The following is a 132,252-nucleotide window of genomic DNA, read 5'->3' as shown; positions in this document are numbered from 1 at the left end:
TTATAACCCAAAAAATAAAGGAGCAAAAAGGAAAAAGAATCTTTGTGTTTTATATATCGAGATTACGATGGGTCTTGGTCATCCATGCATGACAAATATGATATTCTACAGAATTGAGAAAACGAGTGATGTCAGCGGTCCATGTGCCCAATCTCTTTCGAAATTGCTAACAATTCAAAAGTCGAACATTCTTGGCCATGATGGGAATATGGGAATGATTTTGGATATTCTTTACAAAAATTAATGAAAAATGCTTGAAAATTTTGAGTTTTAACGATAATAACAAAATAAATGGTAAAGTGAATAGTACCAGTATTGATTTTTTAGTGTAAAAATATGATTTTTTGTTAAAGTAAACAGTACCAGGAGTTTTTCGTTAAAGTTCCCCTCTTCTTTTTTTTATGCAAATTAAAGATACGAGAAAATTTTATTAAAACAAATGAGAAAGAGTTTGTTCATGACATTATTTAATTAAGTCGGATATATCACCGTATCTTTGAGAAAATAAGTTTAAACATCTTAAACTTCACTTCAACTAATATCGAAGCATTTTGTGATAAACCTCACACCTGACGGATTGTGTAGGTGGTAACTACCAAATTGGGGAGAATATCGGTGTTGTTGAAAGTGGGCGTCGGCCCCTCTCTATGATAATTTTACATGGTATCAAAGTCAGAGAGTGGGCTTGTACTGTACTGCCATGTGATGGGTGAATTCCCTTAGCCCCACACGATAATGGTGGGTCTTGTGGTCTCGCATGTAGGGTGAATCTCGTTGGCTCTATATGGTAGTTGATATATGGATCTCTCACGTGTGACCCACTAATTAGGTCCCACGTAAGTGGGTGTGTTGAAATATCACACATTGACTGTGTCTTTTGAGAAAAGAAGTTTAAATGTCCTAACCTCACTCCAACTAATACCAAGCCTTTTATGATAAAATCTCATACCTGACAGATGTACAAGTGGTAATTACCAAGTTGGGAACAATGACCTATCTCTATGATGATTTTACAGATTCGTATTTAAGAAAGTTGATGAGTTATAAATGCATGCTGACCAGGTGTTTACGTCTAAAATTATGTGGTTATGACAAACTTTAAATTTTTGTGTTTTTCAATATAGTTCATAGAAAAAAAAAAAAAGGAAAAAAAAGTTAAGAATTTGTTCCCCGTGAAATAAATAGTTTGCATGTGCAAAATGTTTGTTAGAGCATTTGATCAGGACATTGTGATCATCGCTTTGTACATGAATTTGAATCTTTTTCCATAAATTAAAGTAGATTAATTTGTAAACTAAATAATGTGTCACTAATAGAAATGAGCATGTTTATTAAAACTTAAGTAATAATTCAATCATTAACTTCTATGTTATTTAGTTTTCAAAATTTTATTTACAAATTTAATCTTCGTAGCATTCTCTAACTATAACGTCCTATTGTAAAAAGAAATAAATTCACACTTAGTTCACACTAGATAGTCGCATATACATGACTTTGCAAAAGCCCTAAATCAAGTACAAGTTAAATGGAGATCGAAATGTAGATAGTATAGTCAACCCTTGGAGTTGTTCACCCTTTCTTGGCATTATTCATCTAGGACAACAATTGACTTCAGACCTTTAGAACAAGGGCCCATGACCATGAGCCCTAACCATGTCACTTTAAAACGTCTCATTTTCATATAATATAATAGTGGAGTTGGATTAACTTCACACAACTTTAATATCGAATTTGACATTTATGAAAGTTAAGTTTAAGATCTCATACACTTACTAGCAAGTTGAAAATTATATAACTATACCTAGGGACCATATCGAGACATTAAACAATAATTAAATTGTATTAGATTGTTCATCAACTCTAATCTGAAAAATTAATGCATGAAGGAAAATTGATAAAACTCCACCATGTTCTTGATGCAATTCATTTTTTTTCCCACTTGATGCATGCTTCTTAAACTAAGAGCCATCCCTGACAACAATTTTTAAACATTCATAAAACATAATACGTGTGAATTGAATCGATTGATCAAGATAGCATGTTCATCTTCTTGTACTCGACATCAAAATACATTAGAAAAGTTACCATGTGTTGTAAATTAAATTAAAATTGTCCCTTTTAATCTCATCTACAACTTTCGGACCCCACTTATAAAGTTGTAAAATCAAATGTTTTATTCATGAATTTTATATTTTAGTGGTAGAGGATGTGTGAGGTGAGTGTTCTATTTTATGAATATGAATTTGACTACTATACTTACATTGTTAGACGAGCTGTATAACTTAAGGGTTTTCATTAGGAAAATTAATAAAAATAACTTGATATTTTTGAGTTTTAACGATAAGGACAAAATAAAGGGTAGAGTGAATAATACCAGGATTGACTTTTTAACGTAAAAAATATGATTTTTCGTTAAAGTAAATAATACCAGAAGCTTGTCGTTAAAATTCTCCTTTTCATTATCCTCGATTATTTATTGGGGCTTTTAGATCTAGGTCCAAAAACATAGATGGTTTTTAGGAGTGAATCCAATTATCTAATTACATGTTTTTATTTCTTTTATACTCATTTCATTTTTTTTAAATATTAAAAATCAATTAAAATCTTCTAATATTATGCATTTTTCAACTCCAAAAAAATCTAATTAATATCTTACAACAAAAACAAACTAATATACTAACATAAATTATCTACAAAACATTGTACCTTAACTCAAGTAACAAATATATGAATATATATTATACCTATAACCAAGATATGAAACCTAACTAAAAGGTAGGAAAAAACATAATATACATATAAGCAAGACACATGAATTTGTGGCACGTTGATTATAAAAAAGAATCTGTCATATAAATACATAAAAATAAATTAACCTGTGATATAGGTTGATTATAAAAATTAAAAATAAAATCTATAAATGGGGTTTAAAGCAAGAGGAAGAACAAAACATAACAAAAAATAAAAATAAAAAGAAATAATCAAAGAGATAATTAGGAAGAAATTTGATTTTTATAATAAATCTTATCATTGAATAGATAATTATTGATAATAAAATAATTAAATTTAAGGAATTGGACTTATTTTAATAAATTGGACTATTCCTACTATTGGCTAAAAAAATTGGACTTATTGTGACATCCCACATCGTTCAGGGGAGTGATCCTTAAATGTATATTCTCATCCCTACCTAGCACGAGACCTTTTGGGAGCTCACTGGCTTTGGGTGCCATGGGAACTCCGAAGTTAAGCGAGTAGCGTGCGAGAGCACTCTCAGGATGGGTGACCCATTGGGAAGTTCTCGTCTGAGTTCCCAGAAACAAAACCGTGAGGGCGTGGTCCGGGCCCAAAGCGGACAATATCGTGCTACGGTGGTGGAGCGAGCCCGGGAAGTGGTCCACCCCGGGCCGGGATGTGACAATTTGGTATCAAAGCCTAACCCTGGTCGCGTATGTGCCGACGAGGACGTCGGGCCCCTAAGGGGGGTTAGATTGTGACATCCCACATCGTCCAGGGGAGTGATCCTTAAATGTATATTCTCATCCCTACCTAGCACGAGACCTTTTGGGAGCTCACTGTCTTCGGGTTCCATGGAAACTCCGAAGTTAAGCGAGTAGCGTGCGAGAGCACTCCCAGGATGGGTGACCCATTGGGAAGTTCTCGTGTGAGTTCTCAGAAACAAAACCGTGAGGGCGTGGTCGGGGCCCAAAGCGGACCATATCGTGCTACGGTGGTGGAGCAAGCCCGGAAAGTGGTCCCCCCGGACCGAGATGTGACACTTATATCAAGTTTTCCCTTATTTATTTCTCGTCATACCATTATTGGACTAGTTGACCATATGCCAGACCTAGGACCATTTATTTCCTCTCTTTTTTTTTTTTTTCAATCCAAATGTGCAACTGTTACTTAGCAGTCAATAAAAGGCTACATTAAGATTACAATGCTTCCCGCTTTGCTAAGATTGAAAAGAAGAACATTTATTGTACACAAATTTACTCTTATTTTATAAAAAAATTGTTCCACAACTCGAACTCGTAACCTTTCAATCACAAAGAAGTAACGTTTCTATTACGCCAAATTTCACCCTCACCAAATAGTCAGTACTAATAATAATAATAATAATAAGTTATTGAATATTAACAACATTTATTTGATACGAGTATATTGTCATTGAATGCATTGTGGCTGAACAATAAGTTACATATATTTTTGTATCATTGATATTAGACATGAGGATAATGATGTACTTGTGCTATGGAAGTCCTGTCAAATTTAAATGAGCGGATATCCGCAGTTACTCATAACCAATGGGTATTTGCCCATCCCTATTTAAATCCGAGTTTTTTTAGCACATGGACTATCTTCCGAATACCTTATGACCACATGGATCATTTATCCGATTTGGCCAAAATTAATATAAGATATTGACGTGACTTATTCGTGACCGTTCAATTAGGAGGGGAGGGAAAAGGGGGAAAAGAGGAGAGAGAATCCTAGTCTAGGGAAAAAAATGAGTGAAACGACATGTGGCCGGACTATACTCGCAACTTCCCTTAGGAGGTAGATTGTCTGCCCTCCTGTTTGGGTGCCCTTCCCATCTCTTCTATTTGTGCGGTCATGGTTAAACCACGTCACCATTTTATATTCCTATTGCTTTTTGTCTTATTACCTCTATAAAAAAATCAATAAAAAATTTTTGATATGATTTAATCGTGATCACACAAAATAAGAAGATATTGAAAGGGCACCCAAACAGGAGGATAAACAATTTGCCTCCCTTCCCTTAATCGATAAACCATTGAATATGCTCTAATAAGAGACAAAAATGTCAACTCCATCCCTCACTGTCTAGACTAATCTTCACGATAGGAAAATAAATAACTAAAAGGGATTTGAAAATAAACGTTTTCAACCCTTTAAAAACCTTTATATTATATTCACGTCACAATTGAAGAAAAGAGAGGAGGAAATTTGATAACGGAAAGGTATTTGAAAATAATCGTTTTCGAATGAGGATTTTCTCTGGATCCTCTTTGTGAGGATTTCAGAGATCCTCTTGTGAAGATTTCGAGGATTCTCAAATTGTGTTTATTCATCGTACATCGTGCGGTTAATTTTCGTCAAATATTGTTCATGTTTAATTTTAAATAAAAGTATTTAAAATAATTTCTAACTGCATAATTGTATGATGAACAAACACAATTTGAGAATCTCTAGAATCTTCACAAAAAGAATAGGATCCTCATTCATCGTTTTCAACCCTTTGAAAACATAATAGGGGCATTTTGATATAGATGCCTCAAATTTGAATTTTTTTAATCAAACATCTATAACTTTTAAACTTTTGATCAAACATTCTTCTACTAATTTTTAATTAAAAATTATGATTTTTATTGTATTTAATTAACCAACTAGTTCAGAAAATAATATCACAAATATTCTAAAATCACCACAAACATCCTATCTTATCTTATCATAATTCGTTCAAAATGAATTTTTCTTATTCAAATAATTTGTTGTTTTAAATTCTAAAAACACATAAACATCCTATTAACATACAATTATGAAATATAACATGCACATATATTAAATATAACGTACCAATCATTTGGTACGTTATTGATACGTTATATAAATTTAATCTGGGTACGTATTAGTATTTTGGTACGTTATAAAATATTGCTTTTGGTACGTTATGCAATTCTTTATTTAGTACGTACCAAGTTATTAGTATGTTGTATTATCCTTATTTTGGTACGTACAAAACTTATGGTACGTTATGTGTAAGTTGTGTAACCCAAAAAAAAGATAACTTTTCACATTAAAACATTGCACTAAAAAATATTTTGTCAACCCTTAATAATTAATTTATGGAATAAGGACTCATTTTAAATAAAAATGTGAAATCTCTTAGTTCACGTTTCTACTATAAGTAGTTGTTAAACAATTCAAATTTATTTTCAGTTGCATGAAATTAGACAGTCTAGCCTACATCTCAATTTTAATTATAAACGAACTCTTGTTTTTTTATAATCTCTGTAAAATGTTGAGTTGGAAATTGGAAAAACTATATTTCATCCAATTAATCTTGAACCCCAGTAGATATAATTGAATCCTTAAATTGAGGACTGGATGAGATTCCATAAAAATAGCAATAAATTAATGAATATTATTGAGTGCATTTTTTTTTACATAGAAATGGATTTAAAAGAATTTATAAAATACTTAAATTAAGAATATACCTGGAATATACAGTTTAATTAAAAATAAAAGCACTTTAATCAAAAGTTGAAAAGTAATAGATGTTTAATTTAGAAAAATCTAAAATGAGGCATCTAATTCTAATTTATCCTACTTTTTATTCTCAGATCCTAAAGAACAAGATTAAACTTGGGGATTTGAGCCCTACAGAAGAGGGTTGGTATTTTATAACGTATAAACCAAAAAGTCAAAAGTATCATGTGGATCAACAATGAGGGTGGCCTAGTAATTGAGAACGAATTTTAATTTTGTACTTTACACAATATGCTTTGGGTTCGATTTATGACATTAGTGAATCATATGATGACAGTTAGAAGAATGTTGAAATGCCTATGAATTTTCCTAACTCTTAAAAAGATGGTTCTGGTCCCTTTTGAATACTTTTTTAAAGAAAAAATTGTGAATCAAAGAAAAAAAAAACAAAGCATCCAAGTTATTTAATATTTATTATAACCCAAAAAATAAAGGAGTAAAAAGGAATAAGAATCTTTGTGTTTTATATATCGAGATTACGATGGGTCTTGGTCACCCATACATGACAAATATAATATTCTATAGAAGTGAGAAAACGAGTGACGTCTGCGGTCCATGTGCCCAATCTCTTTCGAAATTGCTAGCAGTTCAAAAGTTGAAGATTCTTGCCCATTATGGGAATATGGGAATGATTTTGGATATTCTTTTCTTGATGCAACTCGAAGATACGAGAAAATTTTATTAAAACAAATGAGAAAGAGTTAGTTCATGACATTATTTAATTAAGTTGGATGTATGACCGTATCTTTGCGAAAATAAGTTTAAATATTTTGTGATAAACCTCACATCTGATGGATTGTATAGGTGGAAACTACCAAATTTGGGACAATATTAGTGTTATTGAAAGTGGGCATCGGCCCTTCTCTATGATAATTTTACATGGCATCAGAGTTAGTGAATAGGCCCGTACTGTACTGCCACATGATGGGTGGATCCTTTTGGCCCTGCGCGATAATGGTGGGTCTTGTGGTCTCGCATGTAGGGTGAGTCCCGTTGGCTCCATATGGTAGTTGATGTACGGATCTCTCACGTGTGATCCACTAATTAGGTCCTACGTAATTGGGTGTGTTGAAATATCACACATTGATTGTATTTTTGAGAAAAGAAGTTTAAATGTCCTAACCTTACTCCAACTAATACCAAGCCTTTTGTGATAAAATCTCATATATGACGGATGTATAAGTGATAATTATCAAGTTAAGAACAATATCGGTAATGTTAAAAGTAAGCCTTCCACGTATTTCTATAATGATTTTATAGATTCGTATTTAAGAGACTTGATGAGTTATAAATTCATGCTGACCAGGTGTTTACGCCTAAAATTATGTGGTTATGGCAAACTTCAAATTTTTGTGTTTTTCAATACAGTTCATAGAAAAAATTAAAAAAAAAAGTTAAGAATTTGTTCCCAGTGAAATAAATAGTTTGCACGTGCAAAATGTTTGTTAGAGCATTTGATCAGAACATTGTGACCATCGCTTTGTACACAAATTTGAATTTTTTTCTCTACAAATTAAAGTAGACTAATTTATAAATTAAATAATATATCACTAATATAAATGATCACGTTTATCAAAATTTAAGTAATAATTCAATCATCAATTTCTATGTCATTTAGTTTTCAAATTTCTATTTACAAATTTAATCTTTATAGCATTTTCTAACTATAATGCATTGTAAAAAGAAATAAATTCACACCTGTTCACACTAGATAGTCGCATATACATGACTTTGCAAAAGCCCTAAATCAAGTACAAGTTAAATTGAGATCGAAATGTAGATAGTTTGGTCAACCCTTGGAGTTGTTCACCCTTTCTTGGCATTATTCATCTAGGACAACAATTGATTTCAGACCTTTAGAACAAGGGCCCATGGCCATGAGCCCTAGCCGTGTCACTTTAAAACGTCTCATTTTCATATAATATAAGAGTGGAGTTGGACTAACTCCACACAACTTTAATATCGAATTCGACATTCATAAAAGTTAAGCTTAAGACCTCATGCACTTACTAGCAAGTTGAAAATTATATAACTATACCTAGGGACCATATCGAGACATTAAACAATAATTAAATTGTATTAGATTGTTCATCAACTCTAATCTGAAAAATTAATGCATAAAGGAAAATTGATAAAACTCCACCATGTTCTTGATGCAATTCATTTTTTTCCCACTTGATGCATGCTTCTTAAACTAAGAGCCATCCCTGACAACAATTTTTAAACATTCATAAAACATAATACGTGTGAATTGAATCGATTGATCAAGATAGCATTTTCATCTTCTTGCACTCGACATCAAAATACATTACCAAAGTTACCTATAAATTAAATTAAAATTGTCCCTTTTAATCTCATCTACAACTTTCGGGCCCCACTTATAAAGTTGTAATAATCAAATGTTTTATTCATGAATTTTATATTTTTAGTGGTAGAGGATATTTGAGGTGAGTGTTCTATTTTATGAATATGAATTTGACTACTATACTTACATTGTTAGACGAGTTGTACAACTTAAGGGTTTTCATTAGGAAAATTAATGAAAATGATTTGAAAATTTTAAATTTTAACGATAAGGACAAAATAAAGGGTAAAATGAATAGTACCAAGATTAACTTTTTAACGTAAAAAATATGATTTTTCGTTAAAATGAATAATATCGAAAGTTTTTCGTTAAAATTATCTTTTTCATTATCTTCGATTATTTATTTCTCGTCATACCATTATTGGACTAGTGGACCATATGCCAGATTCCACTACCAAAAATCTCTCCCCACCCGCCCACCTAGGACCATTTATTTCCTCTCGTCTTTTATTGGACTAGTTGGACCATTTATTGGACTAGTTGATCTAATGTCCCATGCCAGCTTTGATCACGCCTATCTCCAAGTGGGAGCTCTGTCGAGCGGGGGCCCCGGCCTACCCTTAGTACAAATTCACGTCGACCTAGTTGATTCATGTATTTTAGAAATTTGAAAGTGTGAATGTGTTCACGCACGACTGATCTTTGTATTTTTTTTATTTTTTATGAAAACTCGGAATCATGTTGGTGTGTGCGCTCTTTCTGATTATAAATGTATGCAAATCATAATTTCAGAAGCACGAGAAATAAGATTCAGAATGCTCAAAGGTGCTCATACGCAACCAACCTAGATACCCTTATTTAGTGAAAATTGTGTGTCATGTCGGTGCGTACGTTCTTCCTGACTACAAATAAAACTAGAATACGCCCACATACAACTAACCTTCGTAATCATGTGCGCCCTTTCGTCTTGCAAATGAATGCGTGCCCTAATTATCGTAAGCAAAGGCAATACGAGCCAGAAAGTTTGACACGACTGATCTTAAACCTATTCTTTCATGGTTATTGTCAGCCATATTTGCATGTGTGTTCTTCTTGACTACAAATGCTAAAAAACCCTAATTATAAAAGTACGAAAAGTAAAAGTTGAAAAATGTGTGCTATCCACACATCTCATTTTACTTTTTACACACTATTTCATAATTTTTGTCCGTTGAGATATGTGAATATTACATCCCTAATTGAAAAACTTCAAACGCCTTCACGAATTACTGATCTTAGCATTGACAAATTTTTTTATCTGACAAATTTTTTATCTTAGCATTGCTGGTTGTTTGCTACTGGTGAGCACTGTGAGCACTGACAGCGTTATCTGTCAAACGGTTATCCTTTGTGGCAAAAGACAAAGTTGTTGAAGGGATTGAGAAGATATGATGATGCTTTAAATTTTCACCCAATGGAAGCCAGTGATCTTGCATAAGTGTTGGTGAATAAATTACTGGTTTTAGAAACGATGTCAATGATAACAATGATTGTCCTTACTTATTGATGATATCCTGTTTTTATGAGCCGTCTGATCTGTCCCTTTGAAAGCTGGAAAGGTTATCTTTTAATTCTTATTTACCTCTCTGCTTCCACCAAGTGGGTGAGCTCGTTTGGGGACTCTCAAAATTTAAGATAGTTCACCATTTCTTTGGATTTTAGCAAAGAGAAACATCATATGTATGGAGATGTGATGCAACCATGACGGTGAGTTTAGAAAGAACAATGCTTAGGTGCACGTTCAATGTCTCATTGTCTATGCAATTGTGATTTTTAGTGTACACATGTTATAATACGAATTGTTCATTTATGTGATCATCATTTAAAGCTCACCACTTTATTAAAAATCAAACGAACTTAATGTTCGTTTAACATGAACGTTTGGTTCTTTAAATGGGCGTTTTGATATAGGTTCTTCGTTTTTTTAATTTTTTAGATTAAACATACACTCATTTTGAAAATTTGATCAAACATTTTCCTAAAATTTTGGTTATTAATTTCTGTTTTTCACATAAGTTCAATTTTGTTTAGAATTTTAGTTTTTCACGACTTCTCTTGGACATTTCGTTTTCTTTTTTTTTTCTTTTCCTATTATCCCTATATTTATGCATTTATTATCCATCTCTATGCATTTTTTTATTGTTTGTTATCATTTTTACTTTTTTTTTTGTGAATATAGTAGAATATTTATAAAAAAAAAATCGTCAGATTTTATTATTTAGAAAACCCAACACATAATAAAGATTTGTTTGATTATATAGTTACGTCTAGTTACCTATAATATGGACACATTTAGTTTTATAGTGGATTTGATTTTTTGTATTTCTCGGTACATTTGGAATGTAAATGTACCAAAAAGGGTTAGCTAATAGAGACATTTGGTTTTGTGGTACATTTGAGATTTTTTGTTCATTTGGTCTTTTGGTACATTTGGAATCTAAACGTACCAAAAGGGTTACCTGACAATGGGCACATTTGAAATTTTGGTACATTTGGTTTCTTTGTACATTTGAAATCTAAACGTACCAAAAGGGTTACATAACAATAGGTACATTTGGTTTTATGGTACATTTGAATTTTTGGTACATTTGATTTCTCAGTACATTTGAAATCTAAACGTACCAAAAGTCGATACTTTTGTTCTCAAATGTACCATAAGTTTTAAGTATATTTTTTTATATATCTATAATTGAAAAAAAAAATATGTATTGAAGACTTTTTATTGAGACATTTTTAATAGAAGGAGATTTTTTTTTTTAAATATTGATAATAAGGAAATGTGGAATTAGCTAATTAATTTTTTATTTTATTTTATTAAAAAATATCATTTAACGCGTAGAAGGGGATTGACGAAATTAAATTCCTATATTATAGGCAATTAGTTGCTAAGCTACCTTATGTCTCTATATAAATGCATTTAAATTAATGACATGAAAATTAAATAAATAGAAAATTATCGAGGTGACAATTGATCAAAACATCTTAATCAAATCTTTAAAAGGGATGATTGTTTAATCTAACAACTATAGAAAAGATGTAGGACATTCTAATTTTTCCTTCTTTTCTTTAAAATGGTAAAATGATTTTGAAGTTTAATGATTTTTTTGTTGTTGTTGGGATGATTCTTAGATGGGGATCTAAAAACTAGACAATGGATTTCAATGACCTTTTGCAAGACAGATTATTTGATGAAGATCTAAAGAGTAGTCAGTTTAGATAATTGAACCTCACTGCGGAATGCCCCGAAGCATTGAATATTTTAAACTATTCGTTGTGGGTGATGCATCACATACACATTGTGACCAATAACATTTTCTCTGTTTTGGGCTTCATGTTCAACTCAAAAACCATTTCTCATGCTAGGTCTAAGATGAAAAGACATAACTAATTAGAGAAATTAGATTGAGTGCGGTCTTCTTACAATTTTAGAGTGAGCGAAAAGAGAAACGGGAGTGCAAACAACACGTCGCTTGTTACTGGAGGTAGGTCTAATTGAAGAACGTATACTCGGAAATGTAGCCATCGTCATTTATAAAGACCATATTTCAATATAAAAGCATGCTCAATTGAATTAACTAGCTCCAAATGATAGAAAAATGAAAAGAATTATTTATCAACAGAACGATTAAAATCTTAAAACTGTAATTAAAGTAGTTTAATAACAAATCACACTGTACGTAATGAAACATGACATTCACAAATGCAGGATCTGGAGTTCGGAATAGAAACTGGGATGTGACATTCACAATGAAATAAGAACACAAATGCAGGAGTCCTCGAAAGCATATCTCATTGGACTGGGCAGCCTTTGGCAGCTACCCCGGGAGCCGTCGGACACTGGGCCAACGGGCAGTGGTCACTGCCTTCCAGACCCCACCATTGAGGCCCGTTGATCCCCTTGGATTGGAGGGAGAAATACATGAGAACTCCCATGAAGGCAAGGCCAGCATCCAAAGCAGCAGAGAGGATATAGTTATGCCTAGCCCACCAGCCCTTGTGCCTTTTGTACACATAAAAGCTGAAGAAAATACCAACCGTAAACCATGTTATGAAGTGCACTGCTTTAGCCGGCGGCATGTTGCCCGTTGCTCCGAGGATTATGGGCATGTTGATAAGCCTGATCCACTTTTGGTTGGGGAATTTCTTGGAGAGGAACCAAACCGGAACAGGTGCAAGGAGGCCGATGAGGAAGAACCAGTTCATCTCCTTGTAGACTCCGTAACTGGTGAACATTCGGAGGGGGCCTATGACCCCCCATATGATCGAAGCATTGTAGAACACATCGTCTCCCGGGCATGTCCACGGACTTCCCTCTGGCAAATTTGATGTATCGCATATGTGCTCAATGGATTCGAGAAGCCACCATGCTGTGCCAAAATATACACCTGAAGCCACTACTGTTCCAACTAGCTGAAGATGCACAAAACGGAAATGATCCAAATCACATTAAGTGTGACTGTATCATAATTATGAACGATTAAAGAATGAATATTTAAATCGGAAGTAAAATTGGGAGGGATTAAGCAGACAATAAGTTGTGTGTAAACTAGGGTTTAGTGCGCTTTTATTGTACAAGGGAAGACTTTCATCAAATGATTGTAATTAACTAAGAATTCTCTATGCAAAATGTCCGTCCTTAGTTAAAGGATGGATTTCGTATCATCGATCCTTTAATAAAGTATGAAGAACTGTAAGTGTAATTATATCACAAATATGAAAATTAAAACAACTGCTGCTATATCGATAAATTTCGGTTACCTGTGCAATAAACATTGACTTAGGAGGGATCTTCATGTAGTGACCTAATTTGAAGTCACCAAGAAAAGTGAGTGCTTGTGCCATGCTGATGTATCCATAGGTTTTAAAGGCCACATTAGCAAGGGGCTTCCCTGGGTAAATATACCCAATAACTAGCTCCGTGATCACATTAAGCCCAGGTTGCTGCACAACAAATACAATTAGATGACAAATTGAAACTTATATGAGTCTCTTCGGACGAAATTTGCAACATGTTGATCATACCTGGTTTGTTGTGGCTTGAATAATGCCGATGGGCAAGGTGAAAAATAGGGCAATGCCACAAGCCATTAAAACTCCCCACCATGGAAGTTGGAGCTGTTTTCCAAAACCTTCACAAGCAAAGATGGAAAGGCCAACCATTAAAACAAGGATGAGTTGAAACCACCATTGAGGGACAGAATCATAGTTCTTTTTCATCAGACGGGTATGGATGTCGCCGACTTGATCTTTCACGACACTAGCTGTCTTCTTCCACATGTGCCAAATTGACCTGTTCATGTATGAACAAGTTATTAGCTTTGAACAAGAGTAATAATCGAGTGTATTGATTTTCACGCTCCTGTTTTCTCCTTCTGCACTCCTCTCATTGTTTTTGTCCCTTGATAAGTCTCCTTCAATTTATTCAATCAAATGGCTCACAAAAAGGAGTGCACAGGAAGAAACAAGAGTTCAAAAATCACTTCTCGAAGTTGAAAGTGATGCTGAAAAGAAAAAAGAACGTACTTTCCATGGAAGAGGCCAACATGTGAAATAGTAGCTGTAAGAGTGGCAAAGCTCAAACCATAAGTAAAGGCAAAGAAGGTACTGAGATAGAGTTTACTGTAATTGTTATACGCTTCGAGGTCAATGTCGAAAGTTGTTTCGTTCAGAACCCGTGAAATATTAAAGGTCTTGCCCGTGGAGTCGAAAGTGTGAGAGGTGAAGATTGGAAACTTCTTAGCATCATACGCATTGGACCAATAAGAAATGGGGGTAAGAACGTAGAGGATCAAGATGAAACCAACTAACATATTGATGATGGCAAATCCAGGTGTGGCTAAAGGGCTGCCCAAGAAGCCGGCAATTGTGGACCAATCGAAGCCGAAAGAGCCAATGCCAAGGCCACCCATGCCGGAACCGATCTGTTGGGCGGTGATGGAGCTCTTCCATATCAAGCAAACAATGGAGAAAGCAGAGATGGAGGGGAAAAGAAATCCGGGAATAATGTAGTAAGCAAAGCTGCATGCGAAAACAGTAAGGAAGAACTGCAGCCTAGTCAGGCCTCCCCTTGGTCTCTTTTCCTTCTCATGCAATGCCCTGCCAATCAAGTTATAATTTTTTTCGATAACGATAGAAAATCAAAGAAATGCCATGCGATTGTAAGTGACAATTTTTTTTTCAATCCTATCACACTAATATGGGCCGTAACTTAACCACATGACAGTGCATAATTGACATGGAATACCAAATAGTTTTCTCAATAAAGATGATTTGGTAAGAAAGTACCTGAAGAGAGAAACTTGAACTAGATTTGAGGGCCACCACATGTAAGGGGAGTCAACAAGGTATTTTCTGAATAAGCCAGCCCATCCATACCCAAGCATCTGAAAGTTTTCAAATTTCACAACAAAACAATTACTTGCCGAGCAAGAAATCAAACACACAAAAGAAAACCTAGTCATAAATCAATCAGTGGTGCCAAAACTTGCCTGAGTGGTTTGTGCTAACAGGAAGGCTGCTGCAGGATTCTGCGGTCTGTGGTAGAAGGCCTTGACAATCGTGATGATGTGAACTGCATAAACGCCTCCTGCTCCCGAGTTAGCAAATATGGTGATCAACACATGTTCTTTCAGATTGAACGGCCCCGGATTCATTGTAAACGACCATTTTGTGAAGGGAACTCGGAATTTTCTGGTTGGAAGGGTCGCAGCCATCAACTTTCCTAGAGGAAGGACAACAATCTGCGCCGAGACTGAAGAAACAGAGAGCTGATTTGTTCGGAACCCAAAGAATTTGTTGACGAAAGCAAGAATTGCACACGATAAAATCCCCAGAACCCATGTCCGAAACGTCAAGGTCGGCTGTGAAGGGTCATCGGTGATTGGAACAGTTAGCCGAACTTCCTCGATGGGGCAGTCATTCACTTCATCATCACCTACGTCGGCAAATACAAAAAAAGTTCAGATTATAATTCCAGAATTATTTGGCCCGTCATCATCTGCGATGTTAGTCATGAATTTTCAGGACAACTGCACATACATCTCTACATTATATTAAAATAAAAATTTAGTAAAATAAACACAAACAAAATTGGTTACAAACTTTTTACAAAAAATAAAACTAGAGAGAGACGAAAGGACAATATGCCATCCATTTATTGCCATTTTATTAGTGTCCGTTGAGATCCTTTTTTAATAAAAGTTTGTAGCCATTTCACTTTATGTATATTCCCAGAAAATTTAAGATTTTTCTGGATAAAAATGTTGACAAAACAAAATAATGTAAAGGGATCATAAGGAGTACTACTCGGCTAGGGTTACTAACCAATGACATCAATGTCCGAGTGAAGCTTGCCGGGCAAGTTTGCTTCAGAGACTCCATCGAAGCCGCCCATCATCTTTCTCTCCGGGCTTCCTCTCTGCTCTCTCTTCCACCTTTTTTCGGTCGCAGTGTGCTTCAAAACCCTCAATGGCTACAAAAAAATGGAAATGGCACTCTTTATATACAAATGCTTATTGTTTATTTTGTTGATTTTCACTGGTAAACAAACGTGTTAGGGGATGTTTCTTAAATTAGGAAAGTGATATGTGCATGTTTTAGCCTACTAACCATGTGCTGTAGTGCAGATTAGTCAAATATACAGCCATGCATCTAAATTTGGAAAAATTAAATTTTAACCTAACAAAAAACATGTAGCGTGTTAATTATTCCTAATGTCGCATTAACTCTGCGAGTAATTAGATTCACATTAGGAATCGAATCGGTACGTTATGAATCTTGCAAGAATTCTGAATCATGTTCAATTCGCTCACCAGGAATTTAGGCTAATTAATATTCATTTCCACGTAAAGTGGCAAGAAGATAAACAGAAAAACAGAAAGGAAAAAAACAAACAAAATGAACCTAGACTAGTATTGGGCCTCAAAATAAAACACAATCCGAACTGCTTAACCAAAAAAGGGAAAGAAAAATTGGAAATCGATCCGGGTCTTTTAGGTAAGAAGATATTTGATATTCTTTTTACCAAAAAAAATAAACTTATGCTAATATGGACCTTCTCTGCACACAGAGAGTGGTAGATGAGAAATCCAGTTTGGGGGGGATGACAGCTAAGTCAATTCAAATAAGTTGTGAAAATATGAAATTATGTGATACATTTAAGATTTAACCTGTGAGTGAGGTATATATAAAAATAAATAAAATTTATGAAAATAATTCAAAGAAATTTCATCTTCCATACATTTATAAATCCAAATATATGCTGATATATATACTTAGAAAATTGGATTAAAAGAAATTATACCCAGCCAAGAACATAAACCTTATCAAAATACAAGAAGAAATAATAAAGTGAAAATATAAGAAAATAGGGGAATAAACCTAATCCCTCTTAAGAAAACAAATGAAAATACAAGAAAAGAGGGGGACGTCAAACCTAAACCCCTCTAAAAAAACTAGAAGGTCCAACACAGACATGCGGTGTTTATTCCACTCCAATTATACTGTAAGACTTTTATTTTTCAAGATTATTACAATGATTTAGAGGAATGGGGAATTTTGAACTTGGAGCACATGAGTGAAATTGCAAGAGTTTATATTGTAAGACTATTTTTTTTTTTTTTGAACAAACAATATTATCTACACTAAGGGGTGGGGGAGTAAGTTAAGCCTCACAATGAGCTATTAATAATATAATTCAAGTTCGTCTTTAGTGAGATCAAACCTAAGATCTCTCACTTACAAGTGAAAAGTAATACCACTAGACAGTTTGCAAAATTTTAAAATGATACTTATACATTAATAAGGATAATGTATCACTAGGAATGTATAGCTGATGCAGTCCTGGTACGATTAGAAAACCTAATTCGATATGAATAGTGAATACTAAAGTTTTGATCATAAAGTCATGTTCGAGTAGAATTTCATGATGGGCTACTCAAATTCCACCTCTTTTACTATATGACAAGGGCCTGTGGTTATGCTCTCACATTTTACCTCTTTTACTATGACGTCGTCACAATACAAAGAGAAATGTAGAACTATAGAGATTGTTCGACGGAGGTTCTAATCCACATAAGTGTTTTTTAGTTGATTACGAATTTTAGTCCAACAATTATAACATATATTTGTTTTTTATTAGTGTACTCCATAAATGATATCAATCATATGGTCCACCATTCATAATTTTTTTTTCCCATATTAGACACAATTTTTTTGTTTATTACCATGATATTCTAGTCTAATTTTATTATGACAAGGAAACCTAAATGCAAATAGATCACACACTGCTTTAAATAAATTGATTGCAAACTCGTCATTCTTAAGATATTTTTAAACACAATTCTGACAAAGAGCCAGCTGGGGTGGAAGAGCGCCAATCCTCCTTAGAAAATTGCTGATAATTAAGACACTGACCCAACGTCTTCAATTAGCTTTCAAAGTCTCTGTCTTTGCCCATTTTGCACTTCTCTTCATTAAAACTTGTCTCAAAGCTTAACGTGTAGCACAAGTTTTGGGACATCTGTGGAAAATTGCTGATAAGACATTGTCGAATATTTAAGCTCTTTGAGTCTAAACGAACAAATGTTTGTGTTAGTAACAGGGGCAAGTGGCAATGGTGCAGCCACATTTGAATTGTCAGCAGGTAGATGGAGATACATGCATGATCATAGATGGAAGTGTTGTATTTTCTTGAGGTAGATCTGTGATTGCTGAAAATTTTCTTGAGGTAGATCTGTGTTGCTGTAAATTTGAGCCTTTGAAAATGTCAAGCACATCATGGTTCTGAAAGCTCGCAATACAACATAAATAGTTAACTCGTAGGCAGTAATTCAAAGTACAAATCAGAATTACAACGAGACACCAAAATATTGGAGATGGTCCATTGCCTAACAGCTTTCTCATCATTCTAAAGTTTACCAGCACTTTTTATACCTGCAAATAACATCAGACATGAATATTTACTCACCACATGAATTATGACAACAAATCCTGGCAAAAGCAACTACTGTGCAATATATACATGAATATTTCCAATGGTTCTCAAGCAACTGCTGTGCAATATATACTTATTTGTATCGTCAGGCATTTGTAACGGACTGGTATGCCTTGCAGATGATACAATCATACAATGTTGCAGCTTTATAATATGGAACCCATCTGTTAGCAAGTCAGTGACCCTTTCCAGGGTTCGGTTTTACCCATGGAACCAACCATAGCTAAGGTTTATTCACTAGCCAAAGGCTCATGGAGCAGTTCTGGTTCCGTTTCCCTTCACAGTGAAATATTTGGAAGAGAAGAAGCAGCTTTTATCAAAGGGGATCTTCATTGGCCTGCAACACAGTAACAAATGAAGATTATTTTACCTGCATTTTCCCCATACTAGTTTTGAAGACTGTCCTTGTTGAATTTTCACAACGTTGATGAATTTTTCTATCCATTTTTTATGAGCTATCTTCTACTCATCAAGCATATGAGGGAGTTCCATCCAAGTGTCAATGGATATTATTTTGTGTAATTTATGCTTCATAAGTGGGATAAGTTTTGTGAAAATTGTGTATTTAAACTAAAATGAAATTCGTAGGTTAGGCTAGATGGCCAGGTTAATGTGCGCTATTGTATCGGGAATTACTTATTGCTACCAAGACTCACTTGAATGCGACTGGGGCGTCCTGAATTAATAGCCGGATGCCATATATTTCTTTTCATTTAGAAAAATTACACAAACCACATCTCAATTAAAGAAAAATTTTGATTCCAGACTGCTAGACAACGTTACCCGTTCAACACACCCTTCAAAAGAATGAAACCCTCTGTATTTAGTCTCACCCAACCCTCACATTTTTTTTTTAAAGGGGGACAACTGGTGGCAAGCCACAGTTACCTAACCCCTCACATTGGTTTCACACGTTTAAATTGTTGCCCTACCTCACATTGGTTTCACACGTTTAAATTATTGCCCTATATAGGGGTGGGCTAACAATAGACTAGCAATAATATGGTTCAAATTCATCTTTGACGAAAATCGAATCTAAGACCTTTCACTTACAAGTGAAAAGAAATACCACTAAACTGTAGTACTAAGTGACTTCAGCGTTGCTGCTTGTTTTAACTCAATAGTACAAGATTAGTTTGAGACACTGTTCTCTAAATCCTCACCGCCTTCTACGGATTGCCATACACAAGAACCCCTCGTCAACGAGGCCTTATTATACATGGCTCAAACACAAGGCCAGCCCATGGTAATTATGAAAGGCCCATTTACATCGTCTCTCTCTGCAAAACCCTGAACCCCAAATTTTCCCTACTGTCACTCTCTCTCACTAAACCCCAAAACCCTAACTGTAAATTCGATCGCTGAGAACGAAGAGAGAGAGAGAGATTGAGGGTGGCCGGTGAAGCAGTGAAGGAAGAAACGATGTCGTCCGATACCGAAGATACGACGTCGGGTTCGGAGTCTGAAGCATCGGACTCTGCGAAGGCCAACTCCACGCTGGAATTCATAGAGAAGCTCTCAGATGTGCCAATGGGGCGGCTGCCCCCGAACATTGAATTCCAGAGGACACGTGTCGAGTGCAAGGCCGATGCTCCCATTCATGTACAGAATTTTTCACCCAATTTTTTTTTCATTTTTCAATTTTTGTTTTATGAAATCTACATTTCCCCATGATTTTGTTTCTGACATTTTTTTCGATTTTGGATTTTTTTTTGTTTCTAGTTTGAGATATTTTGACTGTTTTGAGTAGAAATTTGGGTTCTTTTGGTTTTTGGTTTTTGTTGATGGTCATGTTTGGTTGCTGAGAAAATACGGGAAAGTGAATTTCTTTATAGTTAATGGATTTTTTTTTTTTTTTACCTAATTGGGTTACCTGAACGCATAAGCTCGATCCCCGTTCAAGCATAGAGGTAAATTTTTCAATGAAGAAAATAATTTTTCTTTGGACCAAGATTGTTTCTTTGAAAAGATTATGTGGAAGTGGTGAAACCGAAGTAAGCAATCTGCCAAAGTGGCATAAACCTGCATTCGGCGATATTAGTTAGGATTCGTGTGTTTCATTTCTCCCAATACAGTGAGGAAAGGCATCGAAGAATTTTTCTTGTTTTTCTTATTTCTTACAGTTTTAAATTTTGGTGTTTACAGACTGATACTTTTCAGTATAATGGTGCTTATGCATCAATGGGAGTCGATAATAACTTAGTGGATAGCTTCTGTGACAACTTTAAAGTTGAAGTTATTAATCTTACGGAGGATGAGATGGAGTTTGATATGATCGGCATTGATCCAGCACTTGCCAATGCATTCCGGAGAATCCTTATAGCTGAGGTTTGATTAAATTCACGAGTCCTTGAGTATGCATGATTAAATTATGCTCCGTCAGTGGTTAATATTGTTTTGAGTTCATATACTAGTTCTGTGTTCATTTTCCGTTTTCATGGGCTTATATATCATCTTCTAGCTGTATCACTCTGTGACATAGTGAATCTTGTTTAAGCATCATGCATGGCATATTAAAAAAAAAAAAAAAAAAGAACTTGTATTCGGGTATATAAGTGTTTTAAGTTCAACTTATCATCTTCTAGCTGTATCACTCTGTGACATAGTGAATCTTGTTTAAGCATCATGCATGGCATATTAAAAAAAAAAAAAAGAACTTGTATTCGGGTATGTAAGTGTTTTAAGTTCAACTTGTTACTTCTATACAGCTTGAGTGACTTCATTGTCAGTTTCTCATGTTTACTTAAACCATCTCATATGAGTTTGTGTCTGCTTCTCTTATTTCCTTGAATTAATGCTAGGTGTTTTTTCCATGGAAATTTGGATCTACTTTTTGTAATTGGAATTTGTATGCTATATATTTTTCTCACTGATATGATATACATGGAAGTGTAATGAGAATTGCTATTCAGTTGGCAGTATATGTTACTAACGGCGATCTAAATTTGTTGTATTATACAAGCGCAGGTTCCCACAATGGCTATTGAAAAAGTTCTTATTGCAAACAATACATCAGTAATCCAAGATGAAGTACTTGCTCACAGGTTGGGTCTCATTCCGATCAAGGTTGACCCTAGATTATTTGAATTTACAGGTAATATGGTTTGATATTTCCATTATTTTATATAAAATAAATTTATATTTGTTTATTTCCTCTACTGAGTTCTTTCCTGTCATATTTACTTTGCAGAAAATAATACACCAAATGAAAAGAACACCATCGTTTTTAAGCTCCATGTTCGCTGTGAACGAGGGGGGCAGCGTATTTCAGGTATAGTTCTGTGTTTTGTTTTGTTTTTTAGACTATCAGTAAGTTTTATAGACCTATCTTTCTCCAAGACTATTGGTGGGAATTTTCTTTTTGTGATGACTTTGCAACATTTTATGCAGTAAAGTCAAAAGAATTGATTTGGTTGCCAAATGGGAGTGAGTATCCTTTGGAATCGCAAGATACCAAGTCAGAGTCATCCTCAAAACCAAAAACATATACATCATTTACTTGCAGTCAGGATTCCTTGCCAGAATTTTCCGACAATCCAATTTGCCCCACGAGTGGAGACATTACAATTGCTAGACTAGGCCCTGGTCAGGTAAACATGTTTTTTGTTTTGTATTGTTGTGGTCATTGCTCAGAAATCATAAGTGTTTTTTCTCCTCGCTTGGTTCCTTTACCTGCTCAACCAAGATTTATCTTCCTGTAAGAACAGATGCTAGCACTAATAACAGCTAAGTTGTCCAATCTGCTCATTAAGAGAAATGAATGCAAGTAGATATTTATTTATACGTGTTTGAAATGGCAGTATCCCTTGTGTACACTTCTTGTGTTTGACTCAAGACAACATGCACTCCCTGTCGCATGGGTCATCACACGTAGCTTTGCAAAGCCAGATGTGTCTAAAATTAGTTGAAATTAGTAGATATTTGTGAAAATTTTGGGAATTTGATATACAGCACTTTTCACTCTGGAACTTAAGCACAGGTCTAAAATTTGATATGTGGAGCAATCGACTTCAAATATTGTTTCATTATGCAGCATTCTAGCCAACTACTATCGTATCAATTCAGTATTTATTCTATCTAGTAGTCAGTAATGTTTACTGTTCTTGTAAATTTACTTTTAAGTGATGTTAAATTTACCACTTTTTAGGAAATTGATCTGGAAGCACATGCTGTTAAGGGCATTGGTAAAACACATGCTAAATGGTCTCCAGTTGCCCCTGTTTGGTATAGGATGCTTCCTGAGGTAAGGAGTTGTTTTAGTGATTTTGAAAACACTCTGAAGATTATGTCAAAGTAATCTTAAAGATTTTGATTTCTTATTAGGTTATAATATCGCAAGATATTGAAGATGAGATGGCTGAGAAACTTGTGGCAACATGCCCAGTTAAAGTATTTGATATTGAAGATATTGGCAACGGTTAGTCATTACCCTTTTGTGGCATTTATTCTCACTGTTCTAGATACTAGACCGGTAGCAAAATTTATTCCAAAAATGATATAATTTTGTGGGTTTGTCCTGGTATTTGGATTATAAAAACTCTTGTTATATTTGCATGCTTTGAAATACAATTTGTTTGCCTTGTTTTTGTCATTTTTTGGAGTGGCTTGATTTGATGATTTGACCTCTTAGCAGGTAAAAAAAGGGCTACTGTAGCCAGACCGCGAGCTTGCACACTGTGCAGGGAGTGCATCAGAGAAGGGAAGGGTTGGGAGAATTCTATTGCTCTGCAGCGTAAGAAGGATCATTTCATTTGTAAGTAATTTCTTCTGTGTTCAAAGTTGGAATTATAAATTCATTTTGCTTTCTCGTTGCTCACGATGTCCTAGAATTGCAGCTTTGGTCCTCATGGCACAAATCTATAAGAATTCAGTTTCAGTTCTTTTGTTTGTAATAATAACTTACTCGAGAGCCTTTAGAAGTCAGAACTTTGGATCATTTTCAGATACGAGCTCAGTAGACTACTTTGATATATATGCTTACATCATGTAATATGAGTGAAGTTGGGTTCATATAGGAAAAAGTTTCAATATAGCACAATTTGTTTCCATCAATGATTTTCAGAGTTCTAACTGTCTCACTCGCTCTCGTGCACACAGTCAAAATTGAATCAACCGGTGTATTACCTCCTGAAGTGCTATTTACTGAAGCTGTGAAGATTTTGGAAGACAAGTGCGATCGTGTTATTTCTGATCTTTCGTGATGCTCTGGTATTTGTGTGGAAAGAAAATGAAGCTAGAAGGAACAGTAAAAATATTTGATATCCTGTATGTTTAGATCGCAAATCCACATACCGATATGTGAAGTGAAATTCTTAATTTGCAGTAAGATGATCAGCTGTTTTCTTCTTCTTTTGTAATTTTTGGTTTGCTCGTGCAAAGTATATTCTTATGTAGCTCTGTCCTTCCCCATAGTATTCTATGGCTCAGGAAAATTTTCACACTATTTTTCTACTTATCTGCACTTTCGTTTATTTCTGTCTTTTGATTCTCCTTTGTTTTATTCGGTCAAGAGGCTAGAATTTAATTACATATGGCTGCCCATGACCGTGCGACTTGTTCTTATATTTTTCTCTTTGAGCGGGGTACAAGATTGCGAAAACAATGTTTGGGTTCCTACATGTAAAGTTCTATTCCTCCTTAACTACAAACCATTGTCCGACACAAACAAAAACATCTCGTTACGAAAACTGTTTGCACACAATGTCAGAATTCTGATTTCACGAAGAGGACTTATCTTACATGAGAAGTTTGTGGGAAGGATGATTGTAGCAATTAGTGGACATGTTTGTACTTTGTAGAATTGAGATCCTCTCTGGATCTCCATGTTCGGAGCCTACGGACCCAGAGATCCGGATCATTCCTTTTAAATCATGTGATTCTCATTAGTTCATTCCCCTGGCTCACCTCACACAAACTAAATGTCCGGGTCTCTCTTTCTCTCTCTTGAATGACCGAATCTTCGGATCCTTGGGCTCTAAATACAAAAATCGGAGAGGATCTCTACTCCGCGTTTGTGAAAGAGGTGAAGCATCAAATCTTTATTGGAGACATTAGTTGTTGCCTGTTGGGTATTATGTTTTGTAAGACAATGCCAGACAGTCTTCTGTTGGAGAGCACGAGAAGCCACTCTTTGTTCCATCTTCAAACTGTTGGCATTAATTAGTTGTTTCTTTTGTCTTCACCCATCATCTAGTGCCAATGACCAAATGCCTTTCCAATTATTGTTGTTTCTTTTGTGAGAAGCTCAAACTTCCTGCGCCTCCTCTTCTGACAAAATGATATTCTAAACTATTCCTAGTCACGGAAAATGAGATTCCGTGTACATTGTCCTGGTCAATTGTTCTCAGTCACGATTAATGGGATTCAAAGTACACTATCTTAGTCAACTGGCCTAACCCACACCTTTGCTCCATTCGGAGCATGATCAATGCAAACGGTAGAGTTTGTATGTGCTGAATGTACAATAGTTGGACCGTATATTGATTACGGGATTGTATATGCTCAGAATGTACAATAGTTGGGCCGTATATTGTATAAATGAAGCAATTATCTGTAGATTCATGGTTAATGCTGAGAAATTGTACTTGTATATGATCCAGATTATACATACATTCACTCTAGTTCAGAGAGAATAAAGCGACAAAATTGTTGAGCAAAATGACTAGCATATACTTGGGGGGTTCAAGGCTTCAAGCTAATTCCTTTTACCCCTATGTTTTCTAGGTCCAACTACCTCCCATCCATCTTCTGCTTTGGCCGACGGCTTGGGCTTTGACTCATTGCTGGAGACGTCTACGGGATTTAAGTTCGAATGAGCCTCTGGTATGTCTACCATCATGTTTGAGGAGTCATCATTTCCCATGCTATGATCTCTATTATCATTGTCTTCGTCACTATCCTCGTCATCATCATTTGCAACCTGGCATGAGTGACAAAGAGAATTAAGAGATATTATTAGCGAGGCATACATTTCAACGTATCATCCTCACTCCGCCACTCACGGCTTTAGAGGAAAACTTTCAAGACAACTTCCACAAGTTAGTTTCAACATACAAAAATTCGGAGAAAAGCACTTTGTCACCAGACATAAGAGAAGTTTATTTTGTTAATTAGTAAAAACTTTAAAGGCTGAGAGGTTTAAATGGAGCTTTACCTCTCTAACATGCGGAAGAGCAACTCTTCGTTGATTGGCTTCCCTTAGGCTTTCAATCGACTTGAAATTACAATATAAACACTCTTCAAGCATAATCATTCAGAAGATAAATTGAAGTCGACCTGCAAAAGGCAAAGAAATTATCGACATAACTTTTCACCTACCTGTGGAAAAAAAAACGCAAACATTATAAAGATGGAAATCATTACGAAATGTAAAAGTTGCATCCCCACTTTAGAGAAACAATGATGAACACATGAAATGAAATCATCCATAAATTGTCTGTTGAATGAAACATGAGCAGAATATCTACGATGGTTGGAGATGCAGCTGATTCTTAGCTGCCAACTTTAATGTAGCTGATGCTAAATGGTTTTGAGTTTCTAAAAGTCGAATAGTCAAACAAGTGCTGGTGGTCTGGAACACACACATTACAAATCTTTGTAATGGTGGCCCATTCAAAGTGACGCAGTCTATTGAGTAAACATATTACTTTTGAGTTTCCCGTCAGAAGCATATTAAATCTTCTCCATTTTCATCCATTAAGATACTATTAAGTGTTGTCCGAGGACACGAAGTTGAGGGGCAAACGCATACCTCCTCGATGCTGCCATCCTCTGTCATGGTGTTGAGAGAAAGCATAGCTTCATTCAGCATATCTTCCGAATCATCTATGTAAAGAGGCTCTGCGGAGAATCAACACATGGTTGTCAGAATCCATTCTACTCGGCTAGAATCAACAAAAACTTTCATTCAAGAACCCAAGAAAATAATTAGCAGTTCCATATAAAGTTCGGTATGTAGAAAATTTGCTAATTTGAAAATAATTACCGTTTAGGTTTTACTTAATTACCAATTTCACTTAATGCATTGTATCATATTCCTACCAATAATAGCAAATTATTTATAAAACCAATCAATCCTCACCAAAATTGGATTAAAACACAGAAATTTGTTAAGCAAATAGAAGATTTCGCACAAAATTGAAATTTCTTGTGATAAAGATTCTTACTTTCACATATAAATTCCCAATTGAATCCTAATTCCAATCTCAGAAACACAATGCATCACAAAATATTACAAAAACCCAACAATCATATAATAATTCCATAAAAAAATAAGCAGCAAATCAAAATTCAAGCTCAACTTTTTACACAAAAATGGAAAATTGGATGAGTCGAGCTAGAGGAGCTGAGGGAATCAAGTACCTGTGGAGTGATTGAACCAGGAGAAGATATCGGCGACTAGTTGCTCCGCTTTGCGGCGCGAGTCACGACCGCCCCACTCGTTCTCGACGGCCAATTGGAGCGCTGACCACCGAGACAGAACCAATCCTATACCTTCCTGGAATACAGAGCCAGCCTCCGCCGATAGCTTTCTCTCAGGCTCCATTTTCAGAATCTCCGTCTGGTAAAACCCTAACCCTAAGCCTGAAAAGTGAAAAAGATGAGGTTTATAAGGAAAGGGTCCGTTTGGTTTGCTGGATTGTTATACTCTTGACGGTTTTTGGGGGTTCTAGCTGGAGATAGGAGTGGGAAAGCTTAAAAAACCAAAAAAACTTAGATGTAACTATCGTCTCGTTTGAAAGCTGATGGGTGCATATTTTCATACATTATTATCATATATTTTCTTTGAATTTTGTCTATATGGATAGGTTAAATGCACTAATTTGTATTGTTTTAATTTATAGGCATTTAATACGGGAGTTACGTGAAAAAGAAGTGACAAATGGAGATTTCAGGTGTCTATAGTAATTTCGGTGGAACAAGAGGCTAACTAGCTACGTGAAGGCATGTGCATTACAACAAAAAAATGAAATTGAGCAGTTTTGGAATCAAATAGAGATGGGAATGCTATTCAATGGAATTTAGAAGAGAACTTAATTTCTAGTTTTTATTATTTCCGTTTATTTTTCATTTTCTTTAATAAGGACTTCAAGTCCATCAGTGATAGGATTTTAGTGGGGTTTTAATTGGATTCCAATTAGCCTTTAATACCCTTGCCGTGGGTTTTATATTAAGGAGATCCATTCTCCTTGTGAAAAGTCAGCCACAAAAACAAAACAAAAAAATCATCTATTCTACATAGGGGCTGCGGCAAGGAAGGCCAAGAGGAAGAGCTACTTTGGAGTTTTTCTTTATTAGGGATACGATATAGCTTAATTATGAATACTTAATTGTCTTGTAGCATTGTTGTTATCAAGTTTTTCTTCCTTATTGAGTATCTTTTGCTATTCGTAATGCGCTTGATTTTTATTTAGATGCTTGATCACCATCTAGGTTTAAATTAGGTTGATTTGATGCAAGTTAGAGTAGATGCCATACTTAACTTGGGTTTAGCTTCTTGCAATCGATACCATAACCACCTATTTGTAGATGCCATACAATTAGGGTTTGTATGATTTTCCAACGATTTCCATAGAGCTTAATGGGTTCTTACTTGTTTAAATCCATCTAGATGCCATAGAGGGCTAACATGTAAGGATACTTTTGATGCAACCATATGTCATGGCCGTCGAATAATTTAGGGAAAATCGATCATCAGTATTGGGGAACTACTTGAGCATAACATATTAAGGGAATTAAGTAGAATTGGTTACAGTGAATTCGGATGCCCTATGTTTTATTTTCTTATGTTTTTAATTTAATTATTTCATGCATTTTATTTTCAAGTCATATTTCATTTTTAGTTTAATTCAAATTTTTTCTCTTTTCCATTAAGGCTTCTCAATTACAATTTGTTTCAATGTAGTTAGTAAGATTTTTAGAATCAATTCGATCTCTGTGGGACGATATCCGTTCTTATATGCTATACTGTCAGCTGCTTCGTATACTTACGAGCACAAAAATTCAATATTTAATGAGCCTAATTTCTGTTATCTAATTTTCGCAACATAAGCACTTTTAAAATGATTAAAACCGCTTTTAGAGAAAAACAAATAGGAGTTGTTATTATCACTCAAAACATCTGATTTTACACTCCAAATTTTCCCTAATTACAAAGAAAAATACACTTATGAGGAGTGTATATTAAGTTTTTTTTGAGTGCTAATAACTGTTCCCAAATGATTTAGAGCTTTAAAAAACACTTTGGCTGGATTCACTTATATTTTTAATAAGGATTGGTTCCAAAAATATTTTTATAAAAAATGTTTTCAGCCATTTAAGGAACACTTTCAAACGAGTCTTATAACCTTCTATCGTTTATTTTTTTAATCCATTTTTCAAACCGTTGTCAAACCATATTTATTTTCCAATTTTTGTTTTACACATTTTACACCGTCCCTTCTCTCGCTACAAATGTAAAATCATAATGGCGATCAAACGGGTAAATTGTCCTATTTTTCTTTAAAGTGAGTACCTTTTGTGATAATACAAAATTAATTGTAAAAAAAAAAATACATAACCAAAATCAATTGATCTAACCTAAATATGTTTGTTTTAATAATTTAGAGTCTAAATCTTGACCCTTGTTTCATGATCTAACGACTCTTGTTTATGTGCACAAAGAAGCACTATCCATAAAAAATTGGTCACTTGATGGCCCACCTCTCCAAATTTCCAACATGTCAACAATCAATCCCTAACCATCCAATTGGATCATGATCTCATCAACTAGCACTCTCATGGAGCATTTGCCCCTATCATTAATCAACACCCAAATTTACAAAAAACAACTTACTTAAAGTGGCAGAAAGGAGGGGACATGCCTGGTCAATTTGGTCATTTCCCATATCCTCAAAGCCTTAAATAATTAGGAAAGCTCAAAACTCCCAAAGCATGAGGGACAGGGTGGAGCCTAGGAGAGGCCCATACATTGATTCAGACAATTGTATTTGGGACAAAATACATGGAAATAATTGAACCCTAATAATTAGAAAAATGAAATTCAATACAATAATATATTTATACGCTAAACTCTCTCAAGGTAGGACTGTCGATAAATTTTCTGGCATCTCATATTTTTTACATAATATTTTATAATAATAGCACAAAAATTAACATTAAACTATAATGTATAGAGTCCATGAAGAGTCTCACTCTTGAGAAAATCTTATTAGCATTCCTATTTATACCAAAAAAGATAAATCTAGATTAAACTCGCAGCGTCGTATACGAAAATATAACCTAAAACATTTTATTTAAAAATAAATAAAAAACAGACGAAATGCTAAGAGACAAAAAAAGGATAGTGTTTTCACATATTCATTTTTACTTCGATTAACAGTCTAAAATTGAGAATGTCTACAAAGTGAAAATTGATGTGTAAACAGCACTACTCAACAAAAACTTAATAATTAACAAAAAAAAAACAAACAAAAAGAAAATAAAATAAAAAAGCCCTAACTTTTGCAGTTTGGCTTTGACCCCATTTCTCTCTCTGTCAAAAGACTCAAAGCCTCAATACATGGATGGTTATGGTAGCCCGCAGACCCAACTCTCTCTGAGTCTTTCTAATCTAACTCACAGAAACCTTCTCTCTCTCTCTCTCCCTCTCCCCCACAACAGTTGTGAGTGCTATTTTCCTTGTTCCTTTCCACTCTGCTAAAGCAAAACCAAAGCAAAGAACCCTTTCGAAGTTCTGATTTTTTTGTGGAAGGCTCTCTCTCTCTCCCCTCCCCCCTCTCTCTCAAGCCCAGGTATCTATCTTTTCTGGGTTTCCTTTTCTGTTCACTTTTAACTGGTCCTGTGATTTGTTTGGTGATTTTTGCTTCTTTATTGCACTCTATCTTGTTTTTATAGCATCTGGGTATTTTGGATCCAAAGTGTTGGGTCCCTGTATGAGATCTGTACGTTTGAGATCTGATTTTTGCTTCTTTATTGCACTCTATCTTGTTGGAGATCTGTATGAATCTCTTTACTTTGCTTCTTATCTTTTGCTATAGATTATGGGTTTTGTGTGTATTGATAGATACACAATTACATAAATTCAGTTGAGTTTTTTTCTTTAGCTCCCATGGCTCTTTGATCCATGGCATTTTTTTCTGCAGAAAGTTTTGGGCTTTCATGGGGAAAGGATTGGCATTTTTGAGGTAGAAAGTTTTTTAGATTGTTTTATAGCTTGATGTTTCTGGGTTGCATGCAAGTCTGTGCGTTTATGCCCATTTCTTGATGTTCTCTAGGTGGGTTTTTACAGTTTCTGCTAATTGTTTAAGAAATATTAAATTCTGATCTGCCGGAACGAAAATTTTACTGCTTTGCGTGTTGTTCATTTGGAAATAATTTAAGGTTGATTACAGTTCTGGGTTGTGTAGTTGAATCTGCATCGTGTTGATGGAGTAATGATTTTGATGTGTCTTTATTTTCGGGTTGAAATGTTGTCGCCTGATGTGCATAGTTCTATAGACTGGATTGGATAGTGTTCCCTGTTCTGTATTATATCTATTGTTTCCAAGTGGTGAACTCTTTGTTTGTGTGTAGAAATTGACTTGCAATTGATGGACTTGAAGATGAATTTAATCGAGAGTGTCAATGGAGGGAATCAGTTGGTGAGGTTGGGGAATGAGTAATGGGTTTGTCCAATTCGATCTTTTATATCAAGTGTAATTTATGTCGATGGCCTCTAAATCCGGTGCCAGAAGTTCTTCCCCGGAAACTCAGAGGAAATTAATTGGTAGTCAAACAGCAGAAGGAAATTTTCGCAGACCTTCACCTCTACCAATTACAAAGATGAGCAAATCGGAGCCAGTCACTCCCAAAAAAATTCCTAGGCATGTTCAACAAGATGCACTGAATCAGGTTTCCACAGAAATCACTGAAGAAAAGAACTATAAGATTCCTCATCAGAAGGAGTCTGCCAAAACTTTAGCGGATCAGTTAGGTTCAGCTTTATCACTGGGTAATGCAAAACAGGTTTCACATGATGTGGATCCTGTAGTGGGTGGGTCTAGGAATTTTCCAGAAGCCGGTGATCAAAAAAAGAAAACATCAGAAAATGGAGTTAGCCCAGCTTCAGCGAAAGTAAGTGATGATGGGACCAGCAGTATTGCCAAGACTAGTGGAAGCGCCAAGTTGAGTGGTCGAGCTGATTTTGTTGAGAGTGGGAAGAGCAGTATTTGTAGAGGCAGCACAAGCAGCGACATAAGTGACGAAAGTACTTGTAGCAGCTTTAGTAGCGCTATCAACAAACCTCACAAGGCAAATGACATACATTGGGAAGCCATACAGGCTGTTCGATCGAAGGATGGTGTATTTGGTTTGGGCCATTTCAGACTTCTGAAGAAGTTGGGCTGTGGAGATATTGGAAGTGTCTATCTTTCAGAGTTGAGCGGAACAAAATGTTATTTTGCAATGAAAGTTATGGACAAAGCATCTTTGGCAAACCGTAAAAAACTTCTTCGTGCTCAGACAGAGAGAGAAATACTTCAATGTTTAGACCATCCTTTCCTTCCAACCCTATATACCCATTTCGAGACAGAGAAGTATTCATGTCTGGTGATGGAGTTCTGCCCTGGAGGCGACTTGCACACACTTAGGCAGAGACAACCCGGAAAGCATTTCACTGAGCAAGCAGTGAAGTAAGTATTCTCTCGATACTCGATTATCTTATATAGTTCAAATTTGGACAATGATGTTGTTCTCTATTGTCAGTTTGAGCATGCGTGGTTTATATGGTCATTTATTTTGTTTTGAATTTCTTCTGCCACCCTGCTTCATTGGTTTATTGCTATGTCATTGTTAGGTGCATACCATTAAGATTCATACCGTGGCATAAAAGTTTTTATATCTCTTGTTATTGAATGATCTAAAATTCAATAAAATGCTAAATAAAGCATAGACACACATTAAATCCCTATAACGTAGATTTTAGTTGTTTCTGGGATCTACCTACGCTCAGGCTGATCAAGGGGTGCTTCCTATTGTTGTGCTGCAGACCTTCGGTAACGTAAACCACCAGCTTTTTCTATTAATTGTTGTACAATGAATACAAGCTGCCAAGCATGTTTCTTCTCATTTACAACTTTCAATCCTGTATCATTTCCTAGCAAAGAAATAATCTCACTCTTTCGTGTGTAATTTGACTTTGACGATCATTTGTGTTATATTTGTCCACCAATATGCAGGTTCTATGTAGCTGAGGTTCTCCTTGCGCTTGAATATCTTCACATGCTTGGGATTGTTTATCGTGACCTCAAGCCAGAAAATGTCCTTGTGAGAGATGATGGGCACATAATGCTTTCTGACTTTGACCTTTCCCTGCGCTGCATTGTCAGCCCAACCCTTGTCAAATCTTCAGCCCCTGATTCTGAACCTTTTCGAAGGAACTCAGCGTATTGTGTGCAACCTGCTTGCATCGAGCCCTCTTGTATTCAGCCATCTTGTGTGGTGCCTACAACATGTTTCTCCCCTCGTTTCTTTTCAAGTAAATCCAAGAAAGACCGGAAACCCAAGAATGAAGTAGGAAACCAAGTACGGCCATTGCCAGAACTTATGGCTGAGCCAACCAATGCTCGGTCAATGTCGTTTGTTGGGACTCATGAGTATTTGGCACCAGAGATTATTAAAGGTGAAGGGCATGGCAGTGCTGTTGATTGGTGGACCTTCGGGATCTTTCTGTATGAGCTGCTGTTTGGTAAAACACCTTTCAAGGGATCAGGGAATCGAGCCACCCTGTTCAATGTGGTAGGTCAGCCATTGAGATTCCCGGAAACACCAGTGGTTAGCTTTTCAGCAAGGGATCTGATCAGGGGCCTACTAGTGAAAGAACCACAGCATAGGCTGGCATATAAGCGAGGCGCAACGGAGATTAAACAGCATCCGTTCTTTGAAGGTGTTAATTGGGCTTTGATTCGATGTGCAAGTCCTCCAGATATTCCGAAACCAGTCGAGTTTGAGCGGATTTCAGCCCCCGCAGCGTCAACCGGTGATAAAGCTACTGCTGCTGCTACTCATCCTGATCAAAACAATTATCTGGAATTTGATTTCTTTTAATTATTTTCGGAACTGAAATGCCATTTTCCTTCCTTTTTTTTTTATTGAGAAAGATGTAGACTTTTCTGAAATGTTGATTATTTAAGTGGAATTTAGGGGTTTTTTTTTTTTTTTTTTTCAGTGTTGATAGTGATCATATGCTTGGTGTTGTTATGAAACACAGATTTGTATTCCAGCTCAGCCTCAAATGATGAAATGCTGTTTCCAAATGTGGATCCACTTTCTTTCTTTCTTTGATATGATAAGAATAGTAATGACTTATTTTTAGCTACGTTCCTTGAAACTTGATTTTTTTTTATTTTTTATTTTGTTCTATATAACTTAAAAGTCATCATTTTACTTTTTGAAACTCAAAATTCATTCTACTTTAACTTGTAGACTTTTTTTTCTTGAAATTCAAAAGTCGCTTTCCAGTAACTTATGTGGGACCCACCACACAATAAAATTACATCACATGTGTCAATGAATTTGATTATAAATCTCCACCATATGTTAACATTCAACAATCAGAAAATATTAAGTTTAAAAGAAGAATTAAGGATTGGTACTTTTTCAGGTTGTTGTGCCTGAGTTGCAAATATGACAATAAATAAATTGATTAGTTTGGTGCATCCACATGACACTAAATTAAGACAATGTAGAGCGAATTTTGAGTTTTATTGAGTAAAATGACTTTTGAGTTTGAGGGGACAAAATGATATCAAAATCGATTTTCAAAGGCAAGTGGAGCGAATTTTGAGTTTTTGGAAGTAAAGTTGCAACTTTTGAGTTACAGAAAACAAAATGAAATTAAAATTAAGTTCTAAGAGGCGTAGCTAAAAATAGGGATGTGATATCAACACATCCTTTTTTACTTTTCACACACCCTTTTAATTTTCGGGCGTCAGATCGGATGAAATGAAAAAGATCAACGGACAGAAATTAACAAAGAATGTATGAGAAGTAAAAAAAGATGTGTGGATATCACACCTCCTAAAAATAACCCAAGTAATATTGCAGTTAGAATGTTCTGGATGTTGTTTAGCATTTATTAAAACAAATTAACTACTCTTGTTTGTGATAATCTGCCCGAAGTATAGATTGTAGGCTTATACATACCAAGAGTAATAGAAGGTTGAAAATGTTTTTGCACCCGGGTTCTAGCACCGGCTAAAGTTGCCCACCCTGGTCAATGCAACACTTCTAAGGGACATTCACACCTTGATTCGGGAGATCAAAACCAACCACATGTTAAATTATTCTAATTTACGAAAAGAAGGAATCAAGCTTGGATGCAAAGAGCCGACCACGTTGTTCGGCTAACTGATGTAACCCACGTCTGAGAAAGACCTCCCTCATCCTTTGGTTGTAATGGTTTGGGCTTTCAGGAAGTCTCACTTTCAGTGGTATCAATAAGAAAATTCAAAATTCCTATGTGGCTATAATTTCATGAAGATAATTTTGTAGTACATTCTCTTGCTCAATTATAGCATATACTCATTTAAGAGACGATTGAGGAAGATCAAGTTTTATTTAAAATTCACATTTGTTGGTAAACTAAAAATGCACATATTTGTATAAAGTTGTCGAGTCTGATAGCATGAGGTTATAACTAATCATGACATTAAAATAATTGATTGTATGTAAAGTAAGTTTATTGAACGAGATTCATTATCGCTTGTATTAAGGTCAATTTAAGCGTGTCCTAGGCCCCTTGTGTTAGTAGGGCAAACTACCCTAATAGTTGGTTAGCAAATTACTTGACAAAGAGAAAGTTACATATACATTGATAATGTCACAATTTAGTTCTATATTTGTATTCTTTGGGACGGCAAGCTTAGCGCAACGAAAATGTAATTTCTTTATGATCGAAAGGTTACAAGTTCGAGTCATGGAAACAACGTTCCTTAACCTATACAAAGCAAGGCGTCTTGTAAGCTTGGGTCACTTTTTATTTATATTCTTATTCAAATCAGATAATCACATGAACAAGACTTATAACACATTTATGCATATAATTATTATTATCATCAAATTGCCATAAATTTATAATAAAAAACGGTGATATTTCGAAGTCACGAGACCAATCATGAAAGAGGAAAAAATTAATATAAAATTAAAATTCTTGGGACCCATGAGAATCGTATAAAAATTGGGTGGGGTGACATTGGTACCACATCTCGAACATGCGAAAGCTTCACACAAATAAGAAAAGAAGTTAACACAATAATTCAAAAACCCACTTAGTATTATAGTCTAGTGATATTTCTCTTCGTTTGTAAGTGAGAGGTCTTAGGTTTGATTCTTGCCAAATACAAATTTGAACCACTTTATTGCTAACTCATTGTGAAGTTAAGTCTGCCACATTTTTTCTTAAAGTAGATAATATCGTTTGTTAATTAAAAAAAAAAAAAAAAACACTTAGACACATGGGAGGAACATTCTTGGAGTTGCCATATTGAGGTTTGTTCCCTTAAATAATTTTGGGATAGGCTACAAAACTCAGCATCAATTCCATGTTGAATCATGCCTCACCATGTGTTTCTTGTTTGGTTGAGATTTAACCAACTCTTCTAAAAGGAAAATTTAGTAATACCTAATGTTATAAGTTTTGTATCACTTTGTTATCTGAAATCTCAATTTGATTATGAGCCTTTAGAGTTTTTAATTTGTTGAAATGCCTTTGCTGTTAATTCTATCAACTATTTCATCAAATTGAGAGTTATTTTGTTCGTTTTGTACCCTATAAACCTTTAAATTTGATTCAAGTGTTTGAGAGTATTCAATTAGGATTTTGAGAGATTTTAATTCTTTCTACAAATTTAGGGGTATTTAATAATGATTTTAAGCGATTCTCTGAAAATCTACGTATATTCAATCAGGATTTTAAGAAATTTATAACATTCCGGTGTATTCAATTAAAAATTGATTTTAAAGGAGTTTAAAAAGTTGGTGAATTCAATAGAATTAGAGACATTTAGTAGTGTGCTTTAAACATTCTCAAAATCTCACATCTCCTCGTGAGAATTTGAGAAAATTCACTCAAAAATTTACACAAAATATCTAGAAAGTAATTAAACTCCATCAAAATCCACTAATTTATACACCCATATCAAAATCTCTCAAAATTTCAACTGTAGACATTCGATTCCTCTTAATTTCCAACGTCATATAATTTCAACTTATTTTATTTTTCAGTATCATTTTTTTTCTTTTTAGATACTTTAAATGTGTCATATTGTTAACATATATACACCTGAAAATTTGTCATGTGCATTAACGTAAAAGATTGTGACAACATTGACCATTGGAAAAAAATTGCCTCCAACGTGTTGAATCTTACAAACAAATGGATAATAGAGGTTCTGGTCAAAAATAGCAACCTTGATATATAATATATTTATTTTATTTTATTTTATATTTGCCAACCAACCAAGCGGTCCAAAGGCAGGCTGCTAGGTGGCAGTATCTTACTAGCTCTACATCTGTGCACATGCAGGATTTCAATAATTACAGAAATACCAAAAAATGCAATGACGTGGTAAATTACCAGATGACCCACTACTTTGGATTTTCCTTTCTTAAAGGGGAACGAGGACTAAAGAGTCAACGACTTGTATGCGGTGGGCATAAGCGCGTCTTTGGACTCGTAGATTCAGACGTATTACCTTCTGATAGGGAAAATTAAAATGTCCCACTTCGTTTCAACAATTTTTTTTATTAAACATTTGATTAAGGCTTTGACGGGTGGACATCTAAGTATTTTTAACTTTATTTTAATTAGTTTTTTTCTAAATGAAAAATGTTATATATGTTGATTTCCCACTTAATGATTTTAGTTAATAGAGGTTTTTTGGCATGTCAGAATCCATGCCCCTTTTTAAGAGATGTTGGATTATTAATGGATATTAACTATTAAATCATCAATATTATCTCTTAATTTATGAATTTTTAACATTTATTTTTCTATAATAAAACTTCATTGATCACGGAAAAAACTTACATCAGCAGAAAAAATGGAGATAGCCAATCCAACATGATGAAAACACCATAGACGCTACATTTATCTTGTTGAGTTCTAGTTTGATTGCATGGTTGTGTAGTATGCAACAGAAAACAAGTGATTTTAAAATATTGTAGCACAATATAATTTGCATAAAAGTTGTTGACAAAAGGGATTAGTTGGAATGAGATTAATGTCATTCGGCATGAGATATATAAATGTGAATTTTAGATTGAAACCAAATTTAAATATATTAATTTCTAATTTGAATTGTACTCTTGCCATGTTGAAATGTACTAATATGACTTGAAACGTACCGATGCCAAATTGAAATGTACCAATGTTGATAGGATATGTACCCATGCCAACTTGAAACGTACCAACATATCGTCTAGAAATGTACCCATGCCAAATTGAAACGTACCAATGCTAATATGAAATGTACCCATGCCAACTTAAAATGTACCAACATGTCACCTAGAAACGTACCAATACTAAATGGAAACATACCCCATATCATCTACCACTAGAATCTATTTTCCAAAAGTACCATGGTACAAATACTCAAATCAAGAGGTTTGCTTCAAATGAAAATAGAAAGGGAATGAACATGACTCACAAAGGAGGATGAAAGAGTATCGACTGACAGAAAAGAAATGACATGAAAAAATTGTAGAATGATCGATAAAGAACATAAATATATATCACGTTAGAAGCATAAATAAATCAAATTTGATATGTTTTTAGATTTTTAAAGCATACGTCTACTAGATTCTAGGAGATTTGGATATTAGCTAATTGGTACATTATATATATGGCAAATTATGTAATTTTGCATTAAAAAAATGCTACTTATAATATATTTGGCACCTAAAATGTAGGAAAATGTTTAATAAAAATTCTAAAAGGTATAGATGTTTAATCTAACAAATAAAACAATAAGACATTTAAATCTAAACGCCCCTTTTTGATATAAAATAATTTGGATTTTACTTTTGACTTTCAAAATAGTCCGAGTTGGACCCTAAGGGTGCGTTTGTTGCACCGGACTGTCTCGGACTGAACTAGCTTCACGAACTAAGCTGGACTGGCTTAGAATATACTAAGCTGGACTGATTTAGTGAAGCGTTTGTTGTTACGTCGGACTAAAAAGTAGGACTCATATATTATATTATTAAATTTTATATTTACAATATTTTATCATTAATTTAATCTATATATGTGACATCCCACATCACCCAGGGGAGTGATCCTTAAATGTATATTCACATCCCTACCTAGCACGAGGCCTTTTGGGAGCTCACTGACTTCGGGTTCCATGGGAACTCCGAAGTTAAGCGAGAAGAGGGCTAGAGCAATCCCATGATGGGTGACCTATCGGGAAGTTCTCGGGTGAGTTCCCAAAAACAAAACCATGAAGGAATGGTAAGCCCAAAGCGGACAATATCGTGCTACGGTGGTGGACCGGGCCCGGGAAGTGGTGCCGCCCGGGCCGGGATGTGACAACGAGGCCTTTTGGGAGCTCACTGGCTTCGGGTTCCATGGGAACTCCGAAGTTAAGCGAGAAGAGGGCTAGAGCAATCCCATGATGGGTGACCCATCGGGAAGTTCTCGGGTGAGTTCCCAAAAACAAAACCGTGAGGGAATGGTAAGCCCAAAGCGGACAATATCGTGCTACGGTGGTGGACCGGGCCCGGGAAGTGGTGCCGCCCGGGCCGGGATGTGACAACGAGGCCTTTTGGGAGCTCACTGGCTTCGGGTTCCATGGGAACTCCGAAGTTAAGCGAGAAGAGGGCTAGAGCAATCCCATGATGGGTGACCCATCGGGAAGTTCTCGGGTGAGTTCCCAAAAACAAAACCGTGAGGGAATGGTAAGCCCAAAGCGGACAATATCGTGCTACGGTGGTGGACCGGGCCCGGGAAGTGGTGCCGCCCGGGCCGGGATGTGACAACGAGGCATTTTGGGAGCTCACTGGCTTCGGGTTCCATGGGAACTCCGAAGTTAAGCGAGAAGAGGGCTAGAGCAATCCCATGATGGGTGACCCATCGAGAAGTTCTCGGGTGAGTTCCCAAAAACAAAACCGTGAGGGAATGGTAAGCCCAAAGCGGACAATATCGTGCTACGGTGGTGGACCGGGCTCGGGAAGTGGTGCCGCCTGGGCCGGGATGTGACAACGAGGCCTTTTGGGAGCTCACTGGCTTCGGGTTCCATGGGAACTCCGAAGTTAAGCGAGAAGAGGGCTAGAGCAATCCCATGATGGGTGACCCATCGGGAAGTTCTCGGGTGAGTTCCCAAAAACAAAACCGTGAGGGAATGGTAAGCCCAAAGCGGACAATATCGTGCTACGGTGGTGGACCGGGCCCGGGCGGCACCACTTCCCGGGCCCGGTCCACCACCGTAGCACGATATTGTCCGCTTTGGGCTTACCATTCGCTCACGGTTTTGTTTTTGGGAACTCACGAGCAACTTCCCAGTGGGTCACCCATCTTGGGAATGCTCTCAAGCGCTACTCGCTTAACTTCGGAATTCCCATGGAACCCGAAGCCAGTGAGCTCCCAAAAGGCCTCGTGCTAGGTAGGGATGGGAATATACATTTAAGGATCACTCCCCTGGGTGATGTGGGATGTCACAATCCACCCCCCTTAGGGGCCCGACGTCCTCGTCGGCACACCACGACCAGGGTTAGGCTCTGATACCAAATTGTCACATCCTGGCCCGGGCGGCACCACTTCCCGGGCCCGGTCCACCACCATAGCACGATATTGTCCACTTTGGGCTTACCATTCCCTCACGGTTTTGTTTTTGGGAACTCACCCGAGAACTTCCCGATGGGTCACCCATCCTGGGAATGCTCTCAAGCGCTACTCGCTTAACTTCGGAGTTCCCATGGAACCCGAAGCCAGTGAGCTCCCAAAAGGCCTCGTGCTAGGTAGGGATGGGAATATACATTTAAGGATCACTCCCCTGGGTGATGTGGGATGTCCCAATCCACCCCCCTTAGGGGCCCGACGTCCTCGTCGGCACACCACGACCAGGGTTAGGCTCTGATACCAAATTGTCACATCCCGGCCCGGGCGGCACCACTTCCCGGGCCCGGTCCACCACCATAGCACGATATTGTCCGCTTTGGGCTTACCATTCCTTCACGGTTTTGTTTATGGGAACTCACCCGAGAACTTCCCGATGGGTCACCCATCCTGGGAATGCTCTCAAGCGCTACTCGCTTAACTTCGGAGTTCCCATGGAACCCGAAGCCAGTGAGCTCCCAAAAGGCCTCGTGCTAGGTAGGGATGGGAATATACATTTAAGGATCACTCTCCTGGGTGATGTGGGATGTCACAATCCAACCCCCTTAGGGGCCCGACGTCCTCGTCGGCACACCACGACCAGGGTTAGGCTCTGATACCAAATTGTCACATCCCGGCCCGGGCGGCACCACTTCCTGGGCCCGGTCCACCACCATAGCACGATATTGTCCGCTTTGGGCTTACCATTCCCTCACGGTTTTGTTTTTGGGAACTCACCCGAGAACTTCCCGATGGGTCACCCATCCTGGGAATGCTCTCAAGCGCTACTCGCTTAACTTCGGAGTTCCCATGGAACCCGAAGCCAGTGAGCTCCCAAAAGGCCTCGTGCTAGGTAGGGATGAGAATATACATTTAAGGATCACTCCCCTGGGTGATGTGGGATGTCACAATATATACTAATATTTTATTATTAAATTATCATTTTCCTTTCTAGAACCATTTATTTTTGTCAAGCTTTTAATCATCTTCCTCTCTCATTTTTTTGTCCGCCCACTGCATCCCTCCCCTCTCCCTTTTCCGTCCAAATCCCTTTCTCTCTTCCCTCTGCCTCTTTTCCTGTCCAACTTTCTGGGTGATAATCTGATTTTGGATGGTCTTGGATTCGAAGATTTTGCAAATCTCTCTCTGCCTCTTCTATTCCTCTCACAAAATCCCTTGCAAATCTTAAAATCAAACCAAGGAACAAGAACGAAAATGAAAATTTAGGAGTTGGAGGCGGGATGCATGCATGAGTGGCTCGAAGGTGGGAGATGCTTTCGGTTTCTGAGTTTTCTGGGTCTCTAACTTAGAGATCTTATGGATAGATGAGAGGGAGGTGGGGAGAAAGATAGTGGGAGGGCAAGTTCTTAGGCGTGAGGTGAGGCAAAGTGAGGGGAAGAGGGGAAACGGGACTAGCAATCCCCTCCTTTTCGGGGGCTCTCGCTAAGCCCAGCTGACGAAGGATTTAGTCGGCACGAGTCCGACTTAATCCCGCTAAACTAAATCCCAACTTGCACCAAACACAGAATAATAATCCTACCCAAGTAGTCCAGTCCAGTGAAACTGAAGGAGGTCAAACAAACACCCCCTAATTATGTAAAATCGAGTCCATATTTCTTATGTGCGGGTAACCTGTCCCAGACCGTTTAAGAGTTATCTTAACACTTGTCATTTTATTAGGGGTTCACAATAAAACAAATGATCCATAATTTTATATCTATCTAGCCTAAAAAGTAAAACAACGATAAAACTTCTTCAAGCAAAGAGTCTTAAGACTCCCTTTCTTTCATTCCCGCAGTAAACTAAATGAAAACACATAGAGATTGTCTGATATTTCACATTTTGGCAATTAAACACATATAATAAGGTACTAGACCCCTAATATTGACTATTTAAAAGTTCAAAAACTTATAGGGTGTCATTTGTACACATTTTTTATTTATTTTTGGAGTGTTGTCCCATATTTGGGTACAAAAGTTAGCGATCTTTGTTATTTTGTTATACGATATATGATTGAAAACTGATCCGTCCTAACCCTTAGGAACCAGACCGTATCAAATGGATCGAAATTAGCCGATTCCACTAATACAAATACATAAACCCAAACCAGCATGGACTCGTTTATAAAAAAACCAAGTCGAGTTCGAATCCATTAAAAATGGACCTGGCTTGACCCGCGTCCACCCTGACTAGTACCCATGTATATGTATTTCAAACTATTTATAGTGTGGTATGAAGTTTGATACCTTCATAGATTTCTAAGCATAGATTGTCTTGGTTTTTTTTTTTCAAAACATAAATTATTTTAGTTGTCAAGGTATTCTTTTTCGACTCATTGTGTTTTGAGTTTAAACCATCATCCTAATTTAGAATAAAAATATCGCTTGTAATAGAAAAAAATGATATCAATTAAAGATTCAAATCTCAAGATTCAATGCAAATTGATTTTGTCAAATCTAAGTCTTTATTATGACTTTTCAATTCTTGTATAATTAGATGCCAGATGTAGTATTACGTTTCTGTCGGCCTTCGTCCCAGCCTAGTGGATGAATGCCAAGCACTACTCCTCTCGGCTTCGGGTTCGAAGGTTGGTGTCCCTTCTGATAGTGAACGTGAAAGGATTATTACGTTTCTAGTTTTACCATTCAAGGGTGAAATTTGTCAACACAATAAATATATTTACTACAAACATGCCAAGCTTTAACAATTTGCTAAACGTGCACAAGTTTAATTATAATAATTGCATGTTGTTTCAAAAAGGACAGATGCTTACAAGCCAGTTGAAAAGTACGAGAATAATCAGGCGAACAAGAATCAGATAATTCAGACTATTGAAATTGAATTTGACATTTCTCATTAACTTATTTCGCAGATCCACTTTACACAAACAATGGCTTCAATTTCTCTTTCACAAAAATCAAGATCCTGGATTTTCTGGTCCTTAGGTTCTGAACCTTTCGGACACTAGGTCTAAAGAGGATCTAAATGCAAATAATTTGTGTACATATGTATATATTATGTGGGTGTATATATATCAATTACGTTTAGAAGCATGGCTGTATGAAAGACAAAAGTATTCAAAATAAATCCATTGAGTCAAAATCTTCTCTCGAGTTGCAAGTTTCAATTTGAAGAGTTCACAAGGAAAGTTCTTCCAAGGTGTGAACTTATCAATCTCTAAGATTCAACTTTAATGTCCCGTTTGAAAATTATTTAGATTTTAGTTTTTGTGTTGTGTTAAAGTTAACGGAAATATACGAGATGAAAGAGGGACGGAAAACGGTGGAGGGAGGGAGATGAGAGGAGGAGATGAAAAAAGAAGGGGAATATCTATTAAACAAAAATGTGAAGGAAAATGATTCTCGCGGGATCCTTTTCTTGGGGATCATAGGGATCCCGTAATCATGATCGTTTATTATACATTGTGCGGTCAAAAATCATTTCAAAATTTAAAATTAAATATAAATAATACCTAATGAAAACTGACCGCACGATGTATGATGAACGGTCACGATCACAAAATCCCTAAGATCCTCAAGAAAATGATCCGGCGATGATCCTTTTCCAAACTTGAAAGTGAAACAACTTTATTTTGTTTGCGGTTTTTGGTTTTCAATTTTAAGTCTCTTTCATCATTCTTCATTTTTAGTTTCTCTCATGTTTTTCCCGTTTATCTACGACAAAGACGATGAAAAATAAAACCTAAACAAAATGGTTATAAAACGGGTATCTATTTTCTTTATTTTTAGTTATTTTAAATATTCTAATTTCTGTTTCAAGAATGTATCCAATATAATCATCATTTGACCATCAGATATAATTCATGTGAATATATGTATTTTGTACAATTATCATTTGACCATAGACAGTGATTATATGAAATAGGTGCAAGTATTGTAGCCACATCCGTCGAAAAAGGAAAGATGATCTTGCCAAGATGTAAACTTTGTGCGTACACTTTGCTTTGTTAGGATTGTCAAATAGTTAAGTTGTTAGCATGATGCTCAAAAATACAAAAAGTGATGTCAAAAACCTTTGGCCTATCATACCTACTGCCAGAACCAAGTTGTTGGCACCTTGTTACTCATTTGATTCCTCTAGTAGGTCAAATTTATGACAAAGAGATGAAGTTGTTGGGGTGGCATACAAACCCATTTTTGGTTCAAGCCTATCTTTTCTAATATAACACCACCCATTCTTCCCAAGGCACAGAAATTGGTTACCCTCTCACATTTTTGTTTGTACACAGACAAATTTTTTAAAATTACTTTTATTTAGAGAAATTAAAGTATCGACTTATGGATTTTAGCTCAATTAAATAAAAATTTGCGAGTGTTGGTTCTTAAGTTCGTCATAATGTGGAGCAACGATTGTTATGGATAACACTATGACAAGTTTCATCCAAAGTAAAAAACCTTCAAGGGGCAAATAAGATGAAGTTTTTACAAAGTTATCGAAAAGAACTATTGCTCCACAGTATGATAAATTTAAAAACTAATTCTCATAAATTTATAGGTCAGGGGCGAAATCCCTAGTTGCATCAACATTCATTGACAAATACTCTAATTTCGTCTTTCATTTATGAATCGAATAATCTAGTATTTTTACACTTAAGTTCAAATCTCAATCAACCTAAATTTGAACCATTTGATTAAGGGTAGTGCTATTCACACATATATTTTTACTTCTCACATACTCTTGTTAATTTTTATTCATTGATCTTGTCAATTCATTCAAACCGACGATTAAAAATTAAGAAAATGCAGAACATGTAAAAATAAGTATGTGAACATCACCGTCCTTTAACAAATGAATCTAAAATTAGAACCTTTGGATCAAATGGACAGATTTCATATGGCATCAAAAGAAACAAAAGTCCATAAAAAGCAAATGGGTTGAAAAATGAAGATACCAACAAACCACTCTTGTTGGTTTAAGATGTGGCTTCATTTTATTTATTTCTTTCTATTTTTAACCACTCATTTTAATTTTGACCAAAAAAAAATATTTCAACAAATGCCTTAAAAAAGATCTCAATCATAATTAAGGTGCTCAGAAATGCACCAGATTTGAAAAAAGGACACCCCACCTTTTCTCTCTCTCTCTCTCTCTCCTCTTCCTCTCTCCTCTCTCCTCTCCCCTATCCCTTTCTCCTTTCTCTCAAGGTTCTCTCCACCTTTAAACTTCTCTCTTTCTTTCTCCCTAGATTTTGGTGAATCAGTTTGAGTTTTTTGTAATCTAGAGCACTGCAAAAAGTGAGAGGAAAGAGAGAGAAGAGGAGAGAGAATCGGAGTGAAAGCCAACCCAGTTTTGGTTTTTCACAATCTTGTGCCAATTTGAGGCCTTTTTTGTTTAGATCACTGTAAAGAGAAAAATGGGTATTGCCAATCAAGAGGCGGTAAAGCAGTTTCAGAAGTTAATGGAAGAAGGTGAGCTTTTTAAACCCACTTTAAAATCTGCATAATTTTCTCATTTGATCTAATATTTAGCTAATTTTTAATTATTTTTTTGCTCTGAATTTACAGTTGACGAGCCACTGAAGAATACATTTGAGGTTAGACCATTCCTTTTCTTTTAGTTTTGCTCGATCTGTTCCGTGTTTGGATACTGGGAAAAAAGATTGAACAAGAAAATGACTTTGGAGTTTTGAAATTTTGTTACTTTAATGATTTGCGGCGTTAGAGATCAAAACCCATTACGCAGTTTACCACAATTTAGTCGTTTTAGCTTACTGTTTAGGTCATATGTCAATATTTTGGATGTGATCCGAGTCTCCGATGCCATGCATTTTCGGAGTTTCTGTCTGTTTTTAGGCCGGGTGAATTCATTTGTTAAATCAGATGTTTACCGCGGAAGGTCATCTGCTATGGTGATCCTAATCACTGGTTACTAAGAGAATGCCGGCAGCATATTAATTATTACTTAATCGATCTGATCTTGCTCGTTTTTGGGTGGATGAAACTTCATATTCGCTTATAGTGAGAGGAAAGTATTGAGTTTCTATGGAATCTTCATATTGGGTTTTAATAAAGATGGAGTTTTTGTGCAAATATAGCGTCGGGTTTGTGCTCTGAATTGGTGAACCTATTCTGCGGGTGATGAACAATTTAATTGAACTGAACCTTACTGCATCTAATTGGGCATGATGTACTTGTTGCATTTTTTTGGACAATGCATAATGAAATGAAGCCCTTTGTTATGGAAGTATGGGGGGAGGAGGAAGGAGGGGGAGGGGATTACATTGTTCGAGAGAGAGAGAGGGGCAAAGGATCCTAACCAGAAAAAGAAAAAAAGGATGGAGAAAAAGAAAGCCAAAGGAAAATCAGAGAGATGGCATTGACCAAGCTAAACTTTTGTAAAGTTTTGATAAAATATAGCGTGGTTTTGAGGCTTATTCTTGTTTTGCTTCAAATTCATGAATTGAAGGGGATAATATTGTTCTTTTCTTTTATGATATATGGTTTGCATAAATGATATCTCAAATTCACTTGGCGCCTCTTGATCTACAGAATGTGCACCAGGGGTATCCAAATGAGACATTAATGCGTTTTCTTAAAGCTCGGGACATGAATGTGGGAAAAGCCCATAAAATGGTTAGATTCATTCAGTTTACTAAATAATAGTTATAATGTTTCAGGTTTCAAGATCTCAAGCTGTTCATCTTTTGCTTATAATGCTTTCCTAATAATGCTAAACTGTTCCAGTTGCTCGACTGTTTACAATGGAGGATAGAAAGCGAAATTGACAATATATTGGCGGTGAGTTTTCTCAATGAATAATTAGTAAATAAACATGATGTCTTGTGACCAGTCACTTGTAGTTCTCTTGAGATTCATGCATTTCAGGCTTAGTTATGGTGAGATTTGATACTTTAACCGTGGTGGAAAAGTGAATATACTTAATGTGGTGACAAAGCATTTAATTTGCTATGTACAGAAACCAATCATCCCAAATGATTTGTACAGAGCAGTGCGAGATTCGCAGCTTGTGGGATTGTCAGGTTACTCGAAAAAGGTATCCTGATTTTTTCTTCTTTCGGCTGCAAAACATGATTAGCTTTTGCTCCCTCAGGGTGCATTACTTTTAATTTCAAACTTAATTCTTATATCTCATTGTTGTATTGATTTCTTTTTCCAGGGTCTTCCTGTCATTGCTGTTGGTGTGGGGCAAAGCACATTTGACAAAGCTTCTGTAAGGATGATATAATTTGTCTGTTTAATTTTCTTCAACATAGATAACTTTGTATGTCTGGTTTTGATGTGTAATGATGGAAACCATTATCAAGAAATCATCTAAGTTACGCTGGGGCTTTAAGCTGTTATGTGGGTCGTATCTGTGCTTACACATTAGAATGTATGATGCGTCTGACCTGAGAGAAGGCATTAGAATATATTGGCATAATGTTCTATATTTTGGTGTTACCGAGACTTCCAATGCTAAGAAAATGAGTCATTAAGTATACCATGGAGTTTTGAGATATTGTAGCATTGGTCATGTATTGACATGCAGATACACAAATTTTCTAAAATAATGAGCTTTATGTGCCAATGTACTTTCTGTTAAAACGTAGTTTGGCACATGTTTGTATGCACTTATGTAATATTATTATTCTTGTAGTGATGCTTACTTGTTTGATTCGTTGTCATTGTAGGTAAATTACTATGTTCAGTCTCACATCCAAATGAATGAGTACAGAGATCGTGTTGTATTGGTGAGTACTTGAGAATGTTTAGTTTTATCTTTCTAATGGGGAATTCTTTTAGGAGCCTGATTTTTCCCCCTTTTTGTTGTAGCCTTCCGCAACAAAGAAGTATGGACAGTATATTGGAACGTGTGTGAAGGTTTTGGATATGACTGGTTTAAGGCTCTCAGCACTTAACCAGATAAAGGTATCTCTTGCTATAGCATGAGCCTCTATTCGTTTGCCTTTTGTTTTTCTTTGATTCTTTTTGTATGGACCCGTGAGATTGACACTTTGTATGATCTGTTGATGCAGCTTTTGACTGTTGTCTCTACAATTGATGACTTAAACTATCCAGAGAAGACGGATACATACTATATCGTCAATGTCCCATACATATTTTCTGCCTGTTGGAAGGTTTGTATCATAACAACTCACACTTTGAAATAATACGTCGGAAAAAGGGAAAAGGATTTGGTGGGTGTTACACGAGTCCTAATGTAAAGTCTTGACAGGTGGTAAAGCCTCTTTTACAAGAAAGAACAAGGAGGAAAATCCAGGTTCTTCAAGGTTCTGGGAAAGACGAATTACTGAAAGTAAGCATGTTCTTTGGTTCAACTTTTACCACTGACTTCCTATTCCGTTATTTCTACCTTCTTGCTGGCAACTTAATATCGTGTTATATTCTACCCTGTAAACTTTGCAAAGTGTTAAATATCTTGTTCTTTTCCAGCTGCATTTGTTCATCTATGTTTTGTTTGGTTTCCTTGATGATCACAACCTGACCTGAAAATGTTTATGCAGATCATGGACTACGCATCTCTCCCACATTTTTGTAGAAAAGAGGGATCCGGGTCCTCTCGGCATTCTGACAACGGACACACTAACAATTGTTTCTCCTTTGACCATCCATTCCATCAAGAGCTCTACAATTTCGTCAAGCAACAAGCGAGCTTGAGGGAGTCCATTGCACCACTCAAGCAGGGATCCTTCCATGTTAATTTTCCAGAGACGGACCCAGAACGTGCAGACATTGCAAAGACCATAGAATCCGAGTTCCAAAAGTTCGGAAATCAGAATCAAAACGGGCTCGCCAAGTCACTAAGTGGCTTAAGAGTCAATGGTGCTTCATAATTTTATAGCACTTACTTAGCCAACTAGATCCTACATGACAATGTAGCTAAACACTCTTCCTTTGCCATGAGGCAGGAATGATCCAAATTTAATTTTATGTATCAGTGTAATGCTTGCATCGGCTCGATGCAGATTTTTTAGTACGAACTAATACTAATAGGGTTGTATCGCGGTTTTTGTAGGACTTTGCAAAACCGATTAAAACCCGAGTTATAGTAAGATTTTATGATGGGTTATGTACTAGTGATCTAGTATTCTGTTTTGATTTTTCTCCGGTCCAACTTAAAGAAGCAGGTTTTATGAGGGTGTTTTTTTCGTACTTTTCAAAATCGATTACAAATCGTGAGTGAATATGCAGTAAAGAGTAATATTATAGGCCCCTTGGAACCGGTATATTCATTTTTCTAGGTCATCAATGGTCGAGTTGACCTACTCAAGTTGCACTCCTACGGATGCGTATGAAAATGGGAAAATGAACAAATAATGGTAATAGGGCTCGAGAACATAGCAAAAACAGAGTTTCCTTGGCTTAGAGTTCATTTGGATGTGCTTTTAAAATGACTGAAAGCGCTTTTGGTGAAAATATTTTTGAAAACAATCTTTAATAAAAATGGTAGTAAATCCTGTAAAAGCACTTAAAAGTGCTTTCTGGAATAAGCACATAACTGGTGCTTCTTGTAGAAAGCACTTCAAGTGGTTTTGGAACCCAAAAACAATTTCTCTAAAAGCGTTTTTAGTCATTTTAAATGCACATCCAAACAAGCCCTTAAACATCTCTGAAATATTCCACAAGGAGGTTTATGGTGCGACCAAAATGCACGAAAATAAGTTTCATGACGGTTTTTAATAAATTTGCAAAACAATGAAACACCGTGACTTATTGCTCGCAGTTTTTGTGGAAGATGCAATTCTCGAGTTTCCCCAAAATCTTTTACGTGCGTGGTTAGGGCAATGTTGAACACCTATTTTTTGGATCATTAACATATTTTTTGTTGAATTCTAACCTGGAAATTAGAAAAAATACAGCTTTGCTTCCTTTTGAGATTGATGAGCATCCAAAATACCATAGGGAAGATGTTGTCAATATACGGATTGGGTAACAAATTGTTGACATATATGCACAAATACAAATTTATATCCACAACAAAGATAATTCGAGTATCCCGCCCGCCCGCCAGAGTGTTCTTACACATGCACGAACGTATCCAAATCCTTTCCCCTTCTGTAAGCACAATACAGATCCTTCCGTAGGGGGCCTCACCGTTAGAACTAGAAGCGAAATCTAAAATTTCGAGGGAAAAAGGGGGTTGACAATAACCTGTAACATGATCAAACAATGCAGATTGGATCCACGGTTTCAGCTCAACTGTTTGTAGCACTTGTAAGCAACGCCAACTGACACAGCAGCACAAACAACAGCTACAGCTGCGTATGTATCTTCACGCTCCCAGCTCTGAAACCATGTTGGCATCGCACAAACCTTGCGTGTGGATGCCCCTTTGCCACTATTCATTCGTGAAAGTGGTTTCCTACTGCCTTTTTTCTTTTCGGCTGTTGCCTTCACTGCAATCTCATCATTCAGGTCGGGACTATTTCTGTTTTCCATTAGCGTAGCATTCTGACAGCAAGAGTTTCCGTTTTCCTGGCAACAGCCCCCAATCTCGACTTGCGATCCACAGACACTAGTATTCATCCCCCTTTCCTTTGGTTGTGTCAACTCTGTAGTGGTTTTTCCCACATCTGTCTCACCATTAAGCTGGAGCCTTCGTTCTTGAGATTCCTTCTGCTGTTCTTCTGATAAACCCATCTGACCCCTGAAACCACACCATAGATTCCCGTCAGTAATCACAGTTACGCAACACATGCACACGGTAGGAACAAAAAATCCTCAAACAAGAAGAGTGACCACTTCATAAAATAATCGGCTACTAATTTTGCAAAGGTTGAACCGACTATTTCCTCTATATTTTCAACCTCCTTTCTCTAATCAGAATAAAATTGCATAGGTGCAAAAGAGGCCCTTCCTCTAAGATCCAGTTTCATGGCTAAACATTGTTTCAATAATAGAGCAAGCATCGATATGCGAAAATTGCTTCAAAAGCAAGCCTATGGATTATGACAAAAAAGTTGAAGATTTAAACAGATTACCTCCATAGCCAGTCTACAATTTCTCCTTTCCCGACATGCTGTTCAAGCAATACATTTACATCTTCTGGAGCAACATATCCATACCTATCAGAAATAAAATGATCAGATATTGCTAACAATTAATCAAGCAATAGAATTGGAAAAGAGCGAAAAATATACCTAAGAGCAATGATAACAGAAAAGAGTACTAAAAGTTATATAAATTAACAGAAAAACAATTCCATTTACCAGTGGCCCGAGACTTCTCTGTTGCAATTTGATCCAAATATGATAACATTTCCAGCATATTTATGCCCCCCAATATGCGAACATGGGCTAACAGACACTTTACCCTGAAGACCATGCAATTCTATCTCTTCTCTAAATCTATTGATCAGGGGAGGTCCACAGACTCCACAACGGCGATCCCGGGACCCATGAGAACATACAAAAACATATGAACCCTTCAGAGTTTCAGGAGTTCCAGGCAGCCATTCACCATCCTTCACAAGAACTTCTTCAACAAATGTATCAACATCAAAATGGGTCAATCTCCTGCATTTTATCATTCAGTTTATGTCAGTATCAAATTTTAAGGGGAATCAAAGAATCGAAAGGAAATCCCAATGGAACTTGTAGCTTACCTGTATCGGATCATGTCAGGGAAAATTAATACATCGCCATTTGATGTTTCAGTTCCATCATGTCCTTCACATATTGTTAAGCGGGTCTAGAAGAGGAACGAGATGAAAGAGACAAAAAACAATTGTTAGCCTCAACTAAAAAGTATAACGTTAGAGAAAATAAGAAGTTAAAAAGGAATAAACTGGTAATGACATGGTATTTTAAGCAGCATAGAATATGCAGCTAATAGATCCAACTTCTATGAATGGTCAGTAAACACTGCATCCAAGCAAACAGGGCTCGGGTCCTCTCTGGAACTTTCACAGCGGAGACCAATTTGATCGTGGACGTTAGATGCATATCCTATGGCTAGTAATTAATTTATCTTTTTAATGATTTTCACATCAAAAAGTCTGTCTCTCTCTTTCTTCTCTCTTCTGAGTCTCCTCTCTCAATTTCACTAGATTTCAGTTTTCTTCTCTCTTTTTTCCATCAAAGAGCAGTAGGAACCATTTCAATTTCACATCAAACAGTCCGCCTCTCTCTCTTCTCTTTCAACACTGCACTGGCAAGTCCGCCATCTTCATGGCTTCCCTTTTAGCAGGCTGCTCCTCAAGCCTCCGAGTGCCGATCATCGCGAGACGGCCCAACCAAAGATCCTCAATCTGAACTATTTTTCTCCTCTTTCTCCCTCCCTTGGTTTAATGGGTTTCACGTCAAATACAAAATCTGACAAATTTCTTCTTTCTCCCTGCAATCTATTGCTTGGCTGTTTGGAAATTTTAATTTCTAGGTTGTAAGGGAGTTTGGAAAATACACAAAAAAGAAGAACATATTAAAAATGTTATTCTTGGTGTATGGGTGTTTTTGGTTAGGTGAATAAAAGAAGTCGGGTTTGGGATGGAGGACGGGGGTAAAGATTGCGTTTTGGGTGTTTAATTTGTTGGATTGATTGATTTTCTGCTTGAGACCAACAACAAAGATGGCTTTATTGAAATTCTGAGATGTGGGAGGCCAGGGGAAGGTGAAAGGTGAAATGCTGAGAAGCAAAATGGGACGGGAGAGAGATGTCATGTGAACGACTTCGCTCTACAGGAAATTTTGAACAAAAAATTGAAATTAATTTTTGGGAGAGTGAGAAATGGTGAAGAGAAGGTGAAGATTGAGAAAGAGAGAGAGGGTAAAGAAGAGGGTGAATAAAAGAGAGGGAGGCGTTTCGTAAAGAGAAGAAAAAAGTTTCAAACTAATCCTGGCCGTTTACTTATTGTTGAATGCTCGTGCTTGAAGGATCCCGAGGATCCCCAGGGAAGGGATCCGGAGAGGATCCTACCCAAGCAAACAAATCAATATCACATCATTCATTCATCTGGCCAGGTAATTTATCTGCTGGTGATTTTCATTTCATTCCATTCAGTATGAAACAAACGACGTAAAAAGACCTATAGCATAAACCTTGGTATACACCAGCTTCCTATATTGTGTTGTACGATGCCATGGGATTAATCAGTTCAACTTATTTCAAAATCCATATTTTTCACACTATTCCGCCTTCCCAAACTAAATCCTACACCCGCAAGTAAACACCGAATACCTCATCAATCAACGTCAAGTTTTGCCATATCCCACCTCCTTTAACAGTTCCCATTTTAGAATGATCCAAATTCTACACAACCGGATTCCGAATTACCCAAAAGAACAGCTAAAAGGCTAAAACAGAACCCACTGTACAACACCAAAATATGAAAGGTACCCCCTTCATGTTCAAGCTACACACTAAATCACATGCTTCCAAATCAACCTTAGATTATAAGCAAACCAAACAAGCAGCCAAGATCCATTTCCGCTCGCCACATTCACAAGCAACCGCATTCAACCCGAAAGCGGAAAACTACCAAACCATACAGCCTTAAAACACAAGCAATCCACTCCATTGATCAGAATTCATACCCAACCTACTAAATCACACACCTTGAAATCACTACTTAAACAACAAGCAATCCACAAAGTAACCAAAACCCATATCAACAAAACGAATTCGAATTCGAAAAAAAAACCGAAATAGCACCAAATATCGATCCAATTCATTCCTAAAAAGACTTAGATTTTCACCAAATTAAGCACCAATCACAAAGCAAAAAAAAACAAAAAAGTATACCTCTTTCTTCATATCCGCCCTCCTGGCCATGACGGCGGAGTAGAGCAACCTCGGCAGCCGATCAAACTCGGCAGCCTCGATCCTCGGCGGCCAAACCTGCGGGTTCTTGTAGCACAAAAACACATGCCTTTGGTAAAACTCCACCGTCCCGGCGAGTTGGCTCGTCCGGAACTCGGACCGGGAGAACCCCAACTCGGCGTCGCTGCAACTTCCGCTGGTGTCGGCGAGGAGACCCTCGTTCTGGAAGCTCCCGGAGGCGCTGCCGATGTGGGAATTGGGGTCGGAGAGGAAGCTTTCGAGCGCGTCGGAGATGACGATTGGGGAGGAGGACGTGGATGGGTTGGTGAATGCGAGTGAGTCGTCTCGGTCTCTGGCGCTCCCCATGGGTCTTGGAGTCTGAGTCCGAGTCTGAGTCGAGTCCGAGTCGAAACCGAGTTGAGCCCGAGTTGCCGTTGTTCCAGTGGACGGGAAGTGGAGACTGGGGGAGTGGGAGACTTCGGTCGGGCAATTATGACACGTGCATTAATTGCTTGTAGTGTCCGTCTTCTCTTTGAGGTACGTATATATACAGACTTCTGTGAGTTTAGAAGAGGCCACGCCTACTCAATTTGTACTTTAACAATAAAAACAATAATTTATAAGAAAACCTAAAGATTCAGATTTGAATAAATTTGTCTCATATGTTTACCTTTCCGGAATAAGAAAAATCATGAATGGGATCTCAGTGTTAAAATGTTCACGCTTTTTAGATAGAAATAGCGCGAATCGCAATTCAATTTTTTAACTGATACATTTCGTTGAATATTTAGTGGTCTTGTTGTCGTTAACCGAATCAAGTTGCACACATGTCAAAATATATTGACATATGTCGAAGTAATCTGATGTGTGTTATTGAGAATTTGTCAAGTGTTGTCGAAGCAACCTGGGAGAGACATTTCGTCAAAAAAACACTGGTGGGCACAAAAATGACATGTACCAAACATTCGAAGAATCATCTGAAGACCTTCACATATACATTTCTCAGATTCAGGTAGCCCTGAGACCACCTTGGTCTCAATGTGCATCCGCCACTGATCGCGACAACCATTATCGATAAGTAAAAATGCCAAACTAGAGGTGTAATGTGCGTAATTATATAGTTAACACAATAAATACATAAGAAGTCAAGAATCGAAATAATTTCAGTACTCGTGTGTTAATAAATCATAGTGACTCTAAAAACTGTAAAAGATAAGAGAGCATAACAAGATAGAAGTGCACTGTGTGTGATTATAAAGTGATAATAAATGCGGTTAAAGTTATGAATCGAAAATGCGTTATGTGTTAGTAAACCTTCGAGACGTCAAGAATCAGAATAATTTTAATACTCATTTCAGGTTAGTAAACATGTCCTTAACTATAAGTGTAATTTGTGTAATAGTACAATAAACGCAGGAAAATTTAAGAATCAGCGTGATTGTAGTATTTGCATTAATAAACGGGAAATTTGGAACAGTAATCATATTTTAGATCTTAAATAGAATTATAGCCACCATTTTAATTTTATGATAATTCTAACCAAAACTTGATGAAAAAGTATTAATATACCTTTAATATTAGGGTTTTTCATAACAAGAACAAAACCTCCTTAAACTCTCGCAACCTTTTGGTTTCTCTGCCTTTTCAAATTGTCCAAGAAACAATGGTATAGTTGGTCGATTGTAGCTTCCATTTCCTAAATCAACTTTTTGATATTTCATATCATGGTTTTAGTCAAAACTTTAATGATTTTCATGTTCCAATGCAAGGTGAATATATTATGAATCCTTTGACAAATCAACAACTTTAATGATTCAGTTTCTGATTAATTTTTATGTTTAGTTTACTGGGTTATCTTCAATTTTCACGTTCTCTGATTACATTTGAATATCTATATCTACTCTCTCTCTCTCTCTCTCTCTCTCTATATATATATATATATTGATAAAAAAAATTAAAAATAAATAAAAAATAAAAAAAGTGTAGGAAATGGAGGGGTTCGAGATTAGGGGTACTGGGTAGTATTCAAGAGGCTACCTCTTTTATGCTTCAAGATCTCAACTAATTGTTGTTTTTTCATGGTTAAGAACAATGGGGAATTTTTTGTCATTAAGGCTATATTAGTACTTTTACATTAAGTTTTAGTTAGAAATATCATAAAACTAAAATGATGGCTATACTTCTATATGGGATCTAAAATATGGTTACTTTTTCAAATTTCCCTTAATAAACCCATATGAAATCCATAATACATAATTACTGATTCCATGTAAGTAAACATCTCGTAATTAGAGGTAATGTTTGTTGTGTAGAAGCAATGGTTTTACAATGAACTTGGTATGTAATTTGTGCAACTTGTGAAAGAACCATGCATTGATGCAAGAGTGGATTAGAAGCTGAAACCAACAAGAATCCAATAAGAAAAGCAAAAGGCTAAAATACTAGACACTTCATTTCTACAGAAAATCTTCAACCGATCATCCAACAATTGTCTGTCCCAATATACAAAATCACACGGTACCTGGAGTTGCATCCAAATCTAACTAATCTCACACCCCTGTTTTTTCTATTTCTCCCCGAACTTCTTCACAAAATGCGGACACAACCAAACTTCTTCATAATCTCGACACAGGCGTGGCAAACGCAGACATCAAAGGGGTTTCTCACCAGGGAGATAAGAAGGGGAGCCGCCTTCGACCTGGTTCTTTTTTCTATTAAACATGCCGCTGAGAGTAGGCAAGAGTGTTTTCTTCGAAATTGATGTCTTATCTTTGTCCAACTTCTGGGCAACAACAGTTTTCGTCTCAGGGTTCTGCTTTTGAACCCTGTAATGGTGTGGGGATGATTCCACTGATGTCTCTGTTTCTGCCAATATCCGTGATGCAGCATCAGCGGCTTTCTTCTGCTCCCTTTCTCGCCACCTTCGGAGCTCTCCTTCCACTGCCTTTTTGGCGGCTTCAGCCATTTCTGCCCTCTTTTTGGCCTCCTCAGTTGCAGACTTCATATCCTCGATTTCCTTCTGGGTTGCCTCTATCCTCTTCAAGGCCTCATTTTCACTAGCCTTCACAGCTTCCACCTGAGCCATGGCAGCAGCCACCTTCATTTCTGCCAATGTATCAGACTCCTCAACCTTTCGGCTCAAAGACTCATACTCGTCCTTTGATATAGTGATCTTGGCACCAGACTCGGATGTTGATGCCCTAGCAGCGTTAGTTCTCTCAGATAGGACTCTAATCTGTTCAAGGGCCCTTTCTTCTGCGGCTTTAGCCTCTTCGGCTTCTACCAAAGCAAGTCTCAGCTTCTTTTCTGCTTCCCTTACTGCAATTTTGGTGGTTTCTGCTTCCTTTTTCAACTCCTCTGCTTTTATCTTCATCTCTTCTGCTTCTCGTCTTGCATTTTCTGTTTCCGACGATAGCTGGTTTAGTGTAGCTATCATTTCATTCGAAGCACCTCTTGCTTTAGATTCTTCTGCTAGGCAGGCTTCAAGCTCATACTTAGTTTTCCGCAGTTTAACATGTAAATTCCCAGCAAGCGATTCTGTTTCTGCTTCCTTCTCCTTCAGTTCAGCATGTTCTTTCCTCACATTCTCAAGTTCCACCTTGAGGGCTTCAACTAAGTTTCTGAGGCTGCTTTCTTCTTCGGCTACTTTATTCAGTGATTCCTTAGCATCATCGAGCTCCAAAGTGACAGTTCTGACAGAATCTAAATCCGAAGCCTTTGCATTCTCCATTTGCTTTTGCAATGCTCCAACTTCATTCAACGTTTCAGAAAGCTGTGCTTCAAGATTTCTGGAAAGTTCTGGATCAAATTCTTTTTTCAGAGAGAGCAATTTCTTTGCTGACTCTTCCAATGAAGCTTTATAGGACTGCCTCAAAACATCCTTCTCAGCAAATATATCTGCTTGCTCCTGCTGGGCTTCCATAGAGGCGAGCTTCACTTGCCCAATTGATTCTTGTACTGCTGAAATTTCCTTAGATAGCTCATTTACCTTCTCCGCGTTGGCTTTGGCTGCATCTTCAGCTTCGGCTGCCTGCTTGATGGCAGCAGCTTTCGATTCCAAAGATGCATCACAGTCCTGACGAATTTTCTGTAACTCTTGCTTTGCAGCATTAAGTTCAGTAATCACACTCAAATACTGTGTTCTTGCAGATTCCAAGTCTTCTTTCCAAGCACCATCAGTTCCCCCAAGGTTGCCAGAGTTTGCTTCTTCAAGTTGCTTTGCCTGACTTTTTGCAGCTTCGGTCGCCTTTATTGCAAATTCCTTACTTTCAGTGAGGGATTTCACCTTTTTTGACAAATCCTCGAGAATTGCCTTGGATTTTTCAAGCTCCACAAGTGCTTGGGCTTTAGTAGTTTCAGCATTCTTCAGTTGTTCCTTCAACTTGTTCAGTTCTTTCTGGGCCAGGTGAAGTTGTGTCTCATTGACTAGTATCCTCTGCATTGAAACAACAAAAATTATCGACATCACATCAAAATGCATTTGGATGGTAGAAGAGTATGCGTTAATGAAACATTATAATCTAAAAATGATTAAGAGTTTCAATTAATCTAGAGACTGAATGGAGGAAAAGAAAAAAATGCATGATTTATATACGGGCAACACTAAATCATTCACATCCATAGTTATGAATATACAACTTCCTTCAAAGAGTGGCTTCCAAACTAAATAACTTCTCATGATAGGTGGACATAGTATGAGTTATCGATATTCGGAAGGGTAACTTCCTCCAAGAGTATCCTATGTGAAGCTTTTCAAACAATATACATACAATGTCTATGTGCTTGCTAAACTCAAAGGTAAAGGAATTAGATATACCTCTGATGAATGAGCTTTTGCCTTCTTAATTGCAGGTTTCTCCCCAGAGAATGCACCTTCACCAAACATCGAAACGGCATCTTTAACAGATTGGAAAGGTGCCCTGGTGTCGATCTCTCCCACCTCCACTTTAGGACTAGGAGAACTTGTAGCACTATTTGCAACCATACTGCTCAACTATTTTGTTATACTTCGACTGCTTGCTGAAAATGATAAATATACTTTAAAAAAATTATACTAGAGGAAGGAGAAAGAAGGATAGCAGAAAGCTGACAACCCCACATCTCTCCACAGCTGATCATGAAACTCAACCAAATGCTCATTAGATTTCATACAAACAGTACATGTAAGAAATACAGCCTCATGAAACATAGTAATACAAGAAACGACCAACGACTGGAAACTACATTCACGCTACAAAAGTTCAAAGGAACCTTCAACCTAAGGCAGGATATTGTCAAGGGATGTCAACGTTTGATAGTAAATATACCGTGCAACATTGAAATTTTTAATTTTATCAATTTTGAGGCCCTTTCAAACCTCATGCAGCGAAGTAATGCTTCAGGAGACAACAGGAAAGTTGCAACATATCTGTTTAACACACGGCCTTCATCATGACAACCGTAAGAAATATGAGTCAATCCAACAAAAGCCTCTCCATAGGACATATTCACATGCAAGAAAGGGGAACGAAAGGATGAGAATCTCGTTCTTTCATACCCATTTAAACTGAGATTGCTCTTCTTCAGAATACACCCAGTTCCACCTAAAAGTCCCACCACTTCTCGTCACCTAATAATTAACAAATTCCTACAACATTAATCTCCTAAGGTTTCGAGAGCACATTCCCACCACCTAATGTTCTGTCAGATATAGAGGACTTGCAAAAAGTAAATGATGGCATAGCAAATTTAGCCAACGTTAAAAATCCACCAACGCGAAGTTATAAGATGGTCCACACTATGGCCAAAACACGAATTTAATTTCAGAAAAGGCCACAAATTTCACATGGACACACCAACTTTGTCGTTTCATTAACGGCATTGGATTGACACACGATTACAGGTAACTGAATGGGGCGATTTCAATTCAATTCTCACACCATGAATCAATTTTCATTAACCAGTTCCAATTTGAAATTTTACACCGGAAAGTTCAAGCTCCGTAATACAGTCTAAAAGGCCTCAGCAAAGATGTTTCGCCGCAAGTAGCTCAAAGATTCACAACTAAATTTATAAACATTCACACAATCATGAGACATCATTACATTACTTGAATTCCCCAAGAATATGGGCCCATGTAATCATCAACTCACACTTTTAACAACGAAACAGTCCTTACAAAATTCAAGTCTCGGAAATAAAATAAAAAACAAATTCAAAACAATTAAAAATTCCAACTTTTCTTTACAATTCTTCAGTAAAAGATCAAACCATCATGCCATCAGACAAATTTGGAAAAAAAAGGAACAAAATTTAAGCTCCAAAATATGTGACAGTTACTTACCCAGAAGCCCTAATCAAAGCCCCAAAAATCTACGCAGCACAAAACCTAGAAATCACCAGAGTCTGAAACCATCGCGCTACTGGATCATCCACACACCGGCGAACTCCGACCACCTTCCCCGATCTTCATCTCCTTCCGAAGCCAAAACCCTTTTAAATTCTCGACCCGAGAACCAAAACCCACCAAGAAATCTCAGGCTTGCGCGAGAATTCTCGAGAATATTCAAACTTTCTCGGCAAAGGTGGTGTTTTCCTGGAAAATAAAAACAGAGAAAAAAGGGGAAAAAGAACCAATCTTTGGGTTAGAAATAGAATCGGCTTTTGTTTTCTTGGACGATAAAAGCGGATAGAGAGAGAGTCTATAGTGTTTTAGAGAGAGAAAGTAGAGAGAGAGGTTTGAGAATTCGAAAGCTGGTTGGAGACAAATATTATATCAGCAGGTTAGTCTGCGAAAGAGAGAGAGAGAGAGAGAGAGAGAGAGAGAGAGAAGTATCCCGTGGGATATCTCTTGTCCTTGACTGTCTTTTTAGTTTTTTAATGCAGAAATCAATTGTACTTGTAAGACGGTTTTACCCTTGTGTTTTTGAAAGAAATGGTCAGCTCGTTGAATGTACAATGCTCTGAAGCAACCAGTCAGCAAGTGTAGGGGCAAGTGAGGGTGAAGACGTGGCACCGTCCATAGGAGAAGGAGATGGGTTTGGTTGGATTGAGAATGGAATAGCTTTGCCTTTTAGTTTTTTGTTTGTTTGTTTCTCTCTCTATCTCTAAACTTTATCTGCTAAAATGTCACACCAATGCGTCATATGACAAATGTATTTATAATTTAATGCTCTCTCATGTCATGTTTCTATTTTTTCCATGTGATGATGTGTGTTTGGGGGGTGGGGTGGTGTGTGTTTGGATAATGGTTATGTTTGCTTACCTAAAAATGGACAATCAACATGCAAGTTGATCATCCAAAGTTCAATCATCTAATGAATATTTTCCAAGTATAAATGATTCATCTAAGAAATGATCCATCATAATTTTTGAATTAGAATTCCATCCAAATAGTGACAATGAACTCTGCCTCAAATCACCATCACGAACACGAATCTTAAACATACATTAAGAGGAATCAAATAAAAACAAAAATTAGACATACATTAAGAGGAATCAAATAAAAACAAAAATCCAAAAATTAAGGACTAATCTTACATGATCTCAAATCACCTTTGATTGGTGGTGATTTGGAGCCATATTGTGCCCAGATTCGATTGAAAATTCATGGAAAAAGTTGGAGTAAATTGCGAATAGAGAAATTCGCCATAGACTAATTGAGTCGCGAGAAAGAGAAAAGAAAGAGAATTTGATATTTCAATTTCCTAAAATGTATAATTGCCACGAAAAAGAAATGAGATGTCCCCATTTCCAATAAAGCAGGGACAAAATCATCAAAACATTGTTAGTGAACAGTTTTTTGAGCTGACTTTTAGTATATGTCTAATTTGTTTTCTCTGATTTTCTATTTACTTCTTGGTGGGGAAACACATACATAGATCAAATTATAACTGCGTCAATAAAAAACGTGTAGAGTATAACTTGTAGCTCAAATAATTGACAACATTTATTTTCGCACTTAAAGTTAGTCGTTTCTGTACTCAAGGTTATCCGTTATCCAAACCGATTATGTCCAATGCATTGGAGGTGGCCTATCTAACTCATGGGACATGAACTACGTCAAGCCATCGGCTTAGTCCATGCTCCACATTTAGTTTGGTACTCTTGAAACCCAATTAAAGTGACAATGCAGAACAAGCTTGAAGCTAAGCTCCATGTTATCTCAAATAAAAGGCATGATCTCCTCACCTAGAAGTCTGTCTTTGGCCGACGCCTCCACACTTTTGCATGATCTCCTTACCGGGAAAGTTGAGTCCATTTTCGTGTATGCTAGTATATTATCAACATCTCTTCACAATACCATAAAGTAGGTCTAAGTAAAAGACGAAATGGTAATCTTCATAGTGCAGCCATAAATGTGCACTACAAGATGAAGATTAGAACTTCATTGCATAAGGCAGAGTACACTGCGTTTGTTAAACTAGGAAAATAGAGATTTGAACTTTAGTGTAGATGAATGAACACATTGCGTTAGTTAATTTGGACAAACCGAAAGTCTACAAGAACCCCCAATATTATATTTTTCCCAAAATATCAAAGACAAATATAAGAAAGAAAGCTTCTAGCAAATGCAAAAAGCAAACCCTTCACCCAAAAAAAAACCTCATTCCACCAAATCTCCATTCTCTTTGAAAAACTACTTTTCATCCCCAATTTTATTTTTTTTAATTTTTTATCATCTACTTTTTATCCCTAAATGTTGGATTTGAGAGGGTCTTGAAATAGAGAAATTGGACCTTTCCCTCCTGCTTTTTTGTTGGTGTGAGAAAGAAATTTGGACTCAAAGTGGCAAAGTCCATATCTTCTATCCATGCCCAACTCCAAATTTGGAATTCAACCAAAGTTCAATCACCTAATAAATATTTTCCAAGCATAAATGGTTTGGAATTCATCCATATAGTAACAATTTGTTTTCTCTTTTTTTTTGTTTAATTTTTAATGAGAAAACCAGATATATAGATCAAATTATAATTACGTCAATAGAAAAAAATGTAACTTAAATATTTAAAAGCATTTATTCAGCACTAAAAGTCACTCGTTTCGCACACGAGGATCATTCGCTTCCGCACTCGAGGTCCTCCGACCCATTATGGCCAATACATTGGAGGTGGTCTATCTAACGCATTGGAGAGCTGAGAAATTTAGAGAAGCCCAAGTCCAACTTCTTGCCCAACCCCAACTAGACAGTTCTTTCTCACACAAGATTGACACGTGGCCCAAAACTCATGCTTGTTGACACATCATCACATCCATGCATGGCTCGTGACACTAGGCGACAAAAACTCAGGCCCTTGGCATGTACCAAACTATTATTCCTATCAACCCAAAAGAAAGAAAACCCTAAAATCCTAATACATTTCAAAAAAAGAAACTTTAACAAAAAGCTTCATATACTATTTATTTTAACAAAAAATCACATTTTTACACTAAAAAATCAATCTTGGTATTATTCATTTTACCTTTAATTTTATCTTTATAGTTAAAATTCAAAAATTTTAAACTTTTTTCATTAGTTTTCTTCTCCAAAAAAAAAAAGGGCAACCACCAAAGAAGCAAACCATCCGCAAAACCAAGGCACAGAACGAGCAAAGAAGCCAGAGACAGCAGAAGAGAGTGAGAGAAGGATCAACACAAAGCCTGCAACTGAATATTTACAATCCCACCATGGATATGGTGTTTCATCTGGCCAAAGAGACCATTTAGTCGACTGTAATGCTGATGACGGGTCGTGTGATGTAGCAGATCACACATATCGTGGTATGAAGCAACAAGCAGACCACTTCAGATGTACCGAGTGAACCGAGTGAGGGAGAAAGAGGAACGATGTTTGGACCGCCACAGACATCATAATTTGATACGTATGTTTGAAGAGAACGTGGGTGTATGTATGTCTTTCCCCAACTATGGAGGATAGAAACAGTTTGGGTTTGTTATTGCTTTATTATGTTCTTATGGTTGAGCAAGTAAAATACATACATTCTTGTTCATCAATTACTTTTATATAAACTTGAAATAAGTAACACGAACACAACTCGATTAACATTCAAATTTAAACAACAAACAATAATTAAAATTTGAAATTTAGTTATAAAATTATGTGAGTATAACATATTTATCTGTGATATAAATTTATAAGGACATAATATTAGTGCACTATAACTTCATATTCAGAAAAGGAAAGAAGTTATAAGGCAAAATGGATTCCACTTTCAACTCCTCACCCAGTCATAGGTCAGGTTTGCACACGCTAGTTTTTAGCTAGGGTTAGGGTGGTTCCTACTATCAATAGATATGGAGAAAATCTTCCATTCCGGATGGGGTTTGTGCGTCACGGGTGTGGTCTCAACGTCAGAGGGATGGAGTATGTGGTGGTGGTGAGTTAGAGGGATGGAGTATGTGGGTTTTATTGTGTTTGCATACGGCCGCACGGGCACGTGGTCCGAATGACGGACACCAGAATTTCTCATAGATATGGGAATGCATAGAACAAAAAGTCGTCTGCTCGAGTTTCCAAAGTTGGTTCGATCCCTAACTCGACTAGCGTGTCTTCATTAGTTTTTAATATATGAAGTTGATGCCGTGTATACAAACAGAAAGCTGTGCGCCATAACTTTTAAGATTGGTGTACGTGGTCCTTGATTCCACACTATCACTATGCACGTAGTGCGATTTCGCATAAAAGCGATGACTTCTATGTTGTTTCTTGTGACCTTTTCGGCCTTTGTAATTGTAGGATGTGACTTATTAAGTTCACAGACAATGGGGCTCGACTTAATTAGATTTAATTGGTTCTGTCCATACTTGAATCATTTGTGGCCAAGAGTGTAATTTACATTGACGGTTTATTTATTATTTCATGATTTATAATCAGAATCCAAATGAGGAGTTAGATCGATTTCTTGTATTGATGAATGATAGAGGAATCAAAATAAAGGTGGAATGAACCTACACCAAATAAGAATTCAAACTCCTCATGAGGAATTAGAGTCTATGGGAAACAGTGATGATGGTGAGTGGAGGTGGTGGCATCACCACTCAGATGTTACAGCGACAGTAATGATGGTGATGATGATAAGTGGTGTAGTAGTGGTGGTGATGATGGTGGGTGGCAGTGACGGACGATGCTGATAGTAGGTAGAAACAATGATGAGACGATGAGTAATTTCAAAAAGAACGATCCTTAATTACTAACTCATTGAACCTCGTTTTATTGCTATCGAGTACCTTACTCTTGTAGCATTTCAAATATCCAACAAAAGCCAAAGACAATATTTGAGAATTTTCAGTTACTAACTACTGAACCATTACACAGTTTTAAAGTTGTTGCTACTGTATATTAGACTCATGGTGGAATTAATAGTTATTTCTTATCAGAGAAACAAGTCTTTTTATATTGCACAGTTAGAAGAGTGTCCTCCACAAATTGGGGCAAAAACCACGAGCTAGTGATCCGGTGGTAAATGACAGATTGCGAGACTTCCTTCAAACTAAAAACTGGAGGTCTTGGGTTCGAAATCCGCTGCTGGTGTGGAAGCCATACTTGTGGCCGGAGGAAAGCTGAAATGCCTCTGTGAGTCTTCCCAGCCCCGAGAAGGGGTGGATATATAATCGTGACTTGCCACCAGTTGTCTTTCTTTAAAAAAAAAAAACAAATTGGGGCAAAAATACACCAATCTTTTTTAATACAACAATAGTGACATTGAGATTAGACTTTTTCTTGAAAAAAAAAACAAACAAAAGATGGACCAGCTGGTGATTTTGCAATGACAATCCACACTAAGATTAGACTAAACCACCATTTTTATCGAATTTATTATGTATAATGATCGAACTTAAAATTTTTCACTCATAAAGAAAAATATTTATATTCAATCAAGTATTTTGCACCCCGAAACTAAAAGTCCTACTCTACCCCTTCTCGCACCATTAGACAATCTCCCTACAAATAGAGGTAGGGGTGGGTTATGTACAATTACTGTGCCAAAACCCCCGTACCAATTGCCTTACCAAATTTTTAGTTTGGTAAAATTACCACCATGCCAAACTTTCGATATATAAAGTTTCGATATGCCAAACAGTTTGGTAGGGATGATAATGGTAATTGTCACTTTGTTTTGGGCAACTTTTTTGGGCCAAAATATGATTTTTTTTCTTTCACCAACCCAATTCAAGGGCAAGACCTTTTTTGTACCTTTACCTCATATATTGTAGCCTCAATTCATCTACCATTCATCATTTTCAACTCAGACACATAATAAGTCAAATAATGCATCAAGATTCATGATGGAAATTAAGGTATCGTTTGGTATGCAGACGGGACGGGACGGAACGGAATGAGACGGGACGGGACAGGACAGGACGGAACGGAACGGAGCGGGAGCAAAGATGCCCTCGGATGGAAACAAGGAGGAAGAAGATGGAGACGGAGAGGTTATAATTTTGTGTTCCACGGATGTGGAACGAGTCGTTCCAGGGGGGTGAGGTGGAACGAAAATTCACCCAAAACTCGTCCCATGGAACAGCTCGTTCCACCCGTTTTAGGCGCACCAAACGTGGGACGGAACGCCTTGTCCCACTCTGTTCCGTCCCGTCCCACGTACCAAACGGTACAATTTAAATAGAAGTTACAAACCAAATCAAGTAGAAGTTAAGTTTACAATCCAATAGAAGTTAAAATTTCAAACCAAATGAAAATTGGAAGTGGATCTATACTTCAAAAAATAAAAATTCATTAATCAATTCTTTAAGCTTGAGTTGTAAAAGCATTTGAAGGAGGCATTGCATTTTGGTTCGGTACAATACCATGCAATTATTGATTGACACAAAATCGGTGTGGTACGGTTGACAAAAAAAGTCCACCCCTAAATAGAGGTGTCAAACCGGACGACCCGACCATTTAAAGTTGGTCCACGTACATTTTGACCATGCTTGGGCTGTCACACATAATAAATGAATGGTGTTTTGGCCGACACACTTAATAAAATACTAAGCCTAATCCAGTCCATAAGATATGGGTCGTGCCGGGCTGGCCCTGCGTGGTCACTAAACGGGTTGACTTCGTTAACAAATTTTAGTTATTTTAAAGTTAAAAAAAAAAACTTATTTGAATATGTTATTAAGCTTAATATCAAGTCTCACTAACTTTCTTTTGTCAGATAGTCTTACTAACCTTATAATGTATGTATGTAATTAAAAAAATAAAAAATAAGCTAGATTATACGTAATAGGTTAGGACTGTGGGCCGTGCTAGTCCCATGACAAGTCTAATTGGCCGCAGCACGACCAGTTGGCCATTAGGCCTAAAATCTTAGACCTGCCCCACCTTACTTTTTATAAATCGTGTCATGTAGTATCTTATTAAATGAACTTGGACCACACCATCCCTTATTTAAATAGACTTGACACGTCTATCTACATCTAAGTAACAAGTGATTTTTTTAAAACGAAAATTAATAAAAAAAAGTTTGAAAATTTTGAATTTTAATGATAAGGACAAAATAAAAGGTAAAGTGAATAGTATCAGGATTGATTTTTTAGTGTAAAAATATGATTTTTCGTTAAAGTAAACAGTACTGTGGATTTTTCGTTAAAACTCCCTTCTTCAAATTCACGACGGTGAACTTCAATTTGAGCCAATCAAGGGCAAGATATTTTTTGAATAAAGAACAAATGAAAAAGAAACGGTTGAATTTTGAATTTTGACCATGATAACGACTCCGAGGGATGAGAAGGCAGAAGACAAAACCAAAAATTGATTTTCTAAGTGCTTGATTACAATCGTTTTGTTGCTTAAAGACTGTTTGGTACGTCAGCATTATTTTACTTTAAATATATATATATATATATATATATATTATACATATATGTATAAACAAATGAACCAACTCTCTTCATCCAACCAGAGAGAGTGAAGAAACAGAGAGATGGGCAAGCAGGAGAGTGGTGGAGAAGGAGAAGAGAGTAGTCTTCCGTTGTTTGAGAGCACAAGTGCAAGGTTTAGGGGTATATATAGAGTATTTGCGTCAACAATATTGGTGGGTATATGTTTGATATGGGTGTATAGAGTAACAAACATCCCACAACCAGGAGAGGCAGGAAGATGGGCTTGGATTGGCATGCTCATAGCTGAGTTCTGGTTTAGCCTGTACTGGATTATAACTCAGTCTGTCCGATGGGACGTTACCTATCGTCGACCTTTCAAGGACAGGCTTTCTCACAGGTTTGCTACCCCTCCATCTTAAGTTCATACAGTTAATAGTATACAGTTGGTTTAAGAACAGATAAATAATCTTCGCACACATCTTTCTCTTTTTGCGCACTTTTGCTTAGTTCGGTCAATCACCTGGTTTTTCTTTGATTTATATGATTCAAATGTTATAAATAAATGGGTCCTTAACGAAATATGGTGTGTTTTAGTGAAAAAAGTAAAATGTGATTTTTCGTAAAAAATGAACATTAATGAAAGATTTTGTTAAAACTTCCTCAAGAAAGGATAGTGATTTCTAGGCTCATGTTTTCTCCTGCTGCAACTGCAGTTCTCTTGTTTCTCTACCTTTGATTCTCCTTTGAATAATTAAATCAAATAAAAAATAAAAACGTAAAACATATGAGAGTGCAGTTATGAATTTCTAACCAATAAAGATTATATTTCTTTGAATATTTTGCAGATATGAGGACAAGTTACCAGGTGTTGACATTTTTATATGCACTGCAGACCCCAAAATGGAGCCACCAACTTTGGTGGTCAACACTTTGTTATCAGTCCTGGCCTACAATTATCCAACTGAGAAATTGAATGTTTATGTTTCTGATGATGGCGGTTCGGAGTTCACTTTCTACGCGCTCTTAGAGGCCGCCAGTTTTGCTAAGTACTGGACTCCCTTCTGTAAAAAATTCAACATTGAGCCAAGGTCTCCACAGGCCTACTTTGCCCTGCACTCTGATGTGCATGACGTAAAGTATGGTCAGGAATGGTTGGAAATCAAGGTAAAAAAATGCCGAGTGGAGCTATAGGGTTCGTTGGGTGACAATTTCGTTTTCAGTTTTCTTTGTTTTAGATAGGACATCCATGTAACGTACTGACTGACTCACACTTATATGTTTTCAAAGAAACTTTACGAAGATATGAAGAATCGGATTGAATCTGCTGTTGAAACAGGCAAGATTCCAGAAGAAACAAAGATGCAACACAAAGGGTTCTCAGAATGGAACCTCAAAGTATCAAAGAATGATCATCAACCAATTGTGCAAGTATGCAATTCTTTGAATGAACTGATCTTTGCCCATTACTTTTTGTCACTCTTTTTTGTTTGATTGCTCTGTCCCTTTCGTTTCTTTTGAAGATTATAACTGATGGAAGAGACACGAACGCCATGGATAATGATGGATGCCGGTTGGCAACAATGGTGTATGTGTCACGAGAAAAAAGACCCCAACAGCCTCACCACTTCAAAGCAGGAGCTGTGAATGCACTGGTTAGCTTTAGCTTCCTTACATCCAAGTTCCAACTACATTGCTCCTACTAATTTTAATTTGTATCTGCGCATAACTTGTGTATATTTTACCCTCATATGTTCTCAGTTGACTTGTACTGATGAGAATTTCGCTGCATGAGAAATTGTGCACAACCATGAATTTCATGGAGATTTAGATCCTAGCTCAGGAATCAGGATGAACATTACCAATGAGACCCTATCGATTACGACTACACGGAAGAAATCAATTGTAGACACTAATAATGGATCTTCTCGTTTTAGGCAAATTTGTGTTTGATTAAAAATCATTAGCTCTTCCAATATTAATTTTACTAAAGTTTTGTGTTATGCAAAATGCAAAAGGTTATTTTTTGTTGTTGTGCAGCTGAGAGTGTCATCAGAAATAAGCAAGGCACCCTTCATCCTCCTCCTGGATTGTGACATGTACGCAAACAACGCAGACTCAATACGAGAGGCATTATGCTTTTTCTTGGACGGCAAGTATGGCCACGAGATTGCTTTCGTGCAACATCCCCAAAACTACAGCAATCTCACCAAGGACGATATCTATGGAAGTGGATGTTTTGTAATTAATGCGGTGAGAGACACAGATTGTGGTTGTAGCTTTGCACTTTTAAATTATTAGTAAAGAAAGGTACATGGTTTTTGCTGGACTAACATGTTCTGGTTTGGGTTGTCATGCATAAAGGTTGAGCTTGCTGGGTTGGGTGGATATGGCGCGGCCTTGTTTTGTGGCACCGGATGTTTCCATCGAAGAGAATGTCTTTTCGGAAAGAAATATACCAAGGATTATAGGGGACAACGGAATACAGAGAGCCAAAATACTATTGACAGAAGTATCCAAGAGTTGGAGGAATCTGCAAAAGCTGTTGTCACTTGTAGCTATGAAAAGGGTACTAAATGGGGCAAAGAGGTCTCTGTCTCTCTCTCTCCCTCTTTCTCTTCGTACTCATTCCCTATTTCCAAATACTAGACCCGAATATCACGATGAAATATATGTTGTTTTTAATGCAGATGGGACTGATATATGGATGCCCGGTTGAAGATATAGTTTCTGGCTTGGCGATCCAATGTAGGGGGTGGAAGTCAATCTATTACAATCCAGAGAGAAAAGGGTTTCTAGGTATTTCTCCAAATACTTTGGATTTAGCACTTATTCAGCAAAAAAGGTGGTGTGAGGGCTTGTTTCAGATATTTTTCTCCAAGTATTGCCCTTTCATATATGGGCATGGAAAGATAATGTTGGGTGCCCAAATGGGATATTGTCTCTACCTTTTGTGGGCACCACTTTCCTTCCCAACTATGTGTTATGTGACTGTTCCTCCACTTTGCTTGCTCCATGGCATCCCCTTATTCCCAAAGGTACCTCAATTTCACTCTTCTTGATATTAGAGGGATGGATTTCCTTTATGAGCTAGTTATTTATACAGAAAAATGATTTCCGCACAACTCTTTCCTCCTGCACAGCGTTGATTTTTGTCCCTGGTTTCTACTTTAATTTATTCAATCGAAAGACCATAAATAAATAGAAATTGCATGGGAGAAAAGGAGTGAGCGAAATACCACTTCCCTTTGTATGTTTTCTTTTATCAACAATTTTGTTGAGTATAAAATTTGAACTCAGTACCTCCTCCTACAAAGTGGAGACCGAGTGCTAGAAGACCAAATGGTCATTGGCAAGCTATTCATATGAAGGTCATTTAAATTAACTGATTGCTTCTAATTGATGTTTTTAGGTGTCAAGTCCATGGTTCCTAGCATTTGCTTATGTTTTTGTGGCCAAGAATGTTTACAGCATAATTGAGGCCCTCCAATGTGGTAGTTCACTCAAAGCATGGTGGAACTTACAAAGAATGTGGCTGATCCGAAGAATTACTTCCTACTTTTTTGCCTTCTTCGATACCATAAAGAGGCAATTGGGGCTATCCGAAACAGATTTTGCCCTCACTGATAAGGTGATGACAGAGGATGTGACAAAGAGGTATGAGCAGGAGGTCATGGAATTTGGAAGTCCAAGCATTATGTATACCGTCTTGGCAACATCAGCGTTGCTAAACTTATTAAGCTTAGTATGGGGAACAAGTAGGGTTGCCATGGATATAGATTCCGAAGCTTCTGAGCAGTTGATCAGTCAAGTTTTTCTTTGTGGCATATTGGTCATGATCAACTTACCGGTGTACCAGGCGCTCTTCTTCCGCAGCGATAAGGGTCATGTACCATCATCTGTCATCTTCAAGTCTGTTTTGTTGCTTACACTGGCATGCCTGATGCCTATTTACTAGGAAAGCTAGCTAGCTGAAACATTAATGAACAGTCATTGTTTATGAACTAGTATTCTTCCTGAAACACCACATATTATAATTAGAAAGTCTATCACCAGGAGGCAGTACTGCCACTGATGAGGTCGCATCGTACATGGTGTACTAGATATCCAGTAGAAAATAAGAATGCGGAATTAGACAAGCGTCCAATGTAGGAACATGCACATTAACATTTTGAGTGCAAAGATACATATCATGATGTGAATAAAATTTCCGCAATAAAAGAAAAATCGCAAGGCGATTAGCTACCCCGTTACAATAAGAAAAGAGTTTAGAGTCCAATTGGTAACAGGTGATATGAAATGGAGAAAGCTAGGGCCAAAGTTGCTGTTCAAACGACGTCTAAATTAGTTAGTTTAGGTCATATTGTTACTCAAGTCCAATGAGTGGTCATCTTTACAACACACAACTCTATCCCTTCTTCCCGGCTGTTATCATTTTCTCCCATCTCTAGGCCTTCAAACTCCAGCTGATGTATTAGCGCTTTACTTTATAAAAACGGGGCACTTTAGATGAATGCTTCACTTGCTGTTCTTCTGCTAACAGCTTCTCATACTTAGTGGCCTCAGTCACCAGCTCTTGAAGCTCGTTAAACTATACATCATAGAACTTCTTCCTTAGGGGTAGTCTCAAAGCCTTCTAGGCAATGGCTATGAGTTGAGCATGGTTGATTGGGAACTAGCATCTCATCCTGGTCTTCCTGAATCTCATCATAAAATCCTTTGTAGGCTCATGTTCATATTGCATTACTTCCACCAGATCATTAATGATCATTCCAGGTTCCACCCTATAGAACTGCTCATGAAAGGCCATCTTCATTTGCCCCCAGTTGGCAATGGAATTAAGGGGTAATATAGAGTACCATTGAGAAGCCAAGCCTACCAGTGAGTTTCCAAATAGTTTGTAGTCGGGGTTGTCCTTAAACGCCACACAACGATTTGAAAACTTGAAAATGTGATATCTGGAAGACACAGTACAGTCTTCCTCACTAAAAGTTGGTAACACGGGCATCTTGAAATTGAGAGGGAAAATATTATGCTCATCAATGTACTCGCTTATGATATGTTATCCTAAATATCAGGCGAGTTTGTAGTTAAGCATTTTGTACTACCATCCTCCTTAATTATGTCAGTTTATTCCTGAGTTGTTGTGATTAGCCATATTATTGTGTGGGGGATAGGAAGTCCCCCACTTTGGGCTATGATTGATGCCCGAAAAAGCTTCTCTCTATAGGTTTGGCTGTCTCTATCTAGCTTTCCCTATTGTAACCATCTTTTGGTGTGGAGTACTCTAACTTGAACTTTCTTTGAAGCGTTCCTGTTAAGGAACACAACTTGTTAACTTTTCCTTTGGTCTCCAGAGAGATCTTCTCCATACTCTTCAATACTTGCACCATGGTGGCTTGTAGATCTTCATTAGTAACCTTTCCACCTGACTTCTCAGAAAAGGTCGGGCTCTCTATCATTCTGGGGCCGTGCAGTGAAGGAAAGTCTTCTGGGTGATCTATCATGCCTACTTCTGTTGGAAAGAGGTTGCCCAAATTCCACCTTCCACCTAAAAGTTCGATCATTCCTTCGTCTTGGCATACAATATCACAAAATAAGTTCCATTGGGCATGCCAAAACTATGTTTGGGCTAGATTTGTCCCTCGCACAACTCCCTAGGGTCTTGCTTGTCGGGCAAGGTTTGTTGCTTGGTGTGCTGTAATATGAGTTTGCTATTAGTTTGAAAGGTGCCTTTGTGGGGCCTTTGTTAGGCCTTAAGGCTCACAATCAAAACTAACATGGATTTGAGCCTGCCACTGTTATCTTTGTATAACAGATTGTTATTTTTTGTTTATTAACTGGGTTGATTACTTGCGCACAAGTTACTTATACTTCTTGAGCTTACTGGATTTTTACAGATAAGTTAAATTTGTATAAAGTTCTTTTTCTTGCCTTGTAAACAAGGACTTTTACTCATAATATTGTAAGTCCAGATAAAGGGAGTTCAAGGCCCTTCCAACTATTTTTGTGATGACAGTTAACACTAAAGAAGTAAGGTTAATTAGTTTAACCAAATTAATCATAGATGAACATTGAATGAAAATCAGTTGAAAATGATTTAAAACACAAAGGAAGATGCATTTAAACAGCAGATCCACTTTATGTAAGTACAAACAAAAAATAGTTGGGCAAGATTATAACCTTGTCAGGCAAGGTTCATCTTCTTGCGACCATTTCTCTTTTTGTTTTACATGGGTTGTAATCTTTGGAGAATGAAAGGTAAAATGGGTTTACTAAAGGGATTCGATACTATAACGCTGGGGAAAAGTGGTAGAGCTTCTAAAACTTGATAAAAGATAGCTTTCTATGGTGAATCTATGACTAAAAGAACAGAGAATGGACAAACTAAAACTTTCTAGTTTCTTGCTTTTCTGAGAGCAAAGTTGAAAGTCTTTTGATTGATTGGTTGAGTGTCATTGTCTATGGTGTCCTTTGCCGCTTTTATAGATTTTTTAGCTCGACTGTCCAAGCCTTGCGTTTTGGTGATGGCCTCCGGAACATGGTGAGTCACCACTTATTTACCTATCCAAGCCCTTGAAAGGTACTTTTGCTGGGGATGAGCTGCCCTTCTGAGTGTCATTTCAGTGCACTGACTACAATAACATTAAAAATTGAATATTCCAATAAGTGCTTTTTTGCCATTGGTGGAAGTCACATCACATGGATTAAATTGTCAACAATGTTAGGCTGTAGCTTACAAATATATGTAACCACATATGCCCTTATCTATTATTTAGGATATTGACCAAAAAAGAAAATCTATTATTTAGGATAGAAAGAGAGAGAGAGAGTGCTGAGCTGAGAGAGAGTCTGAACTAGATGGGAAATGAAGGGTACGTACCATTGTTCGAGACGAGGAGAGCAAAGGGAACAGTCCTGTATAGGGTTTTTGCAGCATCTATATTTGCAGGAATATGTTTGATTTGGGTTTATAGATTGAGTCGCATACCAAAAGAAGGAGAAGATGGAAGGTTTGCTTGGATTGGACTTTTGGGTGCTGAGATATGGTTTGGTTTTTACTGGATCCTTACTCAAGCCACCCGATGGAACCGTGTGTATAGGCACACCTTCAAAGACAGGCTTTCTCAAAGGTATATCAATTACTTCATGTTAGTTTGTTATTTGTTATTCGACAACCGAGGTTCATAAAATGGATACTTTGGATGCGATTCTTAACTATTAATATTTTTTTTACTGAAATCTTGTATGTTTTTAGTTTTTGATCGAAGTCCCTGACATTAATGTAATCGTGTAAATTATTATATTTTAAAATTAAAAATTAAAAATTGAATATTGTATATGTTTATATTAATGAGATTTTAAATATAACCCATAATTTACGGGATTAAAAATAATAAAATATAAATTATACTCTCTATTATATTGTGTGTGTGTGTCTCTCTCTCTCTATATATATATATATGGATACATTCATCAAAATTAACAAAAGAAATTATTGTACCAAAGCATGAATACATTCTTTGAAACACAGAAAAAAGAAGAAGATATTAGACTTAATAACATTAGTAAATTTCTTCGATTAAACTTGACATAGATACATTCTCAAATCAACGAAAAAAAAATGATGTACCTATATAACTTTAAAAATGGATTGATTTTTTTTAATGGATTTTATATTAAAAATTTGGGTACTTTTTGTTTAAAAAATTTGTACATTTATATTAAAAAAATGATACATTTTACATATAACAAATTGATATATTTAAGAATGGGTACATTTAAGATTAAAAAAAGTTGAGAATATTTTTATAAAAAACTAATGGGTACAAACTTATTCTAATTTAATTAATTAATTAATTTTGGAAATGTTTGAATTGAAAATTAATTAGGAGTTTAATAGAGGTGTGAGTACTAAAACTCTAAATCAATTACTAATTTTTATTTAAAAAAATATGTAATAAACATGTAAATTCATTATCATATTAATGCTAGAGACTCTAATCAAAATTTGAAAACTAATAAAGTTTCAGTCAATGAACATTAGTAACTAGGGACCGAATACTAATTTTTCCTTCATAAAATTTGACCTGATGACATATTGGGGTTACATGAACAGATATGAAAATGAGTTGCCGGGAGTGGATGTATTTGTGTGCACAGCGGACCCAACCATAGAGCCGCCAATTATGGTGATTAACACGGTTCTGTCAGTGATGGCTTATGATTACCCGCCGGAGAAGCTGAGCGTCTATCTGTCCGATGATGGCGGGTCGGAACTTACATACTATGCTCTCTTGGAGGCCGCTGAATTTGCAAAGCATTGGATACCATATTGCAAGAGGTACAAAGTGGAGCCAAGGTCACCTGCTGCTTATTTTGTCACAGTATCTGCTGATGCAATTGATCATCATCAGGCTAAAGATTTCTGGGTTATTAAGGTAACACAAAGATTTTCTGTATTGGATCAAATTCAGAATTTTTTATAATATTCGTGGCGGGTCAAAAAGCTAAGAAGAATCGTAATGATAAAGACTAAGTCCGTCAGTCAATCATGTTTATTTTCTGCTTTTCTCAAAAGGACAAGCATTAGTTATGGGTTTTCTCACGTTTACTTCTTATTTTCTCAAAAGGGGCAAGCATCATTGTGGGGTATCATTACGTGTAATGTTGAATGTTTTTAACCACTTACTGCAACGTTTCTTCTAAGTATTAGTTGGGAAGGCTAATTGAATATAAATTAGTAAGGTAGTTAGAGAGACCAACTCTTTCAAGTATATTTTATAATTAGTATAGAGAACTGTTATTAGCATTTTAAAAATCTCATTCTATACTCCTCATAAGTGTATTTTACTATTTTCCTTTTTAATTATTGAAAATTTAGAATGCTAAATGAGATTTTTGGAATGTTAATAACAATTCCCTTTATATAACATGGTTGCTGATGATTGGATTATTAGGTAAATATTAATTAACGCGTTAATTTTCTATTAATTAACGTGTTAATTTTCTATTTATGACACATCATATTATTGCCAATTTGACTAAAAAAAAAATGATCTACTTACCACTGCTCAATTCGCAATATGCCTTTCTTTTAAACCAAAATATATCTTTTTTGTAAATTAGGATTTTTCCCCCCTCCCTAACATATCGCTTTATATATATATATATATATATATATATATATATCAGCTATGAGTATTTTGACAATTTTCGAGTCATTATTTTGGTCATTGACCACAAGGAAAATTTTTCATGTGTATTTGGAACTTTTGCCTATGGGTATGATTGAGATAATAATGTTCAAATTTATACACATTTTTTTTTAATTTATAAATTTTATTCACTAAATTATTTGTACGTGTGCATCTTAATATAAGTGAAGTTGGAAGTAGGCCTAAATTTGAAAAAAATAAAACAAAGTGCAGCTGGCAATACAAAACGTGGTAAACAAATGTAAGTGCTTTGTATTTTCTTACTGTGTTTTGGCTCTTCTTTTTTAATATTGTTTATACATTTAAAAAGAGAATTACTATTGACATTTTAAAATTTTAATCGTGCACTCCTTATAAGAGCAATTACATCCTTCTTTAATGTAATAATTGTCGAGACAATCGGACAAAGGCAATTATTAACTTAGTAAATATAAATGTGGCTGATATCAGCTTGACGTCAGATAGACTCAGGCACACAGACAAGCTATACCTGACCGATTACTTTGTCCATAATGGAGGCCCACATGTAGCCGGACTTTTTTGGGCTGGCATGGAGAGGGGTTTTTGGGCTTTGGGGGATAAAATTATCCAATTCCATTGACAATTGGGATGGGGTAAAGTTGCTCTAAAAGTATTTGTTTTAAATATAAAAAATTTAGAGTATATAATTAAAATTTTTAATGCTAATAACAATTTCTTATATATATCATCAAAACAGCACATGGAGGTGCACACTTTCAAAGTAAATATTAACGGTGAAAAAATAAGTTTGGGCAGTGCAGCCCAATATATATTGATTAGTTCACTGATAGTCTGATACCTGTTTTTCTGATTTTTTTTTTTTTTGCTACAGAAATTATACAAAGAAATGGAAAATCAAATCCAAAATGCAGTGAAGCTAGGCAGAATTTCTGAAGAAGTACGATCAAAATGCAAAGGCTTTTCTCAGTGGGATCCAAATTCATCTAGACGTGACCATGACACCATTCTTCGAGTATGAAACTAATTTGATATTCAAATCATCTCTTTTAAAGAAAAAAGGCAATTCAGGGTCATAGTAAACAACAACAGGGCCTTATCCCATTAAGTGAGGTCGCTGTATGAATCTTAGAACATTAATGCGCTCGATTTTGTAGTCTTGCGTTAACTTCAAGAACTCCATGTCTTTTATGTAGTAAAACATTGAAAAAAAAAAGTTAAACTTTTCCACTGCTGTCTGATATTTGATGTGTAATAATTACACTCTTTTTCCAGATTCTTGTGAGAAACCCTAATTCAAGAGATGTTGAAGGGTGTGTATTGCCAACTTTAGTGTATTTAGCTCGGGAGAAAAGGCCTAAGCATCACCATAACTTCAAAGCTGGCGCTATGAATGCTTTGGTAATTATAAACTTACATCTATTCGGTAATATTTTATTTTATTTTATTTTTACAAAAGAGACTAAAAGCAATAGCATTCATGGCCAACCCTCGCAAAGCGGGAAGCTTTGTTGGCTTTAGGTCTCCCTTAGAGAGGTAAAAATGGTGCTTCCAAAACCCTCAAATATTAGAATGTTTGTTGATAATAATCATTCACTGTTTGTTATGTGATCCTTAACATTAATGCAGATTAGGGTATCTTCAAACATTAGCAATGGGCAGGTCATTCTTAATGTAGACTGCGATATGTATTCGAACAACTCCATGGCCATACGTGATGCGCTTTGTTTCTTCATGGATGAAGAAGAAGGCCAAGAGGTTGCCTTCGTACAGTTCCCACAGAATTTTGAAAATATGACTAAGAATGACTTGTATAGCAATTCTTTACGCGTAATCTACGAGGTGAGTAGATGTTAATGGAGTTACAAGACTGTAGAATTGAACTTATTCAATTGAAAAGTTTCATGTTAAGTTATTCTAATCTTTGTAATTGACATGTTGGAGTGGGGATTAAAGGTGGAATTCCATGGCATGGATGGTTATGGCGGCACTATGTATGTCGGAACTGGATGCTTTCACAGAAGAGAGACTCTTTGCGGGAGAAAGTTTATCAAGGGATCCAAGTTTGATATGAAAAGGGAGATCAGTGGACAAAGAGAAGAAAGTAGAATTCATGAATTAGAAGAAAATTCAAGAAGTCTTGCAAGCTGTACATTTGAAGAGAACACTCAATGGGGAAAAGAGGTCTCTCTCTTTCTTTCTCTCTCTCTCTCTCTCTCTCTCTCTCACACACACACACACACACACACGCACGCACGCACGCAAACGCACGCACACACAACTGCACACTAATTGAGCTTGATGAATGTCTATAATTTGCAGATGGGATTGAAATATGGATGTCCGGTAGAAGATGTGATCACAGGGCTATCAATCCAATGCCATGGTTGGAAATCAGTGTATTGCAATCCCACAAGGAAAGCTTTCTTAGGAGTAGCCCCAACTACGCTAACTCAGACTCTTGTGCAGCATAAGAGATGGACAGAAGGCGATTTCCAGATTTTGTTCACTAAATACAGCCCTGCATGGTATGCACATGGAAAAATTAGCTTTGGTCTTCAACTTGGATATTGTTGCTTCTGCTTCTGGTGTTCGAATTCCTTGGCAACGTTATTTTATTCGATTGTCCCTTCCCTTTACCTCCTCAAAGGCATTTCCTTATTTCCACAGGTACTGTTTTTGTGTCAAAATATACATATTTTCTTTTGCAACTTATAATAAGGGTTTTGCTTTCTGGATTTAGGTCTCGAGCCCTTGGCTCATACCATTTGCATACGTGATAATTTCGAAGTACACTTGGAGTTTTGTTGAGTTTTTGGGGTGTGGTGGCACAATCTTAGGTTGGTGGAACGATCAACGAATTTGGCTTTACAAGAGAACAAGTTCCTACCTATTTGCCTTCATTGACACCATTTTAAACTCGCTTGGATATTCTGATACAGCATTCGTAATAACATCTAAGGTGGATGATGAAGATGTGTCAGAACGATACAAGAAAGAGGTTATGGAATTTGGAGATTCGTCGCCAATGTTTACCGTACTTGCAACACTAGCAATTCTCAATTTGTACTGCTTCCTTGGGTTTTTAAACAAAGCAATCTCTGGAGAAGGAATAGCAGAAGCTTATGAGAAAATGCCTTTGCAAATTCTTCTGTGTGGGGTTTTAGTTCTTCTCAACCTACCATTATACCAGGCCCTTTACCTAAGGAAGGACAAGGGAAAGCTGCCAAGCTCTGTAGCTTTTAAATCAATGGCATTTGCAGTATCTGCTTGTATCTGTTTCCAATATTTATATAAAAAAAAATGTGCTATTAGAAACATTAGAAATTGTTATTACCCCCGATTGAGGGCCTACCATGAGGATTTCAGGGCTTAAGATGACTTCCTGAACTCTACCCTAATGAGATATTATGTGATTTTATTCCTATTTCAACCAAAGAAATGTGATTTTTCATTCTCTTTCTTGCTCCATGGCTTGCTCCATGCCATTTCCCTATGCTATTCTGAAAATTATGAGTTTGGTACCATAGTATTACAATATGTTCATATAAAAGACTACGCGGTGTGCAATCCCGGGAATACCAAGTTAATCATCTATCTTAAACTCATTAGAAATATTAAGCTACTATCAAATCATTAAGTAGGCCGTCTACTTGCTACTCTTTCAGGTGGTTATACTAGTCTAGCATTTTCTTGTGCCTTTGAAGCCAAGAATGCTTTCAGAATTATTGAAGCCATGAGGCCGACTACACTAGAATGATGAACTTGCAAAAAACATGGTTTGATCCGAATTTCGGAGGATTGCAAAGACTGAGGCAATTAGGACTATCAGAAATGGAGTTTATACGCATCACTAACTAGGCGAGGATATGTCAGAGGGGAATGAGCTAGAGGTTTTGTAGATTGTGTTGCCTAATTCTGATCAATGCAAAGATTGTGCGTTGTGCAGGAGGAAAACTTTGATAGGGTTTTTCATGTTACTGGGAAGAAGATCAAGCACTGATCTGACAAGCTTTCGACAATAGAATTTATATTAAGATGATACAATAAACTAATTTAGAACAGAGAGACAACATTATTTTGATCCTAAACAAAATTTTAGTTCACAAAAATACCTTGTGTGAAAGAGTTGAATCTAAAGAGCTTTCCATGCTTTAATACGAAAATTTGAAACAAGTACAAGCAACCACAGCAAATGCCATAGCGAAGGTGGCTGGAATCGTTCCTTAGGTAAAGTGCTTGGTACAAGGGTAGGTTGATGAGAATCAGAGCCCCGCATAGCAGAATTTGCAAAGTCAATGTATAAACTTGTGCAATGCCCTTCCCATTGATTGCTTCCTTAAGAAACCCAGCAAAGCAGTACAAATTGAGCAATGCAAGTGTTGCCAATGAGGTAAACATTGGAGAAAAGTCCCCGAATTCCGTAATCTCTTTCTTGTGCGGTGTGACACATCTTCATCAGCCACCTTGGTGGTTATTAGAAATGCTGAATCACCATATCCAAGGGAGTGTAGAATGGTGTCAATGAAGGCAAAGAGATAGGGGCTCATATGCGCTGCTCGTTCCACCAACCTAAAGTTGTGCCACCACACCACAAAAGTTCCAAGTGTACTTTCCAATGATTACATATGCAAATGGTATGAACCATGCTTGAGATCTAAATTCACAAAACAAAACCCATTTGACATAAAATATATACTAAATAAATATTTAGAAGGTAACTGTTTGTTCACTTGGTATATTAGGTTAATTTTTGTCTAAATGTGTGATCCGAATCTAACAAGCTAATGCATGCAAGCATACATGTACATATGGTGTCAGCCATGAGCTTCATATCTAAAAACAGAACAGATATTCGTTTGAAACATTGAGAAGTAAGGTTGATCTTTAGATTTTGGGGGTCATAAGCAAAACTTAAATGAGGCCCCTAAAATCATAGTTGGTCTGCATATGGTTTTTTATTTGAAACAAATAGGTATAGATATATAGTGACATTACCAATTTGGATCACAGATTCATGGAAGGACCCACATGATTATTGACCCATCAATTAGTTTTGGTAATTAAATAAGGTACAATTGCAAATGTATGTAAGAAACATGTCATTGTGCAATTTTGTGGCAAATTAATGAGAATAAGGACTTAGAACCATACCTGTGGAAATAAGGATGTGCCTCTAAGGAGGTATAGTGAAGGATGAATTGAGTAAACTAGTGTTGCCCAGCAATTTGCAGCCCAAAAGGAGTATCGAAGATATCCAAGTCGATGGCCTAAACTAATTTTTCCATAGGCATACCATGCGGGACTATACTTTGAAAGCAAAATCTGGAGGTTACCTTCTGGCCATCTCTTATATTGCACAAGCATATCAACTCACAACACACCCTCTCATATGTAGTCAATTTTCAAGTCTACACGTGGACAACAAATTGAGTGAATGTATGAGCACGTGTTGCCCTTGGGCTTTCAAACCAAGGACAATCTACTTTAATACCACGAAGAATTTGAGATTCTCTTATAAACCAATTGGCAATACGGGAAGTAGTCCAATATCTTATAAACCTTGCATTGACACTTTGTTCTCAAATCATCAACACTCAATAATTATATATATGTTTGTTATATTATATAGGGTAATTCTAGGGAGACAAAATTTTGTAAACTAAATAACATGAAAGTTGATGATTGAATTTTTATTTAAGTATTGATTAACATGCTTATTTCTTATTGATAACACATCATTTAGTTTGTAAATTAGTCTACAAATTTTGTTTACCTACGTTATTATATAACAAGTTAACTTGTTTAAAATAAGATAAAAAATAAAAAAAGTAGGTACCTTGGAAACCAAGTGTCATTGAAAGTCCTGATGGAGAGATTTTTCAGTATACGGGATGGTACACTACGTGTTACTATATAAATGATGAGATATATGTTTTAAAAAGTTAATAATTTAAAAAGTAAAATTTCTCACTACTCATATAAAAACACGTGGTGGTGTACCCTTATGTTCCAATCACAATGAAAAATAATGGGGTTTGGAATATCACCACAACCTTCAACATTGATTCCCCTCCGTTGCCTATACTCCTCGATCGTATAAGAGGTGTCATCAGTATTAAGGTGCTGCTTTTCCGGCGTGCTACCTTGGGGCTTACAAGTGGTGCCATGAGTATTGAGGTCCTGCGTTTCATACGCGCTGCCTTGAGCAGTATACTCCTCGACTTTCCCGACCTTGTAAGAGGTGCCATCAGTAGTAATTTCCCTCTTGAGGTGCTGCGTTTCAGATGTGCCACCTTGAGTAGCAATTTTCCTCCGCTTCCACCTATACTTCGTGACCTCCCTGGCCGTATTTGAGGTGTCTCGAGCAGTATCAGCATCATAATGCTGTGCTAACCGTTTTGAGCGACGACATCTGCTCGTAGCACCACCACCAACAACATCCAACCCACTGAAACAAACAACACAAAATTATTCAAGTTTTTCAATCACCTCTCGGCCGGGTAACTACTAACTACTAACAAATTTTAGCAAGTTTAAATTCGTACCCACAATTCCCCACATGAGAGAGAGAGAGAGAGAGAGAGAGAGTGTTAAGTTCTTCTTGTCTGAGAGAGAGAGAGAGAGAGAGAGAGTGTTAAGTTCTTCTTGTCTGACAACGGTAAGAATTGGAGTCATCAGAACGCTTCGCCAGATTCGAGATAGCTAAAGCTACGATTTATGAACTTTGGTAGCAATCATGATCACGGTCGAATTTTTGACCACGTAGGGTTTTTTTGTTGTTGTTTTTAATTAGGTTTCTGATCTCGGGCGTTCTAGTTGATAATCTGATTCTGCTCACAGGCAACAATATGTTTTGAAAGATAATTACCTCCCTGTATATAGATCTCTGACTTCAATCCTTGTTCATGTACAAAACCCTAGTTGCATTAGGATATTACATATTAGTGTCTTGTTGACCGTTTCCCTTCCTTTCCTTCTCAGTTTAGGGGGATTTACGTGCATGGCCCCACTTTAGTTGTTTTCCTATTCAGTTTGTTTTTGCTCACCATTAATATCCATGGATTTAACAATTGATTGGCAATCTAAACTTACCATTAATATATCTTCTTCATGCGGTTGTTTTGGTTGTTTGTTTCACTGGTGGCATGGGCACAAGACGAATGACTGTTGAATGAGTGTCGATGACTGAGAGTGACGATGAATACACTACAAGAAAAATCTTCACTAGCTTCAGAGGTTTAAGCGTCTCTACTTTTGTTTATATCTTTAAACAATAGAAACAATGCTTCTACAAATTCACTAGCTTTAGAGTTAGCTATATCTCTACTTTTGTTTCTACTTTTGTTTATATCTCTAAAGCTTCACTAGCTTTAGAGTTAGCTATATGTCAAGCCTTGTGAGGGTTGACCAAAAGTGCAACTTGAGTTGGTACCGTTTAGACCCCGCTTTCCGTCTTAATATTCAAAAATCTAATGAGGGTCTCTAAAAAAATAGAATTTTCATAAATTTTCTGTTACCTTATATTTTTAAAACAATATTTTATAATGTGGATATGAAATTAACGTTAAAATGTGAAGTGACAGAATTTATAAAAAATCTCACTATAAGAGTGTCCACGTGCAATTTCTCTTCCTCTCAAAGCAATCAACCTCTAGATAGTAGAATGTTCAGTGCATCTAATACAATAACATTAAAAATTTGACTAACTCCAACAGGCGCTTGTGCTAATATAATATCCATTCTGCCGTAGGTGGCTCACATAATTGGTAAATAATTGTCAACAATGTTAGGCTGTGGCCGACAATAAATATAACCATATCTATCGTTCTCCGTTATTTTAAGATAGAGAGAGACAGAGAGAGCTGAGCTGAGCTGAGAGAGGTTTGAACTAGATGGGAAATGAAGGATATTTTTCGTTGTTCGAGACGAGGAGAGCCAAGGGAACAGTCCTGTATAGGGTTTTTGCAGCATCTATATTTGCAGGAATATGTTTGATTTGGGTTTATAGATTGAGTCACATACCAAAAGCAGGAGAAGATGGAAGGTTTGGTTGGATTGGACTATTGGGTGCTGAGATATGGTTTGGTTTTTACTGGCTCCTCACTCAGGCCTCCCGGTGGAACCGTGTGTATAGGTACACCTTCAAAGATAGGCTATCTCAAAGGTACTTTCGTGTATGTATTTCTAACTTCATACTCATTTTTTTATATTTGTTATCCAACAAGTATCATTCATGAAATTTGAACTCAGATACGAGAATGAATTGCCGGGAGTGGACGTATTTGTGTGCACGGCAGACCCAACCATTGAGCCGCCGATGATGGTGATTAACACGGTTTTGTCAGTGATGGCTTATGATTATCCGCCGGAGAAGCTGAGCGTCTATCTGTCCGATGATGGCGGGTCGGAACTTACGTACTATGCTCTCTTGGAGGCTGCTGAGTTTGCAAAGCATTGGATACCATACTGCAAGAGGTACAAAGTGGAGCCAAGGTCACCTGCTGCTTATTTTGTCACAGTATCTGCTGATGCAATTGATGATGATCAGGCTAAAGATTTCTGGGTTACTAAGGTACACAAATTTTTCTGTATTGGATCAAATTCAGAATTTGTGTAACTTATTATATTCGTGACAGCCCAAAAAGCCAAGAAGATAACGTAAAGATAACGATTAAATGGGTCAACTTATTTTTGTTTTTCCCAAAACGACAAAACATGAGTTATGGGTTTCCTCATGTGTAATGGTGAATGTTTTTAACAACTAAATCTAAGAGTTCTTATCTCTATTAATTAATTAAACTTCTTTTGTCGATTAAAAGAACATGAAAAGACAAATTAGTCTTCTATCACAAAAAAAAAAAATGATGGGCAATGCTGTAATTTCACAAGTTTAAATTTTACAATTTTTTATTGAAACCTCACCTACAGGTGATATTAAAATACCTCCAATATTAAAAAAAAACCTCCCACTCCCCCATGTTCTCTCTCTCCCGCTCCCCTTCTCATTTTCTAAAAAAATGTGTTCATATACAAAGTATGTAGACAAATGCTAGTAACTATTATGAAAGCCGTATCTATGAGATATATCAATTGAATATAACAAATTCAAGAGGGCAGTATGAGGGAGACTAAATATTTAATTATATTTTGTAAATTATATGATATCATTGTTAATTATTAAATTATTATTTAAGTGTTAATTAGTGTGCTTATATTTTTTTTTATTAATGATACATCATATAATTTATAAATTTGGTCTAAAAATTTGGTTTACTTAGCATTACTCATTTTGCAAGACACCTTTCTTTTGCATCAAAATTTAATTATTGTTTTTGTAAATTAGGATTGTTTATAACATATCGTTTTATAAAAAAAATAAAAATCAGCTATGGGTTTTTTGACAATTTTCAAGTTAGTATTTTGGTCATTGACCAAGAGGAATTTTTTTTCATGTGTATCTGGAACATTTGCTAAGTATGTTTGAGATAATAATGTTCAAATGACACAAATTTTTTATTTATAATTTTATTCACTAAATTATTTGTATGAATGCATCTTAATAAAATTAAATGAAGTTGAAAGTAGGCCTAAACTGAAAATAATAAAATAAAGTATACTACACCTAGTAAACAAGTGCAAGTGGTTTGTAATCTTTTTTTATTTATGAAAGGAAGTGGTTTGTATCTTTTTACGGTCTCGTCACCTTTTTAATATTGCCTGTATATTAAAAAAAAAAATTATTATTGACACTCTAATAATCTAATCGTCCGCGTCTAAAAAATTTAAAGTGCATAATTTATTTTTGAAGTGTCAATAATAATTTCTTTAGAAAAATATATCACCAAAACAATTCGCTGAGCATAGTAATGGGCTTAGGATATCGTCCTTGGAGATAATTTATGCAAACAGCAATGAAGGTGTTCACATTTCAAAGTAATACTAACGGTAATAAAATAAGTTTGGGCAGTCCAGCCCAATTTATATTGATTAGTTCACTGATACCTGTTTTCTGAAATTTTTGCTACAGAAATCATACAAAGAAATGGAGAATCAAATCCAAAATGCAGTGAAGCTAGGCAGGATTTCAGAAGAAGTACGATCAAAATGCAAAGGCTTTTCTCAGTCGGATCCAAATTCATCCAGACGTGACCATGACACCATTCTTCAAGTACGTATGAAACTAATTTGACACTCAAATGATCTCTTTTAAAGAAAAAAAAATGCAATTCATGGTCATAGACTCATAGTTAACAACTACGACAACAACAAAGACTTACTCTATTAAATGGAGTTGGCTGTATGTCCTAGAACAGCAATGCGCTCGATTTTGTGTCAAGTTTTTCGTTCGCTTCAAGTACTCCATGTCTTTTCTCAGATCATAGTAAAACAGTGGAAAGAAAAAACAAAGTTAAACTTTTCCACTACTGTCTGATATTTGATGTGTACTAATTAAACGCTTCTTCTAGATTCTAATTGATGGGAGGAACCCTAATTCAGGAGATGTTGAAGGGTGTGTATTGCCAACTTTAGTGTATTTAGCTCGGGAGAAAAGGCCTCAACATCACCATAACTTCAAAGCTGGCGCTATGAATGCTCTGGTAATTATAAACTTACATCTATCCGGTGGTTTTTTTTTTTTTTTTTTTGGTACAAGAGAGACTAAAAGGGTGAGGATGTGTACGATAGACGTTCCCACCTGACCCTCGCAAAAGCAGAGAGCCTTGTTGGCTTGGGATCGCCCTCAGAGACCAAAAATGTTGCTTCCAAAACCATCAAATTTAGAGTGTTTATTGATATAATAATCATTCACTGTTTGTTATGTGATCCTTAACATTAATGCAGATTAGGGTATCTTCAAACATTAGCAATGGCCAGGTCATTCTTAATGTAGACTGCGACATGTATTCGAACAACTCCATGGCCATACGTGATGTGCTTTGTTTCTTCATGGATGAAGAAGAAGGCCAAGAGGTTGCCTTCGTACAGTTCCCACAGAATTTTGAAAATATGACTAAGAATGACTTGTATAGCAATTCTTTACGCGTAATCTACGAGGTGAGTAGATGTAAATGGAGTTACAAGACTGTAGAATTGAACTTATTTTAATTGGAGTTTCATGTTAAATTATATTGGACTTTATAGTTGACATGTTGGAGTGGGGATTGAAGGTGGAATTCCATGGCTTGGATGGTTATGGCGGCACTCTATATGTCGGAAGTGGATGCTTTCACAGAAGAGAGACTCTTTGTGGGAGAAAGTTTATCAAGGGATCCAAGATTGATATGAAATGGGAGTTCAATGGACAAAGAGAAGAAAGTAGAATTCATGAGTTAGAAGAAAATTCAAGAAGTCTTGCAAGCTGTACATTTGAAGAGAACACTCAATGGGGAAAAGAGGTCTCTCTCTCTCTCTCTCTCTCTCTCTCTCTCTCTCTCTCGATCACACACACACAAAACTGCACACTAACTTGAGCTTGATGAATGTCTATAATTTGCAGATGGGATTGAAATATGGATGTCCGGTAGAAGATGTGATCACAGGGCTATCAATCCAATGCCGCAGTTGGAAATCAGTGTATTGCAATCCCTCAAGGAAAGCTTTCTTAGGAGTAGCCCCAACCACGCTAACTCAGACGCTTGTGCAGCATAAGAGATGGACAGAAGGCAATTTCCAGATTTTGCTTTCTAAATACAGCCCTGCATGGTATGCACATGGAAAAATTAGCTTTGGTCTTCAACTTGGATATTGTTGCTACTGCTTCTGGTGTTCGAATTCCTTGGCAACGTTATTTTATTCGATTGTCCCTTCCCTTTACCTCCTCAAAGGCATTTCCTTATTTCCACAGGTACTGTTTTTGTATCACAATATGCATAATTTTTTTGCAACTTACTCAATGTTTATAATAAGGGTTTTGCTTTCTGGATTTAGGTCTGGAGCCTGTGGCTCATACCATTTGCATACGTGATAGTTTCGAAGTACACTGGGAGTTTTGTTGAGTTTTTGGGGTGTGGTGGCACAATCTTAGGTTGGTGGAACGATCAACGAATTTGGCTTTACAAGAGAACAAGTTCCTACCTATTTGCCTTCATTGACACCATTTTAAACTCGCTTGGATATTCTGATACAGCATTCATAATAACATCTAAGGTGGATGATGAAGATGTGTCAGAACGATACAAGAAAGAGGTTATGGAATTTGGAGATTCGTCGCCAATGTTTACCGTGCTTGCAACACTAGCAATTCTCAATTTGTACTGCTTCCTTGGGTTTTTAAACAAAGCAATCTCTGGAGAAGGAATAGCAGAAGCTTATGAGAAAATGCCTTTGCAAATTCTTCTGTGTGGGGTTTTAGTTCTTCTCAACCTACCATTATACCAGGCCCTTTACCTAAGGAAGGACAAGGGAAAGCTGCCAAGCTCTGTAGCTTTTAAATCAATGGCATTTGCAGTATCTGCTTGTATCTGTTTCCAATATTTATATAAAAAAAAAAGTGCTATTAGAACTCTTAGAAATTGTTATTACCCCTGATTGAGGGCCTACCATGAGGATTTCAGGGGTTAAGATGACTTCCTGAACTCTACCCTAATGAGATATTATGTGATTTTATTCCTATTTCAACCAAAGAAATGTGATTTTTCATTCTCTTTCTTGCTCCATGGCTTGCTCCATGCCATTTCCCTATGCTATTCTGAAAATTATGAGTTTGGTACCATGGTATTACAATATGTTCATATAAAAGACTACGCGGTGTGCAATCCCGGGAATACCAAGTTAATCATCTATCTTAAACTCATTAGAAATATTAAGCTACTATCAAATCATTAAGTAGGCCGTCTACTTGCTACTCTTTCAGGTGGTTATACTAGTCTAGCATTTTCTTGTGCCCTTGAAGCCAAGAATGCTTTCAGAATTATTGAAGCCATGAGGCCGACTACACTAGAATGATGAACTTGCAAAAAACATGGTTTGATCCGAATTTCGGAGGATTGCAAAGACTGAGGCAATTAGGACTATCAGAAATGGAGTTTATACGCATCACTAACTAGGCGAGGATATGTCAGAGGGGAATGAGCTAGAGGTTTTGCAGATTGTGTTGCCTAATTCTGATCAATGCAAAGATTGTGCGTTGTGCAGGAGGAAAACTTTGATAGGGTTTTTCATGTTACTGGGAAGAAGATCAAGCACTGATCTGACAAGCTTTCGACAATAGAATTTATATTAAGATGATACAATAAACTAATTTAAAACAGAGAGACAACATTATTTTGATCCTAAACAAAATTTTAGTTCACAAAAATATCTTGTGTGAAAGAGTTGAATCTAAAGAGCTTTCCATGCTTTAATACGAAAATTTGAAACAAGTACAAGCAACCACAGCAAATGCCATAGCGAAGGTGGCTGGAATCGTTCCTTAGGTAAAGTGCTTGGTACAAGGGTAGGTTGATGAGAATCAGAGCCCCGCATAGCAGAATTTGCAAAGTCAATGTATCATAAACTTGTGCAATGCCCTTCCCATTGATTGCTTCCTTAAGAAACCCAGCAAAGCAGTACAAATTGAGCAATGCAAGTGTTGCCAATGAGGTAAACATTGGAGAAGAGTCCCCGAATTCCGTAATCTCTTTCTTGTGCGGTGTGACACATCTTCATCAGCCACCTTGGTGGTTATTAGAAATGCTGAATCACCATATCCAAGGGAGTGTAGAATGGTGTCAATGAAGGCAAAGAGATAGGGGCTCATATGCGCTGCTCGTTCCACCAACCTAAAGTTGTGCCACCACACCACAAAAACTCCACAAAGCTCCAAGTGTACTTTCCAATGATCACATATGCAAATGGTATGAACCATGCTTGAGATCTAAATTCACAAAACAAAACCCATTTGACATAAAATATATACTAAATAAATATTTAGAAGGTAACTGTTTGTTCACTTGGTATATTAGGTTAATTTTTGTCTAAATGTGTGATCCGAATCTAACAAGCTAATGCATGCAAGCATACATGTACATATGGTGTCAGCCATGAGCTTCATATCTAAAAACAGAACAGATATTCGTTTGAAACATTGAGAAGTAAGGTTGATCTTGAGATTTTGGGGGTCATAAGCAAAACTTAAATGAGGCCCCTAAAATCATAGTTGGTCTGCATATGGTTTTTTATTTGAAACAAATAGGTATAGATATATAGCAACATTACCAATTTGGATCACAGATTCATGGAAGGACCCACATGATTACTGACCCATCAATTAGTTTTGGTAATTAAATAAGGTACAATTGCAAATGTATGTAAGAAACATGTCATTGTGCAATTTTGTGGCAAATTAATGAGAATAAGGACTTAGAACCATACCTGTGGAGATAAGGATGTGCCTCTAAGGAGGTATAGTGAAGGATGAATTGAGTAAACTAGTGTTGCCCAGCAATTTGCAGCCCAAAAGGAGTATCGAAGATATCCAGGTTGATGGCCTAAACTAATTTTTCCATAGGCATACCATGCAGGACAATACCTTGAAAGCAAAATCTGGAGGTTACCTTCTGACCATCTCTTATATTGCACAAGCATATCAACTCACAACACACCCTCTCATATGTGGTCAATTTTCAAATCTACACGTGGACAACAAATTGGGTGAATGTATGAGCACGTGTTGCCCTTGGGCTTCCTTGGGCTTTCAAACCAAGGACAACCTACTTTAATACCATGAAGAATTTGAGATTCCCTCATTAACCAATTGGCAATACGGGAAGTAGTCCAATATCTTATAAACCTTGCATTGATCTATCTCTCACCGATGTGTGGGACACTTTGTTCTCAAATCATCAACACTCAAAATTTATATGTTTGTTATATTATATAGGGTAATTCTAGGGAGACGAAATTTTGTAAACTAAATAACATGAAAGTTGATGATTGAATTTTTACTTAAGTATTGATTAACATGCTTATTTCTTATTGATAACATATCATTTAGTTTGTAAATTAGTCTACAAATTTAGTTTACCTACGTTATTATATAACAAGTTAACTTGTTTAAAACAAGAAAAAAATAAAAAAAGTAGGTACCTTGGAAACCGAGTGTCATTGAAAGTCCTGATGGAAAGATTTTTCGGTATACGGGGTGGTACACTACGTGTTACTATATAAATGATGAGATATATGTTTTAAAAAGTTAATAATTTAAAAAGTAAAATTTCTTACTACTTATATAAAAACACGTGGTGGTGTACCCTCGTGTTCCAGTCACAATGAAAAATAATGGGGTTTGGAATATCACCACAACCTTCAACATTGATTCCCCTCCGTTGCCTATACTCCTCGATCGTATAAGAGGTGTCATCAGTATTAAGGTGCTGCTTTTCCGGCGTGCTGCCTTGAGCAGTATACTCCTCGACTTTCCCGACCTTGTAAGAGGTGCCATCAGTAGTAATTTCCCTCTTGAGGTCCTGCGTTTCAGATGTGCCACCTTGAGTAGCAATTTTCCTCCGCTTCCACCTATACTTTGTGACCTCCCTGGCCGTATTTGAGGTGTCTCGAGCAGTATCAGCATCATAATACTGTGCTAACCGTTCTGAGCGACGACATCCGCTCGTAGCACCACCACCAACAACATCCAACCCACTGAAACAAACAACACAAAATTATTCAAGTTTTTCAATCACCTCTTGGCTGGGTAACTACTAACTACTAACAAATTTTAGCAAGTTTAAATTCGTACCCACAATTCCCCACATGAGAGAGAGAGAGAGAGAGAGAGAGAGAGAGAGAGAGAGAGAGTGTTAAGTTCTTCTTGTCTGACAACGGTAAGAATTGGAGTCATCAGAACGCTTCGCCAGATTCGAGATAGCTAAAGCTAGGGTTGATGAACTTTGGTAGCAATCATGATCACGGTCGAATTTTTGACCACGTAGGGTTTTTTTGTTGTTGTTTTTAATTAGGTTTCTGATCTCGGGCGTTCTAGTTGATAATCTGATTCTGCTCACAGGCAACAATATGTTTTGAAAGATAATTAAATAGACCTCCCTGTATATAGATCTTTGACTTCAATCCTTGTTCATGTACAAAACCCTAGTTGCATTAGGATATTACATATTAGTGTCTTGTTGACCGTTTCCCTTCCTTTCCTTCTCAGTTTAGGGGGATTTACGTGCATGGCCCCACTTTAGTTGTTTTCCTATTCAGTTTGTTTTTGCTCACCATTAATATCCATGGATTTAACAATTGATTGGCAATCTAAACTTACCATTAATATATCTTCTTCATGCGGTTGTTTTGGTTGTTTGTTTCACTGGTGGCATGGGCACAAGACGAATGACTGTTGAATGAGTGTCGATGACTGAGAGTGACGATGAATACACTGCAAGAAAAATCTTCACTAGCTTCAGAGGTTTAAGCGTCTCTACTTTTGTTTATATCTTTAAACAATAGAAACAATGCTTCTACAAATTCACTAGCTTTAGAGTTAGCTATATCTCTACTTTTGTTTATATCTCTAAAGCTTCACTAGCTTTAGAGTTAGCTATATGTCAAGCCTTGTGAGGGTTGACCAAAAGTCCAACTTGAGTTGGTACCGTTTAGACCCCGCTTTCCGTCTTAATATTCAAAAATCTAATGAGAGTCTCTAAAAAAATAGAGTTTTCATAAATTTTCTGTTACCTTATATTTTTAGAACAATGTTTTATAATGTGGACATGAAATTAACGTTAAAATGTGAAGTGACAGAATTTATAAAAAATCTCACTATGAGAGTGTCCACGTGCAATTTCTCTTCCTCTCAAAGCAATCAACCTCTAGAGTCTAGATAGTAGAATGTTCAGTGCATCTAATACAATAACATTAAAAATTTGAATAACTCCAATAGGCGCTTGTGCCAATATAATATCCATTCTGCCGTAGGTGGCTCACATAATTGGTAAATAATTGTCAACAATGTTAGGCTGTGGCCGACAATAAATATAACCATATCAATCGTTCTCTGTTATTTTAAGATAGAGAGAGACAGAGAGAGCTGAGCTGAGCTGAGCTGAGAGAGGTTTGAACTAGATGGGAAATGAAGGATATTTGTCGTTGTTCGAGACGAGGAGAGCCAAGGGAACAGTCCTGTATAGGGTTTTTGCAGCATCTATATTTGCAGGAATATGTTTGATTTGGGTTTATAGATTGAGTCACATACCAAAAGCAGGAGAAGATGGAAGGTTTGGTTGGATTGGACTATTGGGTGCTGAGATATGGTTTGGTTTTTACTGGCTCCTCACTCAGGCCTCCCGGTGGAACCGTGTGTATAGGTACACCTTCAAAGATAGGCTATCTCAAAGGTACTTTCGTGTATGTATTTCTAACTTCATACTCATTTTTTTATATTTGTTATCCAACAAGTATCATTCATGAAATTTGAACTCAGATACGAGAATGAATTGCCGGGAGTGGACGTATTTGTGTGCACGGCAGACCCAACAATTGAGCCGCCGATGATGGTGATTAACACGGTTTTGTCAGTGATGGCTTATGATTATCCGCCGGAGAAGCTGAGCGTCTATCTGTCCGATGATGGCGGGTCGGAACTTACGTACTATGCTCTCTTGGAGGCTGCTGAGTTTGCAAAGCATTGGATACCATACTGCAAGAGGTACAAAGTGGAGCCAAGGTCACCTGCTGCTTATTTTGTCACAGTATCTGCTGATGCAATTGATGATGATCAGGCTAAAGATTTCTGGGTTACTAAGGTACACAAATTTTTCTGTATTGGATCAAATTCAGAATTTGTGTAACTTATTATATTCGTGACAGCCCAAAAAGCCAAGAAGATAACGTAAAGATAACGATTAAATGGGTCAACTTATTTTTGTTTTTCCCAAAACGGCAAAGCATGAGTTATGGGTTTCCTCATGTGTAATGGTGAATGTTTTTAACAACTAAATCTAAGAGTTCTTATCTCTATTAATTAATTAAACTTCTTTTGTCGATCAAAAGAGGATGAAAAGACAAATTAGTCTTCTATCACAAAAAAAAAATGATGGGCAATGCTGTAATTTCACAAGTTCAAATTTTACAATTTTTTATTGAAACCTCACCTACAGGTGATGTTAAAATACCTCAAATATTAAAAAAAAACCTCCCACTCCCCCATGTTCTCTCTCTCCCGCTCTCCTTCTCATTTTCTAAAAAAATGTGTTCATATACAAAGTATGTAGACAAATGCTAGTAACTATTATGAAAGCCGTATCTATGAGATATATCAATTGAATATAACAAATTCAAGAGGGCAGTATGAGGGAGACTAAATATTTAATTATATTTTGTAAATTATATGATATCATTGTTAATTATTAAATTATTATTTAAGTGTTAATTAGTGTGCTTATTTTTTTTTATTAATTACACATCATATAATTTATAAATTTGGTCTAAAAATTTGGTTTACTTAGCATTACTCATTTTGCAAGACACCTTTCTTTTGCATCAAAATTTAATTATTGTTTTTGTAAATTAGGATTGTTTATAACATATCGTTTTATAAAAAAATAAAAATCAGCTATGAGTTTTTTGACAATTTTCAAGTTAGTATTTTGGTCATTGACGAAGAGGAATTTTTTTTCATGTGTATCTGGAACATTTGCTAAGTATGATTGAGATAATAATGTTCAAATGACACAAATTTTTTATTTATAATTTTATTCACTAAATTATTTGTATGAATGCATCTTAATAAAATTAAATGAAGTTGAAAGTAGGCCTAAACTGAAAATAATAAAATAAAGTATACTACACCTAGTAAACAAGTGCAAGTGGTTTGTAATCTTTTTTTATTTATGAAAGGAAGTGGTTTGTATCTTTTTACGGTCTCTTGTCACCTTTTTAATATTGCCTGTATATTAAAAAAAAAAATTATTATTGACACTCTAATAATCTAATCGTCTGCGTCTAAAAAATTTAAAGTGCATAATTTATTTTTAAAGTGTCAATAATAATTTCTTTAGAAAAATATATCACCAAAACAATTCGCTGAGCATAGTAATGGGCTTAGGATATCGTCCTTGGAGAAAATTTATGCAAACAGCAATGAAGGTGTTCACATTTCAAAGTAATACTAACGGTAATAAAATAAGTTTGGGCAGTCCAGCCCAATTTATATTGATTAGTTCACTGATACCTGTTTTCTGAAAATTTTGCTACAGAAATCATACAAAGAAATGGAGAATCAAATCCAAAATGCAGTGAAGCTAGGCAGGATTTCAGAAGAAGTACGATCAAAATGCAAAGGCTTTTCTCAGTGGGATCCAAATTCATCCAGACGTGACCATGACACCATTCTTCAAGTACGTATGAAACTAATTTGACACTCAAATGATCTCTTTTAAAGAAAAAAAATGCAATTCATGGTCATAGACTCATAGTTAACAACTACGACAACAACAAAGACTTACTCTATTAAATGGAGTTGGCTGTATGTCCTAGAACAGCAATGCGCTCGATTTTGTGTCAAGTTTTTCGTTCGCTTCAAGTACTCCATGTCTTTTCTCAGATCATAGTAAAACAGTGGAAAGAAAAAACAAAGTTAAACTTTTCCACTACTGTCTGATATTTGATGTGTACTAATTAAACGCTTCTTCTAGATTCTAATTGATGGGAGGAACCCTAATTTAGGAGATGTTGAAGGGTGTGTATTGCCAACTTTAGTGTATTTAGCTCGGGAGAAAAGGCCTCAACATCACCATAACTTCAAAGCTGGCGCTATGAATGCTCTGGTAATTATAAACTTACATCTATCCGGTGGTTTTTTTTTTTTTTTTTTTTGTACAAGAGAGACTAAAAGGGTGAGGATGTGTACGATAGACGTTCCCACCTGACCCTCGCAAAAGCAGAGAGCCTTGTTGGCTTGGGATCGCCCTCAGAGACCAAAAATGTTGCTTCCAAAACCATCAAATTTAGAGTGTTTATTGATATAATAATCATTCACTGTTTGTTATGTGATCCTTAACATTAATGCAGATTAGGGTATCTTCAAACATTAGCAATGGCCAGGTCATTCTTAATGTAGACTGCGACATGTATTCGAACAACTCCATGGCCATACGTGATGTGCTTTGTTTCTTCATGGATGAAGAAGAAGGCCAAGAGGTTGCCTTCGTACAGTTCCCACAGAATTTTGAAAATATGACTAAGAATGACTTGTATAGCAATTCTTTACGCGTAATCTACGAGGTGAGTAGATGCAAATGGAGTTACAAGACTGTAGAATTGAACTTATTTTAATTGGAGTTTCATGTTAAATTATATTGGACTTTATAGTTGACATGTTGGAGTGGGGATTGAAGGTGGAATTCCATGGCTTGGATGGTTATGGCGGCACTCTATATGTCGGAAGTGGATGCTTTCACAGAAGAGAGACTCTTTGTGGGAGAAAGTTTATCAAGGGATCCAAGATTGATATGAAATGGGAGTTCAATGGACAAAGAGAAGAAAGTAGAATTCATGAGTTAGAAGAAAATTCAAGAAGTCTTGCAAGCTGTACATTTGAAGAGAACACTCAATGGGGAAAAGAGGTCTCTCTCTCTCTCTCTCTCTCTCTCTCTCTCTCTCTCTCTCTCTCTCTCGATCACACACACACACAACTGCACACTAACTTGAGCTTGATGAATGTCTATAATTTGCAGATGGGATTGAAATATGGATGTCCGGTAGAAGATGTGATCACAGGGCTATCAATCCAATGCCGCGGTTGGAAATCAGTGTATTGCAATCCCTCAAGGAAAGCTTTCTTAGGAGTAGCCCCAACCACGCTAACTCAGACGCTTGTGCAGCATAAGAGATGGACAGAAGGCAATTTCCAGATTTTGCTTTCTAAATACAGCCCTGCATGGTATGCACATGGAAAAATTAGCTTTGGTCTTCAACTTGGATATTGTTGCTACTGCTTCTGGTGTTCGAATTCCTTGGCAACGTTATTTTATTCGATTGTCCCTTCCCTTTACCTCCTCAAAGGCATTTCCTTATTTCCACAGGTACTGTTTTTGTATCACAATATGCATAATTTTTTTGCAACTTACTCAATGTTTATAATAAGGGTTTTGCTTTCTGGATTTAGGTCTGGAGCCTGTGGCTCATACCATTTGCATACGTGATAGTTTCGAAGTACACTGGGAGTTTTGTTGAGTTTTTGGGGTGTGGTGGCACAATCTTAGGTTGGTGGAACGATCAACGAATTTGGCTTTACAAGAGAACAAGTTCCTACCTATTTGCCTTCATTGACACCATTTTAAACTCGCTTGGATATTCTGATACAGCATTCATAATAACATCTAAGGTGGATGATGAAGATGTGTCAGAACGATACAAGAAAGAGGTTATGGAATTTGGAGATTCGTCGCCAATGTTTACCGTACTTGCAACACTAGCAATTCTCAATTTGTACTGCTTCCTTGGGTTTTTAAACAAAGCAATCTCTGGAGAAGGAATAGCAAAAGCTTATGAGAAAATGCCTTTGCAAATTCTTCTGTGTGGGGTTTTAGTTCTTCTCAACCTACCATTATACCAGGCCCTTTACCTAAGGAAGGACAAGGGAAAGCTGCCAAGCTCTGTAGCTTTCAAATCAATTGCATTTGCAGTCTCTGCTTGTATCTGTTTCCAATATTTATATTAAAAGAAATGTGCTATTAGAACCATTAGAAATTGTTATTACCCCCGATTAAGGGTCTACCATGAGGATTTCAGGGCTTAAGATGACTTCCTGAACTCTACCCTAATGAGATATTATGTGATTTTATTCCTATTTCAACCAAAGAAATGTGATTGTTCATCCTCTTTCTTGCTCCATGGCTTGCTCCATGCCATTTCCCTATGCTATTCTGAAAATTATGAGTTTGGTACCATAGTATTAAAATATGTTCATATAAAAGACTACGCGGCGTGCAATCCCGGGAATACCAAGTTAATCATCTATCTTAAACTCATTAGAAATATTAAGCTACTATCAAATCATTAAGTAGGCCGTCTACTTGCTACTCTTTCAAGTGGTTATACTAGTCTAGCATTTTCTTGTGCCTTTGAAGCCAAGAATGCTTTCAGAATTATTGAAGCCATGAGGCCGACTACACTAGAATGATGAACTTACAAAAAACATGGTTTGATCCGAATTTCGGAGGATTGCAAAGACTGAGGCAATTAGGACTATCAGAAATGGAGTTTATACGCATCACTAACTAGGCGAGGATATGTCAGAAGGGAATGAGCTAGAGGTTTTGCAGATTGTGTTGCCTAATTCTGATCAATGCAAAGATTGTGCGTTGTGCAGGAGGAAAACTTTGATAGGGTTTTCCATGTTACTGGGAAGAAGATCAAGCACTGATCTGACAAGCTTTCGACAATAGAATTTATATTAAGATGATAAAATAAACTAATTTAGAACAGAGAGACAACATTATTTTGATCCTAAACAAAATTTTGGTTCACAAAAATACCTTGTGTGAAAGAGTTGAATCTAAAGAGCTTTCCAGGCTTTAATACGAAAATTTGAAACAAGTACAAGGAACCACAGCAAATGCCATAGCGAAGGTGGCTGGAATCGTTCCTTAGGTAAAGTGCTTGGTACAAGGGTAGGTTGATGAGAATCAGAGCCCCGCATAGCAGAATTTGCAAAGTCAATGTATCATAAACTTGTGCTCTGCCCTTCCCATTGATTGCTTCCTTAAGAAACCCAGCAAAGCAGTACAAATTGAGCAATGCAAGTGTTGCCAATGAGGTAAACATTGGAGAAGAGTCCCCGCATTCCATAATCTCTTTCTTGTGCGGTGTGACACATCTTCATCAGCCACCTTGGTGGTTATTACAAATGTTGAATCACCATATCTAAGGGAGTGTAGAATGGTGTCAATGAAGGCAAAGAGATAGGGGCTCATATGCGCTGCTCGTTCCACCAACCTAAAGTTGTGCCACCATACCACAAAAACTCCACAAAGCTCCAAGTGTACTTTCCAATGATCACATATGCAAATGGTATGAACCATGCTTGAGATCTAAATTCACAAAACAAAACCCATTTGACATAAAATACATACTAAATAAATATTTAGAAGGTAACTGTTTGTTCACTTGGTCTATTAGGTTAATTTTTGTCTGAATGTGTGATCTGAATCTAACAAGCTAATGCATGCAAGCATACATGTACATATGGTGTCAGCCATGAGCTTCATATCTAAAAACAGAACAGATATTCGTTTGAAATATTGAGAAGTAAGGTTGATCTTGAGATTTTGGGGGTCATAAGCAAAACTTAAACGAGGCCCCTAAAATCGTAGTTGGTCTGCATATGGTTTTTTATTTGAAACAAATAGGTATAGATATATAGCGACATTACCAATTTGGATCACAGATTCATGGAAGGACCCACATGATTATTGACCCATCAATTAGTTTTGGTATTTAAATAAGGTACAATTGCAAATGTATATAAGAAACATGTCATTGTGCAATTTTGTGGCAAATTAATGAGAATAAGGACTTAGAACCATACCTGTGGAAATAAGGATGTGGCTTTAAGGAGGTAAAGTGAAGGATGAATTGAGTAAACTAGTGTTGCCCAGCAATTTGCAGCCCAAAAGGAGTATCGAAGATATCCAAGTTGATGGCTTAAACTAATCTTTCCATAGGCATACCATGCAGGACTATACTTTGAAAGCAAAATCTGGAGGTTACCTTCTGACCATCTCTTATATTGCACAAGCATATCAACTCACAACACACCCTCTCATATGTGGTCAATTTTCAAGTCTACACGTGGACAACAAATTGGGTGAATGTATGAGCACGTGTTGCCTTTGGGCTTTCAAACCAAGGGCAAGCTGCTTTAATACCACGAAGAATTTGGGATTCTGTCATAAACCAATTAGCAATACATGGAGTAGTCCATTGTCTTATAAGCCTTGCATTGATCTATCCCTTACCGATTGTGGGACACTTTGTTCTCAAATCATCAACACTCAATAATTATGTATATGTTTGTTATATTATATAGGGTAAATCTAGAGAGACTAAATTTGTAAACTAAATGACATGAAAGTTGATGATTGAATTTTTACTTAAGTAATTATTAACATGCTTATTTCTTATTGACAACACATCATTTAGTTTGCAAATTAGTCTACAAATTTAGTTTACCTACAATATTATATAACAAGTTAACTTGTTTAAGACAAGAAAAAAAATAAAAAAAGTAGGTACCTTGGAAACCGAGTGTCATTGAAAATCCTGATGGAGAGATTTTTCAGTGTGATCGGTATACGGGACGGTACATCATGTGTTACTAAACAAATGGTGGGATATGTGTGTTAAAAAGTTAATAATTTAAAAGGTAAAATTTCTCACTACTTATATAAAAACACGTAGTGTACCCTCGTGTTCCAGGCACAATGAAAAATGATAAGGTTTGGAATATCACCACAACCTTCAACACTGATTCCCCTCCGTTGCCTATACTCCTTGACCGTATAAAAGGTGTTAGCAGTATTAAGGTGCTGCTTTTCCGGCGTGCTGCCTTGGGGCTTATAAGAGGTGCCATGAGTATTGAGGTTATGCGTTTCATACGTGCTGCCTTGAGCAGTATACTCCTCGACTTTCCCGACCTTCTAAGAGGTGCCATCAGTAGTAATTTCCTTCTTGAGGTCCTACGTTTCACATGTGCCACCTTGAGCAGTAATTTTCCTCCGCTTCCTCCTATACTTCGTGACCTTGCTGGCCGTATTTGAGGTGTCTTAAGCAACATCAGCACCACCACCAACACCAATAGCATCTAACCCACTGAAACAAACAACACAAAATTATTCAATTTTTGAAATCAACTCTCAGCCGGGTAACTACTAACTACTAACAAATTTTGGCAAGTTTAAATTCGTACCCACAATTCCCTACATGAGAGAGAGAGAGAGAGAGAGAGAGAGAGAGAGAGAGAGAGAGAGAGAGAGAGAGAGAGAGAGAGAGAGAGAGAGAGAGAGAGCAAGAGCGAGAGTGTTACCTTCTTCTTGTTTGACAACGGTAAGAATTGGAGTCATCAGAGTGCTTTGCCATATTCGAGATAGTTAAAGCTAGGGTGTCTGAACTTTGGCAGCAATCATGATCACGGTCGAATTTTTGACCACGTAGGGTTTTTTTGTTGTTGTTTTTAATTAGGTTTCTGATTGCGGGCGGCCTAGTTGATAATCTGATTCTGCTCACAGGCAACAATATGTTTTGAAAGATAATTAAATAGACCTCCCTGTATATAGATCTCTGACTTCAATCTTTGTTCATGTACAAAACCCTAGTTGCATTAGGATATTACATATTAGGCCTCATTTGGCAGCTCGGATTGTACTGATTATTTATGTCGGATAGGATACATAGCCACTGGATAGTACTGACTAAATTAATCGGGCGTTTGGTGCAATATCGGACTAATAACCGTATTATTTATACTATGTTTGCAACTGAACAGATAAGAAAGGGGAAGAAAAAAAAATTGACAAATCTTTGTTTCTTTGTTTGTTGAGATCCAAGACGAAGCGCCGAAGAGTCTGCGGTGGAGGAAACAAAGAGAGATGCAGCGGCGGAGAAGAGGGAGGGAATTCCTACAGTAGCCAGAAGAAGATGCAGGGAGAGAATCGAAGAGTCTGCGGTGGAGGAAGTAGAGAGAGATGCAACGGCGGAGAAGATGGAAGGAGATCCTGCGGTAGCCAGAAGAAGATGCAGGGAGAGAAGAGTCTTGTTCTGGGTGGTTGGATGGAACTTGCTGGTGGTGGTGGTTCATGGTGGCTGGCAGAGGAATTAGGTTTTGGGATTTGTGGGATTCTTTGGTTTCTTGGAAGCTACTTGGAATTTTGGGGAGTTTTGATTGGGAAAATGGAGGGAGTGTGGTTGGTTTTTGTAAGCAGAGAGAGCAGCTGGGAAGAAGAAGAGAGAGAGGGGAAACGAAGAAGAAGAACAGAGGGAGGAAGAGAGCCCCGACTAAATTGTCCCATGGTTTTGGATAGTATAAGGAAGCGGGTATTCACTGGATAAAATAGGTGGGTCAGATTATTTAATCCGATGGCTAATAAATACGAACGGACACCAAACACCGTACTTCGTATAATTAGTACTATCTGATGCTTTATATGGTGTGCCAAACGAGGCCTTAGTGTCCTGTTGACCGTTTCCCCTCCTTTCCTTCTCAGTTTAGGGGGATCTACGTGCATGGCCCCACTTTAGTTGTTTTCCTATTCAGTTTGTTTTTGCTCACCATTAATACCCATGGATTGTTGAATTGATTGGCAATCTAAACTTACCATTAATATATCTTCTTTATGTGGATGTTTTGCTTGTTTGTTTCACTTGTGGCATGGGCACAAGAAGAATGAATGTCGAATGAGTGTCGATGACTGAGAGTGAAGATGAATACACTACAAGAAAAACCTTCACTCGCTTCAGAGGTTTAAGCGTCTCTACTTTTGTTTATATCTTTAAACAATAGAAACAATGCTTCTACAAATTGGTGATCTGTTTGTTCTATTGTTGTAGCTATTGATGTCTAGAGACAGAACCAAGATGCGTCCCTCAGTTTTTCAGAATATTGCAATTAAGCTCTGGCACAAGTCTCGGTGCTTGCTGTCACACCTTCTCTTGCGTATTCAAAAGATATTTAGGGTTGTTAATGGGGGAGTGTTTTTTATTGTGTGAAATTCGAGGGTAAACCAACGCAACCAACAATCCAAAACCAAAAGAGTTCATCGTGAAAATAAAGTGTTTAATCCCTTCATAACCCATCATATAGAAGAAAACGCACAAAACCACCAACAAAACTAGTAAGCATAGCCAACTCTGAGGAGGAACTGCACAAGAAACTAACTAAGCTACTAGTTGCATCAGGTAAACGAACAACAAAGCATCGCTACAATAAAAGACCTTGCGCACAAAAACCAACAACTAAGCTACTGGTTGCATCAGGTAAACCACACCAGTATCACCATGAGATACGGCAAAAGACACAAGCTCACAAAGAACAATTTAGTATGGACAACAGCCACACCAGAATCTAGAAAAAACTCGTCTCACAAAAATTAAGCTCAATATCGTGCCAAACCCACACTACCCCAAACAACCTAAATAAACAAACTTAAATCGCTAAATTATGAGTACTGCTGTCACCACCTGAAGAGAGCCGCCATCAAACCAACTACATCTATTAAAAACAATTAAGATTAAAAAGCGAATCTTAAGAAGACTCAATCTCGAGCAATCCAACTTCATAAACAGAGTGACTTTAGGTTTAGAGGAGTGGATTATATCATTGCTCTCGGTCACCTATGTCACTCAAAGTTGACAAATTGCTAGGTGGTAAAAGCCTAAAAGGTACCACACCAGTGACGAATGGATGATTTCATTAGAGCTAGCTATATGTCAAGCCTTGTGAGCGTTGATCAAAACTTCAAAAGTCCAACTTGAGTTGGTACCGTTTAAACCCCCCCTTAATATTAAAAAATCTAATGAGGGTCTCTGAAAAAATAAGTGTTTTCATAAATTTTCTATTATCTTATATTTTTGGAACAATGTTTTATAATGTTTGTACGAAATTAACGTCAAAATACGAAGTGATAGATAATTTATAAAGAGTCTCACTTTGAAAAAGTCAACGTACAATTTATCTTCCTCTCAAAAGCAATCAACCTCTAGATGGTAGAATGTTCAATGCATCTAATACAATAACATTACAAATTTGAATAATTCCAGTAGGAACTTGTGCTATATAATTGTCAAAATGGAGTAAATAATTGTCAACAATGTTAGGCTGTGGCTGACTCGTTCTCTGTTATTTTGAGAGAGAGAGAGAGAGAGAGAGAGAGAGAGAGAGAGAGCTGAACTGAGCTCAGAGAGGTCTGAACTAGATGGGAAATGAAGGGTATTTGCCATTGTTCGAGACGAGGAGAGCCCAGGGAACAGTCCTGTATAGGGTTTTTGCAGCATCTATATTTGCAGGAATATGTTTGATTTGGGTTTATAGATTGAGTCACATACCAAAAGCAGGAGAAGATGGAAGGTATGGTTGGATTGGACTATTGGGTGCTGAGATATGGTTTGGTTTTTACTGGCTCCTCACTCAGGCCTCCCGGTGGAACCGTGTGTATAGGTACACCTTCAAAGATAGGCTATCTCAAAGGTACTTTCGTGTATGTATTTCTAACTTCATACTCATTTTTTTATATTTGTTATCCAACAAGTATCATTCATGAAATTTGAACTCAGATACGAGAACGAATTGCCGGGAGTGGACGTATTTGTGTGCACGGCAGATCCAACCATTGAGCCGCCGATGATGGTGATTAACACGGTTTTGTCAGTGATGGCTTATGATTATCCGCCGGAGAAGCTGAGCGTCTATCTGTCTGATGATGGCGGGTCGGAACTTACGTACTATGCTCTCTTGGAGGCTGCTGAGTTTGCAAAGCATTGGATACCATACTGCAAGAGGTACAAAGTGGAGCCAAGGTCACCTGCTGCTTATTTTGTCACAGTATCTGCTGATGCAATTGATGATGATCAGGCTAAAGATTTCTGGGTTACTAAGGTACGCAAATTTTTCTGTATTGGATCAAATTCAGAATTTTGTGTAACTTATTATATTCGTGACAGCCCAAAAAGCCAAGAAGATAACGTAAAGATAACGATTAAATGGGTCAACTTATTTTTGTTTTTCTCAAAACTGCTAAGCCTGAGTTATGGGTTTCCTCATGTGTAATGGTGAATGTTTTTAACCACTTAATCTAAGAGTTCTTATCTCTACCAATTAATTAAACTTTCTTTGTCAATAAAAAAAGGATGAACAAACAAATTAATCTTCTATCACACAAAAAAAAAAACTGATGGGCAATATTGTAATTTCATAAGTTCAAAATTTTCAATTTTTTTATTGAAACCTCACCTACAGGTAATGTTAAAATACCTCCAATATTAAAAAAAAAAAACCTCCCACTCTCCCATGTTCTCTCTCTCCCTCTCTTCTTCTCATTTTCTAAAAAAATGTGTTCATACACACAAAGTATGTAGGCAAATGCTAGTAACTATTTTGAAAGCCGTATCTGTGGGATATATCAATTGAATATAACAAATTCAAAAGGGCGGGAGACTAAATATTTAGTTATATTTTGTAAATTATATGATATCATTGTTAATGATTGAATTATTATTTAAGTATTAATTAACGTGCTTATTTTTTTTTTATTAATGACACATCATATAATTTATAAATTTGGTCTAAAAATTTGGTTTACTTAGCATTACTTAATTCGCAAGACAAAAGAGGGTGAAAAGACAAATTAGTCTTCTAGCACAAAAAAAATAAAAAATGATGGGCAATAATGTAATTTCACAGGTTCAAATTTTACAATTTTTTATTGAAACCTCACCTACAGGTGATGACACACCCCGACCGAGATCAGGGCGTGCTGGCCATCACACGAAGGTGACGTAGCCATGTGCACGTGCGGAAGCTAATAGAACAGTAATAAAAAGTACGAGTAAATAAAAACCAACTAGCACACAATGTACTAATACAAGTGCTAGCGTGTGAGTCACAAATTCAGAGCCAGACAACAGCAGTCCAAAAGAAAAATAAGCGACAATAGTACACCCGAAGGTGACCCTACTATGATAGGTGTCTGTCAGAAGTACCGGAAAAGCCCTCTGGGAAACCACCGGAACTGCTACTCAACTAGAACCTGGAGGGGCGCAAAACAAAAGCTTGAGTGGGCAAAAACAAAGCTTTCGAAAACCATTTATAAAATACTTTCTAACCCCTCGCCGTAAAACCTGTATACTTCCCAGGAAATATATACACATAAAACATATGCCAAATATGCTCAGAGGTATGTTAATCATACTCGATAATATGCCACGTCGAAATCTCATAACGATATGCAAGTGCCCAGGTATAAACATATCAATATCATATAATCTGGCAGTCGGAGTCACCTAACGTGACCTGTACGACTGCATCTAGAGCTCAAATCTCAATCTCAATGTCTGAACCTGCCCACGAGTCGGAACCACCTAAAGTGGTCTGTACGATAGGCCTGGGTGTAAATAAGTGCTACGATCACGTGAAGACTGGGCGAATAATCGCGGGTCACCTATGAGTCGGAACCACCTAAAGTGGTTTGTACGACAGGCCTGTGCACCTACCTTGAATCCAAGGTGAGCAGAAGGTGCGGGAGGTGAACATCACGTGAAGGACTGTGCCCTGGCCACGGGCGGGAGCATTAACACCGGGGGTGCAGGTTATGAGCTCTCTAACTATCTCAAACCACTACTGAAACATAAACGTGAATAACGCTTACCTGGCACTTACCTGTGCGTCCACAGCACCCAATGTGCATATGTATAAATATATGCAACTAATAACGTACCCAACGATGCACGAAAAACGATAATGAAATGCATGGCATAACGAATAAACATTTATTCAAGTTCTGGGAAAATATAGTATATAGGTATATACGGAAAACCAAAAGCCCACTCACTGGTATGTAGAAGGGTCATAGCGCCCCTGCCTCGCGTGTGCACGCTCGTCCTCCGGGTACGTGTCACCTATATGCAAAATAGCTATAAAAACGTTAACTTTAAAGCACATAACCAATTCCTCGTAATAACTTCTCATACATTGCTCAAAATGGACAATTGAATATACCAACGTGCTCTACACAACCTCAGGATCACAACCATATTTTTAGAAAAATTTTCCTCCGCCGCACGCGCCCCCACGCACCGGCCAAGGCACGGCCACACGCGCCGGCCACGCGCAGGCACGTATGGCGCACACTGACGGCGTCAACTGACGCCGTTAGGAATATTCCGTCAGAATTGACGGAATATTCCGTCACCTTCTCCGTTTAATCTCCAGCGCCGTCGTCGGCGCCGGAAAACTGGAAAAACTTCGAACCTTGTTTTCTCGTTCAATTCTCAACCATTTTCCAAGATTTTTGCACCAAAATGACACTTAGGACTAGGAGAACATAAATATACTACTTTTAAGGGTTGAAAACCACTAGATTTTACCTGTCCAATTCTCCAAAATCCGGCCAACTCCACAACCAACGATCCCGACATCCAAACTCGTCCAACGAACTACTCCGACACTCCTTGGGACCTCACTAAGACACCTATGAGCTTCAAAAACCCAAAAACAAACTAGATTAATCTTGCATGAATAGTACCCAAGTCGGACCACTTCGAATTGACGTGAAAACGAAGGATTTCTCACCTGAAAATGGTATGGTTGTGCTCGCCTCGACCTCACGAGTTCAATGGTGTCCTTGGTTTCCTCGATCTGTGATGGTTTGGGTGAGTTTGGTGTTTGTCCGTACGTTTACAGTGGAAATGGGAGCTCGGGGGAGAGAGAGACAGACAGGGAAAAGAGACAGAGAGAGACAGGAAGTGTGAATGTGTGTGTGTGTGGCCCAGCACATGCCACAACACACAAAACAACCAATAATGTCAAAGAACGAACTAGGGGTAATTTAGTCATTTCACACGTGCGTTTCGATATTTCCGGGACGGGATGTCACAGGTGATGTTAAAATACCTCCAATATTATAAAAAAAAAAAAAAAAAACCAAAAAAAAACCTCCCACTCCCGCCCCCCACGTTCTCTCTCTCTCTCCCTCATTTTCTAAAAAAATGTGTTCATACACACAAAGTATGTAGGCAAATGCTAGTAACTATTATGAAAGTCGTATCTATGTGATATATCAATTGAATATAACAAATTCAAAAGGGCAACGGAGACTAAATATTTAATTATATTTTGTAAATTATATGATATCATTGTTAATGATTAAATTATTTTTTAAGTGTTAATTAATGTGCTTATTTTTTTTTATTAATGACACATCATATAATTTATAAATCTGGCCTAAAAATTTGTTTTACTTAGCATTACTCATTTTGCAAGACACCTTTCTTTTGCATCAAAATTTAATTATTGTTTTTGTAAATTAGGATTGTTTATAACATATCGCTTTATAAAAAAATAAAAATCAGCTATGAGTCTTTTGACAATTTTCAAGTTAGTATTTTGGTCATTGACCAAGAGGATTTTTTTTTATGTGTATCTGGAACATTTGCTAAGAGTATGATTGAGATAATAATGTTCAAATGACACAAATTTTTTATTTATAATTTTATTCACTAAATTATCTGTATGAATGCATCTTAATAAAATTAAATGAAGTTGAAAGTAGGCCTAAACTGAACATAATAAAATAAAGTATACTACACCTAGTAAACAAGTGCAAGTGGTATGTAATCTTTTTTTATTTATGAAAGAAAGTGGTTTGTATCTTTTTACGGTCTCTTGTCACCTTTTTAATATTGTCTGTATATTAAAAAAGAAAATTATTATTAACACTCTAATAATCTAATCGTCTGTGTCTAAAAAATTTAAAGTGCATAATTTATTTTTGAAGTGTCAATAATAATTTCTTTAGAAAAATATATCACCAAAACAATTAGCTGAGCATAGTAATGGGCTTAGGATATCGTCCTTAGAGATAAGTTAGCAAAAGCAATGAAGGTGTTCACTTTTAAAAGTAATATTAACGGTAATAAAATAAGTTTGGGCAGTCCAGCCCAATTTATATTGATTAGTTCACTGATACCTGTTTTCTGAATTTTTTGCTACAGAAATCATACAAAGAAATGGAGAATCAAATCCAAAATGCAGTGAAGCTAGGCAGGATTTCAGAAGAAGTACGATCAAAATGCAAAGGCTTTTCTCAGTGGGATCCAAATTCATCTAGACGTGACCATGACACCATTCTTCAAGTACGTATGAAACTAATTTGACACTCAAATGATCTCTTTTAAAGAAAAAAAATGCAATTCATAGTCATAGACTCATAGTTAACAACTACGACAACAACAAAGACTTACTCTATTAAATGGGGTTGGCTATATGTCCTAGAACGGCAATGCGCTCGATTTTGTGTCAAGTTTTTTGTTCGCTTCAAATACTCCATGTCTTTTCTCAGATCATAGTAAAACAGTGGAAAGAAAAAACAAAGTGAAACTTTTCCACTACTGTCTGATATTTGATGTGTACTAATTAAACGCTTCTTCCAGATTCTAATTGATGGGAGGAACCCTAATTCAGGAGATGTTGAAGGGTGTGTATTGCCAACTTTAGTGTATTTAGCTCGGGAGAAAAGGCCTCAACATCATCATAACTTCAAAGCTGGCGCTATGAATGCTCTGGTAATTATAAACTTACATCTATCCGGTGGTTTTTTTTTTTTTTTGGTACAAGAGAGACTAAAAGGGTGAGGATGTGTACGATAGATGTTCCCATCTAACCCTCGCAAAAGCAGGGAGCCTTGTTGGCTTGGGATCGCCCTCATAGACCAAAAATGTTGCTTCCAAAACCATCAAATTTAGAGTGTTTATTGATATAATAATCATTCACTGTTTGTTATGTGATCCTTAACATTAATGCAGATTAGGGTATCTTCAAACATTAGCAATGGCCAGGTCATCCTTAATGTAGACTGCGATATGTATTCGAACAACTCCATGGCCATACGTGATGTGCTTTGTTTCTTCATGGATGAAGAAGAAGGCCAAGAGGTTGCCTTCGTACAGTTCCCACAGAATTTTGAAAATATAACTAAGGATGACTTGTATAGCAATTCTTTACGCGTAATCTACGAGGTGAGGAGATGTAAATGGAGTTACAAGACTGTAGAATTGAACTTATTTTAATTGGAGTTTCATGTTAAATTATATTGGACTTTATAGTTGACATGTTGGAGTGGGGATTGAAGGTGGAATTCCATGGCTTGGATGGTTATGGCGGCACTCTATATGTCGGAAGTGGATGCTTTCACAGAAGAGAGACTCTTTGTGGGAGAAAGTTTATCAAGGGATCCAAGATTGATATGAAATGGGAGTTCAATGGACAAAGAGAAGAAAGTAGAATTCATGAGTTAGAAGAAAATTCAAGAAGTCTTGCAAGCTGTACATTTGAAGAGAACACTCAATGGGGAAAAGAGGTCTCTCACTCTCTCTCTCTCTCTCTCTCTCTCGATCACACACACACACAACTGCACACTAATTTGAGCTTGATGAATGTCTATAATTTGCAGATGGGATTGAAATATGGATGTCCGGTAGAAGATGTGATCACAGGGCTATCAATCCAATGCCGCGGTTGGAAATCAGTGTATTGCAATCCCTCAAGGAAAGCTTTCTTAGGAGTAGCCCCAACCACGCTAACTCAGACGCTTGTGCAGCATAAGAGATGGACAGAAGGCAATTTCCAGATTTTGCTTTCTAAATACAGCCCTGCATGGTATGCACATGGAAAAATTAGCTTTGGTCTTCAACTTGGATATAGTTGCTACTGCTTCTGGTGTTCGAATTCCTTGGCAACTTTATTTTATTCGATTGTCCCTTCCCTTTACCTCCTCAAAGGCATTTCCTTATTTCCACAGGTACTGTTTTTGTGTCAAAATATACATATTTTCTTTTGCAACTTACTCAATGTTTATAATAAGGGTTTTGCTTTCTGGACTTAGGTCTCGAGCCCTTGGCTCATACCATTTGCATACGTGATAATTTTGAAGTACACTTGGAGTTTTGTTGAGTTTTTGGGGTGTGGTGGCACAATCTTAGGTTGGTGGAACGATCAACGAATTTGGCTTTACAAGAGAACAAGTTCCTACCTATTTGCCTTCATTGACACCATTTTAAACTCGCTTGGATATTCTGATACAGCATTCATAATAACATCTAAGGTGGATGATGAAGATGTGTCAGAACGATACAAGAAAGAGGTTATGGAATTTGGAGATTCGTCGCCAATGTTTACCGTACTTGCAACACTAGCAATTCTCAATTTGTACTGCTTTCTTGGGTTTTTAAACAAAGCAATCTCTGGAGAAGGAATAGCAGAAGCTTATGAGAAAATGCCTTTGCAAATTCTTCTGTGTGGGGTTTTAGTTCTTCTCAACCTACCATTATACCAGGCCCTTTACCTAAGGAAGGACAAGGGAAAGATGCCAAGCTCTGTAGCTTTTAAATCGATGGCATTTGCAGTGTCTGCTTGTATTTGTTTCCAGTATTTGTATTGAAAGAAATTCGTTATTAGAACAATTAAAAATTGTCACTGCCGTCAATTGTCCATGAGGATTTCGTCTTAAGATGGCTTCCTAAAACCTATGTTTATGTGATTTTATTCCTACTTCAAGCAAAGAAATGTGATTTTTCATCCTCTTTCTTGCTCCATGGCTTGCTCCATGCAATTTCCCTATGCTATTCTGAAAAGAGTGAGTTTGTTTTATGTTCTTATGAAAGACTTCATACGCAGCATGCAATCCCGGGATACCAAGTTAATCACCTACCTTAAATACATTACAAATATTAAGCTGCTATGAAATCATTGAGTGGGCCATCTACTAGCTACTCTTTCTGGTGGCTACTAGTCTAGCATTTTCTGGTGCCTTTGAAGCCAAGAATGCTATCAGAATTATTGAAGCCATGCGATGATCAAGGACTACACTTGAATGATGAACTTAGAATATGGTGTGATCCGACTTCCAAAGGATTGCAAAGAATGAGGCAGTTAGGCGGTCACCATGGATATGTCAGAGGGGCATGACATGAGCTAGAGGTAGTGCAGATTGTGTTGCGTAATACCGATCAAAACAAAGATTATGCGTTGTGCAGGAGGTAAACTTTGATAGGGGCTTTCATGATATTGTGAAGAAGATCAAGGACTGATCTGGTAAGCCTTTGACAATAGAATTTATATTAAGATGATACAATAAACTAATTTAAAACAGAGAGACAACATTATTTTGATCTTAAACAAGCTTTTAGCACACAAAAAAGTCACCTTGTGTGAGAGAGTTGAATCTAAAAGAGTTTTCCGTGCTTAATACGAAAATTTAAAACAAGTACAAGCAACCACAGCAAATGCCATCGACTTGAAAGTGACGGTGGCTGGAATCTTTCCCTTGTCCTTCCTTAGGTAAAGTGCTTGGTACAAGGGTAGGTTGATGAGAATCAGAGCCCCGCATAACATAATTTGCAAAGTCAATGCATCATAAACTTGTGCTATGCCCTTCTGATTGATTGCTTCCTTAAGAAACCCAGCAAAGCAGTACAAATTGAGCAATGCAAGTGTTGCCAATGGGGTAAGCATTAGAGAAGAGTCCCCGAATTCCATAATCTCTTTCTTGTACCGCTGTGACACATCTTCATCAGCCACCTTAGCGGTTATTACAAATGCTGAATCACTATATCCAAAAGAGTGTAGAATGGTGTCAATGAAGGCAAAGAGATAGGAGCTTGTTCTCTGGTAAAGCCATATGCGCAGCTCGTTCCACCAACCTAAGGTTGTGCCACCACACCACAAAAACTCCACAAAGCTCCAAGTGTACTTTCCAATGATCGCATATGCAAATGGTATGAACCATGGGCTTGAGATCTAAATTCACAAACCAAAACCCATTAGACATATAACATATACTAAATAAATATATAGAAAGTAACTGTTTGTTCACTTAGTTTGTTAGGTTATTTTTGTCTGAATGTGTGATCCGAATCTGACAAGCCAATGCATAGATACAAGCATACATGTACATATGGTGTCATCCATGAGCTTGATATTCAAAACCTGAACAGATATTCGTTTGAAACATTGAGAAGTAAGGTCGATTATGAGATTTTGGGGGTCATAAGTTAAATGAGGCCCTCAAAATCATAGTTGGTCTGCACATGGTTTTTTATTTGAAACAAATACGTAAAGATATATAGCGACATTGCCAATTTGGGTCACAGATTCATGGAATGACCGACATGATTGCTCACCCCATCAATTAGTTTCTGGTAATTAAATAAGGGACAATTGCAAATGTATATACGAAACATGTCATTGTGCAATTTTGTGGCAAATTAATGAGAGTAAGGACTTAGAACCATACCTGCGGAAATAAGGATGTGCCTCTAAGGAGGTAAAGTGAAGGAAGAATTGAGTAAACTAGTGTTGCCCAACAATTTGCAGCCCAAAAGGAGTATCGAAGATATCCAAGTTGATGTCCTAAACTAATCTTTCCATAGGCATACCATGCAGGACTATACTTTGAAAGCAAAATCTGGAGGTTACCTTCTGACCATCTCTTATATTGCACAAGCACATCAGGCAATGTGGTTGGAGCTAACCCTAAGAAAGCTTTCCTTGTTGGATTGCAATTCACCGATTTCCATCCCCGGCAATGGATTGATAGCCCCGTTATTATATCTTCTACTGGACAACCATATTTCAGACCCATCTACAAATTATATTAATGTCACTCGTTAAGCTCAAATACAGTTTTGTGTGAACAAAGTTAAAAAACCAATAATTAATGGAATAATATATTACTCGTAATCATCGTTTATGTCAAAATTATCACGATATTTTGAACTTAATTGAGGAAGATGGGTTGTACAAACAATGATTACGTGTCATTTGGTTTGTTAATGTACCACGTCAGAATGATTATATGGTACACCTTTTTTTGACCCTAAAGTCTATTTGGTGAGAGAGGGACAAATACGTACCTCTCTTCCCCATTGAGTGTTCTCTTCAACTGTACAACTTGCAAGGCTTTTCGAACTTTCTTCCAGTTCATGAATGCCAAGTTCTTCTCCTTTTCTATTCTCCCACTTCATATCACTTTTACATCCCTTGCTGAATTTCCTCCCACAAAGAGTATCTCTTCTGTGAAAACTGAAAGAATTTCTGATCTTAATAATTCACTTACACTAGGCCTTACGGGAAGGCTTTGTTATATACACTACAATATACAACTTTACAATTTAAAATACAAGGACTGCACTCCACACTGCACTCCACACATGCAGCAGCACATTAACAGCACACCATAGCACTCGGAGCAATAGCACAGCAATAATAAAAATGTCCTTCATGCTGTCCATGAGTCAGCAATCACATGTCCTCTTGCTCTCTTTCCTTTATGGCAATGATGACTCTAGTTGTAATGATGGCAGCCACTTAGCAACTGATCTCGTCTACCTCTACCAGACTCGGACTTGGTCTAACAGCCCCCGCAAGCTGACAGGAGGAGAAACAACTGGAAGCTTGGAAACAAGATGCTTGAACCGTGAAGAGGACAATCCTTTTGTAAACTGATCAGCAATTTGGTCTTGAGAACATATGAAATTCAAAAATAACTCTTGACGAACCACTTTCTCACGAACATAATGATAATCCACCTCCAAGTGTTTGGTACGGGAGTGAAAAACTGGATTTGAAGCAAGGGCAATGGAGGAAACATTGTCACACCAGATTGTTGGTCTATCAAGATGCAAGTGTAAGTCACGAAATAGAGAGCGGAACCATGATACTTCTGCAGCAGTATAAGCAAGCTGCTGATATTCAGCTTCGGAACTTGACCTACTGACAGTTTTCTGCTTTTTCGAACTCCAAGACACAAGATTGGACCCTAAGTAAATGCAAAAACCACCTGTGGAATGCCGTGTATCAGGATTCCCAGCGTAATCAGCATCAGAATATGCTGTAAGTTGTGCAGTACCAGGTTTATACACAAGACCATGATTGTATGTGGCTTTAACATATCGAAGGATCCGCTTAACTGCCATCCAGTGAGTAGTCTTTGGAGAGTGCATGAACTGACAAACCTGGTTTACAGCATAGGAGAGATCTGGTCGCGTGATAGTTAAATACTGAAGTGCTCCGACAACACTTCGATACATCTCGGAATTGTCATGTGGCTCACCAGTGTAAGCACTGAGTTTCTGTCCGCAGGAAACAGGAGTGGATATTGGTTTAGCATCCAAAAACTTTGTACGCTGAAGCAAGTCCACAGCATACTTGGCCTGATTCAAATGCATTTGATCACCACAGTAGGTTACTTCGACACCCAAAAAATAATGAAGAGGCCCCAAGTCCTTCATTGAAAACAAAGTGCCCAGTTTACATATCAAGCTAGACATGTGGCGAGTACTGTTCCCTGTCAACAATATATCATCTACGTAGATCAATAAAATCAAGTAGACACCAGAGTTATTGAAAACAAATAAACTGTAATCACACGTGGATGCCTGAAACCCTAATTGAAGCAAAAACTCTGAAAAACGTTGAAACCAGGCTCGCGGAGCTTGTTTCAACCCGTATATACTCCTTTGCAATTTGCAGACATGTGTTGGATGCTGCTCATCAATGAAACCTGCAGGTTGTCGCATATAGACTTCCTCCTTGAGAAATCCATGCAAGAAAGCATTTTGTACATCCAATTGCCTGATATGCCATTTTTTTGAAACTGCCAAACTAAGGACCAGGCGTATGGTGCTGTGCTTGACCACAGGACTAAAGGTCTCGGTGTAATCAAGTCCAGGCTGTTGATGAAACCCATTGGCGACTAACCTCGCCTTGTGCCTTTCTACAGAGCCATCAGCCCGTCGTTTGATCTTAAAGACCCATTTGTTTGGCAGCACATTCATTTTTGAATGATAAGGAACAAGCTCCCACGTGCCACAGTGCTGCAGTGCATTAAATTCGTGAACCATGGCCTCCCTCCATTTGTGGTGTTTGACTGCCTGACTAAAACAGGTTGGTTCAACGAAAGAAAGATCAGTAGAGACATGCATAGCATATTTAGGATTAGGTTTTTGTATTCCAGACTGTGAGTGAGTCATCATGCGCGGCCTTATGGAAGCACGATCATGGTCTGAAGGTGGCAGAGAATGAGGCGGGAGTGACACAACAACTGGGACTTGCTCATTTAAAGTTTGGTTCGTGGAACTAGGGTCAGGGGAAGATAAGGTGGTTTGAGGGTTGGAAGGAGCAGATAACATGGGAGGGTGAGGAAGGGTAGGGTATTCAGGATTTTGCGGGTTGGTCGTGGTGATGTTTGGCTGGGATGAGGACGCTAAAGGAGGGATATGATTCAGCAAAGAGGGAGAAGTATCTGTCGAAAGTATAGGAAATGTGAACAAAAGATCAGGAGAAGCAAAACTACCTGTGTCATCAACGTTTTCCCACAAGGATGTGAGTTCCTTAAATGGAAATGAGTCCTCATCGAATAGAACATGGCGAGACAAATATATTCGTCTCGTGGACAGGTCCAAACATTTATACCCTTGATGATTCAGTGAGTAGCCTAAAAATACACACGGTTTGGACTTGGGTTGAAGTTTATTTTGTGCATAAGGTACAAGCCACGGAAAACACTTACAACCAAACATCTTTAAGGTATCATAGTTTGGAGGTTTTTCAAATAATGTCTCATAGGGCGAGTTATGAGACAGAACTCGAGTTGGCAATCGATTAATTAAATAAGTTGCTGTTGAACATGCATCAAACCAATATTTGTTTGGAAGGGAAGAGTGAGAAAGCAAGACAATACTCGTTTCGACAATATGTCGATGTTTTCTTTCTGCTAGGCCATTTTGCTCGGGGTGTTTTGGACACGAAAACCGTTGAGAAATGCCATTTGTTGCAAGAAACTGTTGAAAACTTCGACTTTTGTACTCACCTCCTTCATCACATTGAAGGGTTTTTATTGAAGTATTAAACAAATTTTCGACCTTAGCTTTAAATTGAACAAATATTTCAAACACTTCAAACTTATTTTTCATGGGAAAAATCCAAGAGTACCTGGAATAATCATCCACAAACAAAACATAATATCGAAAACCTTCAATTGAAATAACTGGAGAACACCAAACATCGGAATGTAAAAGTTGTAAGGGAAGTTGGGAAACAGACTCAGAAGTACTAAACAGTAGCTTAGTACTTTTTCCTAAAGGACACGAATGACAAAACGTTACATCCGCAGTACCATGAATTGGTACTTGTTTATTGGAAATTAAAAACTTGATAACAGACGACGCAGGATGACCAAGACGTGAATGCCATTTTTGAGCCGAGACTCGAATGCCTAGACACACTGAAATAGGGTTATGGAACTGTCCACTGCCACCAAAAAATGGGTATAAGCCATTCTCACATCGCCCGCGGAAAAGCGTCCTCCGGGTCTTGAGGTCCTTAACAAGAAAGAAATGAGGAAAGATGAGTAAATAGCAATTATTGTCTAGGGTAAAACGGTGTGCAGAAATGATGTTTGTAGAAGCAGTGGGGCAGCGTAAAATATTTTGCAATTTAAATGAGCAAGATTGTGTTTGTAGTTGATTCGAACCCATGTGAGAGATAGAAATGCCAGTATCATTACCTACACCACCCACATTCTGATTACCATTATACTCTTGTGGGTTTACCAGATTCTGGATGTCTGGAGTCACATGAGCATTAGCACCGGTGTCCAAAAGCCACAGTCCATTATTCTGCCGATTGAGAGGAACCGAAGATGTTGCCATGGCAGTAAGCTGCTTTGCTGGAATTCTCCCTTCATAGGCTGCATTCATTCTTTGATAGCAATCTAGGGCAGGATGCCCTTGTTTTCCACATATCTGGCATGTGAGTCGTTCTCCTGTGGGAGTGATTTTCTCACCATTGCATGCCGAGTTTGCCCTTTGATTATTGGTGCGAGGAAAGAACCCCCGCGGATTGATCGCACCACCACCACGTGTGGTCTGAAAAGCGCCACGTCCAGTTCCACGAAGTCGTCCACCACGACCTCTGGTAGTGACAAAAGCATTCACCGGAGCAGCCTCCACAGACGGAACATTCTGTGCAGCCATGCGTCTCTCGGTAGTCAGAAGGAGGGCCTCAAGTGTAGGATACGCGATTGGAGTATCACGTGCTTGAGCAGCACTCACTGTCATTTCATAGGCAGGGCCCAAATTGTTCAAGATAATCTGGACCAGTTCATCATCATTCACGGGGTTGCCAGCTAGGGCAAGGTTGTCAGCAATCGAGTTCATTCGATCAAGATAATCAGCAATAGACATGTCACCTTTCTTAGTTTGCATCAGTTCATTGCAAAGAAACAAAATACGGTTTTGGGACGTAGAAGCATACCGTTGCTCTAGAGCGTCCCAGGTATCATGGGAGGACCTCTTGCTGGCGACAGCGGATAATACAGAGGGTGTGAGAGAGCCATTGATCCAGCTTAGTATCAGTTGATCATGCTGCACCCAGGTTGTGTAGGCAGGGTTGACAGCAGCAGCACCAGGAAGATGTTTGGGTGGACAGATGATGGACCCATCAACATATCCCATCAGGTTACGACTCTTGAGGATTGGAAGGATCTGAGCCAACCACAAAGGATAGTTGGTTCGATCTAGTTTTATGTTGACAAGCGTAGTCATGGAGGAGAAAGGATTCATAGTAGGGTTGGAAGTTGCAGCGCCGTTTATGGTATCAGCCATGGAGAAAAAAAAAAAAAAAAAAAAAGGATCTAAGTCGTTAGACTGCTAGGGCTCGTATACCATGAAAGAATTTCTGATCTTAATAATTCACTTACACTAGGCCTTACGAGAAGGCTTTGTTATATACACTACAATATACAACTTTACAATTTAAAATACAAGGACTGCACTCCACACATGCAGCAGCACATTAACAGCACACCATAGCACTCGGAGCAATAGCACAGCAATAATAAAAATGTCCTTCCTGCTGTCCATGAGTCAGCAATCACATGTCCTCTTGCTCTCTTTCCTTTATGGCAATGATGACTCTAGTTGTAATGATGGCAGCCACTTAGCAACTGATCTCGTCTACCTCTACCAGACTCGGACTTGTTCTAACAAAAACATCCGCTTCCAATATATAGAGGGCCTCCATAAGAATCCACGCCATGGGCTTCCACCTTCCATATAAATACGAAACCAAATAATTCCAAATATGTAATCGATAATTAGCTAGAGTAAAATTAAACTTAATTTAACTAAAAAGTTCAGCTAATCTAATATTCCACTAACATATAACCTCACCTCATTGATTACTCTCAGTGAAGCGTATAGCTCGTTCTTAGTAAGGTTTTCGAAGTTTTGTGGGAACTGCACATAAGCAATCTCATGGCCTTTTTCTTCATCCATAAAGAAACAAAGTGCATCCCGTATGGCCATGGAGTTGTTTGAATACATATCACAATCCACATTAAGAAGCAACTTCCCATTGCTGATGTTTGATGATACTCTAATCTGCAAATGTAGATGAAAATTAAGGATATTACATAACAAACAAAATTGACAATGTATATTTTCTTTTGGATTTTTAATACTGCTGTGACCACCTATCTAATAAAGGTGGATCCAATTATGTACGTGAGGCGACTTGTATGAGAGAGATGGTCAGTAAAGGTGATCTAGTTACCAGTGCGTTCATAGCGCCAGCTTTGAAGTTATGATGATATTGGAGTCTCTTCTCGCGAGCCAAATACACTAACGTTGGCAATCTACACCCTTCAACGTTTGTTGCATTTTGGTTTCTCCCATCAATTACTATCTGGAAAAGTTTAAAGAAATTAAAACGCATATTCTTTTCTTCTCAATGTGTAGAATTCAAAATTGACATGCATGCAACAATTCCCTTCTTTGGATTCATACACCGAACTCAAATAATGTTAATTATGTTTTCTTTCTTTGATTTCTGACCAATATATGTAACTAGGGATCAAATTAATTCATACTTGAAGAATGGTGTCATGGTCTCGTCGAGATGAATATGAATCCCATTGAGAAAAGCCCTTACGTCTCGATCGGACTTCTTCTGAAACGCCTCCTAGCTTCACTATATTTTCGATTTCTTTCTTAATGTGTTTGTATAATTTCTATAGCAACACATCAGTAAGAAGGCAGATATGAATAAGCTAGCTAATTAATGAAATACTAATAGAAAATTACACTATCATAATCTCATAGTAAATGTGAAATAACAATTAAAGATGATCTTGATGACTTGTTGATTCTGAAAAGAAGATGAGGTGATATGGGTGAAGAGGAGTTTTGTTTCCAAATGTATTGACTATAGGGTTTTTACTTTTTAGTGAGTGCACTGTGCACCATAGATAAAATCCAAAGAGAATCTAAGTTAACGTGTCCTTTGTGCTCATTTTATGCAATAAAAAGATTTTTTTAAAAAAAGATAAATAAATAGTAAATGAATTTAGAAGAATGGAATTTAATACAAAACTCATTATATGCGTACACGCTTAGAAATACTTTTTAAATAATAGAAAGCGATTTTAGTAAAAATATTTTTAAAATTAATTTTTAGTAAAAATTTAAGTAGATCTTGAAAAAGTACTTTAAATGTTTTCAGCAATAAGTTCTTGAAACCAAAATTTAATTTTTCAAAAATGCTTTTAATTATTTTAAAATTCTTTTCAAACAAGCAATTGAAAATGCGACCTCCATGACCAAGGATGATCCTCTCTGAATCCTCTTTGTGAGGATTCTAAGGATCATCTAATCACATTTGTTCATCGTATATTGTGCGGTTAGAAATCATTGTAAGTTTTTTTTTATTTAAAATTGAATATAAACAGTACTTAAAAAAAATTGACCACACAATATACGATAAACGGATGTGATTAAAAGAATCCTGCGAGGATCCTCACTCCTCCATGACGGCATTCATATACTATAATTAACGAAATTATTGGCTTTTGTGGTCCTTTGCCTTCCCAACAAAGACCAAAATGTAGCTATTGTTGACCACTTGTATGTCGTATCTTATGGCTTGGACCTGGCGGAATTAGATTCTCTTTGGATCCCTAGGGTTTTCAGGAATCAATTAATAACAATTTTTATCAAAGATTGTGCAGCCACAGTTTTTTTTTTTTTTTATTTTTTATATTTTTCATACAAAACGAGACTGTTTTATTTTTGAAAATATAAAAAGTATTGTGACCTCACGATCTTTGATGAATTGTTGGTATGAATTAATCTCCCGAATCCCTAGTGAGAAGAACCTGAGAGGATCTAATTCCGGACCTGACCACAAAAAAGAACTGACAATACCTTAATTGCCCAGAAATCTTTAGCCTGATGATCAACAATTGCATCAGCAGATATTGAGACAAAATAAGCAGCAGGTGACCTTGGCTCCACTTTGTACCTCTTGCAATATGGTATCCACTGCTTCGCAAACTCAGCAGCCTCCAAGAGAGCATAGTATGTAATTTCCGACCCGCCGTCATCGGACAGATAGACGCTCAGCTTCTCCGGCGGGTAATCATAAGCCATCACTGATAAAACCGTGTTTATCACCATCAACGGTGGCTCTATGGTTGCGTCCGCTGTGCACACAAATACATCCACTCCCGGCAACTCATTTTCATATCTGTTCACGTAACTCCAATACGTCATCAATTCAAATCTTATGAACTACAGTTGTTGAATAAAAATGATAATGAACAAACTAACATGAGGTAATTGATTTACCTTTGAGAAAGCCTATCTTTGAAGGTGTGCCTATAGACAGGGTTCCACCGGGAGGCCTGAGTGAGGAGCCAGTAAAATCCAAACCATATCTCAGCACCCAAAAGTCCAATCCAACCAAACCTTCCATCTTCTCCTGCTTTTGGTATGTGACTCGTTCTGTAAACCCAAACTAAACATATTCCTGCAAATATAGATGCTGCAAAAACCCTATATAGAACTCTTCCCTTGGCTCTCTTGGTCTCAAACAATGGTTCCTTCTCCATTTCTCAGCTTACTAGCTACAGCTAGCTCCCTAAGCTCTCTCAGCTCTCTATATATTTGTGGTTGGGAAAATTAAGGGATATCTATCACTTAAACCAATCGTAGTAAATTATGAAACTGTTGCCGCATCACAGTTTATAAATATGAAGCCATCAAAGGATGAAAATCACCCACAATGTTTCAACCATTTACAAATTGTGCCACCATGTTGCTTGTCAGGTGCAACATGCGAGGAGGTTTTAAATAATCTGGCATTGTATGTACATAGATGTTATCTATATTCAAGTACAATAGCTAGATGTTAAGACGTTAGTCGGTAAGTCATCTGCATTGAATTCAGTTAGATGCAAGGACAAACATGTCGACCTCGTTTTTTTTTTTTCTTTTAAATACCCAAAAAACCGTCTCAAAATCGGCATGTCCGTTAAGTCCAATCAAAATAGCTAAACAACATCGCAGCATTTAGAGGAAACGAAAAACCTCCGTGGATCTAAATAAACTTCAACATTTACAAATCCAGAAGCTGACACGACAATTTTTCCCAAGTAAAATGAAATCCAAAAACAACCAGATTTAATTCAGCCTTTGAGCAGCTTCTTTCGCAAGGAGCTTCTCCTTCGCCTTAGTTTTTGCCTGGGATTTGGAACCCATGATGCCGCCTCCCCACATTTTCCTGTACTCTTCATACATCATACTTGTCATTGACGTTGGCGCTGATTGCCAACAAGACCTTGTCCGTCTTCTTCTTGGAACAGCAGGTTCACAACCTTGTACGTCTTCTTCTTGGAAGCTGCAACCGGAGCTTTTACTCCTCTTTTGGGGGCCATGAAGGGAGAATACAATTACAGAGAGGAGATAGATGAAGAAAGAATAAGGTAAACAGAAAAAAGTGTGATGATGGACATTTTTATCCCTGCATCTAATAGAGATTTGATGGAAATTTCATTTTTGGATTAACGATCTTCATCGCACGAGTGTTCGAATCCCCTTTTTTTTTTTTTCTTTTTTTTTTAACCACGGAGCCTATCTTCTAAAATCCTATCACGGGACAATTTAACCAATTTGGCCTATTCTTTTTTACTTATAAGTGAAAGATTTCATGTTTAAATCTAGAGAATGACGAGTTCAATACCAATTTATTTCTTCACCTCTTATTGTAAATATTGTATAAGAAAACAGATGAGAGAGAGGTAAAATTTGATATATAGCATCGAAACATTGTGATAAAAATAAATTTATGGTTTAAAGTTGTGATGCATGTGACATTGTTATTAAGTTATGCGATAAACATACATTATTTGCAAGTATGATATGTATGGAAGGTGCAATTAAATGTTATCAAGCAAAGATGTACAACTACCATACGTACCAAGAAGGAAACCCAATACATGCTAATATATCATCGAAAATACTGAGCGTTTACCTTCTTTCGACTTTGGTATTGGAAAAATTTAATTAGCTAGTAATAATACTAAAGAACTTCAGCTAGCTAGTAAGTACCCCAATATTGTATTTTCTTTATTTATTTTCAATATTAAAAAAAAAAATCACTAGGCGGTGGGTAAGGCCATTTCCAACTGACTTGGTCAAAGGACCATAGGGTTAAAAATAGCTTGAAATGACACGAAAACTGTCTCCAACCGAGGGCTAGGCCAAAGGGCTTGTGGGCCCCACCGGGCCAAAACCACCAAATCAGGCCAGCCGGTTGGCCATTTCCAGCCAACCAGCCAGCCCTCCAGCCCAGCCTACTTGCACTCCAACAACTACCCGACATCAGCATGACGCTAGCTAGAAACGGCTAGCTGATGCGAGGTTACCATTGGAATTTGATTTTGTTTTTTTTTGACGAATTTTTTTTATAAAAAAAAATTTCTAACTTTTTCCCTATAAATACCTAAGCCATTCCTACACCATTCCTCACATACTTTTCACCATTCCATACTATCTTACCTCATTTTATTTCAAATTTAGAGAGTTACTCACGTTAGCGACACTTATCACTCGAAATCTTATCCGAAAAATTATTGAGATTAGATAAAGATAAGAAATTCAAAGGCTTATTCATTTAGTGACAAGTGACACTCAATTAAAATAATAAAATATATATTAATTATGTTTGGCCTATGGCCCCCTCGGTTGAAATTGATATAAAATATGACCTGACACTATTCATTAAACTATAATTTTTTGTAGGACTACTCCTTCGGTTGAAGATGACATAAGGACTTAGCTAGGTCCCTTAGACGATATTTTTATTTTAATTAAATTTATTATATAATACATAAATAAGTGTTACATATATTTAAAACATACATAATTGTATTGGAAAACCAGAACCTAAACAAATGGAGTGGTTCATTTAGAACATGAATTTGTTAGAGGAATAACACACAACACCACTTTTTATTACTACTATATATACCACATAGATCCCTTGTTATATACTATACTGTGTAGTTTAATAGTTATGTTCTCCTTATTCTATTCTATCTTGTGTAGTTTAAGCCTTTCTTTTCTTTCATAAATGTTTATTTACTGGTAAAAATTAGAAACAAATTCACGAATCCATTCTATTATGACAACAATTCTCTGGTTTAGAGTATTTTGTATTCTGAATTTTTAATTGTCAAATTGTTGTTTTTAATTATGTGTTTATCAACTATCTAATAGTTTTAAAATATGAATTACCCGATGCTTCGGAGCATCATAAAAAATTATTATTACAAACATCCAAGCCATAGCGGCTTTTGAAAAAAAAAAACAATAAAAATAAAAAGAGTAAATTACATTTTACCTTTTTAAGTTTGGGTACAATTGTAACTTCATATAACGTCTTTAAAACATTTTAATTTTATACGTAAATTTATATTTAGTTACAATTTTATGCGTCCGTTAATCAAATCGTTAATTTAACCGTTAAGTGATGAGATGGGGATGGGTGAGGACGCATGAGGAACGGAGTCGAACAGAGATGCAGATGGAAGGGTGGGCTTGGCATAAAATTTTTTTTTTTTTTAAATTGATTTATTTATTTATTTTTTAATCTATGTGGACAACTTTGGCTGCCATGTGATTAGTTACCAATCAACTTACTAAAATAATTAATAGATGTATGAAATTAAAATAAAATGTTACGTGTTATATGGAATGGAAATGTTTTAAAAATATTGTATGAGATTGTAAATACACCCAAACTTAAGGATATAAAATGTAATTTTCCCAAACAAAAATTTAAGACAGAAGGAGAACGACATGTCGGATATAAAACGACAAAAAGTACTAAACTGAAGCTTTTGGTGTTCTAGCAGTCTCGTTACGTTCGAAGTATTCCCCTTCGAGATATGAAACATAAATAAACACAAAACTCTTTCATCCTCCCAACTGTTTATCTCCGACAAATCGTTCAAATATAAGTTTTTTCCTCTGTGGGCTTAATCAAAAAGTTCGAACATTCCAAGGTAAATCCTATCTCTTTCTACAAATTTCATAGTTTCCAACAATTAATCTCGTTTTGTTTGATCCTACGTAACTCTGTTTTGATGCAAAAGAAATGAACATAGACGTAGATTTTAGAACTTATGTTTTTACGTTAATTGAGGGTGTTTCTAAATTTTCTTTCACTTTCTAGGCAGCCAAACAGGACATGGAATGGAATCTATTTGTTGTGATTGCACCCTTTGATTGTATCGCATGTTTTAATCTTTAATCTGTTTCCGGCCAATCTCTTAAAAAGTGGATTCTTTTGTTTTAAAATTAGATTATAATTACTTTGCGGAAGAGTTGTAATGGATATTCATAGGGATGGAATGCCGGTTGTCGATTACTTGATGCCCTCCCCTTTATCCGCGCTTGGGACCAGCAGCGTAAGATAAACTCACACAAACGGAGTTTGTAATGGGTACTAGAATTCTTAATTTTTCTCTATTTCTTCTGGTGGAAAATAGTTTCTGGGTGGTATTTATTTTTCAGTTATAAGAGAAGGAAACCAGAAAGTTTCCTATTTTGTATGTAATTATTTGTGTGAGCTAGAATTTTCTGTAGTTTTATTTTATATTTTTAAAGATTTTGACAACCCTTTATTAAATCTGCAGATGAAAGTTGGGTTTTCGAATTGTGCTGCTGTTTTTCTGCTGACATTTTTGTTGAGCCTAGAAGCAGCTTTTGGAATCAGATTTGTGATTGACAGAGAAGAGTGCTTCTCTCATAATGTTCAATACGAAGGAGATACCGTCCACATTTCTTTCGTTGTTATTAAGGTTGATACATCGTGGCATTATACTCAAGACGGTGTTGATCTCGTGGTAAGCTCCTTGTTTGTTGTCTGATTCGCGTTGATAATTTCCAATATATGTTTTTAACTGCGCTATAATGTTCTGCATTTATTGGCCAAATTGATAAGATAGCTCATAGCATACATAGGTAACAGAAACCATGTTTTCGTGTATGTATATGGATGATGGATCATAGTGATCATACAATGCCGTTGAAATTTTTCAGGTGAAGGGGCCTTCCGGTGACAAGATTCATGATTTTCGTGACAAGACTACCGAGAAGTATGACTTTGTCGCTCGTCACAAAGGAGTCTATCAGTTTTGCTTCACTAACAAGTCTCCTTATCATGAAACCATAGATTTCGATATACATGTTAGCCATTTTACGTACTATGATCAGCACGCAAAAGATGGTGAGTGATTGATACGTGACATTTTACTCTTCAGATTTCTTTGGTTACATTTTCATTAGCGAGATCCTTGTAAAAATAAGGACGACAACTTATGGTAGTTTTATGCGTACGTGCAGAGCACTTCAATCCGTTGTTAGAACAGGTATCAAAGTTAGAGGAGGCTCTTTACAACATTCAATTTGAGCAGCATTGGCTAGAGGCTCAGACCGAACGACAGGCAATAGGTATTTCCTCAACTCTAAATACCTTGATGATTGATTACGTTGAGGGTGAGCCTTGCAGAGCCGGGAACCTTGTTGGTTTGGATTCGCCTTTTTATTGGCTATGTTGAGGATTATATCCAAATCAGGCATCTCTATGACTATTCTTTTCGCATTTACTCTTTCTCAATTGAACAAGTATTGATTCCGTAGTGTGCATAAACAACTATGTTTCGCTAGCAGCGTCTAATTGTAGTGTCTTTGTCAATCTTTTCGTGATATAAATTGTTTTTTGCATTCGTTGATGCAGCAAACGAAGCAATGGGCCGGAGGGCAATCCATAAGGTTTTTTTCGAATCAGCAGCGCTTGTTGGTGCCAGTCTTCTCCAAGTTTTCCTACTTCGCCGCCTTTTTGAACGGAAGCTTGGGATGACTAGAGTCTAACCTTGACACAGCCACGACATTTTATCACAGTAGAAGAATTTAACATTTCAATTGTTATTTCATGCATACATTTTTTTTACTTTCTCGGCAAATCGTTGAACACGAGTAACCGGAAATTATGTGCGTTTGTGCCTGGTGGTTCTTGTGGCTTGTGAAGAATACACGTTCATATGCAATGGCAATCGATCGATAATTTTGGTTGATATATTAACGTACACATTTGGCTCTTTACCTACAGAGTCATTCCTCTCTTGCCTATAAATCACAGTTTAAAACATACAGAAATAACTCATTTTGAGAACATGAGTTTTTGGGCATGCGTTAAACTGTGATTTGCAGCTAAAGCGTAATGACTCCTCCAGTATTGCTCATCCATTCAAATCTAGCAAGAAATCATTTCCCTTTGTCTTCTTTTTATCGAAAAGTACAATTTATTTACCAAAACTAGATACGAACGTCATGGAAAAGAAGATAAAGGTTTTCAGAATTTGAAATCGAGAACAATATAATTTCACACAAAGAGTGGTTTAATAATACAATTAGGGAAGAAGGAAAAGAATGTCATAAGCAAAGCTCTAAAGCTTGAAGCAAAGATAAGACGAAGAAACAGATCAGACGGACAATATAGATACAATAAGTATTTGTCATTCTTTACTCCTCCCATCACAAAGTTTTTTTGTTTTGTTTTTTGTTTTTTTACGCGACACGGTAATTCCATCCATCATTGCTATACAGCTCCCTATCTTCTCTGGAAAAATATGGTGGAGCAAGTTACAGAACACCGTGCTCCTCCATCGGAGCACTTGCGCAGAGAACAACATTCTCAAGACTCGGTCTGTGGTTGATGAAGGCAGCAAAACCATTTTTTCTGTGCACCAAGAAATCAAATCAAGCACACTAGATCAACTTTCAGCAGCATAAACAATGACCCACCGGTCAATTGTTTCTTTCTATTATTCTACTGACTGGAAACACAACAGATACTCAAAAACATAGAAACGAAAAGGTCACGCAATCATCAATTGACAAGAAGAGAGAATACTTTCAGGGCCACTAGTTATTTCAATTATTCACAATGAAACAAACTGTATCTATTAGACTACATCTATCTAAAAGAAGACAACCAGAGTGTTTGTAACTTCGTATGCCAATTCCACTCGCATGGAGCAATCAAACAATGCAGATAAAACAGCCGAATCATCTTCTTTTATTTTACTTTTCAAGTATCTTGGTACTAATATTAGATGTAAAGCCTTTTCGCCCTTCTCCTAACTAGAGTTCTATAAAAGTCGGTTGCATTTATTTTAACATCAAATGGTATGCTAAGTTTGACAGGTAAGGCAGCGTTACATATAGTTGTATATTGTACTACCATCACTCGGAAAGCAAAAACTTACTACTAAGAAAATCGCCATCTAGTAGGCAAAAGAATCAACTGCTATTGGCTAACTCATTATATATCAAATCACCAGAGAAAGAAACGAGTCAACAGTTATGAGAAAGAATCTTACAGATGAAGGCCTGCCAGTGCCAGAATCCACTCCTCCTCCCTGCCTGATATTAGGATCAGCCTTTCCTGGTGACTCGGGTTTTCCACCTGTCTTCTTCTCGTCCCTAGCCTTGTTAAAGATCACAGTAAATCCCTCGGCCGAAGCAGGATCATTGACGTCCCATTCACCAAATTTTGGGAGTGGCCTGCCTTTTTCCTGTTAGAAATCAGTAAAATATTCTCATTGTTAAAGCAATAACATATTCTCTCAACTACAAAGACAAAAGGACAGACAAGCACTCTGTTACATCTCGAACCTATTTAGGTTGTCATCAATCACAGAGGACAGAATTGCATTAATCACAGAGGACAGACCACCAGAAACCCAATGTCAAGCTCCCCTGGTTTTCTAGACTGCAAAATGCAAATGATCCTTCAATAGGATCAAACACCATTGAAATCAATTCCCGGAAAAGGTCCATATCTACCAAGCTTACAGGCAATGGCCCCATATACCTAAGAACGCATACCAATATCGTACCACTAGTATTTACATGCCGAACACCAATCTAATAACCTGATCTCAACCTTGGGCTAGTGCTATATGGTTTCAACTTTCCAAAAAATAAGGATCTGAGCCAAAATATAAGTGCTTACAAACTTTCTCTTGGTAGTAAGTTTGTGCAACACTGATTTCAATTCCTAACTCCTACTCAGTGCTGCATCTCTTAGGATAATCCTAGACTACAAAAATAAGAGCGATTTCCTCTCCTGAATACTGTGATAGGATTAGGAATCGAAGACGACGTGAAGTTGTGAAACACTCCAATTCAGAGTAACATTTCACTGAGTTCATTGTAAAGGAAAAACACGAGAATATACAAATAAGAAGCAACCAGCATACCATGGAGCTAACATCCTATGAAAAAAGGTGGAAAATAAAAATCAGACAGGAAGGAAAAACTCAGAAAAGGCAACTGATTGTTAAATTTGGACACACAACTTTAGACAACATAACTCAGTCATTTTCAGGAAGCACACCTAGCACAGAAGTTCAACCCACCATAATCATACTAATAAAAACTCCAAAGATACACAGAAACGCGAAAAAGGAAAAAGAACTCTAACCTTCCCCGTGGACATAAGAACCCAGTTAAAAGAAATCTATTTAGCCCTTAATAAAATACTTGGTTTGGGCAAGGCAATTACAACTAAACCTCTTTGTCCAGATAGTTTACACATTCAAAGTCGGAATGAAGAACACACACATACATACAGAACCACATATACACATGACCATGACATGAGAACTTAGGAAGTACACAATGCCCTTAATATACTAATCATTAAAAGTAAAATACAGAAACCAGACAATACCATCATCAGGAAGCAATTTGTACAAAGATTATATTCCCCACTCAAACAATGAATGACAATAAAAAAAAACCAACAATACCTATAAGTCTATAACAATTCGAGCATCCAACCCAAAACCAATTGGCAACGGTGGTGGAGATGCCCGAGATCACTCAAACTATTTAATCGTCGCTTTAATTCCACGACATGGGATTCGCACTCTCGAAACAATACGTGCTCCGAAAAGCAATATACTCTCCAAAATTTCAACTTATTAATTTTGTAAAAACACAAAGGAAACTTGTCATTTTCTCACTACCCCTTTCAGTTCATTTAATTTTCACTATATTCCTAATTAAACAAAACTAAAAACCAAACTGAAGAATTAGAATCTGCTCCCCTGGAAAATTCAATTTTTGCATCAAGTACGTATTTACTTTAACATAATGATAAAACATAAAAATTTAAATAAAAAACATGAATTTTGCAAAGAAATTAATGTAAAAAAGATGCGTCTGAGATATTACAATCATATTAATACAGATTAACGAACAAATCTATGAATTAGAGCTTAATCCAATCAGAAATCCAGCAAATTAAGCATCGCAAAGATTAAAGATAAACAAAAACAAATAAAGGCATACAAAGATTAAGAATTTATATTCGGATTGAAGAAAGAGACGAAAACGATTACGTACCGACATGAATTCGATCACAAAGGAAAGAACTTTTTGATTTTCCGGGAAAATGAAATGACTCGGAAAGCAGAGCGAGAGAGAGAGAGAGAGAGAGAGAGAGAGAGAGAGAGAGAGATAGAGAGAGGAGGTTGGGCCAGAAATGGGCCTATAATTGATGTGAAATCTGGGAAGAAAATGAGAGGCTTTAACAGTTTTTGTTTCTTGGATGAACGGCGTTATTTTGTTGACGTGAACGGAAACGTGATCGCATCGCCGTTAAGTCGGCGTCAGCCCTGACGTGATTTGTGCTTTTGGAATAAAAATGAAAGGAAGGCAGGTTGAAATAATTGAAAAAAAAAAAAAGAGAAGATAAATCATAGACACTTTTACACGCTTATATTTAATTTTGGCTGTTAGTTTATTTGATTTATTTGATTTATTTAATTCATTGGTCAGACACAAAGAAGAGGTATGTGAGAAGATTAAAACGTGTGTCAAAATTATTTTACAGGAAAAATTGTACGAACATTACCTTTTCTATTATG

General features: G+C 36.9%; 14 protein-coding genes and 1 pseudogene across 17 annotated transcripts; 9 read left to right on the top strand and 6 right to left on the bottom strand.

Moving 5' to 3' along the window:
* Positions 1–12,263: 12,263 nt before the first annotated feature.
* LOC137715471 (oligopeptide transporter 1-like) lies at positions 12,264–16,123 on the bottom strand. The gene is made up of 7 exons (XM_068454812.1): positions 15,962–16,123; positions 15,127–15,572; positions 14,924–15,021; positions 14,162–14,734; positions 13,661–13,928; positions 13,397–13,579; positions 12,264–13,048 (listed from the first exon to the last, which is right to left on the bottom strand). The coding sequence occupies exons 1-7, from the start codon at positions 16,032–16,034 to the stop codon at positions 12,428–12,430; spliced, it is 2,262 nt and encodes a 753-aa protein (XP_068310913.1). The 5' UTR covers positions 16,035–16,123; the 3' UTR covers positions 12,264–12,427.
* A 3,821-nt stretch (positions 16,124–19,944) lies between these two features.
* Positions 19,945–24,087, top strand: LOC137715889 (uncharacterized). Its single transcript, XM_068455249.1, has 9 exons — positions 19,945–20,234; positions 20,778–20,960; positions 21,600–21,726; positions 21,823–21,903; positions 22,023–22,222; positions 22,780–22,875; positions 22,956–23,049; positions 23,266–23,385; positions 23,730–24,087. Exons 1-9 carry the CDS (start codon positions 20,055–20,057, stop codon positions 23,831–23,833), a joined length of 1,185 nt encoding a protein of 394 aa, XP_068311350.1. The 5' UTR covers positions 19,945–20,054; the 3' UTR covers positions 23,834–24,087.
* A 1,074-nt stretch (positions 24,088–25,161) lies between these two features.
* On the bottom strand, positions 25,162–27,278 carry LOC137716434 (uncharacterized). The gene is made up of 5 exons (XM_068455893.1): positions 26,994–27,278; positions 26,383–26,471; positions 25,936–25,949; positions 25,786–25,885; positions 25,162–25,551 (listed from the first exon to the last, which is right to left on the bottom strand). The coding sequence occupies exons 1-5, from the start codon at positions 27,175–27,177 to the stop codon at positions 25,327–25,329; spliced, it is 612 nt and encodes a 203-aa protein (XP_068311994.1). The 5' UTR covers positions 27,178–27,278; the 3' UTR covers positions 25,162–25,326.
* A 2,882-nt stretch (positions 27,279–30,160) lies between these two features.
* On the top strand, positions 30,161–33,807 carry LOC137715412 (serine/threonine-protein kinase D6PKL1-like). 3 transcript variants are annotated; one of them, XM_068454739.1, is made up of 4 exons: positions 30,161–30,424; positions 30,776–30,817; positions 31,206–32,302; positions 32,849–33,807. In XM_068454739.1, the coding sequence occupies exons 3-4, from the start codon at positions 31,335–31,337 to the stop codon at positions 33,714–33,716; spliced, it is 1,836 nt and encodes a 611-aa protein (XP_068310840.1). In that variant the 5' UTR covers positions 30,161–30,424; positions 30,776–30,817; positions 31,206–31,334; the 3' UTR covers positions 33,717–33,807. The 3 variants fall into 3 exon arrangements, with proteins under 3 accessions (XP_068310840.1, XP_068310838.1, XP_068310839.1); XM_068454737.1 differs by lacking the exon at positions 30,776–30,817; XM_068454738.1 differs by lacking the exon at positions 30,161–30,424 and having other exon boundaries at positions 30,776–30,907.
* An 11,763-nt stretch (positions 33,808–45,570) lies between these two features.
* Positions 45,571–49,600, top strand: LOC137715152 (phosphatidylinositol/phosphatidylcholine transfer protein SFH1-like). Its single transcript, XM_068454385.1, has 11 exons — positions 45,571–45,914; positions 46,011–46,039; positions 46,995–47,078; positions 47,190–47,243; positions 47,422–47,499; positions 47,623–47,676; positions 48,137–48,196; positions 48,279–48,374; positions 48,482–48,583; positions 48,682–48,762; positions 48,971–49,600. Exons 1-11 carry the CDS (start codon positions 45,860–45,862, stop codon positions 49,298–49,300), a joined length of 1,023 nt encoding a protein of 340 aa, XP_068310486.1. The 5' UTR covers positions 45,571–45,859; the 3' UTR covers positions 49,301–49,600.
* Positions 49,601–50,304: 704 nt separating this feature from the next.
* LOC137715478 (uncharacterized) lies at positions 50,305–54,910 on the bottom strand. Its single transcript, XM_068454819.1, has 5 exons — positions 54,207–54,910; positions 52,072–52,157; positions 51,677–51,982; positions 51,449–51,532; positions 50,305–51,114 (listed from the first exon to the last, which is right to left on the bottom strand). The coding sequence occupies exons 1-5, from the start codon at positions 54,588–54,590 to the stop codon at positions 50,658–50,660; spliced, it is 1,317 nt and encodes a 438-aa protein (XP_068310920.1). The 5' UTR covers positions 54,591–54,910; the 3' UTR covers positions 50,305–50,657.
* Positions 54,911–56,582: 1,672 nt separating this feature from the next.
* On the bottom strand, positions 56,583–61,009 carry LOC137715088 (WEB family protein At5g55860). Its single transcript, XM_068454309.1, has 3 exons — positions 60,547–61,009; positions 59,041–59,243; positions 56,583–58,659 (listed from the first exon to the last, which is right to left on the bottom strand). The coding sequence occupies exons 2-3, from the start codon at positions 59,206–59,208 to the stop codon at positions 56,875–56,877; spliced, it is 1,953 nt and encodes a 650-aa protein (XP_068310410.1). The 5' UTR covers positions 59,209–59,243; positions 60,547–61,009; the 3' UTR covers positions 56,583–56,874.
* Positions 61,010–68,072: 7,063 nt separating this feature from the next.
* Positions 68,073–72,269, top strand: LOC137715760 (cellulose synthase-like protein E6). Its single transcript, XM_068455105.1, has 8 exons — positions 68,073–68,424; positions 68,873–69,191; positions 69,315–69,455; positions 69,548–69,679; positions 70,065–70,277; positions 70,389–70,613; positions 70,715–71,062; positions 71,437–72,269. The coding sequence occupies exons 1-8, from the start codon at positions 68,129–68,131 to the stop codon at positions 71,980–71,982; spliced, it is 2,220 nt and encodes a 739-aa protein (XP_068311206.1). The 5' UTR covers positions 68,073–68,128; the 3' UTR covers positions 71,983–72,269.
* Positions 72,270–74,818: 2,549 nt separating this feature from the next.
* LOC137715727 (cellulose synthase-like protein E1) lies at positions 74,819–80,754 on the top strand. Of its 2 annotated transcripts, XM_068455069.1 has the most exons (9): positions 74,819–75,157; positions 76,144–76,465; positions 78,096–78,236; positions 78,497–78,622; positions 78,851–79,063; positions 79,178–79,405; positions 79,544–79,891; positions 79,965–80,061; positions 80,164–80,754. In XM_068455069.1, exons 1-9 carry the CDS (start codon positions 74,886–74,888, stop codon positions 80,595–80,597), a joined length of 2,181 nt encoding a protein of 726 aa, XP_068311170.1. In that variant the 5' UTR covers positions 74,819–74,885; the 3' UTR covers positions 80,598–80,754. The 2 variants fall into 2 exon arrangements, with proteins under 2 accessions (XP_068311170.1, XP_068311169.1); XM_068455068.1 differs by having other exon boundaries at positions 79,965–80,747.
* A 4,286-nt stretch (positions 80,755–85,040) lies between these two features.
* On the top strand, positions 85,041–89,969 carry LOC137715728 (cellulose synthase-like protein E1). Its single transcript, XM_068455071.1, has 8 exons — positions 85,041–85,388; positions 85,475–85,796; positions 87,252–87,392; positions 87,691–87,822; positions 88,067–88,279; positions 88,393–88,620; positions 88,722–89,069; positions 89,153–89,969. Exons 1-8 carry the CDS (start codon positions 85,117–85,119, stop codon positions 89,750–89,752), a joined length of 2,256 nt encoding a protein of 751 aa, XP_068311172.1. The 5' UTR covers positions 85,041–85,116; the 3' UTR covers positions 89,753–89,969.
* A 4,271-nt stretch (positions 89,970–94,240) lies between these two features.
* On the top strand, positions 94,241–98,917 carry LOC137715958 (cellulose synthase-like protein E1). Its single transcript, XM_068455325.1, has 8 exons — positions 94,241–94,539; positions 94,626–94,947; positions 96,400–96,540; positions 96,838–96,969; positions 97,214–97,426; positions 97,540–97,767; positions 97,879–98,226; positions 98,310–98,917. Exons 1-8 carry the CDS (start codon positions 94,268–94,270, stop codon positions 98,862–98,864), a joined length of 2,211 nt encoding a protein of 736 aa, XP_068311426.1. The 5' UTR covers positions 94,241–94,267; the 3' UTR covers positions 98,865–98,917.
* A 6,138-nt stretch (positions 98,918–105,055) lies between these two features.
* On the top strand, positions 105,056–112,489 carry LOC137715137 (cellulose synthase-like protein E1). The gene is made up of 8 exons (XM_068454374.1): positions 105,056–105,386; positions 105,473–105,794; positions 109,907–110,047; positions 110,345–110,476; positions 110,717–110,929; positions 111,043–111,270; positions 111,364–111,711; positions 111,796–112,489. The coding sequence occupies exons 1-8, from the start codon at positions 105,115–105,117 to the stop codon at positions 112,348–112,350; spliced, it is 2,211 nt and encodes a 736-aa protein (XP_068310475.1). The 5' UTR covers positions 105,056–105,114; the 3' UTR covers positions 112,351–112,489.
* A 573-nt stretch (positions 112,490–113,062) lies between these two features.
* LOC137715141 (cellulose synthase-like protein E1) lies at positions 113,063–122,901 on the bottom strand (annotated as a pseudogene).
* A 4,047-nt stretch (positions 122,902–126,948) lies between these two features.
* Positions 126,949–128,547, top strand: LOC137715138 (transmembrane emp24 domain-containing protein p24beta2-like). The gene is made up of 4 exons (XM_068454376.1): positions 126,949–127,158; positions 127,355–127,541; positions 127,658–127,765; positions 128,052–128,547. Exons 1-4 carry the CDS (start codon positions 126,949–126,951, stop codon positions 128,183–128,185), a joined length of 639 nt encoding a protein of 212 aa, XP_068310477.1. The 3' UTR covers positions 128,186–128,547.
* Positions 128,548–128,708: 161 nt separating this feature from the next.
* LOC137715140 (protein NOI4) lies at positions 128,709–131,864 on the bottom strand. Its single transcript, XM_068454377.1, has 3 exons — positions 131,729–131,864; positions 129,697–129,891; positions 128,709–129,053 (listed from the first exon to the last, which is right to left on the bottom strand). Exons 1-3 carry the CDS (start codon positions 131,732–131,734, stop codon positions 129,009–129,011), a joined length of 246 nt encoding a protein of 81 aa, XP_068310478.1. The 5' UTR covers positions 131,735–131,864; the 3' UTR covers positions 128,709–129,008.
* Positions 131,865–132,252: the final 388 nt, after the last annotated feature.

Source organism: Pyrus communis, chromosome 14 (genome assembly GCF_963583255.1).
Source record: "Pyrus communis chromosome 14, drPyrComm1.1, whole genome shotgun sequence".
Taxonomy (NCBI): domain Eukaryota; kingdom Viridiplantae; phylum Streptophyta; class Magnoliopsida; order Rosales; family Rosaceae; genus Pyrus; species Pyrus communis.
This window is presented reverse-complemented; position numbering and strand designations above follow the sequence as displayed.

Coding starts and splice junctions, on each gene's coding strand:
- LOC137715958 (XM_068455325.1), top strand. CDS start 94,268: ATGGGAAATGAAGGATATTTGTCGTTGTTCGAGACGAGGAGAGCCAAG. Junction 94,540..94,625: donor AAAGATAGGCTATCTCAAAG/GTACTTTCGTGT, acceptor ATTTGAACTCAG/ATACGAGAATGAATTGCCGG. Junction 97,768..97,878: donor ACACTCAATGGGGAAAAGAG/GTCTCTCTCTCT, acceptor TATAATTTGCAG/ATGGGATTGAAATATGGATG.
- LOC137715137 (XM_068454374.1), top strand. CDS start 105,115: ATGGGAAATGAAGGGTATTTGCCATTGTTCGAGACGAGGAGAGCCCAG. Junction 105,795..109,906: donor AAGATTTCTGGGTTACTAAG/GTACGCAAATTT, acceptor TTTTTGCTACAG/AAATCATACAAAGAAATGGA. Junction 110,477..110,716: donor CTGGCGCTATGAATGCTCTG/GTAATTATAAAC, acceptor ACATTAATGCAG/ATTAGGGTATCTTCAAACAT.
- LOC137715152 (XM_068454385.1), top strand. CDS start 45,860: ATGGGTATTGCCAATCAAGAGGCGGTAAAGCAGTTTCAGAAGTTAATG. Junction 47,079..47,189: donor TGGGAAAAGCCCATAAAATG/GTTAGATTCATT, acceptor AAACTGTTCCAG/TTGCTCGACTGTTTACAATG. Junction 48,197..48,278: donor ACAGAGATCGTGTTGTATTG/GTGAGTACTTGA, acceptor TTTTTGTTGTAG/CCTTCCGCAACAAAGAAGTA.
- LOC137716434 (XM_068455893.1), bottom strand. CDS start 27,177: ATGGAGCCTGAGAGAAAGCTATCGGCGGAGGCTGGCTCTGTATTCCAG. Junction 26,472..26,993: donor CTGGTTCAATCACTCCACAG/GTACTTGATTCC, acceptor GATTCTCCGCAG/AGCCTCTTTACATAGATGAT. Junction 25,552..25,785: donor CTCTTCCGCATGTTAGAGAG/GTAAAGCTCCAT, acceptor CACTCATGCCAG/GTTGCAAATGATGATGACGA.
- LOC137715471 (XM_068454812.1), bottom strand. CDS start 16,034: ATGATGGGCGGCTTCGATGGAGTCTCTGAAGCAAACTTGCCCGGCAAG. Junction 15,573..15,961: donor CTCGGACATTGATGTCATTG/GTTAGTAACCCT, acceptor TTGCCGACGTAG/GTGATGATGAAGTGAATGAC. Junction 13,580..13,660: donor TTCAAGCCACAACAAACCAG/GTATGATCAACA, acceptor TTTGTTGTGCAG/CAACCTGGGCTTAATGTGAT.
- LOC137715138 (XM_068454376.1), top strand. CDS start 126,949: ATGAAAGTTGGGTTTTCGAATTGTGCTGCTGTTTTTCTGCTGACATTT. Junction 127,542..127,657: donor TGATCAGCACGCAAAAGATG/GTGAGTGATTGA, acceptor GCGTACGTGCAG/AGCACTTCAATCCGTTGTTA. Junction 127,766..128,051: donor GACCGAACGACAGGCAATAG/GTATTTCCTCAA, acceptor TCGTTGATGCAG/CAAACGAAGCAATGGGCCGG.
- LOC137715412 (XM_068454737.1), top strand. CDS start 31,335: ATGTCGATGGCCTCTAAATCCGGTGCCAGAAGTTCTTCCCCGGAAACT. Junction 32,303..32,848: donor TTCACTGAGCAAGCAGTGAA/GTAAGTATTCTC, acceptor ACCAATATGCAG/GTTCTATGTAGCTGAGGTTC.
- LOC137715478 (XM_068454819.1), bottom strand. CDS start 54,590: ATGGGGAGCGCCAGAGACCGAGACGACTCACTCGCATTCACCAACCCA. Junction 51,533..51,676: donor AGAGAAGTCTCGGGCCACTG/GTAAATGGAATT, acceptor TATTTCTGATAG/GTATGGATATGTTGCTCCAG. Junction 51,115..51,448: donor ATTGTAGACTGGCTATGGAG/GTAATCTGTTTA, acceptor GTGTGGTTTCAG/GGGTCAGATGGGTTTATCAG.
- LOC137715889 (XM_068455249.1), top strand. CDS start 20,055: ATGTCGTCCGATACCGAAGATACGACGTCGGGTTCGGAGTCTGAAGCA. Junction 20,961..21,599: donor GGAGAATCCTTATAGCTGAG/GTTTGATTAAAT, acceptor ATACAAGCGCAG/GTTCCCACAATGGCTATTGA. Junction 23,386..23,729: donor TAAGAAGGATCATTTCATTT/GTAAGTAATTTC, acceptor TCGTGCACACAG/TCAAAATTGAATCAACCGGT.
- LOC137715088 (XM_068454309.1), bottom strand. CDS start 59,208: ATGGTTGCAAATAGTGCTACAAGTTCTCCTAGTCCTAAAGTGGAGGTG. Junction 58,660..59,040: donor CAAAAGCTCATTCATCAGAG/GTATATCTAATT, acceptor GTTTCAATGCAG/AGGATACTAGTCAATGAGAC.
- LOC137715727 (XM_068455068.1), top strand. CDS start 74,886: ATGGGAAATGAAGGGTACGTACCATTGTTCGAGACGAGGAGAGCAAAG. Junction 75,158..76,143: donor AAAGACAGGCTTTCTCAAAG/GTATATCAATTA, acceptor TTACATGAACAG/ATATGAAAATGAGTTGCCGG. Junction 78,623..78,850: donor CTGGCGCTATGAATGCTTTG/GTAATTATAAAC, acceptor ACATTAATGCAG/ATTAGGGTATCTTCAAACAT.
- LOC137715728 (XM_068455071.1), top strand. CDS start 85,117: ATGGGAAATGAAGGATATTTTTCGTTGTTCGAGACGAGGAGAGCCAAG. Junction 85,389..85,474: donor AAAGATAGGCTATCTCAAAG/GTACTTTCGTGT, acceptor ATTTGAACTCAG/ATACGAGAATGAATTGCCGG. Junction 87,393..87,690: donor ACCATGACACCATTCTTCAA/GTACGTATGAAA, acceptor CGCTTCTTCTAG/ATTCTAATTGATGGGAGGAA.
- LOC137715140 (XM_068454377.1), bottom strand. Junction 129,054..129,696: donor GCACTGGCAGGCCTTCATCT/GTAAGATTCTTT, acceptor CTTGGTGCACAG/AAAAAATGGTTTTGCTGCCT.
- LOC137715760 (XM_068455105.1), top strand. CDS start 68,129: ATGGGCAAGCAGGAGAGTGGTGGAGAAGGAGAAGAGAGTAGTCTTCCG. Junction 69,456..69,547: donor ATCATCAACCAATTGTGCAA/GTATGCAATTCT, acceptor TTTCTTTTGAAG/ATTATAACTGATGGAAGAGA. Junction 71,063..71,436: donor GCATCCCCTTATTCCCAAAG/GTACCTCAATTT, acceptor TGATGTTTTTAG/GTGTCAAGTCCATGGTTCCT.